Below are 117,357 nucleotides of genomic sequence, written 5' to 3' on the forward strand. Positions count from 1 at the left end.
GCGCAAGTATTGTTAGTACAACTTGGAGCAGCAATTGATACCAAGTACACACCCAGAGCTGGGCATCATGTCAGCCTGGTAACACAGAAGAGGTTCCCAGACTCCCAAAACCTCGCACGCAGGTTCCCAGCTCTTGACAGTTTTCAGGGGAGATGGTTTACAACTTTCGAGGGGTTCATGACTGCCTCTCAGATTTAAGTTACGAGGTAAGCCCATGGATGTTAAGACATTTGGAAACAGAACAGACGGAACTAATTTATAGTCACACTCACAAACACACACACACACACACACACACACACGAAGTCCACTGTTACCATCAGCTGGTGGCAGTGAAGGGAAGAACCCTCTGCGTACTATCACTTCCTCCTCCGTGCTCCTCTGGTCACTCAGCCTGTGACTGGCTGTGTGAGCTGCCCCGGGGCACTGAGCTAAGCAGAAAAGCCCAGGACGTGCCCAGTGTCTTGTTTAGACTTGTCCCTGTGGTGTTCATTCACTGTTCCTTCCTCCAAGTCAACTACTTAGTTTACTTCCTTGGCTGCTTACTTTTTACTTCCTGGAGGAGAGTCATGGAGACAGGCTCTAGTGGACATGCACACACACACGCACACACAGACCTAGTGCAAGTCGACACACAGTGCACACGGCTGAAGGCCACAGCAGTTGGGCTTAATCAGATGTTCAGTCATGCATCCCATCAACATTTGCTAGCCTACCTGGAGCCATACTATAGAGAAAAGGATAGAAGTGAAGTGTTCCCTGTCAGGACAGACAGGCATATAAGGAACGTGATTACAACACAGTGACTTAAGCACAAAGGAGTAAATGATATGGGGATTCAAAAGAAAGGGTCATTTCTCCTGCAAGGAAAAAGCAGCAGGAAAATTTTTCACAGTAGAAATGGCTCAAGAGGGTGAATCTTCCCCCTCATGGTGAAGAGGCTCATTGGGTCACCCAGGTTCTCCTATCTGAAGTGCGTGGGTTCCAAGCCTGACTGAACCCCACGTCCAGCCTCCCACTAATGCATATCCTGGGAGGCATCAGGGGATGGGTCAAGGGCTTGGGTACCTGCCCTTCATGTGGGACTCCTGGATGGAGCTCCTGGCTTTACCAGCTGGATATGCAGGCACTGAAGGAGTTAACCAGAAGGCAAGTTCTCAATCTGTGTGCGCGCGTATGTCTCAAATTCATCAATTAATACTTAAAAGCGTGAGTTTATTTAGAGAAAGAAATTTCTTATGAGCTGAAGAGTCGGTGAAGGCTGGAGGTAACAGAGGCCCTTCATGCGCTGTCCACTTCACCAGGTTGCCCTTCCTGCCTGCCTGCATTTTCCCAGCACATTCTAATCCCACCCCTCTGCAAACCACAGAGTAGCAACACACACCTGTCCAGCCTCCCATGCTAGGACTATCATAATACACAATCAAATTGCAGGGGCTGGGGGCCAGTCACTTTCCCCTGCCTCTACCCTCTCAAAGAAAAAGAAAAAGTGGCACTTTGATTCATAAAGGAAGCAGGTCATGCAGAACACACTAAAAAAGGAGAAGCAGTTTTACTTTAACAGGGTTAGAGAGTCCGGGTTTTTCTTCCAGGCATAGCACACTGATGGGGCGGATCGCAGCAAAACTGAAAACTTGAGTTTTATCGGCTCTAAGACAGGGACCATAGGACCTGCCCCAGGGCGTGTCAAAACGATGAGACGAAATGCATTTGTGAAGCCCTGAACCCTGGGATAGTGACTGGTTAGCTCCTGAGCAGTGCCACGCTTCACAGCCTTGGGCAGATAGTTAAACACCTTTCCCCTCAGCGGCCCACATTGTAAGGTGGCCAGCCTTCCACCTTTTGGGATCTGTCAATCAACAGAAGTATCATAAATGGGGACACAGAAAGAATGAAAATCCCTCAGGGGGCTTTGGCACAGCTAAGAGGCAATGAGGGCAGTGCCACGGTGGACTGCACAACCTGGCAGCGGAGTGGGCACTGAAACACATGGCACCTGCTGCTCCTCTGTGTCTCTTCAAAACCCATGCAAGGAGGGTGTGGGGATGCCCCACAGGAGGCAGCATGGTAAGGGAAGTCTTGCCACGGAGCTGTGCTGGAAGAACATCTGGAACTCTCACAATTCAATCTCCAGGGGAAGCAGGAACAAGCCTGGGATGTTCACAGACAAGCCAAGGATCCAAGTAGACTTCATGTGGCACCTCAAGACATGCAGAATGCCAACAACTACGCTCCTTTCTTTTTTTAAATAAAATTTTTAAAACTTATTCTATTTGAGAATCAGAGATCTACCTTCTACTGATTCATTTCCCCAACATCTCCCAGCAGCTGAGGCTGGGCTAGGTCAAAGCGAGGAAGCAGGAACTCAATCCAGGTCTCCCATATGGATGGCAGGGAGCAGCTACTTGGTTCATCATTTACTGGCTTTCCAGGGCGTACATTAGGACTGCAGTCAGAACTCAGTCAGGACTCAGACCCAGGCACTCCACCCTACCCAGTGAATTAGCTACGAAGCCAAATGCTGCCCCACCAGGCTTCGTCTTTGCCCAAGGTCCCCGCAGCCACCATGGCTATCTCAGGTGTCTTAGTTCAGAAGCCCATTTCTGCCAAGAGGCTCCTCTCCACTCATCTCTCCACTGCAACCTGAATTCAGGCAAGCCTTCTAGGAATGTGAACGCCATGACAAACCTGGGTGCACACAGAATGTTTGAGAAACACAGCGTGAAAGGCCAAGTTCACTGCAACCAAGCGGCCAATCACCTCCTGCCAGGTTTTATGTGCCAATTAAGTTCGAAAAAGCAAATAAACCCTCCCAGTCAAGTCACAGGGGAACAAATGAGGTAGTTATAAGAAGATGGGGGTGGGACCCCACAAACATAAACCAGTCAGGCTGAGGGGGGAGACAGTTGCCCCTGGGGCAGCCATTCCCAAGCCACTTGTTTACTAACAGTAACTGCGGGGGCCCCAGCAATGGAAACGAAAACCATACCTCCTAACAAAACCAACTCTGCCCAGGCTCTGGTAGCTGATTCTCCATCTCTATCAAATCATACACATGCAACTCATGCCTAAGTCAATAAGTGAAAAAAAGGTTAATTTCCTGGCAGGAAATTCCTGTGTAACTAATCAGCACCTCTGGTTCCCTGCTCTGTCACTAACCAGCACGGTGACCTTTAGCATGTCTAGTTCGCTCCATCCTATCTATACCCTCAGACAACCATGCCCATTACTGACAACAGCTGCTAATTCACCTCTCTGCCTCAAGTTTTCACTTCTCTCCAGCAACCCCTCTCCGGAGACCATTAAGCGACAGGGCCTTCCAAAATCTCACATCTAGCCAGCTGTGCCCTGTGTAACCTCTCTTCATTTACTCTAAGATACAATGCAAATACCTATGTGTGACTTACAGCATCGTTGGTGATCTGGCTCCTGTGGACCATTCCAGACTCCTATCTCACCATTTCCCATCTGGAATCCTGTGTTCCAGGCTTGTTTGCATTCCCATGGTCCTTCTATGGTGCTGATAATAGCGACAGCCTCCATGTATGGAGTGTTTTCTAAGTACTGGGTATCGTGTGAAAGGACTCTTCGTGGATCCATGAGTTTCATCTTTCTCTACTCAGTAATGAATACGGATTAGCTCCATTTCACAGATGAGGAAACCAAGACATTAACAAGTTAAATAACTGCCCCCAAAACCCCCTCCAAGGAGGTGGAAAAATCAGAAGTCTCCAGGCCCATCATTCCTCACCTCTTCTCTCTGAGTCCTGGGACGAGTCTTCTGTGTGGAACCCCCTGCCTCCCTTTTTCTCTGCCTGCCCCCCACCCCGTATTTGTTTGGTTAGTTCCCAGTATTTGTGTTGAATCCTCCTGTGTGTATCTTATTCTCTAAAAAGCTTCCCCTCTACCTCCTCAGCACACCGTCATATCCAAAGCCCTCAACAAAGCAGCTTCCTAAAATGCAGGCTCTCAGGTGACCCTCACATGCTGAAACTCACTAGGTCTGTGACTCACCATGCAAGAGGCCAGCAGTGATACCCAGGAATTTCTAAACTTAGGTCATAAAATGACTCCCAGGCTCCACCCAAGTCTTCCAGAACATTCGCTCAGTTGATAGTCTATAATAAGTACATGGTGAGAAAGCCAGGCTGACTACATGGAAAAGCTCTATGGGGTCGGGAAGAGGTCTCACCAGGCCCCAGCACTCACAGCTGTCCAGGGCTTGCACTAGGCACATGATAGAGCTGGACTTCAACTCAGGTGAACCTGCCAAAAACATCAGCCGCAGCCATCAGCTGGATACAACCAATGGAAAGGCTGCCAGGAAGGAACCACGTAGCGACTGCATCCCAGTCAACATGCAGAGATGTGAGGTTTACCATCATATTATCCCTGTAAGTATTTGACTTTTATCATGGTTTCATCACGTGTTAATGGATAGGCAGAATAACTGAGGATACACTAGTGAGACCTGTGGCTGTGTCTACTCTCAAGCAAGCCTCAGTCTTGCGAAAGAGAAGGGCAATCAGGTGAGTACAACATCGTTAGAAGTAGTTTGGGCGTGAGGGCAGTGTTAACAAGTAACAGTCCAGTCCTTAGCAAAGCAAACTGAAAATCAACGGAAGTTTAGTGTTACTGATCAAAGCACATGTTTCTGGGGCGTTTGGCACAGCAATGAACATGGCACGAGGAACATCCGAGGCCATGGCAGAGCTCCCAGCTCTGAGTCCCAGGTACTCTTCCAGTTCCAGCTTTGTGGCAGTGCACACCTTGTGGAGACAGCAGCTAAAGGTCCAAGTACTCGGGTCCCTGTCCCCCACATGGAAACTCAGACTGAGTTCTGAACACCTGGCTTCCATCTGGACAGTCCTGGCTGATGTAGGAAAAATGATATCTAGCTATCAATTGATTGATCCAACTCAATCTCCATAATCTCCAATTTTCATATTAATTTTTTTTAATATTTATTTTTTTTTATTACAAAGTCAGATATACAGAGAGGAGAACAGAGAGGAAGATCTTCCGTCCGATGATTCACGCCCCAAGTGAGCCGCAATGGTTGGTGCTGCGTTGATCCGAAGCCGGCAACCTGGAACCTCTTCCAGGTCTCCCAAGAGGGTGCAGGGTCCCAAAGCATTGGGCCGTCCTCGACTGCTTTCCCAGGCCACAGGCAGGGAGCTGGATGGGAAGTGGAGCTGCCAGGATTAGAACCAGCGCCCATATGGGATCCCGGCGAGTTCAAGGCGAGGACTTTAGCCACTAGGCCACGCCGCCGGGCCCCATATTAAAATTTTTAAAAAATTAAAATGCAAGAACTTGTGAGTCACATGGAGTTTGACTCCTGAACCTCAACTTGCCTGCCAAGTGACTGAAGAAAGTGTTTAATTTCTCCATCGTCATCTATAAAATGGAAAACAATGCTTACTCTAGGAGACAGTTGTGAGGATTAAATCAAAACTGATTTACAAGGCTCGTCCTAGAGCCTCCCATGTGGTAAAGTACATCACAGGTGACTAAACAGAGTCATAGCTAGTTATGGAAATGGTATCTACAGCAACAAGCATAACATGGGCTTTTCAGAGCTCACACCAGGGTGACACAAGAGAAATCATGTGTGTATCTCTGTGTTACAATGCCTACCATTAAGGGCCCGGTGCAGTACCTAAAGTCCTCACCTGGCATGTGCCGAGATCCCATATGGGTGCTGGTTCTAATCCCAGTGGCCCTGCTTCCCTTCCAACTTTGCTTGTGGCCTGAGAAAGCAATGGAGGACGGCCCAAAGCCTTGGGACCTTGCACCCACATGGGAGACCTGGAAGAGGCTCCTGGAGGAAGTTCCTGGCTTCAGGTGACAGAAGACATTATCAAATGAAGTGGATACAAAGCCAGTGGGATTTGGATAAGCTCAGCTTCAGCCGTTGCGACCAGTTGGGGAGTGAATCAGCAGATGGAAGATCTTCCTCTCTGTATATCTGACTTTCCAATAAAAATTGAATAAATCTTTTAAAACATGTTTACAATTAGATCATTACTTACTGCTCCACTTAAAGTCTGCACCTTTGAGAGAGAACCCGAAGGACACTGGCACATTTCGACTTTACTCAACAAGGGCTCGGAGCAGCCTGCCGTCCTTCCCCGAGGACAGGAAGAGTCTGTACATTGTCCTACCTTGCGTCAACACTAACACCTAATATGTACAACAGCTGCTTATTAAACTTGAGATAGCTGAACGAATGAACGGAAAACTCGGAACGTGCACACACTGCCACAGAGCTAGGCAGAACATTTTATCTATCACATCTCATGTACTTCTCATAATCACCTTGGGATATAGCCAGACAAGCTGATTAAAGCCATCCTCCCAATTGTCACACCTTTCATCATGTATCACACTAACCCAGAAACGATCTTCCCTAGAAAGGAGGAACATGGCTTGGCTTACAGATCGCACAGAAGACTGTTGCCACCATACAAGTGTCTTCCAGGGGTTCCGTGAGTCCATGCGAAGCGTCTGCAAGTCCAGAGAAGCTGAACAGGAAAGACAGCTGGGTTAACTTCAGCACCTGGAGCAGGAAAAGGGCCACCAAGATCCCTTCAAGTCCATTGTTGAGTACTTGCGCTTCATGGATGATGAGTCTCTCAATCAGGGCAAACAAATGTTGAGAGTTGTTTGCAAAGACACTCCCGTCTCCCCACCCTTCATGAAAGGAGAAGTCCCTGTGCTTTTGCTTCCTATCAAAGAGGGGTTATACCAAGCTGGCCTGGTGGTACAGCATGCTAATCCTCCACCTGCTGGGGCCAGCATCCATATGGGCGCTGGTTCTAGTTCTGGCTGTTTCACTTGTAATCCAGCTCTCTGCTTATGGTCTGAGAAAGCAGCGGATGATGACCCAAGTCCTTTGGCCACCCCACTCACACGAGAGACCAGGAAGAATCTCCTGCCTTCTGGCTTCCAATCAGCTCAGCTCTGGCCATTGTGGCCATTTGGGAAGTGAACTAGAGGATGGAAGATTATTCTTTCTGTCTCTCCTTCTCTATGTAAGTCTGATCTGTCTTTCCAAAAAAAAAAAAAATTTAAAAAAAATTAAAAGGAGCTGTTTATCATTGCTACCTAGAGAACCTGCATGCCTCTTACATTAAACAAATCATACCCTTCCCAAAAAAGCATTGGAAACATTGACAAATATTGCATTTAATCATATTTTATGATTAAACTTCAGCATTGTTTTCTCCCTTAATTTAGTCTTTAATTGCTTATGCCAAATAATTAATACTGTTTTCATTTTTCTTGATTTATTCTTTGTGTACATCATTGGAATGCTCCAATTCATTCTGAAAGCTGAGGCAAACACTATTAGAATCGCTCATTGTTGAAGGGGATCTGTACTCCTATATTCACAGCAGCACAATCAATAATAGCAAAGACATGAAAACAACCCAGATGCCCATAAAAAAGGAACGATTAAAGAAATTATGGTACATCTACTTCATGGAATATTATTCAGCCATTAAAAAGAATGAAATTATACAATTTGCAACTAGATGCTCCCAACTAGAGACCGTTACGCCATAGCAAAATCAGTCAATCCCAAGAAGACAAAACACCATATGTTCTAATATAAGGAATCTATCAGCAAACTGGAATGTATAGTGGAGGAGTAATGGAGGCTACCATCTCCAGATGTGAAGACACAACTCAACATGAATCTCTACTTCCAAACAAAAGATGGACTCCCAGTGAAAGTGTTGGACATATCTAGACAACAGGATGATGTCTAGATGCCTGACATTGTCTGTACCAGCAGTGTCAAGGCACACTTAAATAGTGGACTGGTGGAATTGCAACTCCTTATGAAGAAATGTACTGTTGTGAAAATATGGGAAAAATCAATCGGGGGACTGGAAATTGAGGGGAGAGGAATCCCAGACTATACAGAATTGTACGATAAAATTCAAAAATTAAAAAAAAAAAAGAATCGCTCATTGTTCAACATGAGGCTGATCTCAATACCTGTCCATTCATTGGCTAGGCCTGTGGCCACACACACTTGTCTGTTTTGAGGGATGGAAGCAGCAGCAGCAGGTGAGAGAATGATGTGAGCAAGTAAGAAGAGGTCGGAGGAGAAACTTCAGTGTGGGCTGCACACACTGCGCCTCTGGGCTAAGTGGTACCAAGAAGCCCATGTGCACTTAGACACTGCTCAAGACAGAAGCACAAACAATCACTTGCACTGTCATCACCACTTGCCCTCTCCTTGTACTGAGTAGCCACGGGTACAAGAGTTCACGCATTTCCTCCTAACACCAACACTCTGGAGAGTGGTGTTAACTATGAGGGGACTTACGAAGGTTCTTGGGAAATGGAGTTAAAAGAAGTTTAGTGGGTGGACATTCAGCATAGCAAAGAAGACCCTGCTTTAGGTTCCCATGGCCCGAGCCCACATCTCAGCTCCACTTCTGATTGCAGTTCTTGCTAATGTGCACGTGGGGAGTTAGCAGGTGATGGTAAAGGAGTTGGGCCCCTGCCACCCACATGGGAAACCTAAACCGCATCTCCGAGCTTCAGCCCAGCCCAGCCCAGCCCAGCCCAGCCCAGCCCAAGCCAGCATTTGGGGAGTGAACTAGTGGAGGGGTACTCCGTCTTGGCCTTTCAAATAAATAAATAAAATTCTCACAGTAAGCTCATTTGGGGGCTAAAATTTTTGGACTCCAAGCGTATGAAGGATCTCTAGAAAGTTCATAAAAATGAATATTATGAAAACACTACAGCTTTCATAGTGTTTTGACCACCCCCCAAATAAACTTACCTTTTAATTCTATCTCCTTGTTCTTTCTCGGATACCCTCGGATGACCCCCATCAGAGAGTCAGAAGAGGAACAGGGATATAGTCAGCTTCCAGGCCCAGAAGTCCCTGTGCAGCTTCAGGTCACTGGGGGCATTATGAGGACTCAGGGTTCCAAATCCCCCTTGTGTTTGCACAGTTACAGCCCTACTCCCTGTTCCTTCAGTCTGCCCCATATCAGGTCCGTGTCCCAGGAAGCACCATCTGCCCACATCACAGCACTCCACCCAGCTGGAAGTTGAAACACAGTCTCCTCAATCCTCCATTTGCTGTCTCCTAGATTGAAAATCAAGAGGTGACAAAGGAGGCCCTCTTCAGCGATCGACACCTGCCTGGCACAGAACGGGGCGTATCTCCACACTGACCCCTCACAGCCGTGGAGAAGAGCTCGGTGCATTCTGTGCCTGCATTTCCCCGGGATTTCCAGACTCATGCATTCCCACAGTAATACCTGTCACCAGACTGCTATTTCCTGCTGTGCTTTGACAGCATTTGCACATTTTGGCATCTGACAAAAGTATGATGACAACACCTAGTCATGGCATTGCTGCATCTACATTAACTTCTCCCTTGCAGGATCTAGCCTCACTTTGTGGCTTGTCCTACAGGTCTTGGTAGTTTTCAAAATCCATGGATAAAAAGGAAATTGAGTCAATTGGCAAAGGGTTGGAGAAGATGACAGAGTACTAGTAACATCGATTTCAGTAAGCCTGCCAGAGGGAGGCAGGAGAACCACGCGCCATTTAGCATGGCAGCAAATCCCAGCTCGTCTTCAACACCAACCAAACCTGTCTCAGATTTTCAGGGTGTGGCAAAAGGGGATGCTACATTCCAGAAGACCTAAGTTGGAAATATCGTATGAGAAGAGGCAAAACAACTAGGGCCGAAAGCAAATGGGCAGGAGGAAATGTTCTAATGGGCAGGTTCTAAAACTGGCTTAGAGTGATGGTTGCGCAAATGTGTTAAAACTCATTGAACTCTACAATTAAAATGGGTGGATTTTATGCTACATAAGTAATTCTTTAGTAAGCAGTGCATCAATAAAATAACATAGTATAAACCAACTCTAAACAACTCCCAGATCAGAAAGGGCGGAGGGGAAAAAGGTGGCCAGGGCCAAGGGGTGAAGACAACAAGAGTCACCTCAGATTCCAAATCTCCTAATCAATGAGAGTGTAAATGTCCCAAACCATTAGGAAATAACTCATGCCACTAAATAAGAAACCTTTGTGAGGCAATGACCTCTATAACTGTCATCCCTCTTCCATACAGCAATTATCATTGCATCAGTCACCTTACAAGAATCTGCCTATGTATCTTTCCCTCCCAGAAGGCCGTAAGCCCCTTGTGAGCCAAGTCCCATTTGTCCCCTTGGTCCCTAGCACAGGACTCAGGTAGGATATTCCTTCAGTAAGTCGCTTGGACATTTTTAGATTTGTTTGGCGTTCCTGGGCAGGAGGAAGGTAGATAAATGCATTCACATTGATCAACACTCAAGTTACTTCCAATAGATGATGAGGGATTCCCCCCCCAGGAGGTTATCAGTGCTGACAGCTACCCATCCTTTGGGAGCTATTTCATGAATATGAACGTACGCATATATGAAGCAAGCAACACTATATGGCATCATGGGATTAATCCTCAAGGTCTCTAAGGAGAACATGGCTGAGCACTTCTAATTATAGTCTCCTTGCCAGGAGAGGGATCCAGCGATGTCTAAAATTTTTGAAGCAGGTGGAATTCTGGCTTCGCAATTGAGGGTAATAATCTTACTAGAAACGTGGAGCTGGGTAACTGCCCTTACCTCCAGGTGCCAAGCCAAAGGAAAGGGTAGAGAGCAAGGAAAGCTAAGCCAGTCTTGTAACTAAACCTAGCCTCAATAGTTAGCGCAAACTCCTGGTATCTGCTAGGCATTATGGATGAGTCAACGAATTACTGTATCAATCACTGTTCTTAATCTGCCTCAATAGGAATTCATCTAATGATATCATTATGAACATCAATCTGTAATACTACAAAAATCATTTCACACTTAAACATACACAAGGGCACTTCAAAAAGTTTGTGGAGGATCTGACACAGCCTCTCTTCCTGAAGCAGCACTGATATCATCTATGGGTGCTGGTTTGTATCCCAGCTGCTCCACTTCCCATCCAGCTCCCTGCTTGTGGCCTGGGAAAGCAACCAAGGACGGCCCAAAGACTTGGGCCACTGCACAAGCGTAGGAGACCTGGAGGAGGCTCCTGCCTCCTGGCTTTAGACTGGCCGAACTCTGGCCATTCCAGCTGTTTGAGCAACCAAATGTCTCTCCCTCTCTTTGACTTTCAAGTCAAATAAATAAATCTTTTTTTAAAAAAACTGTCCTTTTTAAAAATATTTATTTTTATTGGAAAAGCATATTTACAAGACAAGGAGACAGAGAAAGATCTTCCATCCACTGGTTCACTCCCCAAATGGCCACAATGGCCAGAGCCAAGCTGATTCGATGCCAGGACTGGAGCAACTGGGACACAAATCAGTACCCATATGGGATCCCACACTTGCAAAATGAAGATTCAGCCACTGAGCCGTCACTCAGGACCTAAAAAATCTGTCTTTCAAATAATATTTTTTAAAGGTTTGTGGAAAAATAGAGTGGGAAAATAAATTTATTTTGGTGCCGAAGTATTGAAATCTATGAACATGACGAGTATTCCCATGAACTTGTACAGTTCATAGAGAATGCCTAGTGTTAAAATTACTACACGTTCATTTCAGGGCCCGGCGGCGGGGCCTAGTGGCTAAAGTCCTCGTCTTGAACACGCCAGGATCCCATATGGGCGCTGGTTCTAATTCCGGCAGCTCCACTTCCCATCCAGCTCCCTGCTTGTGGCCTGGGAAAGCAGTCGAGGACGGCCCAAAGCCTTGGGACCCTGCACCCGCGTGGGAGACCCGGAAGAGGTTTCAGGTTCCCGGCTTTGGATCGGCGCAGCACCAACCATTGCGGCTCACTTGGGGAGTGAATCATCGGACGGAAGATCTTCCTCTCTGTCTCTCCTCTCTGTATGTCTGACTTTGTAATAAAAATAAATAAATCTTTAAAAAAAATCTTAAAAAAAATTAGTACATGTTCATTTCAAAATTCTGGCACAAGGGCCAAGGACTTGGCATAGCAGTTAAGACGCCAGCTAAGATGCCTGCCTCTCACAGGGAAGGGCCTGAGTTTAGCGCTCAGCACCTGCTCCGAACCGCAGCGTCCTACACACATGGACCCTTAAAGACAGCAGCAATGCCTCAACCAACTGGACTCCCATACACCATGTGGGAGACCCTGAGTGTAGAGCCTGCTGAGGACCTCTGGAGGATGAACCAGCAGACAGGGGCTCGTTTCTCTTACCCTTTCTTGCTCTCCTCTCCCTCCCTTCTTCTTACATGAATCACATTTAAATTTTAAAATGTTAGCACAAAAGTAAACTCACTTTTTAACTCCATTTTCCACAAACCCTAGTCTAACCCATTATCAAGACAGGAAATAGTTCACGAAAGCAAATCCTAAGTATACCCAGATTTGGCAGTGACTATAGACTTCAAAATAGCTTTTGAAAAATTAGTAAAGGATCTAGTGGAAAAAACATGTGGTGTGAACAAATGAAGTAGGTTAGCAAAGAGACATTTGAAATGAAAATACTAGAAATAACAGCAGGAAGGACAAAAAAATGATTAATAAACTTAGGGACAAGTCAATGGAAATAATCCACGGGCCACTGCAATGGCTGAACTAGCTCATTCTCCAACTCCAAGCATGGTAACCGATATAGGCACTGGTTCGTCTCCCAGCTGTTCCACTTCCCACCCAGCTCTCTCCTTGTGGCCTGGGAAAGCAGTAGAGGACGGCCCAAGTCCTTGGAACTCTACATGCAGGTTGGAGACCTAGAAGAAACTCATGGCTCCTAGCTTCAGGTCAGTTCAGTTTCAGCCACTGTGGCCACTTGGGGACTGAACTAGTGAATGGAAGATCTTTTTCACTGTTTTTCCTACTCTCTGTAAATCTACCTTTCCAATCAGAACAAATAAATCTTGAAAATAAAAAATCCAAACTGGCGCAGTGTCTAGTGGCTAATGTCCTCGCCTTGCATGTGCTGGGATCCCATCAGGGTACCAGTTCATATCCTGGCTGCTCCACTTGCAGCCTGGAAAAGCAGTAGAGGATGGCCTAAATAGCCTTGGGACCCTGCACCCGCGTGGGAGACCCGGAAGAGGCTCCTGGCTCCTGGCTTCGGCAGCCACTTTAATAAATCTTTAAAAAAAAAAAAAACTTTTAAAAAGAAAGCAAAAATCTTCTTGTCCCAGCTGCTCCACTTCCTTGCAACCTAGCTCCCTGCTTGTGGCCTGGGAAAGCAGCAGAGCATGGTCCAAAGCCTTGGGACCCTGCATCTGCATGGGGAACATGGAAGAAGCCCCTAACTTCTGGCTTAGGATCAGTTTAGCTCTGGCCATTTGGAAGTGAACCAGCAAATTGAAGATCTTTATCTCAGTCTCTTCTTCTCTCTGTAAATCTGCCTTTCCAATGAAAACAAATGTCTTAGGAAAAAGATACAGAATTAATATCCCAAAAGCCTGCTGTGTGAGAAATGATTACAGAGAATAATTCCAGATGGCAGTGTTGACCTGTCTGAAGGAACAAAAGACCCAGAGACCACAAACACCTAGCTAAATATAAAATGCATCTATATTATGCAATGCAGTACACTGCATAATATAGAGTATATAAGGATAAAATACATGACAAGAGCTAAAAGCACAGGAAGCATAGAAGATTACTGTACTGTAAGTACTAATAACTGTTGGAGAAGTATAATGATGTTATTTCTAAGATGATAATATCAAATAGTGGAATAATAATATCATATAATAAAGCTTCCATATAATGTGTCAAACTTCACAGGTTGCAGTTTAAGCAATGTTTACAGGGAAATTTATCCTTTCAAATATCTGTTAGGGCAAAACAGTGTAAGACTGCGCCATGCATATGCCGGGATCCCACATGGACACCGGTTCTATTCCTGGAAACCCTGCTTCCCATCCGGCTCCCTGCTTGTGGCTGGGAAAGCAGTCAAGGATGGCCCAAAGCCTTGGGACCCTGCACCCACATGGGAGACCTGGAAGAGGCTCCTGGCTTCTGGCTGCTGGCTGCTGGCTCCTGGCTTCGGATCAGCTCAGCTCCAGCCATTGCAGCCACTTGGGGAATGAATCAGCAGATGGAAGATCTTCTGTGTCTCTCCTCGTCTCTGTATATCTGACTTTCCAATAAAAATAAAACAAATCTTTAAAAAATAGTGTAAGATTACTGATTTAAGCTTCAACCCTAAGAATCCAGGAGAGGGAGTGTGAGGTGAAATAAAAGAGATGGTCAACTGTCAGCAATTCAGAACTGTTGAATTATCAAAAACACTTGAGCAGGACCCTCAGAGCATGCCCCATGTCGGGGACCTGGGATGGTGGGAGGCTGGGTGGGGCTTCTCCCTTTATCTCCCCTTTACCCCAGACACAGCAAAAAAAAAAAAAAAAAAAAAAAAAAGTAGTAACGTGGAAACAACAGTCTTACCCTTTCCTGTAGCCCCTGACCTGCTGTCCCCTAATCAACTATGTAAAGATTGCCAAAATAAAAGCAATTTTAAAAAAGAAAAAGATGGTCAAAATAATATTTTTAAAAAGGAAAAAAACTGAAATAGGAAACAAACAAAAAAAAATAGAATTTTGTTCTTTGTAAAGAATTTATAAATTCCTAGAAAAATCAGCAAGAAGAGGAAGCTGGAAAACCCAAAACACCAGTATCAGAAACAAAGGCAGGCTCTTCACTTAAACCCTACAGATAACCAGCACTGTGGTGCCTTTCATATGTACAGTTTTAAGACCACAATGAGGGGCCGGTGTGGTGGCTCAACAAGCTAATCCTCCACCTATAAGTTCTGGCAGCCCAAATGGGCACTGGTTCATGTCCCGCTTGCTCCATTTCCCATCCAGCTCCCTGTTTATGGCCAAGGAAAGCCATAGAAGATGGCCCAAAGCCTTGGGACCCTGTACCTGTGTGGGAGACTTGGAAGAAGCTCCTGGCTTCAGATTGGCTTGGTTTCAGCCATTGTGGCCACTTGGCAGGTGAACCAGTAGATGGAAGATCTTTCTGTCTCTGCTTCTCTGTGTGAACTTGCCCTTCCAATAAAAATAAATCTTTTTTTAAAAAGACCGTTAATGACACTTCCTACCCCACCCTTCCTCCTTCTCCCACTTCCACTCTCCCCCGACCTTCCTTTCTGATTTTTCCTTTAATTTTTACAATGACCTTCCTTTCCATTTACTTCATAATCACGAGCTTAATCTGCTACCAAAGAATTCAACAAACACTAAGTAGGAAAACCACTTCAACATGATATTTGTAACATGCCTTCATATTTGCATATAATCAGTTCTCCTATCGTGGGTTCAGCATCCATGAATGCAACAAACCAAAGATGCAAAAATATCTGGGGAAAAACACTGTATTTGTACTGAGTATATATAGACTATTTTTCCTATCATTATTTCCTCAACAGTACATGACCATCATTTAGACAGCATTTACACTATTGTATGTGAGTCCAAGCGCCACCTCCAGCTCCTAACTGCAGGTTCCTGCTATTGAGGACCCTGGGAGGCAGCCATGAGGACAAGGAGTTGGGTGCCTGGCACCCAGTGAGAGAGCTAGATTTAGTCCTCAGTTTTCAGTTTGGCCTCAGCCTAGCCCAACTGGCGCAGGCATCTGGGAATGTGCCAATGGACGGGGTGCTCTCCACCCCTCTCTCCCTGTCTTCAATGAATACGTAACTTAACACCTAGCCCCTGCGGATTTTGATATCCGCAATTTCCCACAGACCTAGAGGAAGGATTGCATGTTTGTTAGACATTATCGCACAGCAGCACTTTATCTACACGGCAAGGCATAAAATCAGAGACAAGTGACTTAAAGATGGAAAGTGCTGGGGTCTACCCTGCAGCTCACCAGGTTGCCTTTACAACCTCCAGTCCCTGGCTGCCTGTGCCCCACTTGGAAGCTGCTCCCTCTGGGTTACAGGGCAGGAAAAGGAGCCCTGGCCAGCAGCCACTGGCCGGTAACGGCAGGGAGCCCAGAGAGCGCTGGACCGCACAGGAAATGACTAGGCTGTGGTTGGACACCATAATCTCTGAAGGCACATCCGGGCTGTAAATCTCCCAAGATACCTCTCTCCTGACCCCACCCAGCCAGGCAGCTCTGCCTCCATTCCCACACAGCCCTCTCAGCCAGGGCGCTGTCCTCGTGGGTCTTTTGTCTCCTTCAGGACCCTGTCCAGTGGTCATCTGGATACTGATGGGATCCTCTAAGGCAAAGTCACTAAAAGGGTGAAATATGAAGCTTGCATTACCAACTCCTGCTGTGGTAACTTCTAGAATCTGGTAAGAGGCAACACTGGTGTGTATTAGCAAAATGAGGCTAATTGGGTGAGCTAAAGCAAAGCACATTTTTGTCCTTCAAAACCCTCTATGTCTCTTCTCCAAAAGAGAATTGTCCTGGCAGTAGCCTGGTGGCTCAAGTCCTCGCCTTGTATGCACCAGATCCCATACAGGCACCAGTTCATATCCTGGCTGTTCCGCTTCCCTTCCAACTCCCTGCTTGGGAAAGCAGTAGAGGTGACCCAAAGCCTTGGGACCCTACACCTGTATGAAAGACCTGGAAGAAACTCCTGGCTCCTGGCTTCAGATCAGCTCAACTGCAGCTGTTGTAGCCACTTGGGGAGTGAAACAGTGGATGGAAGATCTTTCTGTCTTTCCTTCTCTCTGTAAAACTGTTAAAGAGAGAGATTTCAGTCTTCCAGATGCTAGCCCTGGGGCTGGCGTTGTGGCCCACAAGTTTTGTCATCCTGAATGTGTTTGCGTCCCAGTGTGATGCTCCCAATTTGCTTCCTGCTAGCGCGCCTGGGGTGCCAGCAGAAGACAGCCCATGTGCTTGGACCCCTGCCACCCAAATAGAAGACCTAGAGGGGCTTGTGGCTCCTGGCTCTCACCTGACACAGACCTATTGTAGCCATTACTGTATGAGGATAGAAAATATATCCTTCCATCTCCATCATTCTGCCTTTCAAATAAATAATTCTGGACACTTCAACATGGGACATAGGTGTCTTAACTATTCAGCCCACGCCTCATCCCTGGTGTCTCTCCCTAAACAGTCACAAGCCTGTGGACACATTGTAAAACTCAAGGAAATGTGTACACATGTGTGAGTATTAAGTTTTCTTTTTTAAGATTTATTTATTTATTTATATTGGAAAGTCAGATATACAGAGAGGAGGAGAGACAGAGAGGAAGATCTTCCATCTGCTGACTTCACTCCCGAAGTGGTTGCAATGGTTGGAGCTGAGCTGAGCAGATCCAAAGCCAGGAGCCAGGGGCTTCTTCCAGGTCTCCCAAGAGGGTGCAGGGTCCCAAGGCTTTGGGCTGTCCTCGACTGCTTTCCCAGGGCACAAGCAGGGAGCTGGTTGGGAAGCAGGGCTGCTGGGATTAGAACCAGCGCCCATATGGTATCCTGGCATGTTCAAGACGAGGACTTCAGCCACTAGGCCACTGTGCCCGGCCCCCTATTCTCTTATGATCCACCACAAGGCAAATGAGACCAGAGCCAAATCGCGGCCTCTTGTCCACACAAGCACACCTTGTAAACCCCACCTTGGATGGATTTCAGAAATCATGGAAGACACCACGAACAAGCATTGCCCAGGTGGAGGTTTTCAATTATCACAAACAAGCTTGGCCACTCCACAGCTCCCCCACAAAGCAGCTCATTCTCTCCAGTCCGTGTGCAAGGCAGCAGGGAAAGGCCGCTCACACAGCAGCCTCACCCCAGCCTCCTTGTAAAGAATGAAATAAGCAGCCATTACAATGCATGAAGAGAAGCATGTCAAGTAAGAAACCTGGGATCACCCCCACTCTCTGACCCATCCGGGTACACCACAGGCTGTTGGTTTAAGATTGGTGCTCGCTTGAGCAGCTGTGTGTGGGAGTTGGAAGCCATGGGGTGTTAAGCTTGAGTCAGTGGTGGCCAGCCTTCAGGACAATAAGCCCAGCACCTCCAATCACCATGTCCTACTCCTGCTACAGATCATTTGGACCCAGAATGTTGACTGGGCCCTGATCCCTTCGATCCAAACCACACGTCTTCAGAACGAAATAGATGAGTAGCCCACCGGCTACCCAGCACCAAGCTTATCTGACAGAGGGTTGAGGGCTTTGGACCACGCCTATTCGAGGAATACATAGCAAGGCAGGGACATACAATGGAAGGGTAGCAATTGACTCAGGGCAATTTACATTCACAAATACGGACTATTATTGTGACTGGCACGGGGGAATACCAGTTCACTGAGGCTACAGACTAGGGTGAAGGCTGGAGAGGGAACACATATGGGGCAAGTGACTTAACAGACCAGGAGGGAAGGACGGGCTTTGGAAAAGAAGAGATGTTGTCAGCAGGAAAGGTGGGAACCCAGGCTGGCACAAGGAAGTGGAGATGATTCTGCCATGCCACTTTTTCTGAACTTTGATTTCCTTTGGTTCTCCAAGTCCCCACCTTCCAAGTCCCTCTTAATAAATCTTGAAGCCAGGCACCTTAAACAAGTACAGGTGCTTCTCACGGCCACCATGAGCCACACACCACCCAACGAGCCTTCTGACCCTGCCCCTGTTCTCAGCCACAGGCAAGACTCCTCATGCTGCCCAGCTGGAAAACTTTTCCATTTAGGGGCGATCGTTTCTTCCTTCTGCCACCTACTGGCCAAACCAGAAAATGTCTTCTTGGGCTTCTAGTGATTTGAAAATAGGCTGGTGCCTGAAATGTGTGTTTATTATTCATTACCAAGTATTATTATTGGGGTTGGCATGGCGGTATATCAGGTTAATCCTCCTCCCTGTAGCACCAGCTTCCCAAATGTGCACTGGTTCATGTCCCAGCTGCTCCACTTACGATGCAGCTCCATGTTTTTTAGCCTCAAAAAGCAGCAGAGGATGGCTCAAGGCCTTGGGACCCTGCAACCATGTGGGAGACCCAAAAGTTGGCTCCCAGCTTCAGATCAGCTCAACTCTGGCCATTGCGGCCATTTGGGAAGTGAATCAGTGGATGAAAGACCTTCGCTATCTTCTCTCTGTAAAATTTGCCTTTCTAATAAAAATAAACACTTAAAAAACCAACAAGTGTTATTATTAAACCTTACTTATTCAAAAGATTTTGTCAAGGGGATAAAAACACAATAACACTTAGTCCCTTACTGGTTTCCTCGACCTCTGCAAGCCACATAATCCCTGTTCACTTGCACTAATGATAAAAAGGAAAATTAGAATGGCTAAAATGTGTGGCCCTTCGTGATGTGTCATAGCACCAGATTACTACCAAAAAGTTCATGGAAAATGGAATTTTTTAAAGAAATTTATTTTGGAGAAGTATTTATTTTGGAGAAGTATTTTGAAGTCAAGCATAGTATAGTTCATATTTTCTATGTACTTTTTGAAGAAGTGTTTTATAGTTTGCTTACACCTCACAAGCTGGGGAGACATGTACTAAGATGGTAGTGGTAGCGATGAAGATAACGAGCAGGAGGATATGGAAACACAGCGTTCAGGTCACATGTCCAAGGCCTCGCTGCCACGAAGGGCCAAGGGACAGTGTGGCTCCATGGCCCCTGATGAGAATGGCCATTTGCACCTTTTGGGATTGTTTACAGAGAATTCGAGATAACACATGCAGCACTCCTGACATTTAGTGAGCCTCAGATGGTGACAGATACTGAGCCACTGCGCTTCAGATCCCACAGTTGTCAGCAGCCTCCGTGAATAAGTCACGGTCCCTGCTGTGCAGGCAAGCAGCAGCGCAACACCAGCCAAGGCCAACTTTGACCTTCACTTTCCTGGTGCTCAGCACAGCAGCCAGTCTTCAGATTTGGGAAGGCAGAGAGAGGGAGAACGCGAGTTTGGAAACTAAGATTTGAGATTCTGTAAGGCTGAGAGGAGGGACCGCCTTACTTCCATACCAGCAAATGAGAAAAGTCAAGCTCACATAGCCCGAGCAAACAAATCCCAAGACACTTCCCACACTCTAACATTCTTCCTACTCCTTCCAGCCCCTTAAGAGCAGCGACAGGAGCCATCCTTCCTCTCTGGAAGGATCTGTTGAACAGACGACTCCTAGCAGACCAAAGCTCCAAGAATACCAACAGCCATCTGCAGCCCCATCCTGGAGGCTTTCCGGCCCCTCCCTGAGCCCATTTTCTCCTTCCTCCCTAGCGCGCGTCAGCTCTCCACTCTAGGTGTGACTGTTTGGAACTGTTCCAGACCTCAGGTTTTTGTTGTATTTTTAGCTACACTTTTAGTGCATACTTGGGACAGGTGAGGCATGAAAGGGAATGTGGGTGTGGGTCACCCTTGAACCTCAAGGGCCCTGGTTTGAGACCCTTGGCATTCCAGTGAGAGGTGACTCACAGCTCGATTTCTGAGCTGCCCCGGGGCCAGGTTTCACCTCCTGCATAAACAGAGTAAAACTCCTGGTATACTGTGTTTTGTTCCAGGGGCCGACTTTCTTGATGGTGTTTTGCTACCTGTTTTTATTAGCTTGGATCCCTTCATTTTCTAACCCACAGCAACCTGGGTCTTTCAGATCCAGTCTGCCAGGGTTCCAGGGACATCGGCTGTGGCAGGCTCATCCTGAGTTCTGTGGCTATGAAGGGGGGACCCCCACGTGGAAAGCATTCAGGGCCCTAAACTTGTCCCTCCACGGCCAGTCCCATCCTGGGGTACTCACCTACTTTCAGGAGACTGAGAATCCAGAGAATCTGGATTCTACAATTAGAATCCACTCAAGCATGTCTTAAGTGATTTCGTGTTCCTCCGGAATGCTAGGCCCGGTTTAAAGCAATTTCACCTGGTCGCAAACCCCTGTCCCTGGACTCTCCTGGTTTGCACTTTCAACCCTGTTCAGAGGAAGTTAAAACCCGGAGTTATCATGAAGTCATTCCTGTGTCACCATACAATGAATACTCTGTAAACTGGATTTATAATTCAGGTGAGGAGTGAGGGAGACATTAACTCCTGGCTGACCTAACCTATTACGACATACTCCCTTTACAAGGTCATAACAGGCAGGCTTGTCCACAACTGGGTGGAGGGAAATTGTTTTGAAGCCCACAGCAGAGTAACACCAAAGAACAGAACAAAGATCGAAGACTTCCTTCCTCTTGCTAAACCTGCAGTCTTTGGGGGTTTTGACTGCAAAAGAAGAAAAAGCTATGTTTCAGAGAAGGTCTATTTTAAAGTTCTTTGTATCTTCCGTCTTCTCCCCTTTCTCTGTAGCCATGCCTCTCCATCATTCCCATCCCACAATGCAATCATAACCCCCACAGAATGCAGCAGAATTTACCAAGACACAGGGAAGCCATGGCTTCTGGGAAAGTTGCAGGCCGAGTGTCCTCTCAAGATCATGTCCAGCCAGACCCTGGAAGGCAATCTGCTGTGGATACTGTTTCTGTGGATGCAATTAATACACAATCATGCTGGATTAGGCTACCCCCTCAGTTCCGGGTCAAGCAGGCTCGCAAGCCAGCCACACGAAGGCCCACAGGGCAGGAGGCCACGGGCAGCTGCAGCCAAGGCCCATGAGCAACGGCCAGTCACTACCACAGGCCGGGGACAGGCCCTCTCCGGGAGTCAGGAGAATGGTCCTGCCACACCTGGACCTCACATGTGCAGAATCTGGAACTGTGAGAAAGTGAGTTTTTGTCATTTCAAGCCGCTTGGTTCAAAGTCTTCGACTCAGAAATTAAGGCATACCCCAGGACGGGTATCAGCAGCAAGACCCAACGGGTTGAGTACTACAAACAAGAGGGCACAGGGCATGCTCCAAAAAACGGGCAACCTTCCGGCCCACTGGCCTTCACTCAAGGATCCGGGCATTCATTTCCATTCCAGTTTGGGCTCTGGACCTGCAACTGTCCTGGAAGCCAAGGCACCCACCTTTCTCCCCTGTAACTCCCAGTGAAGCTGCGGAGTGGTGGGTTTTTAACCTTTTCAGCCTCCCCAGAAATAGACACTTACCTCAGAGCCCCACAGACCCAGTGACCTGCTTATAAAGTCCAGATGGCTTCAGGATAATCCCAGTTTCTCTTCCTTTACCTCAAATTGATTTCAATTTGCTCCTTCCTGAGCTGAAACAGCCCCAGGCACTGGCTCTACCCTAATCCCCCGGAAAGTCTCACCAGGCAAATCTGTTATAACGAGCCCCAGAGGGTAGGAAGGGCAGACACAGGTGCACCTCTCCTTTCCCTTTATTTCCAGGTCCTCCTTTCCTTAGAGCAAACACACACCTGCACCACAGACCCCCTTAGCAGCTACCTGAGGCAGAAAACATCCTACCCCAACATGAGAAAGCTCTTCCTGGGGTGGGTGTTGGTGTAGCAGTTAGACACTGCCTGGACCTCCTGGCCCCCTGCTGGAGTTTCAGTTCTAGCTTCCTCACTCCCAGTTCAGCTTCCTGCTAATTAATGCACATGCTGGGAGTCAAGTATGTGGGTCCCTGACATCCACATGGAAGCCATGCCCAAGTTCCAGTTCTTGGCTTTTGCCTAGCCTAGGCCCAGCTGTTGAGGGTGTTTGCAGGGTAAAAGGAAAGTAAGGTGAAATATCTTGCTCTTCTATCACATTGCCTTTCAAATACAATATTTTTTTTTTTCCAGGAGCAAGCATTTGGCCTAGCTGCTGAAACAGAATGTAAGAAACCTATAACGCCGAGCAGAGCACCAGATTCAATTCCCAGTTCTGGTCCCTGACTTCAGCTTCCTGTCTTCAGATCCTGGGAGCCAGCAGTGTTGACTAAAGGACCGGGTCCCTGTGCTGGAATGGCATTTGGGAAATGCAAGTGTTTGGGAAACGAGCCAGTGGAGCAGAGATCTCACCTCTGCCTTTTAAATCAATCAGTGGGACTCGGCTCCAGCAAACAATACAATCGCCCTTGAAGCAGGATTTCCTTCCGCAAGCCATACATCACCTTGTTGCTTTGCTGAGGTTTTTTTTAAGTCTTAAATAAATAATATTTATTGTGAAGAACTTGACATGTATCTGCCACTGTCAAGTTCTTACCTGTTAGTAACATCAAGATCTTCAAGGAGTTTTAAGTTTTTCAAAAAATCATATTTAAATTTATTGTCTCATCGAAGGGATGACACAAGCTAAGAGTTTAGGTATCACAAATATAGAAACTTCTTTCTTTTGTACTTTACAGGTCACGGGGGTCCACTGGGCCCTGGACAGGCAGCAGGTCTGTGTGAAGTCACGGGGTACACAGCCCACCGATGTCAGCAGCAACACCATCACTCCGCAGCAGTGACACCCCTGTGAGGGGGCTGGGTGGCTTCAGGACCCACCCGAGACCGAGGCCAGAGGCCCGTCTTAGGAGCCCCAGTTGGCAGATCGCTCAGCAGCTTTCCCACTCTCCAGGGTCCCCTTCAGTCACTCCACAAGTCACTGACGGCCTTTCCGCTTCTTCATCTTGCCCCCGGCCACCTTGTTCCTCACACCCATCGCTCCCTCGGTATCGTCATTGTCCCCAGCATCCTCTCGCGCTCGCTTCTTCTTCTCTCCGTGCTCCCTTAACTCCTGCAAGAGACCAGAGGAGGGGACTGGATCTGAAGGGCCGTCACGGCGGGTGACACAAGAGCCCACGCTGCTGAAAGCTGCCATTAGCAAAGAACTAAGACCCCACTCCAAAACACACAGAACTGCCCACCCTGTAGTAACCACAGCACGGAAATTAACACTGCAAGCTACTATCATCACATGGCAAATTGGCAAAAACATGATATCCCAGAGATTTATTCTAAGGAAAAAAGTATGCAAAATTGACTATACTAGAATGTTCAACACAGTGCTAACAAGGAAAAACGCTCATCAATGAAATCATGGCATATATATATATACATATATCCACAAGGGAACTCTTTGGGAAATGACCACAGGGATCTACGTTTGCTGGGAAAGAAAAAAAAGGTCACCATATGCAATCAGATAAAGTCCAATCACAGCCTAAAGAAAGAAAAACAGCCAAATCTTATCAATGGTTCTCTGTGGGAAAAGGTTTATCTCTTCATGTACTACTTTAATCCTCTCTATTTTCTGAAAATTTTTCCCCTAAGCACACTGTTTGCTAAAGTTAACACTTTCAAGAACACCACAAAAACATTCCATGGGGGAAAGCGAGGAGAGGCCAAATGCTTCCAACCCTCAGGCTAGACCTCAGGAAGCAGCAGAACTTCCCAGGATATGTCTCTAGAATTTTCTCACCACCCCTCTTCGACTGGTGCCACCATTACCAGTAACTGTGGGTTCCATTAGCTTATCAGGTGGTCATAAAAGGTTGCAGCTTTCACATCATTCAGTCTGATTTATAGGACAGATCAGGCAGAACGCCCAAGTTCACAGCCCACAGCTGGGTCTTCTGACCTCAGCTCTGACGGGATTGTTGGCACCTCATGACACATACACAGTGGCTGAGAATGCGGTCACCCTGGGCAGCTCAAATCCAAACTTTTAATTCAAGCACTCAGTTAGATGACCTAGGTAAACTACCTATCATCTCTACACTATAGGTTAATCATCTTAAATTTGTAGTAAGATATATCCAGCACCCATAGTCTCTTAGGGAGGATTAACACTCTAATGTCTGACACACAGTATCATTTACATAGACAAGAGCGTGTTGCATGTTGCTTACCATTCGGGCAAATCTCTGTGCTTCGGTGACCCGCTCAGTAAGCATCATCACCTCGTCATCCTGTGTGGGGAAGGCAGGCAGCTTCTTCCCAATCAGGTGCTCTATGCGCTGGAACAGCTCCACATCGTACCTAGGGAAGGAAGCAGGCAGGGCTACAGGTGTCCACCCAGGGAACGGCCTCCATCCCCAAATGCCACAGTGTCCTGGGCGATGAAGCAGTGTGAGCTGATTTAAGGAATTCTGAGCTTATTATTCCTTCTCTAAATTCTGGCTAAGAAATCAAACAGGAAAAAAACAATTGTGGCTAAGAGCAATCTGCGCTGACCATTCAAAGATCTCCCACAGCACTCTGAGCACAGAAGAGCCATGGGTACCTAAACAGTGTGTCCTTTGCAAAAAGACCATCAATAGTTGCTCTAATCACTTCTGAATGATGGGAAAGTCACTGCTGGCCGGCTTCAGCGGCTGAAGGAAACGGGGACCACTGGTGCCTCTCACACGTCAAATTCTATTCCAGACACTGTACATATATGATCTCTGGGTCTCAGCAAAACACTGGCAGGGACTGTTATTATTTCCCATTTCTCAAACAGGAAAACAAAGACAAAGGAGTGTGGGTGATCCCATGGCAGATGGCAGAGCCAGGCTGCGAGTCAGTGTGGCTTCAGAGTCCTGCTCTGGGGTCACTCCCCCCTAAAGCGGATTCACTTACTGAGTGACAAAGGTGATAGCCTTTCCAGAACGCCCAGCTCTAGCTGTTCGGCCTACTCGGTGGATGTAATCCTAAAACAAAAGGGGTTTATACATTCAAGTAACACCAATAATAAGTTTAAAAAAAAAAAAAAAAAAAAAAACCACGATGGATGCAAACTCCTATGTAAACCTTAGAAACAAAACAGATTCCTGTTGGAACCTGGGAAAAAAATGGCCAGGACTATTTCTTGATATAGTCTTGGATACAAATCCACTTCATCCACTTTATTCTCCTTGCAATATAAAACTGTTCTAAAGGTTTCTTTCCTTCCCTTTCTTTCTAGACAAATCTACAAAGCAAAATCTACAGTTACAGGCAACTGGCATGAAGAAAAACCCTAGATCTGGAGATTCTACCAACTGCTAGCTAACTAGTATAGTGTACAAACTACACTACAGCTCTCCAAACCTTGGTAGCTAGCTCTAAGACATGGAAATACACACGCAAACTTTCAGTGCTAAGCGTAAACGTCACGTGACATTCTGTCTACCACAGTTAAAACACAAAGACAAGTTATACACCTGTTCTCAACCAGGGGCTGTCTGGTAACATCTAGAACAATTCTGGTGTCACAATGAGACAGCAATCCTACCAGTAGTTGAGTACAGGCCACATCTGCTGCCAGCATTCTACAATGCAAACAACTAACCCCATGATGAAGAATCACTGGCCTGAAGTGTTACTGGTGCCATGGCTGAGAAGTGCTGAGATCCACTAAGCACGACTATTGAAATGAGTTGGCCAGGGGTCAGTACCTGCTACAACTGTCCCTCCGGCTATAAGCATCCAAAGCCTGCCCTGGTTACCTGCACTCAGTTATTAATGTTATACACACAAATGACAGACTGAAAAAATGAAGAGCTTTCTTGGTTTTGATACTTAGGGAGAGACAAAATTAAAAAGTATGTTGTAACTAAGGAAACACAGAAAACATTCCACTAACACAGTCGGGGAGCTAGGAAGTCAAGTCAGCAGTAAGACTCACCTTGGAATGAGTAGGAATGTCAAAGTTGACGACGACATCCACATGAGGTATGTCCAAACCCCGGCTTGCTACGTCAGTGGCTAGGAGAATGGAACGAGCCTTTGCCTTAAACTTATTAAGGGATCCTAGGCGTTTGCTCTGAGATATGAGACAGATAATGAAAGAGAAATGAGAATTTTAATCTTGGAAAGTTAAAGATTCCTAGGATACAAGACACACAACCTACACACAATAAACACAATAACCAACATCAAGAAAAGGTTGAGTTTACTTCCCCCAAGTTCAGAATGTCAAAACAGTAATGTGCAAACAACAAAATAACATTTAAGGGATGGTCACTAGCCCTAGCAGCACCAACACTCACGTCCCCTGTTGAAAAATAAGAGTAGCTGTGTTGGAGACCAGTTCCTGATTCTAGCTTCCGCCAAAGTAAACTAATATCCCTGACCTGGCACCCATGTAGAAGAGGATTTAGTGCCCAGCCCAGGCTCTAGCCCTAGACCTGCTGTGGGCATCTGAAGAGTGAAAGGGCAGACGGGAGTTCCATCTCCATCTTTCTTTCTGCCTCAGAAATAAATGCTTTTATAAATTATGGCATAGGCTAGGAAACACAAAATATGGACTGTTTAACGTAACTAGGAAATACTTTATGTAAACCTCTAGAGACCAGTCACAACTACCACCACAGCTAAATAAACCAACACAACAAGTTGCAACCAGACAACTAACTACACAATAACCTAGCCTGAGCCTCTTCCATCCTGAAAGGAGAAAGTTAGCCTGTAGAGCGACATTTCAGAGCGCAGAAATATAGAACAACCATGGGGAACAGACATTGAAGCCACATCCCCGTATGGTGACAATCTATTGTTACAAGATTTATAATTGCTCACGACACCAGTTCATGACTAAAGACGTCAAAGAATCCTTACCTGACTCATCTGTCCGTGGAGGGGGATGGCAGTGAATCCAAGATTTCGGAGTAACAGAGCTGTTCTCTGGGTGTTGTTACAGGTGCTGCAGAATATCATAAAGGAGTTTCCAGCCAATTCATTTAGAATATAAACCAGGTAGGTATCCTAAGTCACAAACCCAAAACAATAGATGTCATTGAATCCTAAGGGTAGGAGATTCCACATATACACTAAGATTAACCCTACAGATGCTTCTCAGGTTTCCAGACCACCATCTGCCAACAGTGTCACCTCGTGAAACAGGCATCCCCAAATGGGCTGATGCCCGTGTGTCCTCAACAATCAAGTCAAGTCCTTGTCAAACCACAAACTAGGCTCCCCTTCCTACAAACCAAAAAAGTCACATCAGAATCAAACAGAATACTATCCCAAGCCTGGGGTGAAAAAATTGTTTCACTATGTGAGACTTCATGACAGTGGCCTGAGAGGGTGTAAATTCCTGGCAAGTCTGACTTATCAGCAATGATGTAAGCACAACATGCACTCCAGGGCAGACAGAACTGACGCCAACTGAACCACAGCTCTTAGCTAAACAAATGTTGACATATTTTCGGATGCTTAGGTGAGAAGCAGAGGGAGAGGCAGGAATGATCAAAGTCAACACTTTACCTTGAACTTAGAGGGAATGAAAAGATAATACTGCTGCAGTTTCTCCACCGTTTGGTATTTGGAGGAAACAGCGCACTTCACAGGGTTCTTCAGAGCTGCCCGCTGAAGCTTTTGCACCTGAAGAAAGAAAACCTAGGATAATATCCACCCCCCGTATGCTCCCGTGTTATCTGTAGTCATTTTTCACTGCTGCTACTACAATTTCTCATGTATCGAGGAAGATCGGAATTCAGGAAAATCTCACCTTCTTGGTCATGGTGGCAGAGAAGAGAAACGTTTTCCGATCCCGGGGGATCACTTTGAGGATCTTGTCCACCTAGGGTGCAAGGAGGAAAGCACACCACAGAGCGTTTAGAGTGGACTCCAGCAAACCTCTGCCTGGGAAAGGAAACAGACACCAACACGAAACACATCGCTGTGCGCTCTGCAGACCCACACACGCAGTTGCACTAAAATGTCCTCAACTACTTATTATTTCATACAACACCAGAGGCAAAAAGGCCAGTTAAAGAGCAAAACAGGTTAAGTTGATAGATTACGGTTAAGCTGACCGAAGGAAAAGGCCAGGAATGAGTACTGATCGACTCAATAAACACGCAGAGTAGGTCATCAAAGAAAATAAAAAAACACTTCAAAATGCACAAAAAGGGCCCAGCAGCGTGGCCTAGTGGCTAAAGTCCTTGCCTTGAAAGCCCCAGGATCCCATATGGGCGCCGGTTCCAATCCCAGCAGCTCCTCTTCCCATCCAGCTCCCTGCTTGTGGCCTGGGAAAGCAGTTGAGGACAGCCCAATGCATTGGGACACTGCACCCACGTGGGAGACCTGGAAGAGGTTCCTGGTTCCCGGCTTCGGATTGGCGCTCACCGGCCGTTGTGGCTCACTTGGGGAGTGAATCATTGGACAGAAGATCTTCCTCTCTGTCTCTCCTCTCTGTATATCTGACTTCGTAATCAAAAATAAATAAATCTTTAAAAAAAAATTGCACAAAAAGGTCTAAAAATGAAATGGAAAAAAAATCTGGTTTTGCCATTCCTCATCTCTGAAGCCATGGAGCAGGTGGGGATGTAATTCTGCCTCTAAAACCAATAAATAAATAAATATTTTTTAAAAGGGGGTGGGGGAAGGGACGGAAGAGGACCAAACCTTCTAAAAAAAAAGGCAGGTGGGGGCCCTTTCCCTGCCAAGGCTGATCGGACACGGAGGACATCACTCACGGGCCACAGAAATTATCAGCTCAAAGTCAGTCTGCCACAGATCTACTGAATTTTACACTTGATCTTAGCCAAAAGGCCGAGAAGCGATCTACTGAATTTTGAGTCCTGCTTACAACTGCCTCGGCAGGGCCAGACCCAGGGACTTCCTGGGCCACGGGCTGGGCGTTCCCCACCTCTGCAGAGGGGGCTGAGGCACGGACAATGTGTGAGCATCAAGAGGGCAAATGGGCAGCTGGGATGTTACAAAAACTGACTTGGACCAGCACTGTGGCACAGCATCACTGCAACACCATCATCCCACGGGGACCTTGGTTAGTGCCCCAGCTGCTCCACTTCTAACCCAGCTCCCTGCTAGTAGCCTAGAAAAGCACACACTGCCCCCAACGTGGGACACGGGGATGAAGATACTGGCTCGTGACTTCAATCTGGCACAATTCCTACCATGGTGGCCATCTAGAAAGTGAACTCATGGTGGAAGATCTATCTTTGTCTCTAACACTGATTTGCAAATAAATCGATCTTCAAACCACCAAAAAATTAAAAAATTAAAACCCTGAGACTGAAGCAGTGCTCACATAAAACAGATGTGCAATGAAGTATTTTAAAAGAGGCAACTTGAAATGCCCTACAAGCAGGAAAAGAAATAAAAAACTCACCTCTGTCTCAAAATCCATGTTCAATATTCGATCTGCTTCATCCATGACCAAGTATTTGAGAGCTCTCAGATTGAAACCTTTTGTATTTTCCAAGTGGTCAATTAATCTCCCAGGAGTTGCTATGGAGAAAAATGGGAGAGAGACAGGCAACATTCAAAGAAGGACCAATAGAAATAAAATGACTTCTTCCTCCACCCCCCAACATCAAAACACACACACACAAAAACAAAAAAACAAACAAAAAATAAACCAAACCCTTAAGAAGTTAACTAATGTTACCAAAAGAAAACCTGCTCTTCCAAGGTAATCCAGCCAATACTGGTAGGCTTTCTCCACCTGAAGTTGGCCAGTGTCTGTCACTGGGTCATTGACTCACCTATCACTATATGCGGTTTTTTCGCCAGGGCCAGGGACTGGGACATCGAATCAATTCCACCTACAATCACAGCTACAGAAATAAACAGAACACAAAAATGAGCTCCTTTGTGACTTTCAGAGTCCACTGGACATCTGTGAAATCCACTGCTGGATTTCTGCTTAAATTGGTTCTCCCCTTAGAATTAATGCTTTTCCCAAAACTAAGCCCATAACTTCTATTGACAATACTACTTTGCAGGCTCTGGCACACTCACTCTCCACTTGAACCCTGGCACACTTACCACAGTGCACCCCAATAGAGGACCCCAGAGCTTCAAACTGCTCGGAGATCTGAAAGGCCAGCTCCCGGGTCGGGGTGAGAACCAGGGCAAACAAGCGCTGTGGCGTCTCCAGCAGCGCATTCAGAATGGGCAGCGCGAAGGCCCCTGTTTTCCCAGAGCCGGTTTCTGCCAGCCCAATGATGTCACGACCTGGAAGAAAAAGAAAACACCTCACACCAAGGAAATGTCTGCTCTCTGCACAGCCTTCACACTCCCACAACGGCACAAAGCCAGAGACAAGGCAGACATATCTGATGCATAAGGAGAAAGGCCAGCCGGCCGAAAAACAAGGGGAGACACTTCCTCTGCTCTAGTCAAGCTTCAGCCCGCGGCCAGAGAATCCCCAAGTGCATTCTAAGGTGGAGCAGGCTTCAACAGAGGCCCTTACTGAACACAGTGAGGACACAGAGCAAGGAGTAACTGCTGTCCCGAAGCCAGGAAGGGCTAACAGGTGACGAGTGAGCCCAGTCTGAAACCAAGAGAGGAAGGCGGATGTTCCTATAGGAGCCAAGAGGAAGGGCTTTCCAGGAAAGAGTTGCAGAGAAGAGAAGGAACACAGCACAACACAGCAGAGCAGAGGCGGAAGAGTGAGGCTGGAAAGGAGACTTGGAAGCCAGCTAAGAAGTCTGGATCAGCAGGGAATTTCAGGCTCATGACTTTCTTTGGTCTGAGGACATAACGAGAGGCCAGGGAACGGAACACGACACATTTCCACTGCTCCTGAAACCGTATGGGTCAATACCTTACCAACAGGTCACCATGGCTCAGCACTGGTAACTCGAGCCATCCCATGGAATTAACTGCAAAGCCAGGATCACACTGTCCAGGCTGGCTGCAACCCACAGGCAGCGGCGCACTGCTGCTCCATAACGACATTCCTCCAGCTGCGCTCAGCTGTGGGCATGCTGGCCAGGGGCCACGCGGCTGAGAAGGCAGCCATCCGCAGGAGCCCCCCACTCCAAGGCGGACTGAGGAGGGCTCTGCTCCTTCCAGTACCATGGGATTCAGAATCAGGCCTTTGGACAGCACACCTAACACATTTCACACCCCCTATCCGAGTGCCTGAGTTCAAGTCCCAGCTGTGCTTCCTATGCTAGCTGCCTGCTCACATGCACCCCTGTGAGGCAACAGGCCACAGCTAGGTACTTGCCATCCAAGTGGATAACCTGAATGGAATGCTTGGCCCCAGCTTCAGCCTGGCCCAGCTCTGGATGTTGTAGGCATTTGGGGGGCAGAAACAAAGGATTAGACCTCCCCTTTCTGTCTGGCTTCTGTCACGTTGCTCCCTATGCCTAAAAAATCCTCCTATGCTACCATATGTCTAAATCCTTCTACATCTTCAGAGTTAGTTCAAACGTCTTCCCAAGCTCCCCAGCCAAAAAGACTCAAATGTCTTCTCAAACCCTCTCCACCTGGAAGGGACTACACCTTCAATGTACTTTGAATGTAATTCTCCATGTCCCCTTTCACCATAAACTGAAGACTACCTTACTGCAGTCACGGAGAGCACACTCTTGCCCGGTGCCCTGCACGCGCATCAAATCCACAGTAACAAGCTTTAGCAGGAGTAGATGCAAGGGCCCAGGAAGCCGACCCCTTCCTGCGTCACAGCTCTCCGCGGCAGGAGCGCCAGCAAGCCCCACCACTTCTCCAGACCAAACACACTCAACTCCTCCATTGGTGACTTGCCTGATTTTTCACTTTATTTAAAAGACATCCAGAGAGATCTTCCACCTGCCCCAGCCAAAAGCTGGAAACTTCCTTCAAGTCTCCTAGGTGGGCGATAGGGACTCAAGTGTTCATGTCAACATTTGCCGCATGGTTACGAGTAGGTAGCTGGGGCAGGGCACAGATGAACAGGAAAACAACAGCACCAGCAACTCCTGTAAGGGATGCCAGCATGCCAAAAACCCACAGAACAGCTACACCAAGTGTCCTCCGCTTCTTGGACACTATCCCTCATCCACCGCCCCTCACGTGGTCCCCAGCTCTAAGAGTCATGTTCCAGGTACGCTGTAGCTGGTGCCAAGCGTTCTCGGGACCTGTTCGCCTGAGACACATGGGAGAGGAATCTGGGATGAGGAGGACCTAGACTTCCTTGAAATGCTACACAAAATCTGCAATGTAGACATTTAGGGATGCCCTCTTCTTAAGGTCATTCACTTCTCAAGGATCTTAGCGCACCCCAGTTAGCAAATGCCTCTGGGTCTCCTACAGCCCACCCTAATCCTGCAGAGCTAGTACCCCCAACTAAAGTTCTGCTCGCTAGTTTTAACCCTGCACTTCAACCATTCTTCCGCAGATCTTTTAAGTAAACCTCAGAGCAATAGCTCTCAAGTCCTCTGGACAAACACATGTCTGAGGCAATCCTACAGTAGCACTCTCCAACCAGGGCCTTTTACAGTATACGTTCACCCAGGATGGAGAACAAGTCCCTTCAGCTGTTAAGACAGAAAAGCAGCTCAGTAAACAGGAACCCAACATCATTAACTTTTCCAATGGCCAGGCCAACAAGCCCAAGTTTGGAATCTTGGGAGATTGTATTTCCTTTGAAACATGTAAGTAAGTGCCTTGAACGTGGCATTCAGGTGAGTAGAACTCCATGCTGGATCTGTTGCCGGGGACATGGTGCCCACCCACGTACCTTGTAAAGCCAAGGGAATCGCTTCCATCTGGATTTTGGTGGGCTTTGTCCAGCCCAATTGGTCGCAGGCTTCACACAAGACATCGGTCACGCCCTTCGAATGCAGAAAAACAGGCCTCAGCAGGGAACTGCACAGTCCACCCCTCGTCAGAGCCGGGCTGGCAGTCACCGCACCTCACAGCCTGCTCTTTAACGAGGAGGGCCGTGGGGCAAGCGCTCCAGAACATTCTACTGACCGGGGCCAGAGCCACGAGCACGTGTTTTCTCACCTCGACCCTCACACTCCTGCGAGCTGCTAAGTACTTAACTATCACACCCCAACTGACCCATGTGCACACTGGGGCAGAGATGACACCAACTCGCCTCTGCTAAGCGACCCGGCAAGAACTTCAAACCCGAGTAGTTCGTCTGACTCCAGAGGGCCCACACGCAAACAGCAGGCTCAAGTTCAAGCTCCAGCACGGATAACACGCAGCACCGTAATAAGGAGGAGAGAGGAGAAGCCGGCCCCGGAGGGCAGCTGTCCCACCACCCAAACCCAGAGACCGAGAGCGCGCGTCTGGCCAACACCCGGGGGAAAACCCCTGCTAGACACTGGCCGTGCCCTACGGGAACCGAGTCCTGTCTGAGCCTCGCCCCACAGCAGTGCAAGAAGTCGGCATCCCCCAGTCTCACCAGATCTTTAAATGTTTTAGGTTCCTCCTCTTCCACCGCGGCTGACTCGGGGCCTTCGGCCGGAGAATCATGCTCTTCGGACGCCGCCATCTTGTTCGGTGACTACGGAAGTGAGCCGGGGGCGCGCAGGAAGCTGGGAGTTGTAGTTTTAACACTTGTTCTGCGCGCCCTCCTGCGGGCTTTCCGGAGATTGCAACAGCCGGACAGGACAAGTAGTAATGGAACGTTAGGGATGAGTTGAAATTGGTGGCCTGGAGGAACTGCACAGGGTGGCTAGTGACAAGAGCCTCCAGCTTCCCTTTTATTATTGTTTTATTATTTTGTCTGAAAGGCACAAAGAGACAGATCTTCCATTCATTGATTCCTGAGACTTCCCTGTCACACCTTGGTACTCGCTTTTCTAAGCAAACCATTTTAAACAGACTGCTCAGAAGTTTCCATGTGCTAGCACTGTGCTAGGTGCCTGGTGAATGGGCCAGCATCTGCAGCAGCCCTGGTGAGGAGAAGACACGCCAATATACAAGTGATAACAGAGCATTTCAGATCCTGAAAAGTGCTGTGACGTACTATGCAGAAATGGCAGAGCAACCTGGGGAGAGTGAGTTGTGGGGAAAACTTGGAAACTGGGTTGACCCTTCTGAGACAGGAGCATTTTAGCTGGGATCTTATGGGCATACAAGAGAAAGAAAAAGGCGAATCAAAGGCCCCGAGAAGCGTGAGACTGATCTGGAAAGCAACCAGGCACTAGCAGGGCAAACTGAGTATGTTGCATGCCCTGTGCCCAGCAAACGCCTTCCTGCGGTATTCCTGGCGCAGGCCAGGTGGGGGCAATCTGATGTTTGGGAAAGTGGATGGTGACAATGAGTCTGTGGCCTGCACAAACACACCCTGGGTGGCACGGTTCGTATGTGGGCTAATATTCCATGGAGTAGATGACCACACTTTCTTTATCAACTCCTTTTTGGATAAGCATCTGGTTGTTTCCATGTCTTCGCTATTGTATGTTGTGCTGCTATAAATACAGGATTACAGATCCCTTTCTCATGTGCAGACTTCATTTCCTTTGAATATATTCCCAGAAGTGGGATAGCTGGGACATACAGCAGATCAATTTTCAGTTCTAGAAGTCTGCATACCGACTTCCACAATGGTTGTACTAGCCTACACTCCCACCGACAGTGCAGGAGAGTTCCTTTTTTCCCACATCCACACCAGCAGGTGTTGTTGGTAGAACTATGAAGGTAGGCCAGTCTCACTGGAATTAGGTGGAACCTCAGTGTGGTTTTCATTTGTGTTTCCCTGACAGAGAGAAATTCTACCATTTGCAACCAAATGGTTCCAACTAGACACCCTTATGTTCAGTGAAATAAGTCAATCCAAAAAGAACAAATATCATATGTTCTGTCTGATACAAGCAAAACACAAGATCAATAGCCCTTTCAATATTATTTTGGCCATGGATTTTGATATTTTTGTTTTTAATTTCAGTCATTCAAAACAGCTTTTCTTGTTTTCTCATTAAATTCTTCACTGACTTATAGGTCACACAGTAGCATCATTTTCTTTAAGAAGGTTTTTTATTTTCTTTTTTATTTCTTCAGTGACACATTAGTCCTTCAGTAGCATGTTATTTAAATTCATATTGTTGTAAATTTTGTATCTTTCTTCCTGTTGCTGATTTTGTTTTGTGGCTTTTCATTTAAGGGGATGTAGTAACTGTGTAACGGAGACTATCATATCCAGATGTGAGGATACAATGCAGTATGCATCTCTACTTCCAAACCAAAGATGGACTCCCAATGAAACTAAATATATCTTGACAGTAGGATGCTGGACTTTCTGCCATTGTCCATGCCCACAATGTCAGGATACACTTAAATAGCAGAATCATGGACTTATGACTGTTTATGAAGGACTATACTATTGTCATAATATAAGGGAAATCAGTTTTGGGGAAGAGATTTGGAGAGGGGAGAAGGGAAATCCCAGAGCCTAAGAAATGATACCATAAAATAATAAAACAAATACATTTAAAATAAATAAATAAATTTTTGAATTTAATGGATTTTAAATTTAAATAAATTCTTTTTAAATTTAATAAAATTTTTAAATTTTTATTTGAAAGGCAGAATTTAGAGAGAGAGAAGGAGAGGTGAAAAAAAAAGGTCCTTCATCCATTGCTTCGCTCCCCAAGTGGTCACAACAGCCAGAGCTGAGCATATCCGAAGCCAGGAGCCAGGAGTTGCTCACAGGTCTCTCACGTGGGTGCAGGTTCCCAAGGACTTGGGCCATCCTCTGCTAAGTCATAATCAGAGATCTGGATGGGACAGGAACCAATGGCCATATGGGATACTGGTATCACAGCATAGAGGATTAGTCTGTTGCACCCCTGCACCAGCCACCCCCACCCACCACTGGAAGGAAATAAATATACAAAGAGGAGACACTTGGGATAGTACCATGCCCTGAACTGAGAACTGAACTGAGTGCCGTGGTGACTTCAGCTGCGGCCATTTCGGAGTAAATCAGTGGATGGAGGATCTCTGTACCTCGTTCTCACTCTCCTCTGTAAATCTGCCTTTCAAATAAAAATAAATACATCTTTCTTTAAAAATGGAAACTGACTTAAACCGGCCCACTGCTGTTGCGTCCGCAAATCCTGTCTGCATGGCCAAGCAGGGGTCTGGCCTGTTTGTTCTTGGAGAATTCAGTCCTGGGCTATTTTTACAACTTCCTCTGGTGCCAGTGTCCCCAAGGCACCACGGGTTTGGAGAGGATGTGGCTGCTGTGACGGCAGCATCAGCTTCGCTCTGTTGCTTGGTGGCCTTGCTGGCCTTCACCCAGCGTGCAGCCTGGACGCAGGGCCCATGCCGACCCTGGGGAGTGGCCGCAGGGGGCTCCAGCGCGAAAGCCTGCATCGCCCAGGATGTTATATGCTTTGCACTCTTCATCTTGGAGGCTTCTGTCATGGTCACAGAAGGTGCAGAGGTACACGCTAGTCAAGGAGCCACGTCACACCTTGTGCTCTCAGAACAATGAGGAAGAGCAAAGAGGAAATCTAAATAAACCTTCTAGAACATCAGAGGGGAAATAAGTCCAAAACAATGTACAGGCCCCAGAGGGACAGCTCTCGCTGCTCCCAGCTCATGTCTCAGTGTCACGTGGACCCTGGGCACTGCAGGCTGCACACGAACCCCTTCCTCCCCAAAGTGCAATTTAAAAATATAGCTTACAACTGCATTCCTACAAAGACAAATGTATGGAGACACCATACTGAAATATTGCCTTTGACCTAAAAGCTCCTACTGTCCTTGTGATCTTAGAAGGAACTGAAACTTGATTTGTAGGGCTCTGAAAGTATGGTGGGTGGGTGGGGCCAGTGTTATACAGAGGGTCAAACCACCACCTGAGACACTGGTTCAAGTCCCAGCTGCTCTGCTTCCCATCAAGCTCCCTGTTCACGCCTCCAGAAAGCAGCAGAAAGGCGGTCCAAGAGCTTGGGCCCTTGCACCCCATACATGAGATTCAGATGGACTTCTAGGATCCTGGATTCAGCTTGGGTCAGTGCTAGTTACTCAGGTCTTCTGAGCAGTGAACCAGAGAATAATTGTTTTTGACAGCTTTAGTAAAGGAATGACTGCCAACCAGGACTGGGCTTAGGTTTTTATTTTTAATTTTTTTTTCCCCAACTGCATATGTTCCAGAGCTCATGGAGAGAAGACATCAGGTTTCACACATCATAACCATCCCTGTGTCTTGCCCGGCATCATTCAACTTCCTGCAGTTTGCTTTGCTGGTGTGGGACAATCTGACTCATCCTCTGGTCCCAGGAGAACCCTTTACAACCTGTTCCATCCACGCCAGCAGTCAGAGAGCAGGACAGGTGGAACGCTGGAGCTGGCTCAGGAAGTGCTGTACATGGAAGTGCGGAGGAGGGAAGGTCAGGTCCGTGGGAGGCTCTGGAACACCAGCATGGGGAAGGAAGACAGGCCAGCAAGGAAGCCAGACAGGCAGCAAAACAAGTGAGAAGGGCTGGCATCACAGAATCCAAGAGCAGTCTTTTAAGAATTGAGTAGTCAGAGGCTGGCACGATGGCTCAAAACGCTAATCCTCCATCTGTGGTGCCGCCATCCCATGTAAGTATTAGTTCTTTAAAAAAAAAAAAAAGAAAATTTGTTTATTTTTATTAGAAAGTCAGATTTACAGAGAGAAGGAGAGACAGAGAATAGAGATCTTCCATCCACTGATTCACTCCCCAAGTGGCCACAATAGGTGGCCGGAACTAAGTTGATCCTAAGCCAGGAGATTATTCCGGGTCTCCCACATGGGTGCAGGGTCCCAAGGTTTTGGGCCGTCCTCGACTGCTTTCCCAGGCCACAAGCAGGGAGCTGGATGGGAAGTGGAGCTGCCGGGACATGAACCAGAGCTCATATGGGATGCTGGCTCATGCAGGGTGAGGATTTTAGCTATTAGACGACCATGCCAGACCTGATAATTTTCAGTTCTAATCCCGGCAGCTCCACTTCCCATCCAGCTCCCTGCTTATGGCCTGGGAAAGCAGTGGAGGATGCAAAATCCTTGGACCCCTGTATATTTTATGCATTTTCTCTCCTGTGGAAATGTCATTTTACATAGTAAGCACTGAGAAAAAAAAACCATCTTTGAGTGACCCGTTGAAATGACAGCTTCAATAATCAGGTGAGGGCAGAAGTGAATGTTTCCATAACAACCAGGGAGTCTAGAAAAAGAAGCTTTTAGCTGAAATGAAAGGCTTTATACATTACTCTCTTCCTAACATCTACCAAAAAAAAAAAAAAAAATCTTCCCATTACAGCTGTTTAAGTACATTGGGCAACCATGCTCACACAAATGCTGTAACAAGTGTCACCAAGCCAGAGCATGGCTGCTCCTGTGTATAAGGAGGCACAGGCGTTGGCCTTGGCTCAGGCTAATGGAGGCAACTCAATCAGGACACCTTGCTGTACCACCACCCCGGTATTCTTTAAGATTAAACCTCCTTTGCTGTAAATGTAGCTTCTTGCCACCCAACTTCCCACGCCCAGGCAAGACCACACTGGGGGGCCTTCTCTTACTACGCCAGGCAGGTGCAGAGGTGTTGGGGCTCCACAGGGTGCATTCTGGCCCCTCCAGGGGTCACACTTGTGCAACACACTATTCCCACCACCTAAGAGCTCTCTGGTTGCTAGGAGACTGTGTCTACATCTCAGGGCTCAGTCCTTGTTCTGTCCCCACCCACAACAGTGTTGACCTGCCCTCCTGTGAGTGCGCCAGGAGCAAACAGTTCACATCCCAACTCCCTGTCAACTCAACATGGGATTTAGTGCAATTAGCTACCAGGATACTTGTGGGCACAGAAACCCCGAGTGCTTCGGCTAAGGTGAGCTCCCAGCTGTGGTTGCCCTTGGCTGAAAGGTAGTGTCCTGCCCACATGACCTTTTTTCTGGATTGTGCAGCCATCAACAGTGCAACACGCAGACCAAGAGGCATATTGAGGGAAGAGGTCCTCCCAAGTGCAGTCATTCCAGGGAAGCCCAGCAACCCCAAGTGGCTTTGTGCTTCGATCGCTGGACCCGTATCCCATGGCCATCCTCCATTTCTTCATTAATTAACAGAACCCAAGGTGTAGGGGGTGACACCATTGTCAGCTAAACATGTCATGTTTCCCAGCCTGGCTGACAAGGTTAAGCTCAGGGGTCTTTCGCCCCTTGCCACCTTCTGCCCGCCTCTCTGAGTGGGTTTCATAAAGATTTGCATGGCTGTCTGCAGCCTCCTCAGCCACCTCCAGGTTGTAACTTTGTCCAAAGCTTTGGGTCTGCTGGAGGCCCAGGACCCAGGTCATAAGGAAATTCCAAGATAGTAACTGGTTACTTTTTTTCAATCTTTACTTCTTTTTATTAGAAAGTCAGATTTACAGAGAGAAGAGCCAGAAAGATCTTCCATCCACTGGTTCACTCCCCAAGTGGCCACAACTGCCAGAGCTGAGCCATCTGAAGCCAGGAGCCAGGAGCTTCTTCTGGGTCTCCCACACGGGTGCAGGGTCCCAAGGCGTTGGGCCGTCCTCGACTGCTTTCCCAGGCCACAAGCAGGGAGCTGGAAGGGAAGCAGAACAGCTGGGACACAAATGGTGCCCATATGGTATCCCAGCGCAAGGAAGGCAAGGACTTTAGCCATTAGGCTACTGTGACAGACCCAACTGATTACTTTTTAAAAGTGGATTTGTCACACTGAGTCTGCTAAATAATAATGAAAATAATAAATCCAGAAAGAAAAAATGATTCATATAGTTTGAGGCTAAGTGAAAAGGGCTAAACATAGCTGTTCCCTAGTTACTGATTCATCCCAAGGCAAACATGAACAGACACTATGTAACTAGTTTTTAAAAGATCAAAAAGTTTGAAGAATGAGCAACTTGTTTCAATAAAGGAAGAGCTAATTTTAGCACAGTAGGGAAAAATAAGCATAGAAATTGCTACATTTAACTGTATCTCCCTTTACCGCCGCCACCCAATGCCTTTAGCTCAATGTCTAAATTCCTTCCACTTTCTTTTCATATCCAGGCTATTGAATCAAAAGTATTATGAGCTGACTGAAATCTCTAACCAAGACTGGTTTCTGTACAACACCTCTCTCTACTTTCAGTAAATACTTTTTGCTTTGTACACTCCCTGAAAGGACCAGTGGAAGATCTTGGCCGGCCATTAAGACGTCACCGTAGGATTGCAATGCCATATGATTCCCATATGGGGGGTTTAGGTCAGTTCCCAGCTCTGACTCCCCTTCCCGCTTCCTACTGATGGCTCAAGTGCTTGAGTTCCTGCCGCCTAGTTCAGAGGCTAGCACTGATCCCGGCTTTGGCCTGGCCCAACTTGGCCGGCCACTGCAGGCATTTGGGAAGGAAACCATCAGACGGAAGATTCTCTCTCTCTCTCTCAGGATAAGTGCAATAAAACAAGAGCAGGATCTATTTCTAATCAATTCTTGAAATGCATAACCAAATGGATCTTCTTTCCTGTGAAATCAAACTGTTCAACTATGAACCCTCCCAAAATAACAGAGCAATACTTCAGTGTTTGACACAAACAGATTTATTTGAAGCTTTGATGTATTTGTGAAGCACACTTAGAACCAAAATCCTTTACCACATGCCGTTCCAACCTGTTTGTACAATGAAGGCTTAAAGGAAGAAGCTTGTTCACATTCCCATAGAAGACAGAAGTAGCGATTTGTCTCTGGGATGAGCATCAGTTACACCTGCCTAAATCCTGCTAGAAGCTCCAGTCTTCATCAGAGAAACCCAAGTGGATGGTCCGTCTCTACCAACAAATTCCTGTCAACGTAGTTCAGCGGCTAATTGTCAGATGCACACATTGAACTATTTTCATGTGCAAAGTATTATTTCCAAATAGACACCATTCTGTGGAATTAAAATGGGCCACTAAAGTAATAACCTCAGAAATTCACGACTTCCATTCTCTCCAACAGCCTAATGATAGGTTGTCGCTGCTTTGGGAAATACCCAGTTTATTTTTAGGGAATAGGTCAGGTATCAGAAGACTATAATTCAATAATAAAAGATGGAGTTAGGGAATGATTGTACCTTTACGATAAAATACAAACCATAACGTGAAGTACATTCTGAAGGTCTAAAATGCTAACACCTGTGCAAGCGACTCAAGGAAACGATACCAGCTCAATCTAAACCAACAGCAACTTCCAAAATAAACCAAGATGAAGATGGATTACAATTCACAGGAAAAACAAAAATAACACTATCAATCCTCACCCCTAGTGCAAAAATAGAGCTCCTCAGACACATAGTCCTCCCCTCCCCAAAAAACAGTGTGTGTGGTGGGGTGCTGGGTGTGGAATGGGTAAGTGCATGGCACGCTCCATGCTTAAACAACGCAACCCAGTTGAGTATGTGTGCTCCCAAAGAATTTTCCACATATTTCTCAACATTACAGTAATAGGCATGGATATGGAAGCACTAAGCATGTGTGTGGACATAGTTGAGAAGTTTCCTGCAGTCCCCAAAATGAAAACACCACAACACAAGCTATTTGTCTAACACCTGTGAAGACGTGACTTCGTAAGACATCAGGTTCCCAAAACCTAAGTGCTGCCTTCATAGGTTCTTTTAATTTTTTTTCTCCTTCATCAAAATAGGTTCCCTTTCCAGGTCAAGTTTATCTTCTGGCAAAGTACCTTTAGGATAAACACGCCTTGTCACGTATCTACCCCACACTCGCGGACTCCACTGACAAACTTACACTCGGCTCCTGACCTTTTATTTTGAGGATTTGCAACCACCTCTGCAGAAAGACTTCAGAGAGCACCGTGACATGTCCAGCTCATGTCCTGCCTCCGAAAGCCCAACCTCACGAAACTCTTGAAGTCTCCCACTCAGAAATTTGCTAATGACTTTCTAAATGTAGCAATTAAATACAATTAAAAACAAATAACACATAGGAATTAAATAACAAACTGAAAATAAATTAAAAAAAAATAATATGTGACCCGGTGACTTTCAGAGAAATTAATAGAGATTTTGGTCAGTTTCCAGCAAATTTACATTCCTTGCTGTACCAGTTTCTACAATGAGTGAGTAACACTGCCCTCTAGCGAATTTACATGCTAACATCCCTCAGCTTCTAGGATGAGAAACCGCAAGCAAGTGTGGTGACCTGGGGTTCTGCACACACCCACACATTCTTGAGTTTACAATCTGCCCCTGACCCTGAAGGCCATGGAGTCTCCAGAGAGGCCAGGAGACTTTGTGGGAGGCATCGACATTTAACACAGTGGCTTCAAAGCCACAGCCTGGGTCAGGATCACCCCAGGGGGCTTCCATAAGACTCCACCGGCTCAGCCCTCTTCTTCAGAGTTTCTGATTCATACAGCAAGGTGAAGCCTAGGAATTTGCCTTTCTCACAACTTCTCAGGTGAGGTGTCTTTGCCAACCAAAGCCCGCATTTCGTGAGCCAGGCGCTGTGCTCAGTTCCCCACAACTGAGCGAGGTTGCATACACCATGCGTGACAGAACAGGAAGAAGATCTGAGGGAGGCTAGGTGGTCAAGGCCACCACAGTCAAAGCCCCGTCATAAACCCGGAGTGTTTGATCAAAGGCCACGGCCACCTTCCCTGCACTGCACGAAGGAATCAAAGGGGTCAGTCACCGCCGCCTTGCTGGCTTCGCTCTCTCCCTTTAAGGGTCAGGGCACACAGGCTATTCCACTGGCCTCCTCTCCCAGAGCACTTGCAGGTCGGCCTGTGGAGCCACCCCATCTCCAGGCTGACAGAGGGAAGAGCAGGGCGTGTCAGTTCCCGGTCCCTCTCTGGGTCCTGAGTCTTCCTAGGAACTCTCATCAAGTGTGGATTCGCCCTGGATTCTGAAATCCCTTGCCATCAGAAACCCTAGAAGGGAGCTTTAAAAACAGGTGACTCCTCGTGTGGCCTAGCAGAGCTTGGAGAGGACACAGAGGGTGGTACCCTCACCAGTCTCAGCGCAGACCACCAGGGCGGGGGGTGGGTAAGACACTGCTAGGAATGCTCTCATCCCTAGCAGGTGCCTGGGTCCCAGGCCCAGCTGTTTGCCATGCAGCATGCTGCTACAGCACATCCTAGCAGGTAATGTTCCAAGTCCTTGAGTCCCTGCCACCCAGATGGAAAACCCAATTTGATTTCTAGGCTACTTGGTTTGGCCTGACCCAGCCCTGACTTTACCAGGCATTTGGACAGTGAACTGGCAGCCAAAAGTTCCTTCTCTCTTTCTCTCCTCTCTCCCTTTCAAATAAATAAGAACTAAAAAATTTAAACACAAACACCACCAAAGGAGTGAGCGCTTGCCCTCCTCTCTCCAAATCCCCAACAAATAACTTTAGGAATGTCTGTTCCACTGCTGCTGACAAAAAAAAAAAAAAAAACCTTCTCATGAAGGAAAACAGGGTCACAGACTCCACTAGGATCATGCCAAAGACCCCAGCCCTTAGGTCCAGGTAGCATGTCACACGGATGGGGAAGCGGCCGTGGGGACGACCCGACCCCTTGGAACAGCTTTTCTCTTCCTTTGCGTCTGACTCAGAGTTGTCCTGGGGGAAAGCTACAGATTTGGAGCATCCCATGGGGACAGTCATGGACCGGAAGAAGACATCTCAGAACAACAGCCCAGCGGGCGGCGCAGCTGGGCTCCTGAGGTCATGGCCGAGGCTGGCCTTGGTGCAAAGCCGGACCCGGGCCTCCAGTTGCTCACTGAGTTCGTCCAGGGCCCCCGTACAAGACTCGAGGCTCTCCATCAGTTTCTGAATCTTGGCCTTCAGCACGGCCTGGCTGACCCTGGTGGCCCCTTCTGCCCGCCGGGGGACGAGGAAGCCACGGGAGCTGAAGAAGACGATAAAGTAGACGCAGTTGTACAGGGCCATGGAAGCACTCCTCCCGCTTTGCAACAGCTGGACATCGCTGTTACCCTGGCAGCGGCAAAAGTAGTCTAGGCAGCTCAGCATCTCACGCATCTGGTCCTGGCATGTGGCCGCAATCTCCTGCACCTTCCGCAGCTCCCGGGAGTTGCAGAAGATTAGGGAGACATCGGATGTGATGGTCACGGCCCCTCCGGCGGTGGCCACCCCAAGCCCCACGGCCGATGCCAGGAGCGAGGCGCCCAGCGTGACGGGGCTCAGGGAGAGCCCCACGATGGCGGCCACGGCGCCGGCTGCGCTCAGGGAGCTGCCCGCCACGTTGGCCACCTGGGAGCGCCGGCGGAAGCGTTCGAGGCGCCGTGCCACCTCGCGAAGGCGCAGCAGCTCTCCGTGCAGCCGGCTGCGCCGGTCCAGCAGCAGCCCCTGGAAGCTCCGCAGTGCGTCAGGGCCCCGCGGCTCCCCGGCCGCCAGAGTCTGCATGGCCCGCAGGTGCACAGGCCCTCCTTCAGCCCACGGCTGCCGGCTCCCGCCGCACTGAGGGGAAGGCGTCTCAAGTGCAAGTGTAGCGGCTACTGCTACGCCGGTCCGAGGAGGGGGGGAAAGCGGCCAGTTTCCTGGGGAGTCGTGCGTGTCAAGTCCACAGAGGCCAACGCTGGAATCTGTGACCAGTGGCAGGTTCTCGGGCCCTCGCGACCGCATCTGCCAATGAGAAAAGGGCGCTTTGAGCTTCTCTCCCAGAGAACCCTGGTGAGGGACTTCTTCAACTGTTCAACTAAGCCTGGTGTGGCATGAGCCTGTGATCGATGGCTCTGTTTGAACGCGCATTATACGTGGTGAGTGTATAGTTTAGGAAGCACTTTCATCATATAAAGACTAGGGCCCTGGGAGCCGAGAAACAATTCTCTCTCTCTCTCTCTCTCCCTCTCTTCCTCCTTCCCCTCCCCTTCCTATAACCTCCCCCCCTCTCTCCCATCCCTTCCGTTTCTCTTATAGATGACAATATCAAGTCACCAAAACCTTAAAAGCCACACCATCCATAAGAAACCCAAGTCCAACCCTCACTCAGCTCGATTCTTTGCTACATATTCATCCAGGTTCTTAGAATCAAGTCCAAGGTGTGGCTGATTCCAAGAGAGTTCATCTGGTCTTCAGAACAAATAACCAGTGTTTAGTAAGGGTTTAATTAAAACTACATTGATACCACTCTCCATTATGAAGGCTTCCTCTAAAGAAGAAAAAAAAAAGGCTAATAGTGAAGTGGGAGTGGCTTACATGTTCTTGTTGTGCCACTCACTGGGGCCACTTTGCACGGTGCAGGACTGAGACCAGCAGGGAGATGGTTCACACAGAAAAACACTGCAGGGGCTGGTGCTGGGGCTCAACAGGCTAACCCTCCACCTCCACGTGCCAGCATCCCATGTGAGCGCCGGATCATGTCCCGGCTGCTCCATTTCCTTCCCAGCTCCCTGCTTGTGTCCTGGGAAAGCAAAAATGAATAGCCTAAGTCCTTGGGACCCTGCAAACCCACGTGGGAGATCCAGAAGAGGTTCCTGGCTCCTGGCTTCAGATCTGCTCATCACTTGGGGAGTGAACCAGCAGATGGAAGATCTTTCTGTCTCTTCTTCTTTCTGTAAGTATACATTCTAATATAAATAAATCTTTAAAAGAAAAGAGAAACACTGCATCCCGAGGTGAAAGCCCGTGGGTTCTACCAGGCAGTCTCACCTTTAGCCCTACCATCCTCATCCACCTTAGGAATTTCTCATGGCAGGTTAGTCACAGAGACAGAATGTTCCAAAACTCTGAGACCGACGCAGAGCTCCCTGGCACCCAGAAGCCCGGTCTCCTGACACACAGGTCTCCATTGGCCCAGTCCCTTATTCAGGCAAAATGACAGGAAGTCATCTCATTGATCCCCCCCCCCAACCAAAGCGTAATGGATCATGGATGCAACCCCCAGCACGGCCAGTCCTGCTGCTTTGCACCTGTCTCCTCACGCCAGCAGGGGCTTCCCACTTACCCTCCGCTTCTGATCGCCTCTAGGAAAGAGAAACCCCAGGCTGTTTCTGGAAGGGTGAGCTTTATAGTTCCCCAGAGCCAATAGCAGCCCTGGGAAAGCCTTGTCTCATTCTGAGAATTTGCTGTTTCCTGTCCTGGCCCCTGCTGCCTCCATCCAGAAGGATGTGACACGGTGGAAAATGACCTGCCAGTACAGCACATCCCGTAGTTAGGAAACGGACATTGTGTTCACTTGCCCTCCCTCCCCAAGCCAGGAAGAGAACTGCGGGCGCTTCCCCCACTTGAAACACATGTGGTCATTCTCCCAGGGGGTGGGAGGGATACCCTGCCTTTCCTCTCCTGAGAATAGCTCATGACGCCATCTGGGAGGCTGAGAAGGCACCTCAGGCTGACCAATTATAGTGGTTTTTTTTTTTTTGAGAAGTCACAGTTGCAAAACCGGTGTTTTTGAAAAAGCCAAGGGCGGAGGTGGCCGGTCCTCTTCTATCTGATGTAGCCACTCATGCTCCACGCCTGTGTTTTTAAAAAAATGCTTCAGGAGACCAAGACCGACCCTGTGCAGCTTTAAGAATGCAAGGCCACGCCCACGGGATGTGCTGCGTGCGGGTTTGGGCATCTCCAGCTGTGAGGACGAGGTCGGAGGTCTTAGAAAGGGCTTGATACAGACCAAGTGCGTCAGAAGCCGAGGCTGGGTCAGGCTGCCCAGGGAGCTAATTACACACGTTCAACAGCAGCAGGGACACGGTGTTCATTTGATGCAGTAGTTGTAGCCTGTGGGACCATTAAATGGATGGATTCCATTGACCAATTAGGCCCGAGCTGAAGGACAAGTATCTCGAGAGACTGGCCACAGCCCGGATCTCACGGAGCAAAGTAATCCCTGGGGCACTCCCAGGGGGCCGGACTCCAGCTTGGTGACTCAGTTCTACCACTGGGCCCCAGGTCCATCCCCCTTCTCCTAACACTCGCTTTCAGATGATGATGGCCAGATGGGTATTTCACTTACACAGCCTTTCTCTGGTTCATTTGGAAATCTTTTGTTTCCTTTTGATTTATTTGAAAGGCAGAGAGATGAAGACACACACAGGGATCTCCCATCTTACTGGCTCACCTTCTAAATACGACAGCCACGGCTGGGTCAGGCTAAAACCTGGGGCCAGGAACTCAACCTTGCTCTCTAGCAGGATGTCTGAGCCATCACCTGTCTTTAAGCATGCATGTGACCAGAAAAGCTGGAATAGGAAGTGGAACCTGGACTCGAATTCAGGCCCTGTGGGCATTTTCATGCTCCTCCAGACATCCACTCCCACCCCATTTGGAAAGTCTTAACAGCCATATTCTTTTTACAGCAGAATTAAATCCTCATCTTTTTTTCCTACACTTTATGGATAGCAACCAAACCACAGACCTTTGGAACGTGACTATTCTGATTTTGAGTCATGTCTAAACATTCTGGTTATACCTCCTCAAAAGAGAAATGCAACTTCAGTCCACAGGCCTCCGTTTTCTCCTTGTACTTTTGGGGAAAGCAGTGGAAGAATAACTTCTTCCATCCCCAGATGTGAACTGTGAGCCAGGATGAACTGGGGTTTGGTGGACAAGGAGGGGCCATAGCCTGATTCTTTTTTTCTTTTTCCTCAAAAGAGTCACAGAGACTGAGGAAGAGAGAGACAGAGCACTTACATCTGTTGGTTCACTCCCCCAAATGACCACAACAGCCAGAACGAAGCCAGGCCCAATCTAGGAGCCAGGAGCTCTATCCAGGTCTCCCAAGTGGGTGCAGGGGCCCAAGTCTTTGGGTCATCTTTCACTGTTTTCCTGGGTGCGTTAACAAGGAGCTGGATTGAAAGTACAACAGTCAGGACTGGAACTACATTCCTATGCTATGTGATATTGGCTTTGCTGTGCCAATGTTGCAAGTGGCTTTAACTGCTACACCACAATACCGGCCCCCTCTCCTTTTTTAAAGAAGCCTGAATCTTCAGTTCCCATCCACTCCCCCAAATCCCCTAGACACGGTCTTAGAGGGACACAAATAATTCCTTATTTTGTGGCTGAGGAATTTTCCCGGGGTCTTGTCTAATACATCAGTAATCACACAACAAAGAAGGCATAGGAGAGAAGCCCTTGTGAGTACTGAGCTCAGTCCATAGCCTGAAATCTCCTTCCCGCTCTTGGGCACCAATTGTTTCCCCATATTTTCCTTAGTATGGAGAAGGGGAGGAAGCCAAACATCTGGCCCTTTAGACTAGTTGCGGTTTCACTGGTTGCAGAAACTTGGCCTTGACATTATTTACAAGAACTGAGACTTGAACTTCACGTTGTTGACTCGACACTTGTCTACTTTCATAGAGCAAACCATGGTATAAACTTGGAGAAACAATTGAAGGCATTTTGGTCAGAAGTTGTGTGTGAGAAGCTCTCCTCCACACTCCTGCACGAAAAAGAACTGTGGATTGGGGCACAGGCATTTGGCCAGCAGCAAAGCTGCACGTTTGGGCTTCTCTTTTCCGCATCCAAGTGACTGGGTTGCCTACGCAGTTCTGGTTCTTGAGTCGCCATTTCTCTCCTCTCTATCTACCTCTTGAATAAATAAATAAACACATTTTTTAAAGAAAATTCTTTCATCTGTTGGCTGTGTTCTCAAACTTCTTTTCCAAATTATTTGTGAGCAATTCCTCCCCCTCATGGGAGCCAGCTTGAATGTCAAGACCTAGAGCCATGAAGACAGGCAGTGCAGGCAGCAAGAGGGGCCCACAGCTTTGTAAACAAGGGCATCTCCCCAGCCCTGAAGAGTCTAATTCTGGAGATCTTGAGTAGGGTCTGGCCAAATGCAGGGGAGTCCAATTTGCAGCTGCTGTTGTGAATCTCTGTTCTAGAAGCTTCTGATTTTCCAACCACTGGTTTCATAACTGCAGAAACCCCAAGGCCGCCAGACAGTAGTTTATCAGGTGCCTATACTGCAGTTACTAGTAACAGTCTACTAGTCTTAGGCATATATTTAAAACCATCACTTTTGCAACTATTTATTTGAAATATACACACACACACAGAGAAAGAGGTAGACAGAGATCTTTGATTTGCTGGTTCATTCCTTAAATGCCTGCAATAGGTGTGGCTAGGGCAAGACCAACATTAGGAGCTGGGAACTCCATCCATCCAGGTCTCCCCTGCGGGTGGTAGGAACGCAAATTCCTGAGCCATCACCTGCTGCCTCCAAGGGTGTGCATTAACAGGAAGGTGGAATCCGACAGAGCCGGGCCTTGAACCCAGGCCCTCTACTGGGGGAGGGGGGTGGTGGCTGTCCTAAGCAGCCTTTAAATACCTGCCCCAAACTATCACTTTTGAAGGATAACGTGACAATTATCCTCAGAATCTTCAACATGTGCAGGCCACTCCTACTTTTCAGGCTCTCAGTAAACTAAAAAAAAAAAAAAAAAGAAGAAGAAATTCTAAGAATACTAAAAATTGTGTTTACTTCATAATTTATTCACAGGATTTATAAAACTATTCATTGATAGCATACAGCAATGGTCAGAGGGAGACAACATTAAGAGGATGAAAGTGAAACAGTATGTGTGAATGTGCGATTTAGGTCAAAGGTCTTCCAGGCTTTGCGATCTGTTCTATCAGAGACATTCACTCCAATAAAGAACAGCAAATTACAACAGCACCACACACTCACTCGAGGATTTCTGGCCGTGGTTTTTATGAATTTCACAAAAATGTAAGCATGCTCGCACAGTTAAGCTCTCCCAGTCCTTGCCGAGTTGAACTCATGAAAAGTATTTGGTTCATTTGAAGAAATGTCATTGTTTCCATAGCAGTTTTATGAGAATCTGACATTATGCAATCTCTGGGAGGTAATGAAGGACACTTTCTCGGCTGAAGATTCTGCGGGTATCTAGCTCACACGGGAGCTCATTATTATTATCATATATGCGAGGAATTGCCAGGGGAAAAAACCCAACAGAGTGAATGCTGAAATCCAATCACTTTTGCTTCTCCAGAATGGCCTCTGATCTTTGTTAATGTATACAACCATTCTTCAACCCTAGTGTTTAAACACTCGTCTGGGTTCGTTTTTCTACCTAACGTTCCTACAGTTACACACTTCTCTGTGTTGACACAGTCCTCAACCCTGTCATTTTTAATGGTTATGTAATAATCCTGCTGTTTGCTTAGTCATTTCCCTGTTAGACACTTGGCTTGTTTCCAGCATTCTCCACTGTTACCGTTAGAATTGCTGGGACATCTGTGTGCACTTGCCCCCAGAGGAGGGGAGTATTCATAATGAAATGCTGTCAAATGAAGGCAGATGAACATCCTTCCAGAAGGAACTGCTTACGCCACCACCAGCTTTGGAAGCACAGCACCAGAAGGCCTTGATACAACTCAGAGGGGGGTTTTATTCTCTTTTTGGTTTGCTTAAGATTTATCCTATCTGAGGGCTGGCACGTTGGCTCAACTAGCTAATCCTCCACCTCCAAGTGCAGGCATCCTATATGGCCACCAGTTTGGGTCCCATCTGATCCACTTCCCATCCAGCTCCTTAGTTCCAGCCTAGGAAAGCAGTAGAGGATGGCCTAAGGCCTTGGGACCCTGCACCCTTGTGGGAGATCCAGAAGAGGGAAGTGGTTCCTGGCTCCGAACTTCAGACTGGCCCATCTCTGGCCATTGCAGCCATTTGGGGAGTGAACCAGTGCATAGAAAATTTCTTCCTCTCTCTGTAACTCTGATTTTCAAGTAAAATTAAAAGTTCTTTCAAAAAAAAAGAAAAATTAAGTGGGACTGTCTAGGGATGAGGTTGAAGGCTGGAGAGAAGTTCGGCCATAAGGACTTTCAAAGCCAAGTTGAGCTTTCTTTACTGCTATGAAGTACCTGATGCAGGCTCAGGTTGTAAAGGAATGAGCCTGATTCAGGTCACTGTGCTGGCTACTCCGAGGCAAGACTGGGCCGTAGGTGTGGCCTCTGACCGTGGCTCATGACAGATGGTGTCACAATCGTGGAAGCACAGTGGCAGGGGGAGATCAAAGAGATTTATGTATTTGAAAGGCAGAATTGCTAAAAGAGAAGGACAAAAAAGAGAGAGGGAGACAGAGAGAGAAAAAAAAATCGTTCATCCACTGGTTCACTCACCAATGGCCAGAGCTCAGCTAACTTAATGCCAGGATTCTAGAATTCCATCCAGGTCTCTCACTTGGCTGGCAGGGGTCAAAAGATTTGGGCTGTCCTCCAATGGTATCCCAGGCTGCCAGCAGGGAGCTGGATGGGAAGTGGCGTAACCAGGATTTGAACTGGTGCTTATAACTGGTTGCATGCAGTGGTTTAACCCACAAGCCACGGTGCTAGCTCCAGAGATCACATCTTATAACAGGAAACCAGAGCATCATTCCCAGTCCAGCTTTCTATTTTAACAACTCACTCTTGGAATAGATCAGGGACTCAACAAGGGCTACTTTAATCCCTTCCAAGGACACACCTCCAATTGGCCCAAGGACCTCCCACCAGGCCTCCTCTTATAAAGGATGTGTTGCCTCCCACGCGGCCTCAGGCCTCACTAAGGACCAGGCGGGCACACAGCATGTGAATCATCACTGGGACAAAGCACATCCAAAGCACAGCATAGCACCACTGAAGACTTCTCATCCGCGACCTTGCAGGGTTGGCATCCTGGACACTCACGGAAAGGATGGTTTTTAGAGGCACACAGTAAAAAGCCAGGACTTTATTTAGGAGGTGGCCGAAGTAGTTCAGAAAACCTGAGTGCAAGAGGTATTGATAGGACAGAAATGTACAGGAAAAGTAAAAAAAAGAAAAAAAAGAAAAAAAATATATATATACACAAAATACTTGATGGAGATGAAGTTGGCTTCTGCTCAGGTTAGTTAAGTTAATCAAGGCACACAGCCTCCTTAGCATCAAAGGAACACAACGTATACCCCTGCCATGGGGGAGGCAAGAGACGAAAGTGGAAGGCATCAGACCACCTCCAGGTGCTTTGCCTACAGAGAGGATAATCAGAGGTGAGCCAAGACACCACCAAGCCTCTCCTTCCCTCTTCTTTCTCAGTCACTCCTTCGGAAGTACAGTCCTCATTTGGTCCCAGGAAGGCCCTCCATTGGGTGCTGTAAGCAGCCTTTTGCTAGGGGTCTGGGGGGAATGTGATGGACAGTGAGGAAGAAGCTCTTAGAGAACCAAGAAGCTAGAAGGGCAACAGCTGCTTTGTGGTTGGCAACACCTGTTGGCATGCCGTTGGCTAACCACTGTTTCTTCATATTTTCACATCTGCTCAGAAACCAAGGCTGGGACCGGCATTGTGGCACAGCTAGTCAAGTCACCACCTATAATGCTGGCATCCCATATCAGACTGCTGGTTCCAGTCCTGGCTGCTCTGCTTCCGATCCAGCTCACTGAAAATGTTCCTGGGAAAGCAAAGGATGCTGACCCGAGTGCCTGGATCCCCTGCCACCCACAAGGGAGACCTGGATGGAATTCTAGGATCCTGATTTCAACCTGGATCAACCCCAGCTGCTGGAGGTTATTTTGGGGCAATAAATGGATGACCTCTTTCCCTATCACTCCAACTTTCAAGCAAATAATGTAAAGCTTTAAGGAGCAAAAGAGAAATCAGAATTCGGTGGGGCAGGCATTATGGATCAGCAGGTTAAGCCACTGCTGACTAACAATAAATATTTTAATCTAATTGACTCAAGTGAAGTTTTTTATAGTGAAATGTGGATCTGAATTCTTCTCCAGGTTGACACAGTGTTGATCACTTTGTGTTTATTTGTTTTATAAATAAGCCTTAGAAATTTTTAAAGATTTATTTATTTTTATTACAAAGTCAGATATACAGAGAGGAGGAGAGACAGAGAGGAAGATCTTCCGTCCAATGATTCATTCCCCAAGTGAGCCGCAACGGCTGGTGCTGCACCGATTCGAAGCTGGGAACCAGGAACCTCTTCCGGGTTTCCCACACGGGTGAAGGGTCCCAGAGCTTTGGGCTGTCCTCGACTGCTTTCCCAGGCCACAAGCAGGGAGCTGGATGGGAAGTGGGGCTGCTGGGATTAGAACCAGCACCCATATGGGATCCGGGGGCATTCAAAGTGAGGACTTTAGCCGCTAGGCCATGCCACTGGGCCCCAATCACTTTGTGTTTAAAAATATATATATACTTTTCTATAGATATACTATTGCTTCTCTGTACTTTCCTGAGTTTTAAAACTTACTTTTATTTGAAAGGCAGATTTATTACAGAGAGTTTTCCGACCACTGATGCACTCCCCAAATGGCTGCAATGGCCAGAACTGAGCTGATCCAAAGCCAGGAGCCAGGAGCTTTTCCAGGTCCCCCACATGGCTATGCAAGCAGAGCAACTGGGACATGACCCAGCACCCATATGGGATGCCAGCTCTTGTTGGTTACACCACCATGCTGGCCCTTTGATTTCTTGTTATTGTTTGCACATACTTCTGTAAAATTTATTGAGAGCCTGAGGTTGAGTTCCTGAGGCAGATCTTGACTTCAGCTGCTTGTTTTTTAATTCAATAAAACCTAATTATTCAATCACTGCTTTGTAACACCATTTTCCCTTTCTGTTTAACTTTCATTTATATATTCATTTGTTTGTTCATCCAAATGCCCACCACAGACAGGACTGTGCCAAGCTGAGACCAGGAGCCCAGCACTTCCATGGGGGACAGGGACTTAAGCCATCACCACTCATGCCTGAGAGCCACATGAGAGGCAGCTGGAGTCAGGAAGTGCCTCCGGGATTCAAATGGGAGATATGAGCAAGTTAACCAACATCGTCTCCTAGCCTTTCTAGCTTTCAAGGGGGACTCCACCATCCCTGCCTATCGCTTTCAAAATGAAATGTGTTGGTCATTTTACTGCTTCTTCTGGATAAATCTAATGCTGGAAACCCCTAAGTCACTCCAGGCTTGTGAATTGTGATCAGCAAGATGCCAAAGCTGTTCTGCTTCCTTCACAGGTGGGCACACCTGCATAGAACACCTGGAAAGCCGGGAGTGAAGCAGACCTTATGTTACTTGGAAGTTTGCCCCTTGGTCCCTATTAGTCATTACTGGTTTACCACAAGACTTTTCCTTTGGATGCTAGGAGAATTGCAGCTGAGTCCACACTCCTCCTGTGGCCATCAAAGATTGTCTTATCTCCCAGAACACTCACCTTTGTTTCTCCTTTTCTCAAACTTAGTCATTATCTCAAGTTCTCACACCACACACCCACGATAGTCACTGCAACCTGTATTGTAACACCTGCTTTTCTTTTTTTTTTTTTGTATCTATAGAGCCATAATAAATCTTCAACTGGCCTTCAACTTTAAGACTCCTTGAATAGTTTAGCATTTTGTATCTTCTTAGAGGCAAGAAAATGTTGGATATCACTCATATTTTTTAACTCTTCCTAAAGCCAGTTTAAGATAGAAATCAGTTTGCACTAAACAACAGAATGAAGCAAAGGGTGTATTTTCTAACACCCTGAAAATCAATCACTTTTTTCTGAGTATTAGAAACTTTAGTAACTTTAGATGCTTTTTTTAATTCAGTGAGAAAATTATGTAACTTATTTTTTGCATTCCTTTTTAAATTTATAGTATTTTTTTCAATGTGGTGTTAGTTTCGTGGAGGTTCATAACAAAATTGAGTTGGGAGGCAAGGAGATGTCCTGTATTACCTCTGCCCCCAAAAGGTGCATAACTCCTTTTCAGAGTGGTACATGTAATGTGTCTACCTGGACCCCAAGCCCACAGCTTGCATTAGGGTTGCCTCTTGGTATTGGACAGTCCATGGATTTGGGAAAAGCGTTGCCTGCTGGATACCCCTCACTACAGTATCATAAAAAGCAATTTCAATTCCCTAAAAGTCCTGTCCTGTATCTATCCATCTCTCACTCCCCTCCGAATCCCAAGCAACCAGTGATCCACTACCGCCATCTCTTCTTCCTTTTCAGAATGCTGTATGGTTGAGAGCACTTGGCATACAGCCTTTTCAGGTTGGTGGGATTTTTTTCACTTAGTGATATGCATTTTAAGTTTTCTCTGTGCCTTTATACAGTATGCTAATGTATTTCTTTTTAATACCTACTAATAACCCACTATCTAGATGCACCATTATTTATCCTTTATTCACTGAAAGATATCTTAGTTGCTTTCAAGTTTAGGTAATTACAAATAAAAATGATATAACTGACTTATGGAGGTTTTTTGGTGGACACTAAGTTTTCAACTCGTTTTGGTCAACACCAACAAGTAGGATCATTGGATCTTATGGTGGAATTGTGTGTTTTGTAGGAAAGTTCCAAATTGTCTTCCAGTGTAATTGTGGCATTTTGTAGATCCACCAGCTAGGAATGTGAATTTCTGTTATTCTATATCCTCACAAACAGCATTCTGGCCATTCTGATAAATGTATAGCAGAACCTCGTTACTGTTTCCGTTTGCATTTCTCTGATGACGTAATTTGGGCAGCTTTTCATATACTTCTTTTTATTTTATGTATCTTCTTTGGCGAGATTTTATTGGGCCTTTGACTTTCTTTTACAATTTGGTTTTTTACTTGGTGTTGATTTTAAGGGATCTTCTGTATTTTGGACAATAGTTCATGATCACATATATTTTTTGCTAATATTCCTCCCAGAAGTGGGTGTCCTGGCACAGGTGGTAAAGCCACTACTTGCTATGCAACATATTATATATTGGAATTATAGTTCAAGTCACAACTACTCCACTTTCAATCCAACTCCTTTTAATGCACCTGGGAAAGCAGAGAGCCATAGCTAAAGTACCTGGGCTCCCACCCACATAGGGAACCCACTTCTGGCTCCTGTCTTTGCCCTGCCCAGACCTCGCTGTGGCAGGACATTAAATGGCCCAGTGGACAGAACTCTTTCTGTCTCTGCCTCTTCCCTTCTCTTAGTCATTCTGCCTTTCAAGTAAACAGATATTTAAGAATTATATTTCTTCCCAGTCCATAGCTTGCTTTTTCTTTCTCTTGATTGTGTCTTTTGCAAAGCAGAAATGTTTAATTTTTCAAAATATTTCTTTTACTTATTTGAAAGGCAGAATCAGAGAGAGACAAAGAGAGGAAGATCTTCCATCCACTGGTTCACTCCCCACATGGCAGCCGTGGCTGGGTCTAGGCCATGTTCTCTGTCCCTTTTGCAAGTGCTTGGGAACCTATGTCCTACACTTGATCAAATGTCATCTCTTTATCTCTATTCAAAGGGCTCCAACTCTGCACTCAGCTGCTCTGACTGTAACCTGCCAGAACCCTGTTACCAATCATAGCCACCTGGACCAAAGGGGTCAACTGACTCAAACGTGGCCAATCGCATCCTTTCTGGAGTTTTTGAGATATGGACACACTGAGAGGTGAGTCAGTCATCTGAATAGCTGGGGCTACAGTATGGAACCTGAGGTCTAGAGAGCTGCCACAGCTTGTACACATTTAGTCAGGAGTCAAGAGAAACACGGACCTGAGAAGCAAGGAGTCTTCATTTTCATCCTTGCTGCCTGTCCATTCCCTGAGCCATTTGTATATACTTCTCTTTTTTTTAACTCTCCTTTAATTTTATCCTTTGAGTGATCTTGATTTTATTTTTCTTTCCATATTTCATTTATTTCAGACACAGAAATGAATTTTCCACCCACTAGCTCATTCCTACATGTCTGCCTCAGCAAGGGCTAGGCCAGCCCCAAACCAGGTCTTCTACGTAGGTGGAAGAACCCAGTTTCTGAGCCATCCCCTATTGCCTCCCCAGAGGCATGCAAGAAGCAGGTCGGAACTGGGAGAGGCTGGGGCTGCAATGAGGCCCTCCAACGTGGGATGTGGGCGTCCAACAGGTATCATTCCCACTCCTAATGTGTACACCTGCATTTCATTGCTGATCTTGCTAACTAACATGCAGTGCTATATACAAGGTTTATTCTAATGCTTAACATGAAAAGAATTCATATCAGTTTCAGAGTGATTCTTTATGCCACCGTCCTTACATAAATTAATTATATAATAAATATTTAGGGGGTTCCTGTAATGGTTATCTTCACGTTAAGTGTGACAGCACTTTCTTTTCGATAAAAGCATAGTTTATTCTAATCATAAAATAAGGCATACGTCTTATAAAAAAATTAAGGGATGAACAAAAGTTCCCTCTTACCACCAGTTCTCACCTTCTGGAAGTCACACTGAACTTGACTTTGCTATATTCCTACATTGTATTTACAGCTACACAGCAAGAATAATTCAAATATGTGGTTGTGGTTTCCTTTTACAAAAAATAATTCATTGCATATTATTACACAACTTTTTTTTTTTAAAGATTTATTCATTTTATTACAGCCAGATATACACAGAGGAGGAGAGACAGAGAGGAAGATCTTCCGTCCGATGATTCACTCCCCAAGTGAGCCGCAACGGCCAATGTGCGCCGATCCGATGCGGGGAACCTGGAACCTCTTCCGGGTCTCCCACGCGGGTGCAGGGTCCCAAAGCTTTGGGCCGTCCTCAACTGCTTTCCCAGGCCACAAGCAGGGAGCTGGATGGGAAGTGGAGCTGCCGGGATTAGAACCGGCACCCATATGGGATCACGGTGCTTTCAAGGCGAGGACTTTAGCCGCTAGGCCACGCTGCCGGGCCCTATTACACAACTTTTTAAGAATCTAGCTACGCATAAACATTGGAAGGGAGATACTCGGCGATGCTGGCCAAAGCACATGAAGTTTCAGATAGAAGAAAGTGCTCCAGGAGATGTATTGTACAGTATGGTCCCAAGTGGCTGTTGTGGCCACTTGGGGAGTGAAACCAGTGGATGAAAATCTGCCTTTCCAATAGAAATAAATAAATCTTAAAAATCTGCCTTGAACCAATGCAATAAATTGTGCTTTTGTAGACAGTTTTCCAAGGCAATACATGTGGCTCTCACTCATGGTAGCAATAGGCCACGATTCCTTTATCTGTTCCGTTATGGATTGACATTTACCGCTTTGTCAACTGAGTGATTACAAAAATCACAAAGCGAATATTCTCATGCATGGTGGGGTGTGTGTACACCCTGGCAAGTACTTTTGCAGAAATAGCCCTAAAAGTGAGATTTCCTGAACAAAAAACATACATATTTTAAATGTGATGTTGATTTTGTTTTCCCTACTGAGTGTAGTTTCACAATTCCTCTCCCTGGAACATATCTGTAACTAATGAATAACAAGCAAGCTCTAGCTTTGATGAACGAAAAAGTAAGACTCTAGTCAAATATGCAAGTTTAGACCATTAATCCAAAAGAAATTATGGATATTTTTAAACCTACAAATAAAGTAAGTCTTTATAAAGGAGTCTCTGAATTCTACAGCTATTCAGACAACGTAATCCTTCAATCAGCTTTATTTCGGGGGAAGAGAACAATTTCTGACTGTTTGAACTAATCTGACCAGAAAGTTTCAGTAGCCTTTAAGTGTATTAAATTAAGCACATGATGAAAAATAAAATTCAAAGAACATTCTGATGGGAAGGTTTTGTGTTAGCCACAAAACACAAAACTTCTATTTGAGGCACGGAAAGCAAGATATTTTCTATTGGATTGCAAATTTAGGTTCACAAGTTTTAATATTTCAAATAAATAGGCTCCAAAGAAACAGACAGAGATGTTCACTGGGCATTACAAAGATGAGTAAGTTTTAAATCTCCTAAGTTTCCATCAATGAAGAATTCACTAACCTCTGTCTCTCCTCTCTGTAAATCTGCCTTTCAAATAAAAAAAAAATTGTTTTTAAGTAAAAAAGCTCATGGAAAATTGAGTTAAATGGTATGTTTATTTTGCTTTAAAAGACATTTTGAAATCCAGGCATAGTTTTGCCATAACACACAATTTCCATGAACTTTTTGAAAACACCATATGCATGGATTGAGCAAAAGCTCACACTAAATTTATCTTTTAATTCGTTTTTCATGAAGTTTTTAAAATACCCTCATATAGCTCCACAACATGATTTTTAAAGAATCATTGATTGACTTGATTTGAAAAGTAAAGCAGTAGAGATTTTCCATGTGCTGCTTACTCCCCAAATGGTTGCAACAACCAGGTGTAGGCCTGGGCTGAACCCAAGAGCCAGGAATGCCATCCCGGTCTACCACATGTGTATCAGGGCCATCCTGTGCTGCTTTCCAAGGTGCATTATCAGGCTTGGCAGTTAAGCAGCCAGGACACAGACCAACACCCATACGGAATGCCGTACTTGGAGTTGGAGGATTAGCAAGCCACACTGGAGTGTGTGGGTTCAAATCCCAGCTGTTTCTGGTTCTGGCTTCCTGCTGAATGTGCGCCTTGTGAGGCGCCAAGAGACAGCCCAGGGGCTTGGGTCCCTGGCACTTCTCAGGGAGATACGGATGAAGTGCTCCGGCCCTTGTCATCGCAGGCATTTCAGAAGAGAACAAACTGAACAGATCTCCGGCTCAGATTTTCCTATGACAAAAAGCAATTTTGAAGACATATAATTATAAATTGTATATTGTATATATTTCAATGCATGAAGCATAAATCTCAAGGGGGGGGGAAGGCTGATGCCGTGACACAGCCAGTTAAACTGCCGCCTTTGGTGCTGGCATTCCTTATGGATGCTGGTTCAAGTCCCAGCTATTCCACTTCCGATCCACTTCCCTGTTGGTGGCCTTAGGAAAGCAGCAGAGGGTAGCCTGGGTGCTTGGGCCCCTGCAGCCATGTAGGAGACCCAGAAGAAGCTCCAGTCTCCTGACTTCAACCTGGCAGAGCCCCGGCTTTTGCAATGATTTGGGGAGTGAGTCAGCAGATGGAAGATCTAGCTCCCTCTGCTTCTCCTCTCTCGCTCTCTAAATAGGCATATATATAATTATATACATACCTTTAATATATTTATATAAATATATAATATAAATTACATATATAATAAATTATATATAGAAATAAAATTCTGCCTTTCAAATAAATTTAAAAATCTTCTTTAAAAAAACACATAGGGGGCCCGGCGGCGTGGCCTAGCGGCTAAAGTCCTCGCCTTAAAAGCCCCGGGATCCCATATGAACGCCGGTTCTAATCCCGGCAGCTCCACTTCCCATCCAGCTCCCTGCTTGTGGCCTGGGAAAGCAGTCGAGGACGGCCCAAAGCTTTGGGACACTGCACCCGCGTGGGAGACCCGGAAGAGGTTCCAGGTTCCCGGCATCGGATCGGCGCAGCACCGGCCCGTTGCGGCTCACTTGGGGAACATCGGATGGAAGATCTTCCTCTCTGTCTCTCCTCCTCTCTGTATATCTGACTTTGTAATAAAATAAATAAATCTTGAAAAAAAATGTTTGTATCACACACCTGACTCCATTACCTAAATTGGGCTCCTAAAACTGGCTTTTACCAATGTATACCCTAGGAGGCAGTGGTAATGGGTTCCTGCCACCCCCCAAAAGAGACCTGGATTGAGTTCCTGGCTCCCAGTTTCTGCTCAGCCTGGCTGTGGCCACTGAGAGCAAACCAGGGGACAGGAAATCTGTCCCCTGTCTCTCAGTTTCTCTCAAATAAATAAGTAAACAAACTCGGTCAGTGGCGATTTCCTACCCAGGTGTTAGCTTTGGCACTGTGGCACCTGGTCTTCCCATACCTAAGAAGTTGCACTCTGGGGAGCAGACACAAACACAGCATTGGGAAGGACTCTGCCTCTCACAAAGTTGAGACACAGCCAATGGCCACACCCTCCACCCTCCCAGCCTCTGTGGGGAAGCACTCTTTCCCACCCATGTTCTTTGCAGGACCCTGGGAACTGCAGGTGTGTGCGCTGCAGCTGCCAAGAAGGCAAGTTCCATGGAGCAGCAGCCCCCACACAACCCACCCAATGCTTCTGTCTCAGTGCTTTCTCCACTGTCTCTTTCTATGGGTGTCCTCGGGCCTAAAAATCATGCTCCCCCACTCCCCCAGGGTCTCCCAGTTGGCTGCAACCTTGAGCACAAGCAGAGGGGGCGATTCTTGAGCCACCTGGGTTCAAACTTGGGCCATCCTTCCCCCACAAGTACAGCCCTCCCCCAAACCTCCCCAATGCACCCTCTTTTGCCCTTGAGCATGGTTCAAAACAACATCAAACAGGAATTAAAAGGAGGACTGTTTGTTTACATTACCCACCGAGCCCTAACACATGGCAAGCTAATCTCTCTCTAATGCTCTCTGGTCCGTAGAGAACCCAGCTGTTGCGCAGTTTTCAAAACAAAACAAAAAAATATTTTTTCTCTCCTTTCATTTCGATAAGGGGAGTATATGAAAAGACCGGGTACCCCACCCCCTTTATAATTGAATCCTTACCTCAGCCGCGCCTGCTGACTAAGCCCTGGGCAGCCGGCTGGTCCCCGTTAAGGCCCTCACAGTCCTTGTGCCCATGCCAAGGCCCTCTTCACGCTTCTGAGTGGCTTCTCTAACACAAGCACAGCTGTTCAGAGCCAACTGCACCACTCTCAGCTCCTACCTAGCTCCCTGTAAACCTTTGCAAGCTGCCAAGGTCAAGAGCAGCTGGAGCACACCACCTCCCCCATTACCTCTGACAAAAGCGCAAGGTCCCAAGGCCAATCCCTCATCCCATAGAAGCCTCAATTGCTCCAGGTGCATCCACCCACTTGCTCTCCCTCACTGGGCTCCTTCCTTCTTTCATTCCAACTTTCTGGCCAATGCACCCGCCACTGGAGCTCAAAAACAGTACCCAATAAATAACCCTCCTGCTGCTTTTCAGAGCTCAAAACCAACCCAGAAAGAAACTAAAAGAACGAGAGAGGAAGGCCACAGGTTGGCTGGATGCCTGATAGAGTTGCAGAAGCCGTTTCAAATAAAAGTCCCAAGAGCTTCCCTATGTTCTGCTGGAAGCACAGGATCTAGAAGTTTTGGTCCCAAGTGGACTTGCCCACTGGGGCGCAAGGTCAGCCTGGCCTGGCCCCAGAGCAGACTTCATGCTGGTAGGACCGGCACAAAAGCTGAATGTGCCCACTTCATTCTCCCCATGATTTGCCAATGATATGCCAATGAAATCACCAGCCCAGAGAGGTAAGAGAAAAAGTAGAGAAAGGCTGATAGATAAATGCGACCCTCTTCTAGAAAGACAGTTTTTATTTCAATGCTGTTTGTTTGTTTTTGTCTAGTAGGAGAGATGTTTGTATTGCGTAGGTGATTCAATCCCTTGATTGTTTCTTTTCAGCCAAGATGGTAAAAGCTGTTCCCTGGTGCCATGGTTATAATCTGTGGTGCCCTGGTTATAATCTGGCAGTCTCAAGATAAGCTTATCTCTCTGAACATTACAGAATGTTTTCCTGTGTCCTCAATTTTTCCTGCCTTTAGGAAGACACTCAAGTTCATGTATTTATCAGCCAGGCAGATGATGCATCATTTCAAGCCCACTAAAGTAAAACTTTTTCTTAGTGAAGTTTTCTCAGATTCCCTCCAGTGTCCCTTTTGTTGTTTTGGTTACTCCCCACTTCTGGATTCACATGGACTGGCCCCAGCGCAAGTGAATTTCTAGAGTGGCCATGGAGCCAATAACACTACTTGGAAGCCCTGGGCTTTTTTGTGCCATCCAGTGTGCAGCTTGGCCCAGACAAACGGACACAGACAGGAGGTGACAGTTCAGTGCCTGCTCCTGCTGCCTTCCTCAGGCTTCCCCAGGGTGCAGTTTGTGCCTGGAACCATTCTGGAGAATTCTGGAACCATTCTGGAGAATTCCTGACTTGCTAGCCAGAACGCCTGCTGAGACTCACTGTGGCAAAGATCACTTGGGCATCTTTCTTGCCTTGCTTCCCCAGTTCCTCCCCCTACCACCTGCAGCCTTGGGGGGCTGTGTTAGCTCAACCTGCCCTTGCTGTAAGGCCAACTCCAGCAGGTAATACACACTCATCTCACACAAACACAACACTTTCTGAGTGTGTCCTAGGGAGGCAAAGAGAATGTGACATTACAAGCTATCTAGCGAACCTCCTTTAAAAATATTATTTGAATTTTTCTTTCTTTAAAATTTGCCCAGCTCATCCATCTCATCTTCCTCTTCTCTAGTCCTTCTTCTTCCTTTTTCCCTTCAATCTTTTTATAAAATCTTCAAAGTGTCTATCTCCTTTGTTTCGGTTCCTCCCCCCTTGAGCATTTTAATTCTCTTTACCTCAAATCATCCTGCTTTGCCCCCAAAACACCCTCTAGTGAGTTGGATACCTAACACATTTATTCTTACTTAAACACAAGAAGAAGGGTTTTGGCCACACATCATTTTAATACCTGTCACACGGGCGTAAAACACAATCCCGAACAAGCAAGCAAGCAAGAAATGCAAAGGGAAGAGTTCTGGCAGGGTAGGGCCTGGAGAGGCACATGTTTCCTGCAATATTTGTTGGAGGGAAGGCTGGGAAACAGCAATTTTGAGGCAGCAGCAGATGGCATAAAACAAGGCTCGAAATGAGACCTAGTCACCTGGGCAAGAGGAGATCAGGCATTGCAAAAACATTTTCAGTAACACTGGGCCCTGGCAGCAGGAGTGCAGTTTAACAGGCAATAAACCCAGTGGTAATGTCATAAATGTACAGTGGGAATGAGACTGTCAGCTTATCAGAATCATAATGAAGTTAGCAGAGTCAAGCTACTTGTGAAGAAAGAGATGTTTACTGAGCTCACAAATGTTACAGGCCGGAAGTCTCAATAGCATCACGTAGGTTCATGGCAGGTGGCAGCTGGCAGAGCACACATAAGAAGAAATCTCAGTTCCAACGGTAACTCACCAAGTGGGTTGCCACAAATATTTATTTATTATTTGAGAGACACACAGAGAGAGGTTGGTCTCCACTGGAACTCCTCTGGTTCTGTCTCCAAATGCATAAAATGACCAGGACTCAGCTGGCAATTCAGTCAAGTAGCAGAATTCCAACTACTTGAACCATCACCACCGCCTTCTCAGGGCCTGCATTACCCAGAGTAAGGGACAGAATCAGAACCCAAACGAGGCGCTCAAGCGGGAGGTGAGGGCATCTCAACGTGTCTCATGGAGTAGATAGAATGTCCAGCTGTGAGCTCAAACACCTACAAGGGCTACTTCTCAGAGCAGTGCCCCCAGCAAGGCCTAAGCACCTCTAAGCACCACCATGTCTCCAGCAGAAGGACCCAGGAGAAACAAGCCACATCCAAGCCACTTCAGAGAACGATTCTGAAAGTGGGTAACAGATCACCCACAGGAGGCAGGAAGCCAAGCCAGCAGTTCCCTCCTCTTCATATTCTCCCCTCACGTTGAAGAACAATGCGTTCTCCTTGTGTCTTAGTCTCCCGCTGGAGCTCATCAAGTTGCACCAGCTGAGTGGCTTGAAACAACACACATTTACTGTCTTGTAGTACTTTGGGCTAGAAGTCCAGCCAGAGTTCAGATGGGCTAAAATCAAGGTGTCCTTCCCGGAGGCTCTGGAGGAGAATCTATTCCTTGCCTTTTCCAACTTGTAGAGACCACCCTGGTTCCTTTCTCCGTCCCCAAAAGCAGCAGCTAGGTTCAATCTTCATATCACACCCCATCACTCCTCTCCAGCCTCCTCTTCTTCCTCCCTCCTCCCCGTCTCAAGACTGGGTGATTAAACCTAGTCCACTTGGGTAAGTCAAGCTACCCTCCGTACCGGAAGGCCAGCAAATCAGCAAACTTAATTCTATTTGCAACAGTCATTCCCCCTTTTCCACCTAACAGGCTATTCAGAAATTCTGAGGCTTAGGAGGTGCACCTCTTTGAAGTCGTGTCTACCTGTCACATGATGATCCTACACTATCCAGTGGCCATTCTTCCCTGGCGGCTCACTTGGTCACAGCTGTTCAAAAAAGTGTCCCATTTTTGCTGTCAAGGGGCTGTTTCACTACACTAGGCCCACCTAATAATCTGAGTTCACCCCTCTCCTGTCTCAAGGTTCTCAACATTAGTCACAACTACAAAGACCCGTTCGCCATCTGAGGGAGAGTTGGCAGGTTCTGGAGATGAGTGCACAGACATTTGGGGGCTGTTATCCTGCCTGCACCATTGGAACCACGCTGGAATTCTCTGGCCTCTAGGCTGGTCATTGAATATGTAATTTCTAACTGGTGCTCTGCTATAAGGCTTGGCCATGTTGTTGGATAGAATGAATTCAATTTAATCAGAAAGCAGAAGTCAAGCCTTCTCACTATTAGCTCCCCAAACAGGAAAAATGTGTGCATCTTTCCTCTTGCCAGTGAAGCAGCACTGTGACCCTGTCACCGCCTCTAAGATATGGAAGGGTTCAATGTCGGTCCAGCTCACTCCCCAGGGACCGCCTCTTCGTAATCAACACCTCCCCTCACCCAAGGCCCCTGGCAACTGCTCAAGCTGTTTCCAGTCCTTTGCTTTTGCCTTTCTGAGAATGCCATGTGGTGGGGTCAGTGCTGAGGTACAGCAAGTAACACTGTCACCTGCAACACTGGCAGTCTGTATTGGATCACTGGTTCAAGTTCCAGGTGCTCTGCTAATGGGCATGGGAAGGCAGCAGAGGGTGGTCCGAACTGGGTGCATGCCACCTACTCAGGAGACTCAGATGGGGTTCTAGGCTCCTGGCTACAGCCTGGTCGGCTTTGGCAGTTGCAGCCATTTGGGGAGTAAACCAATGCATGGAAGACTTCTCTCTCTCTCCACCCTGCTTTTTTTTTTTTTAAACAATCTTTACATGGTTAATTAGGGCACAAAGGTTCAAGGGCTACAGGAAAGCAGGTAAGACTATTTTTTCCTTCTTGTTTTGTATCTGAGGTAAATGGAGAGATAAAGGGAGAAGCCCCATCCAGCCTCCCACCCATCCCAGGTCCCCGATGTGGGGCATGCTCTGAGGGTCTTGCTCAAGTGGTTTTGATAGTTCAACAGTTCTGAATTGCTGCCAATCTTGCCATTCCAAGCACGAGGAAGTCACTGCAGAACCCACTGATTGACATAGTCCACCTTAGAGTCCCCACCCTCTTAACAGAAATAAATCTGAGGGGGCCCAGTGCGATAACGTAGTGGTTAAAGTCCTAACCTTCAATGTGCCAGGATCCCATATGGGTTCTAATCCTGGCAGCCCCATGTCCCACCCAGCTCCCTGCTTGTGGCCTGGGAAAGCAGTCGAGGACAACCCAAAGCCTTGGGACCCTGTACCCGTGTGGGAGACCTGGAAGAACTCCTGGCTCCTGGCTTCGGATTGGCTCAGCTCCAGTTGTTGCGGCCGGTTGGGGAGTGAGCCATCGAACAGAAGACCTTTCTCTGTGTCTCTCCTCCTCTCTGTATATCTGACTTTCCAATAAAAAATAAATAAATCTTTAAAACAAATAAATAAATCTGAGCGGGAAAAAAAGAATGCCACGTAGAGGTTAATGGAATCATGTAGTACCTTTGTGGTTTGTCCTCGTTACGTTCCTGGGCCAGGAGTTCGGCACAGCGATTAAGGTACTGGTTGGGATCCCATAGAAAGTCCCTGACTTCAAGTCCCAGCTCTGCTTCTGATTCCAGCTTCCTACTAAGGCAGCAGGTGATGGCGCACGTGCTTGTGTCCTGGCCACCCACTTCAGGCAGCTGCCTGGCTTCCCAGCTTCAGCCTAGCTCACTGCTACGTCGCCAGGGGAGTGAAGCAGTGGACAGAAGATCTCTCTCTCCCTCTTTCTGACTCTTTTGTGATTTCCCTCTCTCAGTTTCTTCCTAAATCTCTTTTTCTCTTTCTGCCTTTCAAATTAGTGAAAACATACACAGGAGAATCTTTTTTTAAAGATTTATCTATTTTGGGGCCCGGCAGCGTGGCCTAGTGGCTAAAGTCCTTGCCCTGAACATGCTGGCATCCCATATGGGCGCCGGTTCTAATCCCGGCAGCTCCACTTCCCATCCAGCTCCCTGCTTGTGGCCTGGGAAAGCAGTTGAGGACGGCCCAATGCATTGGGACCCTGCACCCGCGTGGGAGACCTGGAAGAGGTTTCTGGCTCCTGGCTTCGAATTGGCGCAGCATCGGTCGTCGCACTCACTTGGGGGGTGAATCATCGGACGGAAGATCTTCCTCTCTGTCTCTCCTCCTCTCTGTATATCTGACTTAGCAATAAAAATAAATAAATCTTTTTTTTTTAAAGCCAGATATACAGAGATATACAGACAGGAGGAGAGACAGAGAGGACGATCTTCCATCCAATGACTCACTCCCCAAGTGGCTGCAATGGCTGGAGCTGCACTGATCCAGTCAGGAGCCAGGAGCTCTTCTGGGTCTCCCACACGGGTGCAGGGTCCCAAGGCTTTGGGCTGTCCTCAACTGCTTTCCCAGGCCACAAGCAGGGAGCTGGAAGGGAAGTGGGGCTGCCGGGATTAGAACTGGCGCCCATATGGGATCCTGGTGCATGCAAGGCAAGGACTTTAGCTGCTAGGCTACCGCATCAAGCACATAGGAGAAAATTTTAAAGAGAAATGACTCAATTATTTAAAAAAATAATACTTCTCCCCTTTCTATTGCTGAGTAGTATTCCACTGTATAAATGTATCATGGTTCATTTATTCATTCAATTGAAAAAAGACAATTGGGGTTTGAGTTTTGGGCAATTAGGAATACAGCTGCCATAAGCATCAATCCGCAGAGTGCAAATACAGGTTTTTCAGTTCTCTCGGGGAAATACCTAGGATTATTGGACCATATGGAAACACATGTTTACCATAAGATACAAACTGTTTTCCAAATTTGCTCTCCCATCTGGCATTCCTGCCAGACAGGAGCAACAGTCCCAGTTGGTCCCCATCCTTGCCAGCATTCAATCTTGTCTTGTTTCAACTTGGATTGGTTTGAGGTTTTAGTCATTTGAATAAATGCATGACATTATCTCACCGCAGCATTAGTGCGTAATTTGCTAATTACCAATGACAATGTGCATATTTACCAATGTGTGTTTTGCCACCCATCATTTTGTTCCAACTCTTTTGCTCACTTTTTAAAAATTTAATGTTTGAAAGGCAGAGTCACAAAGCTAGAGAGAGGAGAGAGAGAGAGCGAGACAGAGAGATCTTCCTTGCACTGGTTCATTCCTCCAAATGGCTACAAGTGGCTTCCGAATTCTGGCAGCGCATGTGTGGGCCATCACACCTTCTGAGCAGTGCTTCTCCAGAAGTTACCCAAGCCTATTTCCCTGTGCAAAACGCCGTCTTGTGATTTCACACAAATACTTCTGAGTTCCTTGGGGACGGGAGATCAGGGTGATGTTTTCTGTATCTAAAGCCTAATAGAAACAGTAGATGCCCAATATTTACCAAGAGGAGGAAGGGAAGGAAAAAACTGAGATGAAACTCCTTTCAAGATACATATTTGCCTGAATGTTGTGCAAATGTTTATTCACAAAATTACACGCCGCTGTGAGAGTCATAGTTCACACAGCTGTTTCACCAGCCTTAATGATGTCCCCAGATGACAACGGGAAAAACTACAGTGAGTGGAGTTAAATCAGGACTTCACTCTTTTTTTTTCCTTTGCACAACAATTAAGATTTTTTTTTTTTAAGATTTATTTATTTTTATTGCTAAGTCAGATATACAGAGAGGAGGAGAGACAGAGGAGATCTTCCGTCCAATGATTCACTCCTCAACTGACCACAATGGCTAGAGCTGCACCGATCCGAAGCTAGGAGCCAGGAGCTCTTCCGGATCTCCCACACAGGTGCAGGGTCCCAAGGCTTTGGGCCATCCTCGACTGCTTTCCCAGGCCACTGACAGGAAGCTGGATGGGAAGCGAGGCTGCCGGGATTAGAACCAGTGACCATATGGGATGCCAGCGCGTTCAAGGCGAGGACTTTAGCTGCTAGGTCACCATGCCAGGCCCACAATTAAGATTTATTTATTTGGGCCCGGTGGCGTGGCCTAGCGGCTAAGGTCCTCGCCTTGAAAGCCCCGGGATCCCATATGGGCGCCGGTTCTAGTCCGGGCAGCTCCACTTCCCATCCAGCTCCCTGCTTGTGGCCTGGGAAGGCAGTTGACGACGGCCCGATGCATTGGGACACTGCACCCGCGTGGGAAACCCAGGGAAGGTTTCTGGCTCCCGGCTTCAGATCAGCTCGCACCAGCCCGTTGCGGCTCGCTTGGGGAGTGAATCATCAGACGGACGATCCTCCTCTCTGTCTCTCCTCCTCTGTGTATATCTGGCTGTAATAAAAAATGAATAAATCTTTTAAAAAAAAAAAAAGAGTTATTTATTTTTTATTAAAAAGTCAGACTTACGGAGAGAAGCAGGGACAGATCTTCCAACCCCTGATTCACTCCCCAAGTGAATCCCCCAATGGCCAGAGCTGAGCCAATCTGAAGCCAGGAGCCAGGACCTTCTTCCAGGTCTTCCATGTGGGTGCAGCGTCCCAAGGTTTCGACTGCTTTCCCAGGCCACAAGCAGGGAGCTGAAGGGAAGTGGAGCAGCTGGGACACAAACTGGCATCCATATGGGATGTCAGTGCATGCAAGGCAAGGACTTAGCCGCGACTATTGTGCTGGGCCCAGGACTTGATTCTAATTTGATTTATTAAAACATGTTTGCACTTAGGCAGGAAGCATTTGGCCTTAGAAGGCAGGCCTAACACATCATCCTTGAAGAAAACACACCTGCTACTCAAGGCCCGGGCTATGGGACACCAGCTTAGGAAGCAGTGTTACAACACACCCTTGGCTTTCTATTATTGTCAGTGTTCCCAAGTAAAGAGTACTGTGAAGTCGATGCTCACTTCACTCAGGGCAAGACAATCAAGGAAAACAAACAGTATTGTAGCTACTAAAGCTGATCGGGAAAGTGTGCTTTTACAAAGATGCAAATTGAGGGAGGGAACAAGGAGGGATGGGAAAGGCTGTTTTGAAAAGTGGTCACATGTGCACGTCAATTTCCTCCGATGAAGTGTAACGCTAGTTTGTACTCCTATCAATAACAGTTAACATTTTGCAGGATTTCCATGATGGCATTTGCACATCATGACCCGCAAAATTTGTAACTGCACTTCCCTTTCAGTTGGTCATAACAACAACACGGTAAGCCAATCATTAGTTTTCATTTACAAGCTTGGAGCGCCAAGGCACCAAAATCAACCCAAATGGAACTGCAGAAGTCCCCGAAAGGCAAATGGCCTTGGCTTTCAACCAGTCAGATCCCCCTACACCCTGAGCCCTAAGTGCCTGCTGAAAAGAGACCCAGGGCTTCAAGGGAAAACTTCCCTCAGCAACCTTCAACAGCACAAAGGAACTGATTTTCACAATGAAACTCCTTACTAACTAAACAAACTGGCAAACAACACTTGACTCCTGTTTTTGCACCTACCAGCAAAGCGAGCCAAGTCCCCCCCCCCCCGCCCCCAGGCTAATGATCTCGGAGTAGGAAACCAGTTAACACCCAAGCGAATCAAATACCAAGCTTTCAAGAGGTGGGTGAGGGGAGCGGGGTGACCTTCTCACCTTCCATGGAAGCAGGTGGAGTTTGAGAGCACCAGATCCATATGGAGCTAAAACTCGAACCGAGCTTTAGAGACAAGCCTATGTGGAAACTGAAGCCTCTGAGCTTCTCTCACCAGAAAGATGGCATTCTTGGGGGGTAGGCGCCATTGGCATAGTTTTCGTTTCAGCAAAAACATCCCATAGCGGTACCAGTTGTGTCCCAGCCAGCTCCCTACCTGTGGTGTGGGAAAGCAGCGAAGAATAGTCCAAAGCCTTGGGACCCTGTAGTTACGTAGGAGACCCGGAAGAAGTTCCTGGCTTCTGGCTTCTGATTGGCTCAGCTTTGCCAAGTGGTTGTGGCCATTTGAGATGTGAACCGGAAGCAGATGGAAAAATCTGTGTCGCTCCCTCCTCCCCGTTTCTCTGTAACTCTGACTTAAAAGTGAAATAAATAGGGTCGGGCACAGTAGACTAGTGGCTTAAGTTCTCGCCATGTATGTGCCGGGATCCCATATGGGCGCTGGTTCCTTTGCTGCTTCCAACTCCCTGATTGTGGCAATGGAAAGCGGTCGAGGACGGCCCAAAATATTGAGTAAAAATAAATAAATCCTAAAAGAAAAAGAAAAAAAGAATTCCCGGCCTCAGAATGCCTGACGGTCATTGTAGTCTTAACTGTAAAGCAGCACCCAGGGTGTCCCTTCTGCCCAAAACAAGTGCATAACGTCCATTTTGTCTCGGGAGAGATCGAGAGCACAAAACAGATATTTCTAGGATTATTCCAAACTGAGTAACAGCCCTATATTGTTGTGGCTTTTAATTCTTTTTTAACTTTTGTTTACCTGAAAGACAGAGATCTCCCATCTGCTGGTCCTGCTCCAAATGCTCCCAACAGCCAGAACTGGGCGAGGCCAAAGCTAGGCTTGCAAAACTCAAACAGGATTTCCCAGACACACGACAGGGACCCAGTTCCGCAGTACTTGTCCAGCCCCTCCCCACTGTGCATTAGCACAGCTGATAGGCACTCCAGTACAGGATGTGGGTACCCCAAGTGGCCCCTACACCTCTCTAGGTCCGACCGTCACCCTGCCTTGGTTTGTAATGAAACAGTTATTAAAGATATTAGAGTATCGTTTTTCAACAAACGGCAAGTCATGGCTGCCCAGAAATATTTAATCCCCATAAAGTCTTGTAGCCTGGCAGAGAGCGAAAGGGAATGAAGCAGATTGAGTGTCACAGTGAAGCCACAGTCCTGTGCTCGCTGAGATTATTTATGGGAACAACAGGAAACCTCAAACCCTAAGCTGAGAGTCAGTGACACCTGAACTTGAGCTCTTACTCAAGGCCTGCTGTGACCTTGAATAACAATCCTGGTTTTTAAAGCCACTTCTTTGAACTTTTGTGAGAATTAAACAAATAATGTGTTAGACAAGCAGTTTTAAGAACACTCTGTGGATGACAATCGTTATTATTTATTTAACTAGAGAGAAAGAGTGTTGTACTGCATGCTTTGGTTTGATGTAGCAAAACAGCCCAGGGACTTTAGGGAGACGCAATTTAAACACTGATCATTGTTGGAACCATTCTTCATATTTCTCCCCACTTTAAACAGGAAACAATCCATATGCCACTATGAAAGTTGAGCTGTAGCAAAAGTATGGATGTTTGCAACAGGTAATCCGGGTTACAACCTGGGAGTCAGTCACGTGCCTTCAGATGTATGTTTTCCCAGTTGGTATGACAGGAGAAATGGGGAGACAGAACTACTCACACTGGGTGCATCTGTAATTCATTTTTTTAAAAGATTTATTTTATTTTTATTGGAAAGTCAGATATATAGAGAGGAGGAGAGACAGAGAGGAAGATCTTCCATCCATTGATTCACTCCGCAAGTGGCCGCAATGGTCAGAGCTAAGCTAATCTGAAGCCAAGAGCTTCTTCTGGTTTTCCCACACGGGTGCAGGGTCCCAAGGCTTTGGGTCATCCTCAACTGCTTTCCCAGGCCATAAGCAGGGAGCTGGATGGGAAGCGGGGCCACCGGGACACGAACCAGTGCCCATAGGGATCCTAGTAAGTGCTAGGCAAAGGACTTTAGCCACTAGGCTATGGTGCCAGCTGCATCTTCAATTCTTTGTGCAGAGGGGGCAGGACTCAAGGCCACTGCCTTAAGGGACCTTGAAGTTGGTAGCTAGGATAAGTATTTTAAGAACCTGTCTAAGCTAGATCTACAAGGAACTTAGAACGGCCAGCCCATATTTAAGGATGTAAAGAGATACTAAATCTGCAGATAGGTTCATAGATGAGCTTGCTCCGGAGTTAAGGTTTCCTGTTAGGACCACGGGGAACAGGAAGGTGGGCTTTGAGCAGAATCAGCTGGTTCTCTGGGCCTGGACTAAGGTACATCCATCGACAATGGGCCTGAAGAATACACTCATGAATGAACAGGGAGAGTTCACATACTCACGTTTGTAACACTCAAGTGTAACTACAGCATCCTACTTTTATAACCCATGTAAATAATAATGAAATTTCTTCTCACCTAAAAGGTATGACATTCCCTGCCCTGCCTCAAAATGAAAAGTTTACTGTGAAAACTCAGTCACTACCTAGTGTGATCACATCAACCATAGGGTAATTTAAGAATGTTGGATTTTTTTCCCTTCCTTTTAGAAGCTTTCATTGTATGCAATTATCTGTACTTGGCAAGTTCCTCCATGATACATTTTTAATGTTATTTACTGTTACTACCCAATAAAGGATACATTTCAAATGTATCTAGATTAGACAATCACAGCTAACAAAAGTTCCTTTCCTTGGAAATGCCTACAGGAGCTTAGTAAATAGAATCGCTTCACTTTACTGTAACACTGATCCACCTGCCCTCTTCCAGCTTTCTCCTGCTGCTTTTTAAGGCACAAAGAGCACCCATCACCCCAATCTCCTCAGCTTTCAGGCCAGCTGACAATAGCAGCATGCAAATTACTCCATCACTAAAATTTAAAGGACCACCGCACAATAGGGTTTAGCAGAGGTGTCCTGGGAAATTAACCGAAATTGGTGACCCTGCGCAACATGTGTCATCTCCTCATTCAGTCACCCCTCACTCTCTGTCCCCACCTGCCAGGCCAACTTTATCTCAGAACCCTCTCCCTCAACTGCCCCCTCCCAGAATCTGTCCTTGCCGAGCCAACAATGGTATGGAATCAGTCCCTGGCTCAAAACTCCTCAAGGACTTTGCTATCAGTTAAGATTTGCATTTGGCAGCTAGAAACAGAGCCCAGAAATCATAGCGGCTCCAACAAGATAAACGTTTATTTTTCTTTTCTGTAAAGGAATTCTGCAGATAAGCAGTTACAGAGCTGGCGTGGCATCGCCTATAGCTGTTGTATCTTTCTGTTGCACAATGTACCTTCTATCCTCAGCCACAAAGAATGTGTCTCAGGTTACATCCATCTTATCCACCTTGTAGGCAGCTGGAAGCGGACAGACCAGCAGGTGTCAGGCCTCCTTTCCAGAGCCTCCAAGGCCTAACAGAGCAAACGGCTTCGGCTTTGGGAGAGCTGCTTCAGTCTTTTCTGGCAGAACAGGAGTCAGACCATGTCTCACCCACAAAACTTTAGTCAATGTCAACATCTTAGAAACTGTAAGATATAATTTGAAACTGTTAACACTGTATTCTAAAATAGCTACACTGTTGACTTGCGACAGTGCCTTAAATTCCCAGAGTAGGAGATGTGTTCTGTAAGTCAAAGGCTGTATCACCAGGAAGAAGGCCTGTTTTACTGTGAGAAAGAGCTGCAGTAAGTATAGGGTACTTCCAAAGGATTCTAGAAGATGAAATTTTAAAATGAGTCTATTATGATATAGGAAAAAGTTAAAATGCATGCATGTTTTTTTTCCCCAAAATGTATTTTCCGTCAAACCCATAAGTATGGGTTTCAAATTTTTTTTTTGCATCAACATAAATGCATCCTCTTAAAATTTATTTAAAAGGCAGAGAGACACAGAGAGATGTTCTATCCCATCCCAAGTGTCCACAACAACCAGGGCTGAGCCCCATGAAGCCAACAGTCAGAAACTCCATCCAGATCTCCCACATGGGTGTCCCGGGGACCCAAGTACTTGAGCCATAACATGGAATCAGAAACAGCCAGAACTTGAACCCAAGCATCCCAAGTAGCATCTAACCCCAGCACCAATGTTTTTTTTTTTTTCAAAGATTTTATTATTATTGGAAAGCCGGATATACAGAGAGGAGAGACAGAAGGGAAGATCTTCCATCCGATGTTTCACTCCCCAAGTGAGCAGCAACGGGCCGGTACGCACCAATCCGATGCTGGGACCAGGAACCTCTTCTGGGTCTCCCACGTGGGTGCAGGGTCCCAAGGTTTTGGGCCGTCCTCTCCTGCTTTCCCAGGCCACAAGCAGGGAGCTGGATGGGAAGTGGAGCTGCCGGGATTAGAACCGGCGCCCATATGGGATCCTGGGGCTTTCAAGGCAAGGACTTTAGCCGCTAGGCCACGCCGCCGGGCCCAGCACCAATGTTTTAATTCCATTTCCCATAAACTTGTTGACACACCTTCACAAAGGCGACTTTTAACATACAGAAAAGAATTGTCAATGCTGTCAAACAGTATAAGAATACCAGAATCAATAAACACTATAGAAAAGAAAAAAAGGTTTATAGATACTTTGTGGAAAATTTTTGAATCTAGCTACTTGTTAAAACCCTAAGAAAACCCAAACAAGATAAGGAAATTTACAAAGAGAGGGGAACCAGGCGAGGACTGGTGGAAAAGCTGCACAGACTGGCCCAAGCTGTGAGCACGCAGGGTAGACGGATGAAGGCCTTAGAGAAAATGACAGACATCTAGTAAAAAGAGCAGAGTGAAGCAAATTAAAAAAAAAAAAATCTACACAACCCTGGCCAAGGACAGGTGTGGATCCCACCAAAAGAGTGGATTAAACCACTGCCTGCAATCCCAGTGTCCCAACTGCCATGGCAAGTCCTAACTGCTCTACTTCCCATTCAGCTCCCTGCTCATGTGCCTGGGAAAGCAGCAGAGGATGGTCCAATTACTTCGGTCTCTTTTTCCTAGCTTCAGCCTGGCCATTATGGCCATCTGGGGAATGAATCAACAGAAGAAAGCTCGCCCTCTCTCTGTCTTTCCCTTTCTACCCTTCAAATAGATAAAAGAGAGAGAGAGAGAGAGAGAGAGGTGTTTGGGTCCTTCTTCCATCTTTATCACTGCCTGGGAGGGTGACTTTGGAGAGCTCTCAACCTCTGGTCCGCAGTTTATTCAAATCAGAGGTTGGGGCCCTAAGAGCACTAACATGGTCACTGCTGGAAGCTAGTAGCAGGTACTTTGGCTTCAACAAGGGGAGACAGAAAATAAGCATCGTTGCTGAGAGGGGAGAAGACGCTGAGGCTCCCCTCCGAAGGGCCAGAGGTAGAATTTTAGAACCAGATTTAGGATTTGTCCAGTAGGGTACGTGTACACTCCCTCCTGTGTGTAGGAACAGCAGCCTGTTTGGAACAAAAATATAAGAATAAAACAGTGAATACACACGCAGCTATTACCTTAGGCAAGTCACATCCTAAATTTTTCTGAAGTATCAATTTTTGCTTTCTTCCAGAGAAAGGTATTTCAGACAGTGGAGAGGAAAAACAAGGAATAGAATTAAGGTGTGTAAGTTGCTTAGTCCAGGGCTGAGCACATAGCAGGGCACCCGATGACCACTGGTCAACAGGACACAGCCCTCTTTCTCTTCCTGATACAGAACTCGGTTCTCAGCACCACAGCTCCCATCAGCCACATTCCCACGGGCCAACAAACCGCTCTCTAGGCGTCCCCAGGGGCGAAAGAGAGCCCTCCTCAGTTGATCACACCAACCCTGGGCCTCCCGCCTGGCTACACAGCTGACGGTGTGCGGCAGATAAGCCACGCTGGTTCCCCTTCTCACATTCCATCAACGGGTCCTCTCTTTGGAGTGAAGACTGGTTTTATTTTGTGGTGCTGGAGCAGGCAAGGAGACAAGGTGGAAGGCAGGAAAGGAAAAAGAAAAAAGAATGAAGATAAGCTAGACGGGGGAGTTGTTTCAGGTCCAGGGCTAAGATTCAGAGCTATTGCTTTCAAAGAGATTATGAAAGACAAACACTTTGGCCAAAGACTGCAACAAGGGGTCGGTGTTGGGCACAGCAGTTAAGACACTGCTTGGGATCATGTGTCAGACTGCCTGGGTTTGAGGCCCGACTCTACAATCCATGTGGAAGACCCACGCTGAATTTTGGCTGCTGGCTTCCATCTGACCCAGCCCCAAATCCCTCCCTTACCTCTCTCTTGTTCTTGCTCTCACCACTCTGTCTCTCAGGAACACTGACTTTCAAATAAATCTTTTTTTAAAAAAAGAAAAATAAATGTTGTGATTGAGCTGGCAACTACAGGTCTCTTAGATCAGCTCCAAAGAAGCACGAACTGACAGCTGAAGACCTGAACAACTGTTCATACCTACACAAGAACCTAAGAGGCGGAGCGCTGGGTTACAGCTTCCTGTCCTGCCAACTCTAGGCTGTTCTGCCCATCTAGCCAGCAGAGGGCTCTCTTTTACTAATCTTCCGTCTTAAAAGCAAGGCCGAAAGCCCGGTCTAGATGATTTGTTCTTCCTAGCCCTCTTTGAAAGTCTCCTTGCCAAGCCAAATAAAGAATGGAGCATTTGGCTAAAGTACCTGTGAACACCGAAGCCAGCCCCAGGGTAAAAATGAAAGGAAGTGGAGCAGCGCTGCTTGGAGAGCATGACTGAGGATCCCCTCCGAGTTCTCCTTCTTTGCCCAGCAACCTCACAGACCAGACTCTAAAACGGTGGACCAGACAAGAAAACGGTACAGGGAACTGGCTGGTGATGACAATGAAAAGGGACCTCCAGCTAAAACGAGCAGCTGGGTGGGTGGACAAAGTGTTGGGGTCCGCTGCTGCAGACCTGTGGTTCAGCAGACACTAGGCCTGGCTCTGGCTCGCATGGACAGAAGGGAATGTTTGATCGAAAGATCGAGGCACCAGGCAGGATACCCAGGGCCCACATCAGAGCGCCTGGGTGCAGGCCCTGGGAGGCAGCGGTGATGGTTCCTGCCACCTACACGGGAGATCTGGATTAAGTTCTTGGCTTCCAGCCCTGGTCCTATCCAGACCCTGCTGGTGGGAGAATTCGGAAAGTGAATCAGTAGGGAGGAATGTTCAGTCTCTTCTTTCTTTCTCTTTCTCCCTCCCTCTAAATAAATAATAAAAACGAACCTTGAATTATGCCATTTGGGATCAATGGCTGCCCTCGTGGTTCAAGCACTTCACATTGCATCTTTCTTACCGAATGAAGACTGAAAAAAGTTTCCTTAGAAATTATATTGTACGTGTTTCACAGCATCACAGCAAAATAATGTACTCAAAATAAAATGAAGGAAATAAAATAGAATGAAAATGGGAAATGAAGGCTTTTTTTAAAAAAAAGATTTTTTAAAATTGTACTTGAAAGGCAGAATTACAGAAAGATAGAGGGGGAGATATCCTATCTGCTGGTTCTGTTCCTAAATGGCCATAATGGCCCTGGCTAGGCCAGACCAAAGTCTAGAGCCAGTGGCCTCTTCCAGGTCTCCAACTGGAACGGGGATCGAGGACTGGGGCCACCTTCTGCTGCCCTCCTAGACCTATTAGGAGGGAACGGTACCAGAAAGGAAGCAGCAGGACTTACATCTAACCATTTGGGATGCCATATTATGAGTGGTAGTTCAACCTATTATGCCATAACACTGGCCCTGAGATGTTTGTTTTTATATATATAAAAAAAAGTGAAACCCATGCAAAACTTTTCGTAACATGAATTTTCCATGAACCTTTTTGAAGATTCCTCTACACTTGGATTTCAAGGGTTTAAAGCACTTTTTTTTTTTTTGGCTTTGGTTTTTAGATTGATTTTTTTTGTTTTTGTTTTTGCACTCCGAAAAAACTTATCTCTCAGTTCTATTTTCCATTAACTATTTTAAAGGTTTATTATGAAGGCTTATTATTATTATTTGTTTGAGAAGCATAGAAAGAGAACTCTTCCATTTGCTGGTTCACTCCACAAACACCCACAACAGCTGGGGCTGGCCAGACCCAGAACAAGGCACTCCATCAGGATTTCCCTTGAGTGACAAGAGCCCAGTCACAGGTGCCACCACCACTGCCATCAGCAGCTGCCTCAGAAGTGGAGGCTGAACTCCATCCCTGGTACTCCCACATGAGATGTGAGCATCCCAAATGGCAGCTTAACCCGCCGCACCATGACACCTGTCATTTCCGTACATCTGTGACCAACCTTTGCAGGGAATGAAAACCTCAACTCTCCTTCCCACATCCTCCTGGGATAACCCCAATACAAGACTGAGGGTTTTAACTAGAGTTAGAGAAGTCAAGAAAGGATCAAACTATTTAATTGAAAATGTTCAAGTTATTCTCTTCAGTTATGGACCGGCTTCCAATTACACTTAAAGAAAAGCCCGAAATTCCTTACTGTGGCTTATCAAGTCCATCACCCTTACTACAGCACACATTCCTTCTGCCCTTGGATCATGTGTCCCAGGAATAAGCACCTTTTTTTTTTTTTTTTTGAAAACTAAAAAGACAGAGGCAGACTTTCCATCTGCTTGCTGAAAGCCAGGGCTGGACCAGACCAAGTCCAAGAGCCAAGAAGAATACACCCAGGTCTCCTGTGTTAGTGGTGGGGAGCCACCTACTTAAGCCATCACCTGCTATTTTACAAGGTGCACATTCGCAGGGAGATAGACTCAGAAAGGGAGCTACAACTCAAACCCACGCACTCCCATATGGGATGCCGTCATTGCAAGCAGTGTCTTAGCACAACACCCAGCCCCACAAGCACTTTATTTCAAAGTCCTTCCCTGGTTTGCTGCCTTGGACCAGGGTTTGCCTGGATGATTCTCCTTCCCCACTCCTTCACTTGCTTGGCTTCTGCTCAACCTCCAGGTCCTAGCTACAAGGTCATTTCTTAAGAGTGATTTCTTAGCCCCCATCACCAGGTTCTGCTTCCTGTTTCTGACGTTTCCAGCATTCTACAATGAAGGCACCCCCTTGGGCAGGTAGATTTGTGAAGGCCCCTTTATTTGGGGGGGGGGGGCAATAACAGAGCTTGGCTTGCAGGCCCTGCTTACTCCCCAGCTGGGAAACTTTGGATGGAGCTCAAGTTGTCAGAGCTTGAAGCTGAATTGTGACATCCTTTCCATCATATCTCTTTCCACACACTCCCTGTAATGCCATCTGGTCTACCTCCTCCAACAAACAGACTGTGGCTTCATGACGGTAGCCTGGCCCAGAAGGCTCCCGAGAGCGTGCATGCAACAGTAAAGCAGCACTTAACACCACTAAGCAAATATTCAGTTACACATTCACATGCTCTTTCCCAATGAGATAATAAATGTGCCTGGTTCAGCCTACGCAATTGTACTATCATCTCCTTTTGAGTTTGGTGGATTTGTGGTTTGTGGCCAAACAGGACTGTAGCTTCCTTGGACAGGCACTTGATCTTCAGCGATGGAATGCACGATCTTACAGCTCTGAGAGTCAGAAGGAACCCGTCCATCCTCTTGTGGAACCTCCCCCCAGACAAGAAAGAATCAACATTTTCTCAACTGTAAATGCAAAGACAGAATGAAGCAATTCCCCAAACTCCATATCCCTCACTTGTAAGATTTGCTTCAGGTCCTCTTAGAAACTAACTCGAAATTGAAAATGACTGTCCAAGCCCTGTATCCTCAGAAACCAAGCCAGGGCAGGTACTGGATCTGTTAATTCACACACTGTTTCCCTGCATGTGCCAAGGGCAAAGGATGAGGCAGTGTGAGTGTGGAATACTGTTAGCAAGGAGAGAGGGCAAAGCTGCAAGTTTCCGTTGTTTACAATATCCCTCGGTTAATTCCCCTGATATGGATACGTCACTTCTGCGCCCTGCACACCAAGCTATGTGCATATAACATGTACACAGGCACACACACACACATACTCCTCTGTAATCCATCTGGGCATTTGAGCAGTTCTGGAAATATTAAAAAGCTGTTATAAAATGCAATCAATACATATATGTTTAAGAAAAAGTATCTTCCAATCAGAAGTTAGGAAACTTTAATGTTTCCAGATAAATGTTACATGTATGAGCATATTTTTATTTTTCACAAATAATTTTTATTTTACTTTATATGTTAGATTATGCTTATTTTATGCTTTTTGTTCTGGTTTTATATATTTTATATTTTATATATTTTATATTTTATTTATATATTTTATATATAATATTTTATATTTATATTTTTATATATTTTATATTTTATATTTCACGGAAAAGGTAAATATACCATAAATATTGCTTATGCCTGCTTTTTGCCTTAATGTCCTTTTTTTAAAAGGTTTATTTATTTTTATTTGAAAGACAGAAATGCAGAGAGAGGAAAGACAGCGAGAGACCATCTGTCCTCTGGTTCACTCCCTAAATGGCCACGAAAGCCAGAGATGGGTTGAGACAAAGCCAGAGGCTTTTTCTCGGACTCCCACATGCGTTCAGGGGCTCAAGGATTTTGACTGTCTTCTGTTGCTTTCCCATGCCATTAGCAGGGAGTTGGATCAGAAGTAGAGCAGCCAGATGCTCATATGGGTTGCCAATGCCACAGGCGGAACCTTAGCATGCTACACTGCATAACTGGCCCCTCTGTCTTATAGACAACGTTTCCTATTAATACATATTAAGCCACCTGCGCTGTCTTAATGGCTGCAATCTGTGTTATTCCTGGATATACTAAACAGGGTTCAATAGAAATCATTCATTCTATAATCCTGTAAATGTCATTTGGCTTGTTCGTCTCTTTATAAAAGCTAATTGTAACACTGCAAACAATTATTCTGAGGAAAAAAAAAATCTTTGGTCATAAATCTTATTATTTCCCAAGAATGATTGTAGACAGGAATTGTGCAATCATGGACTACACACATGTTAAATCCACAGTATATAAAAATATACAATGCACACACGTGTGTGTTCCATATTCAGCAATTTTCTCCAAATGTTATAGCCACCTATAACACCATTTACCACACATTATTTTCTCACTCTGCTGGCTAGAAATTTCATACTTCTCATGTAGTGCAATAAATTATGCTCAAAGCTTTTAGAAGACAGTCGAGGAGTGGCTGTTTGGTGCAGCAGTTTGGACATTGCTTGGGACACCTATATCCCATATTGCAGGGCCTGTGTTTGTGTTCTTGCTTCTCTTTCAACTCAGCTCCCTGCTAATAAGCACCCTGGGTCCCTGCTGCCCATGTGGGAGACTGAGTTGGAGTTCTAGGCTCCTGGCTTTGGCCTGGCCCAGCCCTGCTATCGTGAGCACTTGGAACCAACAGATACTGTGGAGGTTCTCCTTCTGTTTTTAGCTTTCTCTCTCTCCCGCTCTCTCTCTCTCTTCTCCCTATCAAATAAATAAGAATCAAAACAAAGCAACAAAACATGAAAGAATGGAGTTTGAAGGAAAAAGCAGAGGAAGGCAAGGATTCTGGAGACGTGGATTATTGATGATAAAGAGACGGTCAGCAGGAATGGATGTGGGTGTGTCACAAAAGCCTGTTGTGCTGTTTGGAAACAACTGAGCTGAGGAATACCACAGACCAGGAAAAACAAGGCCACTAACCCAAGATGAGGTGGTTTGGGGGAGAGGAATGAACCTGGGTGATGGCTCGCGGAGGCCATGGCTTCCTCACGCACACATTCCTTGTTTCCTTGGTCACCAGTGAAACTACAAAAACCCTTAGATAAAAAGGAGGAAAACAAAGACCAAGCCATCAAGAAAGAATAATGAGGGTGGGCTGTCAACACAGCGGTTAGACCACACTTGGAAAGCCTGCATTCCATGTCGGAGAGCTTGGGTTCAAGTCCCAGCTTTCCTCCTGATTCCAATCTCTGGTCCATGTTCCTGGGGGGCAGCAGGTGATCCCTGAGATAGTGGGTTCCCCATCATCCATGTGGGAGGCCCGGATGGAGCTCTGTGCTCTGGCTTGGCCCAGCCCTGGATGGTGCAGTACATTTGTGTGTGTAAATCAGTGGATAGATGATCTCTCATTCCCTTTCAAATTAACAAAAATACATAAGTAAAATTCTTCTTTAAAAAAAAGCAAGAAGAGCTACCCATGTATCTGGGTAATCCTAACTGTACTTCTTTTAACTAAACATCTGATTTCTCTATACAGTTTGTACTCCAGTAGTCTCAAACTACAATTGAGCATATTTTCAAAGTTCAAGGGCCTTCGTCTTATTTTCTGAAAACTGTATTCATATCCTTGGCTTATTTTCCTGTTGATTTGTTAGCTTTTTGTCACTGATTTGTATAAACTCTTTCTTTATTAGGAAAATTAAACATTTGTTATATGGGTTTCAAACATTTTTCCCAGTTTGCCATTGTCTTTGTAAGTGGGTCTGTGTGTTACAAATTTATAGTCACAAATAAATCTATACAAAGTCCTTTCAGAAATCATTAGAAATGGCATTTAACAAATGACTTATTTTAAACACTTTTAAAAATGTGATAAAACATACATAACACTAAATTTACCACTTTAACTGTGGTAGGATTTTTGGTAATATATAATTTTGTTTATTCAATGTCAACTAAACACATTTTTCAAAGGTAATAGCAGCACTAATTAAAATGAGAAGACAGGCGGGTATTAAGCAGTTGACACACTGATCTCCCTTCACAGTGCCTGGGTTCCCAACTCCACTCCTGACTTTAGTTTCCTGCTAATGCATACCTTAGGAGAGAGTAGTGGTGGCTCAAGTGATGGGGTTCCTGTCACCCCCATGGGAGACCCGGGTGTAGTTCAGCTTTGCCCTTGTTAAGACCATTGTGGACACTCACGCAGTATCTTCAGCAGATGGAACCTCTCTCATCCTTTCTCTCTCACTACTTCTAAAATGAAAATTCATAAAATGTTTGAAAAAGAAATGAGTCATACGAGTGTCATATTAAAGTTGTGGTTTAAAATTTTTCATAGTGGGGGAAAAAAAAACCTGGGTATGGACTGAACAGGCGCAGACCTGTGGTTATTCCCTAAATAATGCAGTGTAACAGCTGTTTATGCAGCCTTGACTTGGGGTCCAGTACGTCTAGGGAGGAGCTGTAGTGTCAAGGAGGGAACATGTAAATCATATGCAAATGCCCATGCTGCCAGACAGAAGGGACTCTGTCAGCATGCCGGGAGGAGGGGGGACCCCGACATCAATCCCCCTGTAGACACCCCAGGCCCACGGTTGTTGACTGCGGTCCCTGCAAGAAGCAGCATGAGACGCCATGCTACCTTCAGGAGCACAGCACTGAAACTGAACCGACACAGACCAGCAAGGCGACCAGGGAGCAGCTCCGTGAAGTGCTCCGTGTTACTTGCAATAGTTACTGACACAATACTATCATGTGACGCGACTTCTGTGCATAGTTGCTTAGTTTTCTGCCCAAAGTATTCTAGCTTTCACCACGCTTTACAACAAGCTTTTAAAAAATATGTAGAAAAACAAAAAAATGTTTTTACTCAGGTAGTTTTAGCCAGTTGCTTGCTTTTTTCTGCCTCATGGTCTCTTTAGATGTATTAAAACAGTTATTAAAATTAAACTTTATAAACGTCAACGTTATTATGGTGTTAAGCATTAAACTTGGGATTTTAAAATGGACGGAACAGATTTTTCCGTAAAACTTCACAGTGATTTTTGTATCCCTAAATTTCAAGTTAAATTTGTTTGCATTTAGGATTCTTTGTTAAAAAAAAATGTTAAAAATGGGCCCAGAGCGATGGCCTAGCAGCTTAAAGTCCTCGCCTTGAAAGTTCCGGGATCCCACATGGGCGCCGGTTCTAATCCCAGAGGCCCTGCTTTCAACCAGCTCCCTGCTTGTGGCCTGGGAAAGCAGTCGAGGACAGCCCAAGGCCTTGGGACCCTGCACCCGCGTAGGAGACCTGGAAGAAGTTCCTGGCTCCTGGCTTCAGACTGGCGCAGATTCAGTTGTTGCAATCAGTTGGGGAATGCGCCAATGGACAGAAGATCTTTCTCTCTGTCTCTCCTTCTCTCTGTATATGTGACTTTCCAATAAAAACAAATAAATCTTTTTAAAAAAATGTTAAAAATACAAAAAAAAAGAATGGGATGTCTTCATTAATTGTATGGTTTATAAATATTCCCTGGTTATTGTTTATTATATGCCAAGTAGCATGCTAAGCACCACAATACATTTTCCTATGGTATACTTTTATAACTCTGAGAGTTATAAATATCATCATTGCATTTCATTTACTTATTTTTAAAGATTTTATTTATTTTTATTGGAAAGTCAGATATACATAGAGGAGGAAAGACAGAGAAGATTTCCTGTCCACCAATTCACTCCCCAAGAGGCTAAAACAGCCGGAACTGAGCCAATCTGAAGCCAGGAGCTTCTTCCAGATCTCCCATGTGGGTACAAGCTTTGAGTCATCCTCGACTGCTTCCCCAGGCCATACACAGGAAGCTGGTTGGGAAGCAGTGCCCCTATGGGAACTCAGCGTGTACAAGGTGAGTACGTTAGCCACTAGGCTGCTGTGCCAGGCCCTCACCATTACATTTAAAAAATTTTCAATTAATTATTTTTATTTGGAAGGCAGAGTGGCAGAATGAGATCTTTCCATTGGTTCATTCTCCAAAGGGCTGTGCTAGCCAAGGCAGAGCCAGACCACAGCCAGGAGCCCTTAACTCAGTCAAGAAAATTAAGTATTTGCCATATAGCTTACAAATATATTTTCCCATTGTTTTTGTACATGGGTGTGTTATTGATTTATTATCATAAATCTATATTATGTCTTTTCAGAAATCATTAAAAAGGACAATTATAAGCCATATTTTCTTTAATTTCTTTTTATTGTTGTAACATGTGGTAGGTGACAGGGCCCCAACTATTTGAGTCAGCACCTGCTGGTCCTCAGTGTTTGCGAGTAGCAGGCAGCTACTCCCATCCAGCTCCCTGCCTGCAACCTGGGAAAGCAGTTGAGGACAGTTCAAAGCTTTGGGACCCTGCACCCGCGTGGGAGACCTGGAAGAGGTTCCTGGTTCCTGACTTCGGATTGTATTTTAATATATATATGTAAAATCCCAAAGTAAATAATAATAACAATAACAGCAATGACATGATCCTGGGTGCCTGCTTGGTAGAGCAATGAAATGAAATAACATGACCAGAAGCCACTGGAGGGGCAGGCAGCTGGCCTACACGGAAGCACTGGCCTAGGGCTTGTCTCCCACAGAGTGCTGCAGTTTCTGCCTCCAGTTGCCTGCCCATGCCCCTCCTTGGGGCACTGAGGCTCAAGTAACTAGGTCCATGCCATTCACAGGGGAGAAACAGGTTGACTTTCTGGCTCCTGTCACTGCAGCTGTCTGAGGAGTGAATCAGCAAATGAGGAGTATGTCTCTCCCCCTGTCCACATGCCTCTTAAATAAATCATTCATCACCCCCTCATTCTCAGAATGTAGTGTAAAGGTATAGATTCGTTAGGGAAGACTTCCAGTTTCAACCTGGTGAGCACTCCTCCATGGGGCACCGTTCCCCTTGTTCAAGCCACCTGTCAGACTATTTTCATTGAGACCGCGGAGTCTTCCCACCACTTTTCTGTCCCCTGAGGAGAGGCAGAGCAAAGTTACTTGTGGAGGTTTTCTTTGGAGTCGGATTGTTTCTGTCATTCCTCATCTATGGGACTTCTTCATCTATCTCCATCATGCAGAAAGCTGTGGTGACCCCATCTGATCTCCTTTTTTTTTTTTTAAGATTTATTTTATTTTTATTACAAAGTCAGATATACTGAGAGGAGGAGAGATAGAGAGGAAGTGGAGCTGCAGGGATTAGAACCAGCGGCCATATGGGATCAAGGCAAGGACCTTAGCTACTAGGCCACGCTGCCGAGCCCCCCATCTGATCTCCTTATAGACACACAATCATGTGTCACTCCATGGTGGCTATGTGCTAAGCAATGCACCATGAGAGGATCCCACTGCTGTGTGCACACCATGACATGTACTTAGACAACCCACCACATACTTGGGCTATATGTGGGAACTTCAAAGAAGTTCATGGGGGCACCGGCGTTATAGCATAGCAAGTTGACCATTTGTGACACCTGTACCACACCAGCTACTCTGCTTCGAATCCAGCTCCCTGTTGATGCCCCTGAGGGAAACACCAGGTTATGACCCAAGTGCTTGGTTCCCTGCCACTCACATGGGAGACCCAGATGGAGTTCCAAGCTCCCAGCTGCAGCCTGGACCAGTGCAGGTTATTGTGACTATCTGGGGGAGTGAACAGCAAATAGAATTCCCTCTGTCTCTCTCCTCTCCCTATCCCTCTTTCAAATAAATTAAAAAATATATTTTTAATATCTATTTTTCAGATTATATATCTGAAAAGACAAAAAACATGGAAAATAGAATTAAAAGACTCAAGTTTATTTTGATGCAAGATAAATGAATACGAGAGACCTTCAAAAACTTTAAGGGAAAAGTGTATGGTGAAGTTTGTCAAAATTTTCAGAAACTTTAGCACCAACAGTAAGCTTATCTTTTCCAGGTTTCTGCAATACCCACGTATGGAATAGACAGACATCCTCCTCCTCCCAGGCCACACACCATGTTACTGTTACTGCATGCTGGGGGCAATTGTAGCACAATAGTGAGTTTGTATCTAATCACAGGGAAGGTGCAGGAGAACTGTGGTGTAAAAGATGGAGAATGGTGCTCTGGGTAGGCACTTCCCATGAATCAAGCAGCTGTAGGACTGAAAGCTGTGCAGGGAGAGTCAGTGAGTGAGAGAATGACTCTCCTGTCTGCCTTCGTAGACTTTATAAACACTCTGCACTCAGGTTATGCTAGATTCATTTTATAAATTTTTTTCTTTCTTTAACATTCACCTGATTTTACTGTCACTTTCTTTTTTTTTAATTATCACTTTGTTACCTTATAAACATTTGACTTTCTTTTCACAACATTGTGATTCTTGTTATAACAATTAGCTTAAAACACAAATGCACTGTAACAGCTTTACAAAAATCTTCATAACTTATTTTTAAGTTTCTTTTCTTTTTCAAAAAAAAATTTTGTTTAAAAGCAAACAAAAAACTAAGAGAAAAACCACAACAGCCCTCACCTATATGGGGTGAGGCTCATCTGTGTCCCTGTCTTCACACCTTGTTCTCCTGGAAGGTCTTGGGGCAATAATGAGCAGGCAACAGTCAACTCTGATGAGAACAAAAGGTCTGCTCTGGACTGTCTGCCAAAGGACCTCCCTGAGGGTATTCTGTACTTCACTTAAAAAAAAAAAGGAGTACACTCTAAAACACTGATTAAAACATATGTGTACACATAGGTAGGTGTGTGGCATGGCAGTTGTCTGCGTCCCACACTGCAGTCCTAGGTTAGCTACGCATCACTGCTCCGTACACTAGCTTTCTGCTCACATGGACCCTGGGAGGCAACAGGGCAGGGCTCATGGGATACAGTTCCTGCCATCAACGGACAAGACCTAGACTCCGCTGCCAGGCCTCCGCTTCGGCATCTTAAACTTTGACTCTGCCTCTCAAACAGATAAAAATTTTCTCTAAATATATACCAAATACTGTCTGTAATTAGTCGTTTATTATCAAAGCCTACGTACTGGACCAAAACTGTATGGGATGTACACCCGTCAATGCTACAGGTCTGTTTACATCAGCATCACTGAGCCACATGATGATAACAGGAATTTTTCAGTTGCACTAAAATCTTATGGAACCACACATTGGCCAAAATGTCCCTAAGTAGCACTTTTTTATAGCCACATTACATTCCCATCATTTGGACTCTAACCCTAGGTGTTCAAGACCAGATACCAGCAGGATTCTATTCAACAATTCTAGGAGCTGACTTTGGGGCCTTACTTCAATTTGGACATGGAGGTGACAGCATTGTTAGTAGCCATTCTTCAAGAAGGGGCCTCCAGTCCATTACAGAAGTTCATCTAGAGCACCAATTTTCCAGCAGATCGTTACAGGTAGCTGTGAGAGTCAAATGAACCAGTAACCATACTGAAGACTGCAAAAGGGAGCAGATAAAATTCATTTAAATAATGTTTTATTCAACCCAACATCTCAGAAATATGGTGACATAGACATAATAAATATGGAAATTGCGAATGAGATATTTAACATTCTTCTTTCGCACTCTCCTGGTGGGTATGTTACATCTAACAACACACTGCAATCTAGACCAGCCACATTTGAGTGCCTGGTTAACCGCCCCCCACACACACACAGGGTAACTGGCTATTGCACAGCACAGTTGACTGAAAACCAAGGAGAATAGCCTAATTTAGTGGAAATATAGACGTGTAAAGGCTGGAACTACAGCATCTAGAACAGACTTTGAAAGCTGTGGGTCCAAGTCCTGCTTTGATGTTTGAGCCTTCTGGACTATGTTTCTATAGCAAGGCCTGTGTGTTTCCTCAGGGTCCACCCTGGTTAGGTGGGTCCCGGGGAGGTCCAGGGTGACTAGTGACCCACCCTGATGCTGTATTAGGGCTTGCTAAGGATGTAAAGCAGGTTGATTTCCCGTGCTTGGTGGCGCTTAGCTGGGTGGAACGGTTTTGTTAGGCTAAGAATCGCAGGAGTTCGCTGACAAACATCAGCCCTGGGTTAGGAACTGTTGAAGGCCAGGACTAGCTATTGTGTTTAAAAATCCTCTGCAGCACAGCAATGACTAACAGAGATGTGTAAACGCTCATGTGGACACAGCGTGATTTGGAGATTAAACGGAATTCTTAGAAGCTTTGAGAAGGGTTCACAGTAAAACACAATTGGGTTCTAAATTAAAAGTGACAGCCTCTCTATTCCGGCTGTATTCCTACTAACCTTACCCCCAATCTTAACGCGCCTTCTCGAACCCAGAAATCAAGGGAACATCAAGTCACCGACTGTCTCGATTTGGTTTACAGATATAAGCTCACTCCAAAACACTTCGCAAATCACCGACCCCAAACGGTGTGTTTTTTTCTTTCCCTCAGTAAAAAGGACACCAACTGCTTGAACGCCGACGGGATTTAGAGTGGCATTGGAAAGAATACGTTTTTGCTCGATGTATTTCCACTTCTACTCTGACTTCGCTTGATCACCCGAAGGTGTTCTCTCCCCTTCACCCGCCCGGTCACCCCTCTGCCCTCCCCGCTTCTACCTGTCCAAGACTGGGGACGGTGCGTCCTCACCAGCATCCTGCTGTCCCTGGCCAACAGCCGGTAGAAGGGCGCACCCTGGGCATCCATGCCCGCTGAGGCTACACCTCGAAGCCGCTTGCGTACTTCTCCGCCCCCGCACACCGTGCACCACGCTCCGTGAGCGAAGCCGGCCACCGGCAGCTCCTCCCGCCCCCTCCCTCCCGCCTGCACACAGCCAGCTAAAACACCCCACCTCGCGCCGCCGAAGGAAGTTGCGAATCACACCATCTACGATACTGTATTTTTCAGAAAAAAAAAAAAAGCTTTCCAAAAAAAAAAATTCAAACTGCACACGCGGGCCAATGGCGAAGGAGCGGCAGCTGGGCGGGGGCAACGCGGCGGGCAGGGTGGGCGGAGCGCGGCGGGCGCGGGGCTGGTACCGCGCGGGATTCGTAAGACGCGCGGCGGGCTCACGGTTTGGGGCTTTTTTTTTTCCCCTGCAAAATCAGCTCGAGCGCGAGACTCCGCCTGCAGCCGCAGCCTCTCGGATCCACCTTAAATCTTCAGTGGACTCCGCGCAGGGGTCAGTGGGCGCAGCCAATGCCAATCAAGTTTACAACCACCAGCACGGGAGGAGGAAAAAAAAAAGAGAGAGAGAGAGAGAGAGAGAAGAAAAAATAATAATCTTCAAGTTCTCTGCTGCACACACGCACACATACGCGCGCGCGCGCGCACGCACCCAGAGGGAGAGAGGAAGAAGGGAGGGAGGAAGGGAGGGAAGGGAGGCGGGCCTGCGCTCCCGGGAGGAGGCAATGTTTGCCAAGTGCTTGGTGCGAGCTCGGTGGCTGCGGCCCGGACGCCCCGGGACTGAGCGCGGGAGGCGCGGCCCGGCCGGGCCCGAGCGCCATGATGGTAGCCGCTCGGCGGAGCCCGGCCCGGGGCTGCGCCAAGGGTGGGGAATGGCGGAGGAGAAAGGGGGGTGCGCCGAGGTGATGCAATCCCGGGCCTGGCGCAGCGCTCCCCGCCGTCCCTCCGCGTTCCTTGTGCGGCCCGTCGAGGTTTCGCGCCCAAAGCTCTCCTGATCTCTTTCTGGGTCTACCCCTCCCCCGGTCTACCTCGTTCTTGCCCCCGACGCGCGGGAGACAGGGCACGCGCGCCGTGGCCGCCTGGAGGAGTGGAGTTGGCGCGCAAAGCCTGCACTTTCGGTTCAGACCAGGGCCGACCCCGCCCTACCCGGCCCCTGCGCGCCAGGTCCCGGACGTGCCCCCCGCCCCCCGAGGTTTTCTAGCGCAGCCGTGGGTCGCTTCACCCCTACTTAGTTCTAGTTATTTATTTTATTCTTTTTTTTTTTTTTAATTTTTGGTCTTACTATTCAGTCGAGAGGGAGAAGGTGCCTATAGGGTGTGGCTCAGGTGAAAGAGATGACAACTCGACCAAACAAAAAGTACACTTTGAAAACACTTAGGAGACGTTAGAGGAGCTTGGAAAACACCTCTTAAAAGCGCTGAAAGGGCAAGTGTACAACTACAGCACGGATGGCGAGGAAATGGCGAAGGAGGCGATCCGCGGCCTCCGCGGGGGCGGCCGTGGGGGCGGTGGGCGCTACGAGGCCCTAATGGCCGCCTGTCTCGCTGGTCCCCGCTTGGCCCGCGGACCCCCAGGCCTGAGATCTCGCCCCTTTGCCTACATTTGCCTCAGTTCCTCCTCCGCGCCGGGCAGCCGGGGAGGCTCCTGGGGAGCTTTGCGAGGCGGGCCCCGGCGACCCTCGCAGTCGCCACGGCGTTCGGCGCGTCCGGCGCGTCCGGCGCGCGGCTGCGGCCCTCACCGGCGAGCCGCGGAGGCTTTCGAAATGCGCGGGGCCGCGGATCATTGGAGCCCGGGGCAGGGGTGGGAGCGGGCTGCTGCCTCGGAGGGTCCCCGCCCTGGAAGGTGGTCTCCCCAAAGCGCCCAGGGTACCGCGCCGCTCGGGAGGCGGAGGGGTGCCCCAGCGCAGAGTGCGGGGAAGAGGAATGGGGGGCTTCCGCGGCTTGTTTAGCCCGGGGGGAGACACGGTGAAGGAACAAAGTTGCTGAGACAAACTACGCAGTCCGCCTGCTCTAGCAGAGGCGCGACCGTCCTCAGCGGCCTGCGGGCACCCCGGGCGCGGGAACTGCGCGCGGCGGCGGACTGCCACGGACCGACGAGGAGCGAGACCCGCTGGCCTTTTTGTTCTCCCCGCCCTCCTGTTGAAGCCAGCCAGACCCCGCAACCGCGGCGCGGCGGCGGGCGAGCGCGGGACTAACCCGGCGCTCCGGAGAGACGACGGCGGCGCAAGGGGCCGGGGCAGCGGGGCAGGGGGTGGCCGGCGGCCCCTTCGAGGGACGGTCGCGACGGGTTCCACGGTCCCGTCCGGAGAGGAGAGGACGATGCGAGCCGCGGAGCGGCCTCGGAGGGCTTTGGCACAGAGGTGCAGGGGCGCCTGGCCGATGGCTTGGGGCGGCCAGCATCCACCGCGCCCTAGCGCAGCGCGGTTAACACCCAGTCTCTCCAACTTCGCATGGCGACCCCTTGAAGAGAGGAAAAACGGGTTACAGGCAACCACTCGGTGGACATTTTCCCCCATTACTTTCTTGAAGTATCTCCCCCCCACCCCTTCAGAGGAACTTTGATTTCATTAGTTCCTACCCTCCACTCCTTCCTCTTTGAGTTGTTTTTCTTGCTCACACAAGTCTCTTTCTGAAAAACAGTGAAAATGGGAGTTTAAACAGAATCACACACACAAAAAAAACAGCTGAAATCTTTGATTATAATAATACCTACTTAAAAAACTGGCCTCTCCACCCAAAGACCCATTTTACCCTTCCACAAAGACAAAGAGTCACAATCCTGCTTTAAAAAAAAACAAAACTCAGGTCAAAAAATGCTGATACCATCTTTCTTTTGGGGTGCTGTGATGTAAATGCAAGTGTTTGGGTAAAATAGTTTCACCTCAAATCAGACTTTAACATTGTTCCTCTTTGGAGATCCTTAGAACAAATAATTTACTTTTACACCCCAGCCACATTTTTAAGAGTGTAGAATTACAGGAATTCTTCTTGTAAATCTGACTTCATACGTCTTATCTTTTTAAAAAATTTTAAATAAATAATGTCTTCTTAAATAAAAATTTTATCTCTGCTATGTTGACTCTGGAGACCCAAAAAAAGCCCAATCTGGGATTTAGAGCAACCCAGTTCGGGATGTGTAGTTTATAAGCAGTGTACTCAGGAATTGGGAAATTTCACATTGTTACCCAGTTAAATATGAATTTATTCCTACGTCAGTATAGGATACTGACCAATTTCTCCAGGGTCCATCACGTAGCTGAGTATTTTGAAAGAGATGTGCAGAGCAAATGAGGTGGTCTGAACAATTGCTTCCCCCCAACACTTAACTTGGGTAAATAACACAATTCAGGAGTCCCCATGTTACTTTCATTTTCAATCCTGCAATTGTGTGACCAGTCCACACTTATGTAAGAATTTTTGGTTCTGACACATCCCTCTCCCAGAAGATATATTTTAACTTAAGTGGACTTGAGCAATATTATTTCTATGAAAGTGTGGCTTTTTTTTTTTTTTTCACTTTCAGAGCTAAAGCTTCATGCATCCACACAGGAAAATATGGGAAACACAAACTGCATTCGTAGCCACAGAAAACATCCTTGAGTTGTGGGCCTCAATGATCTAGATGTTACCTTCAGACTATGTTTGTGTAAACAGGACTCCTTAAGCTTCGTGCAGCACATTAAATCTAACTCAATGAATAGCTATGGAAGTTTTCTTTATTGATTGCTTGATGTGTAACAATAATTGGTATCTTTTTTCACACATTACAAAAAATTATACTTGGCTCAGTATGCAACTTTTTAAGCACAGCCATATTATTTAACAGAAGAAGGGAAAAACCTATTCTACCCAGAACAGCATTTACAAATGCACAAGACATGCCACTTTGGCTTGTATATTGTCTAGATTAAAAAAGAAGAAGAAGAAGAAATTTCTTTTTAACATAAATAAGTTAGTATAATTTCTCAGTGTCTTTACAGAGTTATGTACACAGGTACACTTCAAATGGTATTGTTTCATACACATACACAGGCAATGAAGAAATACTGTTTAAAGATGTAGTATCCATTTCACTTTTCCCCCAAGTGTGCCTTCTCTCTCTGCATACCTTCCTTTAGAAACCCCATATTCCTTTTGGACAAATTAAGAAATAGCAGGAGAAGCTTAAAATTAAAAACTATCTTTTTGTGTGTGTGTGTGTGTGTGAAGTTATAGATTTTTAAAGATTATTTTGACTGTGTCCACAAAACCCAAAGTGAAACAAAAATGTAAGAAAAATTTCTCAGCTGGTGTGACAAAAATACATGGTCAATTCTGAGGGTCCAGAATTCCGGCCCATGTCCACCTCAAGGTTTCTGCCTAGAACTTCCTGGAGTGATTAGCAAACAGCTGAATAATTAACTGCTAACTTCCAACTTAAAGACACTTTAGGGGGAGGCACTGGGATAATTTTTGGTTGCTTTTTTTTTAAGCCATTTGCTGCTGCTTAGAAGAATCATTGGAGGGCCCAAATAAAAGTAAGCTTCCTATAAAAATAAAAAGCAACTATTTGTAGCCAGTGTTCAAATGGTGATGATTTAAAAATATATCACTTTTCACTGAAAGGGACATTACATCTTTAAAGAAAACAATTCAATCTTCATCCAATTGCTTCTCTTCTTGCAAGTCAAATATTTTCTTCCTTGCTATCAACCGAAGCCAGCTCTTCATACCCACCCATGCCAATTCTGCAGCCCCACCCTGCCCTCCCCTGCCCCCAATGTTTATGTGCTACATAAAAGGTAAAAACTATATACACAGGTAGTACAATGAAGCAAATAAGGAAAAACCTAATTGCACAATGCTACATCCAATGCTTTTAGAGGCAGATCATTTAAGAGTGCCTAAACATTTTAGTGTTATGGTGTTGTTGCTGTTCAGTGCTTATACAAGATGTCCATTCCATGGAGTCAGCCATACGTCTTTAAATTGGTCATGTACATCTTCCTTGCTTCCTCAAGCTGGGGTGTCTCTGACAAACAAGGAAACATATTCTGAAGGCTGCAAAAAGGAAAGCGAGAGGGAGGATTAGGGAGAAAAGCACTAGGGAAAAGTTATCCAGAAGCCACAGGACTGACTGGCTCGCTCCGTGGATCAGGACACACCTGAGGGCTGCAGGGAAGGGAATCTGTATTCGTACCCAGTGAATACAGTTGGCTTCAGCGAACACGGATGTTCCCTGTGCCGTCTCCTTTCGGCTACAGCAGCAGTGGGCTGCCCCCCCCCGCCCCCACCCAAGGGACATTTGGCAGGATCTGGAGACATTTTCGATTGTTACCATTGTGGGAGGGGGAATGCTACTGGCATCTGGTGGGCAGAGGCCAGGGAGGCTGCCAGACACCCTCCAAGGCTCAGGACAGCCTCTCTCAACAAAGGACTCGGCCCCGAATGTCAACAGTGCAGAGGCTGAGAGACCGTGGAGAATCTGGGTAAAACGGGCAGGGAGAGAAAAAAGAAACAGGAAAATGAAGAAATGGCAACACTGAAGAGCAGCACCATTTGCTAAAGTTGAAAAATACTTGGAAACAACAGCTCTCCAAAAGGAAAATCCCTACAAATAGTATTCTCCAAAATCCAAATACTTTTGTTTCTTATTCCTCCATGGACTCCAGAAGTGAGTGCTAATATCTTCCCCTAGCCCCCGTACCACTACGGTTCTGTAGCTGGCACCATTGCTAACACATGCCTCCCTGTAGGGCCAGACCAAAATCCTATAAGTCTGGGGCCTTCTCCCCCGAGCAGCTAGGTCGCGAGTACCGGGCGTGTTTATGTGGCTTCAGGAAAATGTGTCACCCAGTTTTTCCATTTCGCACAGAGTTGCGCTGTCGAGGCTCCACAGTACAGTTCTGGGGAAGTTCTGAAAACCTTTAGCGAAGTCAAGAAATTCTCTGTGGGACCAACCACCTGAATGCCTCTGGTCTTGAACTGACTCTGAAGTGTTAACAAATGAAGTTTTTAAAAGACAATATCAAGGGAGGAATCTGTGTAGGTTACACTATCCTACACTGTGCTGGGGGTTGGGGGGGTGGCCGTCACAGAACTTGTGGATAGAAAGTTATGATCCGAGGGGAAAGCTGTCCAGGTAAACTCAGGGCTGAATGATTCAAATTAGCCATCCACAGAGACGCATTTACTCTGTGAAAAACACCCTGCTTTTCCTGGACTGGCGAGCCTACTCTAGACCGACCGTGACATCCTACCACCCACTTCCCCTACACGTATCCCAATCACGCTGCCCTGGTGTGATTAGCATACACAAGCTGACACGTTCCTGGACTGCTTATTCTGCCAGAGGGAACCGTACTTCTGCTTTGCAGCTCCAGGACCAGTAGCAATGCTGTAGGAACTTGAGTATTTCCGAGCTTTCCAACTTTAGGGTTTTGTCTTTGTTTAAGACCCGTGCTCTCCCCAAAAGGCATCAGTAAGAAGGGAAAGTGACAGTTTATGAAAATTGATCAAGTTACAAGAAAACAACCTCTGGCCTCCCTATTCACATCTCTAACCCCCTGCATAAGCCAAGGTGAGCTGGCTCCACCTCACTTTTCCTTCATGTTTGCTATTTAATTGTGCATGGGCCAATTTTCTAATTCTGGAGAAGGGGGACTGAGGAGCACCTCCAGTTCTAGTTTGGATGGAGTAGCAGGAAGTAGTAGGATGGGGAGTGAGGGGCAGAAAGGGGGAACCTATTGTTCCCAGCCTGTGTGGAGTGGGACTCACTGGGGAAAATGACCTCTGGCCGAGGGCCTTGGTTACAGACAAGCACTTGCTCTAGGCAGTTAGTGTTTCAAGGAGAGCTAGAAACTTCGAAGGATTACAGTATTCCATACTGACTTCCAGCCTGCCCCACGGCTACTCTTTTGACTTCTCAAAATACAAACACGGGTAAACCCTACCAAGCTCCTGATCTGCCAGCAGCCCGTCAGCTGGGGTATAAAGGTATTCTGGGTTCAGGCAGCCCAGCTGGGGTGTCCGGGTTGGATATTTTTCTTCCCCCGGAGGTAGGGGTGGAGCACGGGGTGGGGATGGGGGGTGTCCCTTTCTGATCAACCCACCGAGTTGTTTACGTCTGACGTCTTCTGAGGCCCGGCTTCTTGGGCGTCTGCTCTACCGAACCGGAGTTCGGGGAACCGTCTGAAACGTTTTCTTCTGTTCTGTTGGCTCTTTTGTTTTGAGGGGTAGTATCTGCAGGCAAAGGGCGAGAGTGTTAAAAGCACAGACGCACACGCACTCACACACATACAATCGTTATGAGGACAAACAATGGCTGGCCTAAGTTGGTCCCCGTGGCCAGCGGATGAAAACCCCATCGCCTACGCCCAAGACCCTGGAAGCGGCAGCGTCTAGTCAGGTGGTCTGCGGCTCCCTCTCCCCGGTGCCCGTGGGGGCAGTGGGGGGGCAGGAGGAAAAAGTTGGCGGGGGGGTCCCTCTGGGAAACATTCCAATCGTGTTGCCCACCTAGAAAAAGAACTGCGCTGTTTTTTTTTTGTGTGTGTGGGCAGAAACAGGGGATAAAAAATGATCACATCTTACAACCTCCCGCTTTTGACTCATGAAGACTAGCACCCTCCCAGGTACCATAAATAAATAAATAACCAATCTGCGGGGTTCGTAATCAAGTTGTTCCCCCCTCCCCCATCAGAATACGCTGAAGCTGAGTCTAGAGCAAGCAGGGAGGGTCAGACAGACTGGGGGCTCGGGGTGGGGGTAGGGGGCCGTTATTACCATCCGTAGCAGGTCGCTTCCTCATCCCGACGCACTGCTCGGCCAAGGCCGTCGGGCCGTCCGACTGTTCTGTTTTTGGATCCCCCAGGTGCGTATCCTCGGAGTTGGCCTGGGACCCCGCACCCGGCGCGGCGGGACGAGTTCCGCTGAGGTCTTGGATCTCCAGCGCTGGCACCTTGCAGGCGCCTTTGGGCGGCCGAGGAGGTCTGTAGTAGAACTCGGGCAAGCTGCCCTTCTCCACCTCCTGCCACTCGTACTTGCCCTCCAGGGGCTTGTGATTCTGGAAGTCGAAATTCCACTTGCGCTGGCTCGCCTCCTCCATGTCTCGGCAGTGCTTTTCCAGGTCCCGGCTCAACTCTTCGTGATTCACCGGACCGAAGAGGTTTCTGCAGGCGGACGGCTTGGGGTGCTCCGCCTGCCTGGCGTCTGTGCGCTCCAGGACTGGGCTCCCGTTGGACACTCTCACGTTAGACATCTTGACCCCCCTGGGCCCGGTCTGGACCCCCACCGCCTCTCCTCTATCGCGGGCTATCCGCAAAACAAAACCGAACGCAGCCGGGCGCCCAGACGCAGCCGAGCCCGGCGCGCGCGTACTACTGTGCTAGGAGCCAAGAGACTGACCAAGGCGAGTCGCCGCCGCACTAAGGGGGCGCGCAGGGTGCGGGAGCCGAGCGGGGAAGCCCCGGCCGCACAGCCCAAGCCGCCGCTGCCGCCGCCGCCTCCGCCGATCAAGTGTGCGGGCGCACGAGAGGGCGGGGAGGGGAGGGGAGGAGCGGGAGGGGTGGCCGGTCCAAGTCCCAGCCGGAGCGAGCCCGCGGGTGTCTGCACGCCGCAGCTCCCTGAGCCTTGCGCCGTCCAAGCCGCGCCGCGCGCAGAGAAAGTGGAGAGAGGAGAGGGGGCGGAAAACACCCCGAAAAGACGAGCCCCCTTTTTTAGTGGCCCAATATGGCGGTGGAAGGGAGGCTGACGAAGAAGAAGATGATTGACACGGCGAGTCTATTTAAACAGAGGAGGAGATCCATTGGTCGCGGCGCCGGGAGCCGCCCCACCGAGGCTGGCGAGCGCGGCCTTAAGGTGGCCCTGGCGCGGGGCGAGCGCCCGCCCGCGTCCCCGCGCGCCGCCTGCAGAGGGGGGTGTGGAGGAAGGGGGTGCGCGCGATCGACGGGGCCGCGCGGCTGCCAGCAAACCTGCTGCGCTGGCCTCGGGGAAATTAAAAAGGCAACCGGCCTCCTAGAGCCGAACGGCCGGCCGGCCACGGCGCTAGGGAGGGGCCTGGGCGGCGGGCCCGGGCGGGGTCTGCGACACGCAACCGCCCCGGGCGTCGACCGCCCGGCTCCCCGCCTGGGCCACCTCGGGCCTGAAGGGTCGCTCGCCCCTCTTTCTGAGCTTCGCTGCCCAGCTGGTTCTGTTTGTGCCCACCGAGCCGGGGGTGAAAGATGGGGGTGGGGAGTAAGTGAGGGGGAGCCCTGCCCTTCCCCGCCCCCACCTCACCCCACCCCAGTCCTGCTCGGCTCTCCCCAGGAGCCCCCTCCGTGCAGGCGAGCTCCCTGCCCGATTGCTTTCTCCAGGGCTGCAGAGGGTGGGACAGTGGTCAGATAAATCGGTCATTACGGAGGTTCCTGGTGTGCTAGAACAGGCGGGAAGAGGGAATGGGCGGGAGGGGGGCAGGGGAAGCTCAGGGAAGGGGCCCCTGGGGCAGACGACTTTTCTGTAAAGTAGCCGGAAGTGGACAGCGGCATTTAGAATGCTTTTGGCACCCAAGATCTCCCTCAATAAAAATAAGACCTGGAGCTCAGAAACTCGCTTCGGTCCCTCGATACTTTGTAGCCGACTCCAACGCCTTTCTTTACAACCTGGCTCCGGCCTTGCTTCTCCAGCCCAGGTGAAGCCTACACTGGCCATGAGCTCTTCACAGTGCTACCAGGACCCAGCAGCCCCTTCCTTCTCCCACGGGATTGATTGCTTCACTGTATTTGGATGAAAGCTGAAGTCTCCGAACGGAGGATATTCAGCTGCAAGCTTCTAGATGGCTATCATGCTGTGGAAGGGTGGAAAATACTCCCTTCGGGGGTCCAAGTTCACATTAGGAAGTGGCTTAGAAAACCTATACAGTGCTGCTCTAACGCCTGATACCATTTGGGCATTTCTATGCTCTCCTTTGCAACTTGAAGTTTACCTGTCACTTTGACCTTCTGCAAGTGGTGGAAGTTCAAATAGGAGGGGGTGGGACTGTCCTGTTTTCTGAAACAGGGTTTAGCGGGTCTTCCGTTGCCTGTTCACACCACTCCCAACATGTAGTGTCTTGACGTGGGTCAAACTTAGTAAGCCATACTGGAAACCGGGCCGGTGTTCAGTGGCACATCAACGCCATTCTCTTCTTCACCCATCTGCGCTTTAGGCAAGTCTAGATGCCTCCACGTGTGTTCTTAGCCGCATCTTGTCTGTCCACGTGGCTAGCCTGCCTCACCTCGTGCATGTCAGGAAGCGGCAGCTGGAGGGGTCTTAGAGACCCTGCGGTTTGACACTCCCTTGTTACCACTGAGGACGCTGAGACCTTGAGAGCTTTGCTGGCGGGGTGGGGGGGGGGGGCATCCAGCTGGAAGCGCAGGTGGCTGGAGAAGGCGGTCTCCCTCTTCCACCCTACTCCTCCCTTCCCCACTCCCATCCTCTGCTCCATTTCTCATCACGCTTGGGTTGTGCTGCAGTCTCCAGGGGTCTCTTCCCTAGTAAGTTATTCAAAATGGCTCCTTCTCCAACTGGGGGCTGCTGGCAGGTGCCTCCTTGATGTCTCTGTGGTCACCGGCCATTTAGACTCAGCTGTCAGTGGCCTCTGCTGTATCGCTATCCACTGCTTCAGCTAAAATCCAGATTCCAAAAGGATGGGGCAGGGGGTGCGGATGATGTGTGGAGAACTCAAAGCTGATATAAAAGTTGGGACTTCCCACCTCGCTGCCAGAAACAGACTTTTAGCTGGTGACCCATCCAGTGTAATTTTCTTTTTTTATATATTTAAAGCTCCTGCTTAATTTCTTTGAATGAGGCCTGGAGGAAAAGGAGCAGGAAAATTAGGGGAAAAAAGTTTCACTACCATAAATCGATACTTGACCTCTGAAATTATGACACTTGTCCAGATTTTTAAAAATAATTGCTGGCGGGGGGAGGGGAGACCTATGGTTAAAGCACGACTTGGAATGCCCACGTACCATGTCAGAGGGCATGGGCTTGAGTCTCCCAGCTCTGCTGATTCCAACTTCTTGTTGCAGCACACGCAGTGAGGCAGGGAGTAGGGTCCCTGGCACCCCTGGGGGAGACCTGGGCTGAGTTTACAGCCCCAGGGGTTGCATGCTTTTGGGGAGTGACAAAGAAGACAGATCTCTGCCTGTCTTTCAAATAAAATAAGTAAAGTTTTAAAAAAAATTTTTGTTTACACACCTTCACAAAAAATATTTGCCAGGAGTACACAGGAACTTCATTATAACTTGTAGATACTACAGATAAACAAATTCACAAGCTTCTGCAGAGATGAGTATGTAAATAAAGACATTCTACAGTATTTAAACCTGCCACACAAGTGTGATTTTATTCATGGGATGTCAGTAGGATATGAAGGCAAAAAACGAATGCTGCTTTCTCTGCCCGCAGTTCTCTGGATCTTTCCATGAACAAGTAGCTACACCATTTTGTTGCTTTGTTAATCTTAAAAAGTGGAGTCCAGGTCACGCCACCTTAAGAGAGCTGGCAGCTGGCCGTGGGGCAGCGCCTACCCCCGACCTCCTTGCTACAGTCTAAAGTGTTTTGTTGACAGTCAAGGCACCCAACTCTCGCAGGGCAAATAAAAAGAAGGCAGGCGTCCTCTTGTAGTAGCCACAGAGCAAGGAAAACACTCCGGAGTGCGCCCGCCAGTCGGGAGGAAAGGCGGCGGCGAGCCAAGCGCCATCCTCTCTCACAGCGAGAAGGCGGCTGCCCGAGACAGCGAGGAGAGACACGCAGCCTGGATTTGCAGGCCCTGTGTGTTCTTTCTCCTGTCACGTTCACCCCTGCCAGGTTCCTCACTTACAGCTGAGACGTGTCACGGAAACCTCCCCACCCCCGCCCCACTCCCCTCCATCTCTGTCTCACCAACTAAGGAAAGAGGCAAAGATAAAAATAACTGAAAAAGAAAACACCTGTGTGGCACCTGTGTCGGACAGACCCCCCCCCCCCCCAGCTGTGGTCCTGTCCCGGGCAAGTTGCGCAGCACATTGCGGGGGGGGGGGGGTTCTGCAAGGTTCCTGGCCACGTGCCCCTCCACGCGCACACGGCTTTGAGGATGTTTACAATGCGATGGTTTTTGCTCAACTGTGTCATTCCGCTAAACGGACAGGAATTTATGAATCTAGCAATTTCATAGCCATCCATTTCTGACTCTTTCAATTTGAGTTTGCAGAAGTTTGCTGGGTGCCTTCTATTAATTTTTAAGATGTTTCTTTCTTTCAAAGGCAGAGTTAGGAAGCGGGAGAATCTCCCATGCTCTGGTTGACTCCCCAAATGGCCAAAAAGGCCAGAGCTGGGCAAATTTTGAAGCCAGCGGTCAGGAGTTTCCTCTGGGTCTTCCACGCGGCAGGGTTCCCAGGTATGTTAGCAGGGAACGGTGTCAGAATTGGAACAGCAGCCGGTATTCACTGGAACCAGCGTCCACTTGGGATCACGTGCTCCGGAAGACGGTTACGTGACTCACTGTGTCACAACCCAGACCCCCCAGAAGCACTCAAATTTAAAATATAAAAAGCCGGCTTAGCATGGGAGTCTAGCGGTTAAGGTCCTCGCCTTGCACGCGCCGCGCCGCGGGATGCTATATGGGCACAGGTTCTAATTCCAGAGGCACCGCTTAACAGGTTCTAATCCCAGCGGCACCGCTTAGCTCTGGCCAGCCGTTGCGGCCGCTTGGACAGTGAAATCAGCCGACCAGAAGATGTTTCTCTTTGTCTCCTCTCTGTATATCTGACTTTCCAATAAAAATAGAATAAATCGGCCCGGCGTCGTGGCTTAGCGGCTAAAGTCCTCGCCTTGAACGCGCCGGGATCCTTTATGGGTGCCAGTTCTAATCTCTGGCAAGCTCCACTTCCCATCCAGCTCCCTGCTTGTGGCCTGGGAAAGCAGTGGGACCCTGCACCCGCGTGGGAGATCTGGAAGGAAGTTCCTGGTTCCCGGCTTCGGATCGGTGCAGCACTGGCTGTTGCGGTCACTTGGGGATCTTCCCCTCTGTCTCTCCTCTCTGTATATCTGACTTTGTAATAAAAAATAAATAAGTCTTTAAAAAATAGAATAAATCTTTAAAAAATAAAGTAGAAAGAAGCTTTAGGCATAGTGAGTTAACGCCATGCAAGGCAGATGTCCCTAACGTGCTCTGGTTCCAGTCCCAGCTGTTCCACTCAGATTCAGCTCCCTGCTGCTGTGTCTGGGAAAGCAGGGAAGGACAACCCTAAGTCCCTGGATCCCTGCACTCACACGACAGACCTAGAAGAAGATTCTGGCTCCTGGCGTTGGCCCTGTGGTCATCTGGAAAGTGAACCAGCCAACAGAAGACCTCTCCCCCACTTTCTTCATGACACAGATCCAGCTACAAACTGGATCAGAGGTGCAACAGCTGGCATGGAACTGAACTCATATAAAATGCCAGTGTGCCAGGCAGCAGTTTAAACCTGCCAGGGCCCAATAAAAATAATTTTAAATTTTGGAAAAAGATGGAAGTTAAAAACAACACGTTTAGGGATAGACCTTCTGGCCTGGCATTTGAGATGCCTTTTGGGACTCCCACGTCCTATGTTAGAGTACTTGGGTTCAAGTCTTGATTCAGCTTTCAATTTCAGCTCCTGCTAATGTTCCCTCCATCCTGAGAGGAAACATTATGCTCAAGTGCTTGGACCCCAAGTCACCCCCATGGGATACTTGGATTGAGTTCCGAACTCCCAGCTGTGGCGTGCCTATGTTCCCATCACTGGGGGTCTTTAGGAAATAAGCCACAAGATGAAAGTGTTTTGTGTCTCTGCTTCTTAAATATTTTCTAAATAGACATACAATATATTTTTGAAAAAAAAAGTCTGTTAGTAGTGGGAACACAAAGAACATCTGGTGAAAAGAATGCTATGACTGGTATTCTGAATAAAAGCAAGCCAGTCCTGGACTGGGCTGAGGTTCTGAGGCCTAGATTTCTGAGATGAGATGACCTGGCAGATAGTAAGGCTGAAGTTGACCCAGGAGATGGCATCTAGGGATAGTGCTACATGAAAAGCTGAATATAGAGTTCTGTGTCTGTGTGTGTGTGTGTGAGAGAGAGAGAGAGAGAGACAGACAGACAGACAGACAGACAACAGAGGAGCTGGGAGATGGGTGCAGTACAAGCATGAGGCAAACGGGTCATGAGGGTCCTGCCTTTAGCCTTAGTCATCAAGATGCTCATATACCACACTGCAGTGCTCAGCTCCTGGCTCTAGCTTCCTGTTAATGCAGACCCTGAGAGGCAAAAAGCAATGGCTCAAGTAGTTGCAATCCATGTTGAACATCTGGACTGAATTTCTGTCTTCTGGCTTTAGCCTCACTCAGACAATGCATGAGAGTCTCTCTGTCTCTCAGTCTCTCTCCCTCTTTCCCCCCCTTAACGCCTCCCTTTCTCTTTCTCTCTCAAATATATGTTTTAGAAAAATAGAGCCGTGAAACCAGAGTGAGTCTAGGAGAGAGAACAGGAGGCCATCTGCCATAACCTAAGTTGCAAAGGCATAGCTGAAGATGCTTTTTATATGGTGCCTATGAGAGGGGAGGTGACGATGAAGGGGCCCAAGCTGTTTTGTACAATCAGATCTTTGTGTTCGGAAGTGGTGTCTGACAGCAGGATGAAGGAGGGGTGTGATGTGCCTGGAGAGGCTGGCACGGGGAGATAATTCTGGAGACTACTGCAGTTGCTCAAGCAACAGATTAAACAGCCTTAAAGCAGCGCTGAGGCCAACAGAACTAGACTGCGTGAGGGGTTGCAACAAGAAAGGGAATTAGAACCAATGGAGAAATAAGGGTAAACTTAAGGATTCAAGCTTGGGTGTTTGATTTTTTTAAAAAATAAAATTTTATTTTGTATTTATTTGAAACAGAGATAATCTTTCATCTACTGGTTCACCTCCCAAATGGCTACAATGGCCAGGGCTGCATCAGGGTAAGGCCAAGAGCCAGGAATTCCTTCCAGATCTTCCACATGGGACCCAAGGACTCAGGCCATCTTCCATTGCTTTCCCAAGTGCATTAGCAGGGAGTTGGGTCCAAAGTGGAGCAGCCAGAACTCAAACTATAAGAGGTGCCAGGGTCATAGGCAGACATTTAGCCTGCTATACTACAACATCAGCCAGGCCTGGGTGTCTGAGAGAAGAAATCCGCTGACAGAGCTGAGAGAGGAGAGTGTAGGACTGACTGCCAACAGCCCAGAATTCATTCTTACTTTCTTTCTTAGCATTAGAATTATTAACATAGCTGCCCAACTATATGAAGTTTCCTAGTCTCTTTTGCAGCTCAGTGTGTTCAACAGAATATAAGCAAATGTGATATGTGTTCTCCAGGCCTATTACCTAAAGTCTACGCCATGAATCCCTCCAGTACTGCCGTTACTTTGCCCTCTTGCTGTAGGCTAGAAAAATGAATACTAACACAGCTTGGAAGCTGTATGCTGTAGATGACATAGCCATCATCCACCTGGGCCCCTGATCTCACCTGAGAGAGGGGGAAAAAGTGCATTTCTATCCATGTAGTTTCAGGCAAATAGCCCTTAGCAAACAAAATCTCCTCTAGAATTCTATCTTCTATAGTTTCTGGATTTTGCATATCAAAGATGTCCCATCACTATGCCACTTGAGTTTGATCTGAAGCTCTGTATTTATAATAAAAAAAAAGTCATCTTTTTCTCTCAGCTTGTTTGTTATAAATTTCTTTGAAAAAATAGTTATTTGAGAGGCAAGGTTACAGAGACAGAGACAAGAGCTCTTCCTTCATTAGCTCACTCCCCAAATGGCCACAATGGCCAAAACTTGGGCGTGGTTCAAGTTTCTTCCAGGTATCCCAAGTGGGTGCAGGGGCCCAAGGACTTACAGCGTCTTCTGCTGGTTTCTCAGGTGCATTAGCAGGGAGCAGCATCAGAAGTGGAGCAGTCAGGACTCGATCTGATATTGGATACTTGTGCCGTGGATGATGTTAAATGCTATGCCACAGCCCTACCCAACGCCCTGCCCCAAGGTGTTTTGCATAGTAACTGAAATAGTTTTTATTCCCACTAATAAAGGATGGCTATCCTAATTTCTCCACATCTCTCCAACTCCTGTTTCTTTTCCATTTTTACCAATTGTAGCTATCCTAAGGGGATAAGATACAGTATCACATTATGATTTCCACTTGTGCAGGCCCCCATTACAGGTTTCTAGGAGTTGAACCCAAACAATCCTGATCAATACAATACTTTAAATATTTGAAAGTATCTTCTCCAGCATTATCACAGTAATTTTCCTAAGACCTCCGGGAAATTGGTGAAACCTAGAGATAAAGAAGTGATCCAGCACCATACAAGAAAATGGAGAGGGTACAAGGACGAGTGTGGCCCTGTGCTTGTAAGCTGAGCTTCCAGAAGCCAGCGCAGAAGATGCCACAACTCGTTGAGTTTGCACATTACATAACTGTGGTGTCACTAACTTAATTACAATGCACTATCCACAGATGAAGGTTCTAGGGGGAACGGTGGGCGTTAGCTCATCGTTTGAAACACCCATATCAAAGTGCCTGTCATCGCTTTTCATTTCACATAATGCATGCCCTGGGAGACAGCAGTCTTGGCTCATGTACTTGGGTCCCTATCACTCACCTGGAAGATCCAGATTGATTTCCCAGCTCCTGAATTCCCCAGCCTTTAACTGGTACAGGTGTCTGCGGAGTCCACCAAGGAATGGAGAATCTCTCTCTTCTGCATTTCAAATAGAAAAATAAACAAAGGAACAAATAAGTAAGTAATAGAATGCTCTGGAAAAGACGGGATTCTGGTTCCGGCAAGAAAAAAAATGGCACTTTTGGGAAAAAACAGAATTCAAGGGGAGTATTAAAATTATCTAGGACCTGGTGCAATGGCTAAATTAATCCTTTCCTTGCAAGTGCCAGGATCCTGTATGGCCACTGGCTCATGTCCCAGCTGCTCCACTTCCCATCCAGTTCCCTGTTTGTGTCCTGAGAAAGCAGTAGAGCATGGCCCAAGACCTTGGGACCCTACACCCACATGGGAGACCCAGGAGAAGCTTCTGGCTCCTGGCTTCAGATTGGCTCAGGTCTGGCTGTTGTGGCCACTTGGGGAGTGAACCAGTGGATGGAAGACATTTCTGTCTCTCCTTTTCTCTGTAAATCTGCATTTCCAATAAAAATAAATAAATATTTTAAAAATAAAGAAATCTTAAAAAATAAATCTAATAAAATCAAAATTTAAAGAAAAAATTGATGAGGCACTTTTATTTAGAGAAAAAAATGTTCATTTTCAAGTAAAATGTAGTGAGCAAATGAAAGTTTATCAGTATTACCAGTATCATAGAAATAGGGAATAAATATGAAAACTTGGATTTATGATCACTAACATGAAAGGAACATAAATGGACAACTCCTGTGATTAATATATGGAACTTGGAACAAGGGAATGGTTCTGCTACCCGTCTACCATCTTTAACTACATACTGTTCATGTTGAAAAAACTAAGAAGAAAACTCTGGGTTCAGAGCTCAGCCTTCAGTTCACTCCACGTACCCAGACGAAAGCTGAAAACTACTCACTTTGTGCTCCTGACTACTCTGAATAATCACTTACATAAGTGCTTCTTCATTTCTTCGTTCATTAAATTTTTAATGAGTCCATCCCAGGCGCCAAGCTCTCTAGGGACACAGCAGAGGACAAAGATAGCCAAAGTTCTAGTGTCACAGAGTGGAAATTTGCACTCAAGTATGGAAGGCAGACAAAACACAAACAAGCAAAAGATGTCATGTTGCTTCAGTGGTGAAAAACAAATGAGTTTTGGGGACGGGAATGAAGAGAGGCCCTCTGTGATAAAGCGACATTTGAGTAGCAATGGAATGAGGGCAGGGACCATGTCATTTTCCATGCTACAGGCAGAGGAAATTGCGGATCCGAAGGCTCTGAGGCAGGAATGTGCCTGGCTGATTTGGGGACAATAAGGGAAACAGTAAGCCGGAAACACAGCAAGTTGGGGTTGAGAGGTAAGAGATGAAATCTGAGAGGAAATAGGGGCCCAGGTTACATAAAACATTGTATGTCACAGTAAGCATGGGATTCTACTCCATTTGAGGTAAGTCCTCTCTGAGCAGACAGAGTTTCAGTCTGACTGTTTAACTGATCGTTTTGACTGCTGATGGGAAGTACTTCAAAGAGGCAAGAGAAACACAGGACTGACCGTTGCACTTGGCCATCAAGATCGCTTTGATAAAGGTGTTTTGGTGGAGAGAAGACATGGAAGACATGAAGGTGTGACTGGTATGACCTAAAAAGAGACAAAGTCATACATAGCTGCGTGCATATATTCACATGAACTAAATATGCACATCCACACGTTGTCTAAGCAGGGGAAGATGACTTCTAGTATCAGGAAACCTGTCTGACAGCAGACTAGAAAAGGGTCAAGGATGAGGTCCAACCCACTGAGGACCAAGCATATTTAAGTACCATACAGGGAGGTGCTTGGTGCAGCAGTTAACACTTCACTTGGGATGCCAACATCCAATACCACAATGCCTGCATCAACTCCTGGTTCTACTCCCAATTCCAGTTTCCTGGAAGGCTGCAGGAGACGACTCAAGCACTTGGGTTTCAGCAACCTACATGGCAGACTCCAACTGAATCCCTAGTTCCTGCCTTCAGCCTGGCCTAACCCCAGCTGTTGCAAGCATCAGGGGAATGACCCAGTGACTAGGAAATGGCTGGCTGTTTACCTTTCATATAATATATATTAAATATATATATATTTAAATGGTTTATATATTGATTGCCTTCACCACTATTTCATTGTCTGATTGTACACTGCCTTTCAATATCTTCCCTTAATTTTCACAAGAAATTACCAGGCTGACAGATGACCCTAAACATGTTTAAAAGTAACTCCTATGGGGCAAGCATTGTAGCTCAGCAAGTTTAGCCACTGTCTGTAATGCTGGCATTCCATATGTGTGCTGGTCCGACTCCCTGGAGGCTCCGCTTCTGACCCGACTCCCTCCTAATGTGTCTGGGAAAGCAGAAGAAGGCTCTTTGGGCTCCTGGCATTCATGTGGGCGACCTGATGGAGTTCCAGGCTCCTGGCTTTGCAACCATTAGGGTGTGACCCAATGGACTGAAACCCTTTTACTTTCTCTTTTTTGTCACTCTGCCTTTTGCATAAATACATAACAATACCTTGAGGGGGAAAAAAAAAGGCCACTTTTGGAGAATGTGCCAAGAAAATTAGCACAGAATTAGCCTTAATTCTTAGTCTTATATTTCAACAAGTATTTTGCTTAGCAAATCACCATAGAAATAATGTTATATTCTTACCAAAAAGACTCTCTTATTTACCAAATAATCAAAATTATGAGACTTTGTTAAAAATTCATAGTGCATTAAAACAGTAATGTATTACAGTTTTGTTTATACTTTTCTTTTAAAGATTTATTTATTTTTATTACAAAGTCAGATATACAAAGAGGAGGAGAGACAGAGAGGAAGATCCCTAGTCCGATGATTCACTCCCCAGGTGGCTGCAACGGCTGGCTGGTGCTGTGCTGATCCGGAGCTGGGAACCCGGAACCTCTTCCAGGTCTCCCACGCGGGGGCAGGGTCCTAAGGCTTTGGGCCATCCTCCACTGCCTTCCCAGGCCACAGGCAGGGAGCTGGATGGGAAGTGGAGCTGCCAGGATTAGAACCAGTGCCCATATGGGATCCTGGCTTTGGATCTGCACAGCTCCGGCCTTTGAGGCCACTTGGGGAATGAATCAACAGACGGAAGATCTTCTCTGTCTCTCTTCCTCTCTGTATATCTGACTTTCCAATAAAAATAACAAAAATAAATCTTAAAACAAAAGCAAGCAGGAAAATCAATGATCTAACATGCTGTGCTGTTTAGACAGCATAGGAGCACAGGACAAAGCCAAGACCGTCAGTTCTAACCCTACAAGGTGTCAAGCCAGAACCATACTTTAATTACTTTTTTACATACATACACAAAAGATTTAATCACCATCACATTGAACTGAACTCTATATTTGCATAGTGTCTACGCATCAAATATTTTGATCATTTTATACATTAACCACAAAACAACCTGATTTTACATTATTTTATGATAGAATATTTTAACAATTCTTTGTACTCCATGTAGGTATTATAACCAAACATAAGTGAAGAAATAGAACCAATGGTAAAAGATAACTCATTTTTGGTCACACAGAATTAGTTACAAAGATAGCAATCTAAACCTGATCCTTTCCCACAAAACCTAAAATTTCAGAAAGGTCCCCCAGAAAAAACAGACCCATTCACAGCCTCTGTGACATATTCACTTTGATATCACATACAATATTTAACATACTTTGATATGACATATCTATAAGATTATATAATCTGTAGATCTATAATTTATAAGGTCAATTTCAAGGCTTCATAGAAAATAAAAGTAGGACTGAGCTTTGGCTAAGCAGTTACGGTGCTTGTATCCCATACCAAAATGCCTTGGGTTCAAGTCCTGGTTCTGTTTGCGTTTCCAGTTTCTTGCTAATGCACTTCCTGAGAGGCAACATGTGACAGCTCCAACAGCTGGGTCACCACCTGAGTCCCCGGCTCAGGGCTAAGGCCTGACCCAGCCCTGGCTGCTTATGCATTTAGGCAGTGAACCAGCAGATGGGAGCTCTCTGTCTGTCCCTTTTTCTTCTGTTCCAATTGAACCTTCTGCTCATGTGTCTGTGCGGTAGCAGCAGGTCATGGGCCAAGTTCTTGGGTTCCGATCACCCACACAGGAGGCTCAGATGGGGTTCCTGGCTCCTGGTTTCAGCCTGTCCCAGTCTGGCTGTTGCAGGTGTTTGAGAAATGAATCAGTAGATGAAAGATATCTCTCTCTTTCTGTAACTCTGCCTTTCAAACAAATAAATAATTTTTAAAAAGAAAGCAATTCTAATATAACAAGAAAAAAGAAGAGTGTTACTCTAAACATAAAAATTAGTAGCATAAATACAAGACCAAACATGGTACACAAAGTACTTAAAAAGGTTCTAGAGAGAATAAGGGAGACTTTGCTGAAAAGGTGTTTTTTGAAATGGGTCTTAGGCACTCAATGGATTTTAGCTGGTAGAAGGGAGTAATGAATAAATGAAATGAAGTGATACATTACATGTTACTTACTAAAAGAATGATATAATTTCCTTGCTACTGCTCACTCATACTACACAAGATCATGGTAACCATATACCAAGTCTTTGAAAATATAAGATTAGAATTTTATCTTCCTTTTGCTTTCTAAGACCTGTCTCTCAAAGTAAAAGCTTTATATGCCACAAAAAGTCATTGTTAGCTCATATGCCTTTGGGTATACGGGGAAATAAAGTCAATATGATTACAACATCAATATAATACTTTGGGTCTTTAATTTTCCCTGCACACAAACATTTTAAAGCAGCCATGGGCAAGCCTTCCTGCAAGTAAATAGAAAAACTAGTTTATAGGGAAACGGCAGAAATTCTGCAGGAATGCCTTCCTTTAGAGAAAACAGAGACCTTTCTAGACTGGCGCAGTGGAAGGTGAGGAATGCCAACGCTGGCATCCTGTCTCATGTTGCTGGTTCAAATCCCAGTTGCGCCACTCCTGATCCAGCTCCCTAATGGCCTGGGAAAAGCAGCAAAAGATGAGCAAGTGTTTGGGCCCCTGCAACCCACATGGGAGACACAGATGAAACTCCTAGCTCAGACCAGCCCAGCCCTGGCCAATGTATCCATTTGGGGAGTGAACCAACAGATGGAAGAGCTGTCTTTCTCTTTGTAACTCTTTCAAATAAATAAGTAAATCTTAAAAAAAAAACAAGAGGCTAGTTAGTGGCTTCAGACACCTCTAAGCTTTGCATATCATCGAGCTGCACAGTGCAAACGAAGGTGTAAAACTAGTTTCTCCTGTGGATGCTTGAAGCACGGAGGGAGGTGGGAAGGAATCAAGAAAACATACCACTGTAACTAATTTTTACCTTTGATGAAACTGCTGTGAACTGGAACAAACATCCTTGTGGACATACACACGGCTGTTCAATCCAGAAGCCCAGGCTCCAGGATTGACGGTTCCCAAGCAGCACCATCCATCAGAAACAGGAGACACAGGATGCAGCTTTTTAAATTTTTTTTTTAAAGTAAAACTAGGGGGCCCGGCGTAATAATGTAGTGGTTAAAGGCCTCGCCTTGCATGCGCTAGGATCATATGGGTGCTGGATCTTATCCCCGCAGCCCCACTTCCCATCCAGCTCCCTGCTTGTGGCCTGGGAAGGCAGTTGAGGACAACCCAAAGCCTTGGGACCCTGCACCTGTGTGGGAGACCCGGAAGAGTTCCTGGCTCCTGGCTTCGGATTGGCTCAGCTCCAGCCATTGCAGCCACTTGGGGAGTGAATCATCGGACAGAAGATCTTCCTCTGTCTCTCCTCCTCTCTGTATATCCACCTTTCTAATAAAAATAAACAAATCTTTTTTTTTAAAGATTTATTTATATTATTACAAAGTCAGATATACAAAGAGGAGGAGAGACAGAGAGGAAGATCCCCAGTCCGATGATTCACTCCCCAAGTGAGCTGCAACGGCCGATGCTATACCGATCCAAAACCGGGAACCTGGAACCTCTTCCGGGTCTCCCACGCAAGTGCAGGGTCCCAAAGCTTTGGGCCGTCCTCAACTGCTTTCCCAGGCCACAAGCAGGGAGCTGGATGGGAAATGGAGCTGCCAGGATTAGAACCAGTGCCCATATGGGATCCTGGCGCATGTAAGGCAAGGACTTTAGCTGCTAGGCCACTGTGTCAGGCCCAAAAACCATCTACTTTCCTACATTCTTTTTAAAACCTAAATTCTTGAAATCTGCTATCTATTTTTCGCTAACTGTATGTCTCAGTTTGCATTACTACATGTAAGTACTCAGTTGCTGCACCTGATTGGTTACTATCATATTCAGCAGCACAGCCTTATTGATGCCAGCAGAGATTTAATTGTTTTTAGCATTTTTTATTAACATAGCAACTTTTAAAAATATGTTACTTATTTACGTATTTGAAAGGTAGAGTTACAGAGGCCGAGAAGAGGAATATCTTTCATCTACAGTTCACTCCCCAAATGACCACCCAAGGTTAGTGCAGGCTGAACACAGGAGCCCAGAATTCCATCTGGGTCTCCCCCATGGGTGGCAGAGTGCTAAGTGCTCAGGCCAGCTTCTGCCACTTAATCAGGTTCATTCTAGGGAACTTGATCTGGAGCAGCCAGGACTAAAATCAGCACTCATATAGGATGCCAGCTTTGCAAGTGGGAGCTTAACCTACTATGCCACAACATCAAACCTCATAGAGGGAAATTTTTGTTTTCAATTTGAGAGATGTACAGACACACACATAAAAAGAGACAGCGATAAGACACCCAGAGAGACAGAGAGTGCCCATCCACACTGACTGCCCAAAGGCCCATGATCACCAGGGCTGGAGCCAGGAAGGGGAACTCAATTCAGAATTTCCATATGGGTGGCAGGAAGCTGAAGTCAGGAGCCAGGGCTGGAAACTGACCCAGGTAATCTAACTGGATATGTGGTATGCTATTAGGGCAGATGTCCACTCTGATAAGGCCATTTGTATGGTCCTCAAATAAGGCATAAGTCCCTTCTCCTGTATTTCCCTTAAGTCCTACGATACAGTAGCACTCTAAAGGCCCTAAGTGTTTTCCCCACACTTATGAAAAGTCTTCAAAATTTAATTTAAAAAATGCCACTGCCTGGAGCTCAAACTTTTTTTTTTGCACATTTATCTTTTAATTTCATTTCCCATGAACTTTTTGAAGTATCCTTGTACTTTTTAACTTGAAAGGTTGAGAGGGAGGGGGCAAGCTCTTCCATCTGTTAGTTCACTGTTGAAATGGTCACAACAGCTGGGACTGGGGCAGGCTGAAGCCAGGAGTCCCGAGTTTCTTCTGAGTCTCCCACATGGGTGGCAGGTGACCAACTACTTGAACTACTTACTAGTGCTGTCTCAGGTGCTTCAGCAGGGAGCTGGGTTGAAAGCAGGGCAGCTGGGATTCGAACCAGTGCTCGTGTGTGATGCTGGCAACCATGTAACTGCTTAACTTACTGTGCCACATGGTCTAGTCACTCTTACAGCTAGAAGTCATATGGTACAGTATTGGGTAATAAGATGAAAGAGGAAGTCTGCTAAATCATATGGGGAAGTTTTCTTTTTTCTTCTTCTTTTTTTTATTTAAGAAGACAGAAGTCTCCAGGAGAGGGTTTTTTGTTGTTGTTTTTGTTTTTGTTTTTGTTTTTTATCTCAAAAAGAACGTGAAGAATGTGATGTTTAGGGCTAGGACAGCCACCTTGTGACTAAAAGACTCTGCACTACATTGGAGACAACATAACAGTAAGGTTCCTTCCCTTAGACATAAACAAAATGGAGAATCCAACCATACAAATACAAGGGTGGGGTTCTCCAGCAAATGAAGAGTGCATCAGTAAAGATGCCCTCAGAGAGCACATTGCCTCAACAGTCACAAGCCAAGTTCACCCTTCTTTGTCTCCTCCAGCCCTCACTTGGCCTCCGTTCTGACTACAGTGAGTGACTGAGTACCGAATACGCCGATACTTACTAGAGGGGAACAAAGTTGTTCCACACTTTTATTGTCTTGGTGTCAAAGAACTCAAGAGTCCAGATTCACTACTTTACAGTGAGTACAGTTTTTCCACTAATTTGTGATGTCAGGATAATTACGAGGGATATGCCCAGAACACTGGCCAAAAAAAAAAAAAAAAAAAAAAATGGCACAGTTGGTGGGCAAGCATGGTGGCACCACAAGCTAATCCTTTGCCTGCAAGTGCTGGTATCCCATACAGGCATACAGGCATACAGGCATATAGGCATGAGTTCGTGTCTGGGTTGCTCCACTTGCAATCCAGGTCCCTGCTAACAGTCTGGGAAAGCAGCACAAGATGACCCAAGTCCTTGGGACCATGTACCCATGTAGGAGACTTGGAAGAGGCTTCTGGCTCCCAGCTTCAGATCCGTTCAGCTCTGGCCATTGTCAGAAGGGAAGTGAACCAGTGGAGGGAAGACTTTCTCTTTCTATCTCCCCTCTCTGTAAAATCTGCCTTTCAAAAAAAAAAAAAAAAACCATAGGGAGTGCTATTGTTGGGATGAGCCTCTGGGACAGGCAACACAGGTTTAGAATGCCAACAGCCCATGCCGAAGCACCTGGACTTGACTATCAATGCCACCTTGAAGCCCAATTTCCTGCTAATGTGCAGATCAGGAAGCAGGAGATCATGGTTCAAGCACTTGGATTCCTGCCAAACGTGAGAAAGACCAGATTGATTTCCAAATTCCTGCCTTTGGCCTGGCCCAGCCCCAGCTACTGCAAGATTTTAGGGAATAAATCAGGGGATGGAGGAACTCTGTCTCTCTGCCATTCATGGAAAAATTAAGGTAAAGTAAGTAATTTTAAAAAAGAAATGGTATGGTTAAAATTGTTAACTACCGATTGAATAAACTGCTAAGTATATTTTTCAAGTCACAGGACAATCAGTGCACTGGTCTGTTTCTTTTATTCATTATCAGATTTTTTTTCAGTGAAGATGACTTTTTTTTTTAAAGATGTATTTATTTGTTTTGGAAAAGCAGATCAGATTGTACAGAGAAGGAGAGATAGATCTTGCATCCACTGCTTCACTCCCTAAGTGGCTGCAACAGCTGGAGCTGAGGCAGTCTGAAACTAGGAGCCAGGAGCTTCTTTCTGGTCCACCTTGTGGGTGCACGGTCCCAAGGCTTTGGGCTGTCCTCCACTGCCTTCCCAGGCCACAAGCAGGGAGCTGGATGGGAAGTGGAGCAGCTGGGACGTGAACCGGTGCCCATACGGAATCCTGGTGCCTATAAGGTGAGGAGTTAGTCACTGAGCCATCGTGCTGGGCCCCAGTAAAGATGTCTTACCTTATCAGTCTAAACGCAGCAGGAGTGCCAAAGGATGCAAAGTCATTCATCAACTCTTCATCCAATTCTCAGTCTTAATTTTCACTAGACCCCTCTTCTCAGGTACACTGAAAGGTTTCGTTTTACACTAGCTGTCTCAACACAGTCACTATCATTCTGAGTCAATCTTAATCATTACGATGGTTCAGAAATTCCTTTACCTTATCCACATCTCCTTTCCTCCATGAAGAAAGCCTCGATTAATACTGGTTCAGCTAATTTGTTATGATCCTTCCAGCCAAGCATTGTACCTCTAGACCCGGAGCAGGATTTTAGTCACTCCTCACTTTTGTGTTAGATGTGACTGTCCAAACTACAAGACTTACTAAATTTTACTATCATATTGAATATATTAAGGAAATCCAAGGCTAGCATTTTGAGGTGATGTCTTCTCTGATACCATATCACAGACAGCCTAGTGCCCCAACATCACAACCACTTGGGGAGTGGACCAGTAGATGTCTCTAAAAGAAAAAAAAAAAAACTTAAAAAAAATACAGCTCAATAAAACGATCAGTTAACATATCTGCTCTTATCCAACTGGAAAGATGCAGGTCTAGCTGAAAATGCCAGCTACTTATGTTTGTTTCTTGAGTGCATTAAAACATTATAATCCTCATAAAAACTTAAAAATCTGTTTTCCTGACTTTTATTTTCATGTGGATCCAGGGCTAGCTAACACCAAGTTTCATCAGACCTCATTTTATATGCGCCATTGACTTCTAGGCCATCTGAAACTTTGAAGAGAAGCCCACACCATCTTTAACATTTGCTTAATGTTTTGTGCTTTTCTAGCTAATGCTAGAAATGCTAGACACCTCTCTTTTCAATGTCAAAATTTGCATGGCTGCTTTTCTTATGCAGCTTCAAGAGCCAGCCTTCATTTGGTTGAGGCCTTTGGTTTAGGCTTATTGGCATGGGTGCCGTCTCACAGCCTGTATTTTCAATAGCTCCCTAAATATTTACCACGCGTCGGGCTGCCTGCCTCGTCTCCTGGAAGGGAGCGCGGCGCTGTCTTCGCTTTCCGTGACAGCGATTTCTGAGTGCTCAAACTTTCATTAAAGTTCTGATTTTCACTGTCTTCAAGTTCGTAACCTGTTCTGTTTTAAACTCCGGATGGCCTTCCAAGACGAAAACATGATTTTCATTAAGAATCACGTCAGGAAGCCGGACCGGCGAGTCGCCCCACGGCGTAAACACACCGCGGCGCAGGCGCAGTGCCGCGGGGGGTGGAGGCGGGTTGGTGTGTAGCCCACGGGAT

General features: G+C 46.8%; 3 protein-coding genes and 2 long non-coding RNA genes across 6 annotated transcripts; all 5 read right to left on the bottom strand.

Annotated features, from left to right (window-relative positions):
* Positions 1-23,345: 23,345 nt before the first annotated feature.
* DDX47 (DEAD-box helicase 47) lies at positions 23,346-34,138 on the bottom strand. Its single transcript, XM_004592575.3, has 12 exons — positions 33,848-34,138; positions 33,173-33,266; positions 30,490-30,678; positions 30,207-30,278; positions 29,831-29,949; positions 28,205-28,276; positions 27,961-28,077; positions 27,310-27,456; positions 26,378-26,515; positions 25,351-25,421; positions 24,639-24,768; positions 23,346-23,524 (listed from the first exon to the last, which is right to left on the bottom strand). The coding sequence occupies exons 1-12, from the start codon at positions 33,935-33,937 to the stop codon at positions 23,390-23,392; spliced, it is 1,374 nt and encodes a 457-aa protein (XP_004592632.1). The 5' UTR covers positions 33,938-34,138; the 3' UTR covers positions 23,346-23,389.
* A 9,642-nt stretch (positions 34,139-43,780) lies between these two features.
* APOLD1 (apolipoprotein L domain containing 1) lies at positions 43,781-44,807 on the bottom strand. The gene has a single exon (XM_004592646.2). The coding sequence runs from the start codon at positions 44,758-44,760 to the stop codon at positions 44,020-44,022; it is 741 nt and encodes a 246-aa protein (XP_004592703.2). The 5' UTR covers positions 44,761-44,807; the 3' UTR covers positions 43,781-44,019.
* A 4-nt stretch (positions 44,808-44,811) lies between these two features.
* LOC131478109 (uncharacterized) lies at positions 44,812-90,240 on the bottom strand. 2 transcript variants are annotated; one of them, XR_009244300.1, is made up of 4 exons: positions 90,014-90,240; positions 88,726-88,879; positions 70,745-70,959; positions 44,812-44,979 (listed from the first exon to the last, which is right to left on the bottom strand). It is a non-coding gene; the product is annotated as an uncharacterized LOC131478109 (long non-coding RNA). The 2 variants fall into 2 exon arrangements; XR_009244301.1 differs by lacking the exon at positions 70,745-70,959 and having other exon boundaries at positions 90,014-90,232.
* Positions 90,241-94,275: 4,035 nt separating this feature from the next.
* Positions 94,276-98,982, bottom strand: CDKN1B (cyclin dependent kinase inhibitor 1B). The gene is made up of 3 exons (XM_004592574.3): positions 97,841-98,982; positions 97,171-97,300; positions 94,276-95,119 (listed from the first exon to the last, which is right to left on the bottom strand). Exons 1-2 carry the CDS (start codon positions 98,313-98,315, stop codon positions 97,179-97,181), a joined length of 597 nt encoding a protein of 198 aa, XP_004592631.1. The 5' UTR covers positions 98,316-98,982; the 3' UTR covers positions 94,276-95,119; positions 97,171-97,178.
* Positions 98,983-107,510: 8,528 nt separating this feature from the next.
* On the bottom strand, positions 107,511-112,244 carry LOC131478124 (uncharacterized). Its single transcript, XR_009244315.1, has 3 exons — positions 112,092-112,244; positions 108,291-108,377; positions 107,511-107,754 (listed from the first exon to the last, which is right to left on the bottom strand). It is a non-coding gene; the product is annotated as an uncharacterized LOC131478124 (long non-coding RNA).
* Between the last annotated feature and the right edge of the window lie 5,113 nt (positions 112,245-117,357).

The sequence above is a fragment of the Ochotona princeps genome, chromosome 27, assembly GCF_030435755.1.
Source record: "Ochotona princeps isolate mOchPri1 chromosome 27, mOchPri1.hap1, whole genome shotgun sequence".
NCBI classification, from domain to species: domain Eukaryota; kingdom Metazoa; phylum Chordata; class Mammalia; order Lagomorpha; family Ochotonidae; genus Ochotona; species Ochotona princeps.

Bases quoted from the DNA above. Each gene is read 5' to 3' on its own strand.
- DDX47 (XM_004592575.3), bottom strand. From the start codon at position 33,937: ATGGCGGCGTCCGAAGAGCATGATTCTCCGGCCGAAGGCCCCGAGTCA. The intron at 29,950-30,206 runs GTGAGTCAATGA...TTTTCTCCATAG, and splicing joins AAAACCGCATATAGTGATAG to CAACTCCTGGGAGATTAATT. The intron at 27,457-27,960 runs GTAAAGTGTTGA...TTTGTGACTTAG, and splicing joins TCATTCCCTCTAAGTTCAAG to GATACCTACCTGGTTTATAT.
- APOLD1 (XM_004592646.2), bottom strand. From the start codon at position 44,760: ATGCAGACTCTGGCGGCCGGGGAGCCGCGGGGCCCTGACGCACTGCGG.
- CDKN1B (XM_004592574.3), bottom strand. From the start codon at position 98,315: ATGTCTAACGTGAGAGTGTCCAACGGGAGCCCAGTCCTGGAGCGCACA. The intron at 97,301-97,840 runs GTAATAACGGCC...CTTTGCCTGCAG, and splicing joins GAAGCGACCTGCTACGGATG to ATACTACCCCTCAAAACAAA.